This window comes from Squalius cephalus (genome assembly GCF_949319135.1).
Source record: "Squalius cephalus genome assembly, chromosome: 2".
Lineage (NCBI taxonomy): Eukaryota > Metazoa > Chordata > Actinopteri > Cypriniformes > Leuciscidae > Squalius > Squalius cephalus.
In genome coordinates, this window is record NC_137123.1 from 23,076,378 (window position 1) to 23,198,273 (window position 121,896).

Sequence of the window (121,896 nt, forward strand, 5' to 3'; positions counted from 1 at the left end):
CTAATCCTCTTCCGTACAATTAAATATGTGTTCACAGCTGTAAAGTACAACACATTACTATTATGCTTAGTCTCGAGACGTTAGTTGCATCGACTCGTCAGTGTCTGACTGATCTGTCTGCTGGGCCGTGCCGTGTGTGATACAGCAGGGCCGGAAACAGAAAAGATTAGTTCATCTTTCGAGTCTCGAGTTTGGGTTCGGATCCGAGTCTTTCGTTCTTCCTGACAGTCCCATAGAGACTATGAAGGTAAAACAGTAGCAAAACTCGAGAGCATGTAAATGTGAATTTGAGAACTTGTACAATAAATATTCGTACTTGTACATGAACATTTACACTCACAGCTCCAATGTGAAAACCTGTAAAATAAAAATCTGAAGTTGAATGTTGAAATTTGCACTCGCAAACAATAGTCACAAACCTGTATTCTGAATCTGAAGCTGCAGACAAGTAGACACAAATGTGTAAAATGCCATTCACAGAAATACAACGACAGACACAAACTTGTAATATATATTTTGCGTTTAATCTTACGTTCACATTCGCGGTACTTCCTCAATTAGGCACTTGCAGCTTCTCAAATCTGTCACTGCAATTTCAAATTTCGCGCCTTGACTTTTGCTACTCTTTTCGCGATATATCAGGTGCAAAACTAACTTGTGCACTTGAAACTCAGAGGTGGTGAGAGGGAAAGGGGGGCGGGAGGAGGGGGGTCAAAGGAGCCGTTTTATTGGTTGGCACCTAGCCAATGAAATGGGAGTTCGATGATGTCACGAAACCCGCGTGCACTGAAACACTAACATGGTTTAATGCATTAGACTGATATTAAAATAAATAAACGAAATTATCAAACTCAGTAGACACAATGCTAATGCATACTACAGAAAAGCAGATGAGCACAGAATATGACGTAAAACATATGACGTATACCATATATGTATGCCCTATATATATATGGTATAGGCTATACTGTACCATAGACTGTAAAAGACACACACACACACACACACACACACACACACACACACACACACACACACACACGTACGTATATATATATATATATAATTTATTTATGTTTTGTTTGTTTTTGTGTGTCCAACAGTTAGGCTAGGGTGAATATTTAAAACATTTACATTTTAACAAAGCGACTTACATTGCATATTAAGGTATATATTTTACATTCTTATCAGATAATTTAGGTGCATTTTCATATTGCAATGGAATTGGCACACACACACACACATATATATATATATATATATATATATATATATATATATATATATATATATATATATATATATATATATATATATGAAGAGTTCAGATGCAAAAGCCTCTAAATGCCATTTGAAATTTTCTTATAGAATGATCATTTTTATCAAGCTTGTATATTTAAGTTCAGTAATTTCACTTAAATGATAATTAATAGGTAATCTTCACTGCCATTTAAGTGAAATTATTGAATTTAAATATACGAGCATCTGAACTCTTCGTATATATATATATATAAGCAAATGTGTGTTCAGTGCAAATAAACTTGCTGCCTAGTGTTTTATTAATAAAGTAACAAATTATGTGTTTTTTTTATTGTTTTTAATTTTTATTTTATAACTGTTGGTCCATTAAGCCTCATTAAGCGTTTTCTTGGGTTTCGAGGAAAACGTACAATTAAACGCGTTGCGTTCATATTCTGTGGTCAATTTTTTTCTGTATATGCTTTATGGTGTTTCCTGTTTGGTCTTTTAATACCACTGTCTCAATTAAACGCGTTGCGTTCATATTCTGTAAAACTATTCCAGTAAAACTAATGATATTTCATAAAAATATTTTCCAAGCGTTTTAAAAAATAGCTGATACATATGCATACAAATGTTTGCATTGTGGCTGGCGTTGTTCATTGGTGAGGCATCGACCAATAAAATGACTTCATTCCGACCCCAGCCCCGCCCCCGACTCTGCTCTCTCAAGTCTGCATTTACAAGTGCACGAGTGAGTTTTGCTACAGGCATATCGCAAAAAGAGTAGCAAAAGTCAAAGCGCTAGGATTTGAAGTTGTACTGCCAGATATGAGAGGTTGTGAGTGCCGACTTGTGGTTGTACAACGAAACTGAACTAAAGCACAAAGATAAATGTGTAGTACACAATTGTGCCTGTCATTTTGTTTATGTAAATGACACTTTACACATTTGTAACTATTAATCTGCAACTTCGAATTCAAAACACAGGTGTTCTGAGTATTGTCTGTGTGTGCAAATCGATAGATGCAGCTTTTCACATCAGAGCTGCAAGTATAAATTTCAACTTACAAATACAAATATTAATTTTACAAGTTCTCACATTCAAATTAGCAAGCTCTCGAGTTTTGCTACTATTTTACCTTCATATTGAGACTATGCTGTCAGTAACGGAAAGAGAAATGATTAGTTCATTTCTCGAGTCTCGAGTTCGGTTTCAAGTCTTTCGTTCTTCCTGTCAGTCCCATAGAGGCTATGCTGTCAGTAGCGGAAAGAGAAAAGATTCATTTCTCGAGTCTCGAGTTCGGGTTCGGGTTCGAGTCTTTCGTTCTTCCTGTCAGTCCCATAGAGGCTATGCTGTCAGTAGCGGAAAGAGAAAAGATTAGTTCATTTCTCGAGTCTTCGGGTTCGAGTCGTTCGTTCTTCAAGCCACAAACCCATAGCACTACTATGAGTATGCAGAAAAAGAAATGATTAGTTCATGTTTTTCTGATTCTCTCTATGGCTCTGCACTGACCCATATGTTGCGTAATGCGCATGCGCGGTCAACACAAAATGAACGAATCACTCTCCGAGACAACTCGGTAGTCCCGAGCATCATAGACATATTATGTCTATGCCGAGCATGGTCCCGAGTCATATTAAAGATTCGTTCAAAATGAACGAATCGTTCATGAACGACACATCACTGCGAGGCGCAGAGTTGCCATGGAAACGGCGCGGGACCACTGCTACTGGTAAGCAGGAAAACGTTTCGGTTACTCACGTAACCTCTGTTCTCTCTAGAAGAGGGAACGAGTATTGCGTAGTTGCTACGCTACGGGAAAGCCTTTCTTTCTCGAGATACTGAAGCCAAAAATTATCCTTAATTTTTATAATCTTGTCAACGCAGTGCGGCAGCCTGCAGACCTAGGGCGAGCTACTAGCGTGCCCATTGGCTGCCCTGCGGCAACTGCAGCAGCCTACCGCTGAGCCCTTGGCGTGACGTCACGACCAATGAGCGCGCTTGGCGCGCTTACTGCGTCACAGCCCGCGAAAAGGGGGGTGTGGCTTAGCGTATATAAACAGGGCTCGGAGGCTGCTTCTCTGGTTTCTGTCGCATGAAGCGAAATGAGCTCGTGGCGCGAGCACGGCGGGCTACGCAATACTCGTTCCCTCTTCTAGAGAGAACAGAGGTTACGTGAGTAACCGAAACGTTCTCTTACGAGAGGTTCTCTCGTATTGCGTAGTTGCTACGCTACGGGAACGCCCTTGTCAACGCCGTGCGCGCCCAGCATCCACTGAATGAGTCCCAGGGAGAGCCCGGGGAACGTGATAGCGGAGAGCCGGGCGGCCTAAAGAGGGCTAGCGCCGTACATAAGCACACACTAGGGGGTTTGGAGCGGCACGGCCGGTCCGAACTGACAATTCCCTGCATAGTGCAGCTCAACCAGTAGAGCTAAATCACACACCGTAGCCCGCGCACAGATAGTGGGCCGGCATACGCGAGACTTAGACTGATAACACTTTCGCCTGCAAGGCGGGAACATCCAGGTTGTAAAACCTAACAAATGTAGAGGGGGAGGCCCAGCCTGCCGCTGCACAAATGTCATGAATGGGAATCCCGCTGGACCACGCCCACGACGAGGCCATGCCTCTGGTGGAGTGAGCTCGAATGCCCAATGGGCACTGCAGGTCTTTAGACGCATAAGCCACAGCAATAGCGTCCACTATCCATCTGGACAGGCTGTGTTTCGAGGCGGCGAGACCCTTGGTGCGCCCACCAAACGAAACAAAGAGCTGATCCGAGCGCCTGAAAGCGGCGGACCGTGAAATGTAGTTCCTCAACGCCCTGACCGGGCAGAGGAGATTACCATCGGCCTCGCTGCCATGCGTTGGCAGGGCTGAGAGGGAAATGACCTGTGCTCTGAAGGGAGTGCCCAAAATTTTGGGAACGTACCCATGCCTCGGTCTGAGAATGACCTTGGAGTCATTAGGTCCGAACTCGAGGCACGCGGCGTTAATAGATAACGCGTGAAGGTCTCCCACTCGTTTGACTGAAGACAGTGCTATCAGAAAAACGGTTTTGAGCGTGAGGTATTTCATATCCACAGTTTCCAAGGGTTCGAAGGGATGCGCTCTCAGGGCCTCCAAGACCAGAGAAAGATCCCACATAGGAACCGCGGGGGGTCGCGGGGGGTTCATCCTCCTGGCTCCCCTAAGGAAGCGGATGACGAACTCGTTCCTTCCTAATGCGCGGCCCCGCTCTGAAACAGAGAGCGCTGAAATGGCCGCAACATAGACTTTGAGCGTGGAGGGGGACCTGCCCGCGTCCAGTAGCTCTTGAAGGAAACACAGAATTCGCGATACCCCACATGTCTGTGGATTGAGCCCCTTAGCAGTGCACCATCTGTTAAACACTGACCATTTCGACATGTAGAGCCGCCTCGTAGAGGGGGCTCTAGATTGTATGATCGTGTTCATGACCCCGTCTGGCAGATCAGCGTGTAATCGTTGAGGCTCCACGCATGCAGAGACCAGCGCTCTGGATGGGGATGCCATATCGAGCCGCGGGCTTGAGAGAGAAGGTCTCTCTTCACCGGTATCGGCCAGGGGGCTGAGTCTGCCAGCTGTATTAGATCCGGGAACCAAGCTTGGTTCTCCCAGCATGGGGCTATGAGGAGCACTGAGTGGCGCGCTTCCCTGATTCTCTCGATGACCTGAGGCAGCAGAGAGACCGGGGGAAAAGCGTACAACGGGCCGCTGGGCCAGGTCTGGGCCAGCGCGTCCTCGTTCTTCGAGAAGAACTCTGGGCAATGAGCGTTGTCTTTTGACGCAAAAAGGTCGACTTTCGCTTTGCCGAAACGGCGCCACAGTAACTGGACTGTTTGGGGGTGTAGAGACCACTCCCCAGGGGGAACGTTGTCCCTGGACAGTCTGTCGGGACCCTCGTTCAGGTGGCCAGGCACATGCGCGGCTCTCAGCGAGCGCAGAGAGTGCTGAGCCCACACGAGGAGGCGTTCCGCCAGGGTGCAGAGCGTCTTTGATCTGACACCGCCCTGGCGATTCACATAGGCCACTACCGATGTATTGTCCGTGCGGACTAGAACATGGTGACCGTGGAGGAATGGGAGGAAGTGTTTGAGCGCTTTCTCGACCGCGAGCATCTCTAGACAGTTTATGTGTAGGAGATTCTCCTGGTCTGACCAGCGGCCATAGACCGGTCTGCCTTCGAAGAGCGCTCCCCAACCTAGGTTGGAAGCGTCTGTCGAGACAACTTTCCGGTGTGAAATCACTCCCATAGTCACTCCCGTGAGATACCATTCGGCTGCCAGCCAGGGCTGCAGGGCTGAAATGCAGCCCTGATTCACTCTGACTCGCAAGCCGCCGGCCGCCCAGGCTCGGTGGGGCACGCGCGCTTTCAGCCAGCGTTGAAGCGGGCGCATGCGCAGTAAGCCCAGCTGGAGCGCTGCTGCAGCTGAGGCCATATGCCCCAAGATACGCTGGAATGTCCTCAGCGGAACCCGGCTGCCTATTTGGAGGGATGCGGCGAGGAGGCGGATGCGGCGCGCGCGCTGCTCCGACAGTCTGGCCGTCATAGCCACCGAGTCCAGTTCTATTCCAAGAAAGGAAATTGACTGACGGGGCGATAGCGAGCTCTTGGTCCAGTTGACCGAGAGACCCAGCTCCTCCAAATGGCTGAGAAGCGCTGTTCTGTGAGACACAAGTTCCGTCTCTGACTGCGCTAGAATAAGCCAATCGTCCAGATAATTCAGTATTCGCATTCCCTGTTTTCTCAGGGGAGCGAGGGCCGTGTCCATGCATTTCGTAAATGTACGGGGTGCCAAAGACAGGCCGAAGGGCAGGACTGTGTACTGATATACTCGACCGTTGAAGGCGAATCTCAAGAATGGCCTGTGACGGGGAGTTATCTGGATCTGAAAGTATGCGTCTTTTAGATCGAGAGAGATAAACCAGTCTCCTGGGCGAATCTGCGCGAGGATTTTTCTGGTTGTGATCATTTTGAACGGCCGTCTCATGAGGGCTTTGTTCAGATGTCTCAGATCTAAAATAGGTCTTAACGCTCCGTCCTTCTTGGGTACGAGGAAGTAGCGGCTGTAAAAGCCCGACTCGCTCAGAGAAGGATGAACCTGTTCTATAGCCCCTTTGCGCAGCAGCTTCGCTATTTCTGCTTGAAGCAGGTGCGCAGCTTCTGAACTCACTCTCGTCTCCGTCTGTGCTGTAAAGCGCGGAGGGCGACGAGCGAATTGAAGCGAATAGCCGTGTTTTATAGTATTCAGCACCCATTCTGACGCGCCCTGAATCGCTTCCCATGCTTTCGCATGCATAGCTAGGGGTCGAATGGTCTCTGGGTTCAGATCGCCGCGCTGCGCGGGATGGGGAACCTGTATCAGAGAGGATGGAGCGGCGTGCGCGCCGCTGGTGCTCGAACACGGGGGCTGGTAAACAGTATTGGCCGACTGAACAGCATTCAGTAGCTCGGTCCCATCGGATGGAGCGTGATTTGCTGTCAAACATCCCAGGCGCGAGAGTGGCGTGGGGATTATAATGTCTAAAAGTGAGTGCGCGTGCTCGTGAGCGGGCGCAGAGTTTACACTTATGACATGGCCAGTGTTTGGGAGCTTTAGAGGGTCTGTGACCCAAGGTAACTGACTGGCAGAGCGAACAGCGGGTAGGTGTGAGCACAAGGCTGTGGGCACATTTTCTACACTTAATACTCGAGCGGCTTGCGTCCGCTTCATGAGAGAGCGCTCTGTGCGCGTTACCATGGGGACCCTGTTTGTGTGAAGCAGTGAGCACATGGGAGTGGGCACATTTTCTACACTTATAATACTCTCGGCCTGAGCCGTTGTTGCCCGGGGTAACCGAGTGACAGAGCGAGTTACGGGTAGATGTGAGCACAGAGTTGTGGGCACATTTACTACACTTAGTACTCGAGCGGTGTGTGACCGCTTTATGAGAGAGCGCTCTGAGCGCGTTACCATGGGGACTGTGTTTGTGTGAAGCAGTGAGCACGTGGGAGTGGGCACATTTTCTGCACTTACAACACCTTCGGCCGGAGCCGGAAAACCCGAATTTACACTCTTTCTGAGATTTATTTGGGCCGCCGTAAAAACGGCGTTTGTGTGCAGGCGAGCGAGTGGTATTACTGGCTCGTTGGCTGCGGTGTAAGCTGCTGCAGTAGCCTGTACTGAGGGGACTGACAGAGCTGGGCGTTTTGATGGCGGTCCGGCCGCAGCGGAACTCAGCCATCTTTTCCTCCCTGCGGGTGCTAGGAGGACTTCGCGGGCTCAGACTTCAGCGTTATCTTGGGACGCGGACCCCGGGGGGGCGGCGGTCTGTGACGGCTGGTTGAGCGCGACCTAGGGCGGCCGCCCTGGCGTCGCTGCGAAGCAGTTGGTGGCCGAGACGAGCGCTGTGTGGAGCTGCGCGCAGGAGGCTGAGCTTGAGAGCGGCCTGCGGCTGGGCTCGAGCGGCGGGGCAGGAAGAGATTCATAGCCTGCGACGCCTTCTGTACTTCAGAGAAGCGGTCCACAATCCCGCTGACCGCAGGGCCGAAGAGGCCAGTGGGCGAGAGCGGGGCGTTGAGGAAAACAGCGCGTTCTGACTCACTCATATCCGCCAGCGTCAACCATAAGTGTCTGTCGATGACGGTGAGCGCGGCCATGGATCTGCCGATGGCTTGTGCAGCGGTTTTGGTAGCGCGGAGCGAAAGGTCCGTCGCGCTGCGCAGATCTGTTAAGGCTGTGTGATCCGAGCCCTTCTCGTCCAATTCACGGAGGAGGTCGGCTTGCAGGATCTGGAGAACAGCCATCGAGTGCAGGGCGGAAGCAGCTTGGCCGGAGGCGGCGAATGCGCGGCCGGCGAGAGCTGATGTGGTCCTGCAGGCTTTGGACGGCAGGGCAGACTTTGAGCGCCATCTAGCAGACGGCGGGCAAAGGTGCGTTGCCACCGCTTCCTCAACGGAAGGGATGCCGGTATATCCTTTCTCGGCGGCCCCGTCCACCTGGGAGAGGGCCGAGGAGACAGATGAGCGGAGTCTAGCGGAGAAGGGCGCGTTCCACGACTTCGATAGCTCCGCATGGAGCTCGGGCAGGAAGGGTGCTGACCTAGAGGCTGGCGCTTGGCGGCGGCTAGGCAGAAAACACCCGTCGAGTCGGTTCGGCGCGGGCTCCTTGGGTGGGGACCAGTCCAATCCCAGTCGGTCGACCGCTTTGGTGAGGAGGCGGATAAGCTCCGCGTCAACACTGGAGCGGGACCTGCCAGACTCTGGAGTCGAGGAGGCGGAGCGGTGAGAGCCCGACCATTCCTCGCTGTCCGAAGCAAGCAGAGAGCAGCTGTCAGCGGCGTCATCTGCTTCATCCCCAAAGGCGACGGCAGTGCAGGCAGTGGCCGGCCGCTGCGCGTCGGTGAAGGGCGGGGGAGAAGGAGAGAGCGAGGCTCGCGGGAGGGGCTCCGGCGAGCGCTCAGCTATAACCACCGGCTCGGGAGGCCTTTGAGAGCGGCGTTTCTTCTTTCGCGGCCCTGAAGAGGCAGCCGGGGAAGGTGGAGGATCATCAAACATGGCGAGTCGAGCCCGCAGGGTCGACATCGGCAAGTCCTCACACTGTTCGCAGCCGCCCGTGGAGAGGGCGCGGGCTGCGTGGTCGAGGCCCAGGCAGAGAGCGCAGACCACGTGGCGGTCTCCGTCGCTGAGCGAGGCTCTGCACGAGCCACAGGATGAGCGAGGCATTTGCAACAACGCCTCGCGCTCTTTTAGATGCAAAGTGTGTCGCGGGGCGAACACACACACACATACAACACAGAGCAGTAAAGGATATATTCGCCGGATAGCGAAGCAGGCAGGGAAGGCTGAAGGCGGCGAAGGCGGCCGGCGTCCTCAGGCTGAGATCCTCGGCGTGCTGGTCGCTTGATTCAACGGCGGCTTCCTCGGAGAGCAGCGATGCGAAGAGCTTCGCTGAAAAGACAGAAATCAGAGAAGCAGCCTCCGAGCCCTGTTTATATACGCTAAGCCACACCCCCCTTTTCGCGGGCTGTGACGCAGTAAGCGCGCCAAGCGCGCTCATTGGTCGTGACGTCACGCCAAGGGCTCAGCGGTAGGCTGCTGCAGTTGCCGCAGGGCAGCCAATGGGCACGCTAGTAGCTCGCCCTAGGTCTGCAGGCTGCCGCACTGCGTTGACAAGATTATAAAAATTAAGGATAATTTTTGGCTTCAGTATCTCGAGAAAGAAAGGCTTTCCCGTAGCGTAGCAACTACGCAATACGAGAGAACCTCTCGTAAGAGAACTCCCTCTCTCGCTGTTGTTTTCACTACTTTCAGGTGATATTAGTCTCTAAAATCACACGAATAATACACACAACTGTTCTTGACACTTCTCTTACTTTCTAATTGATACGCTTCTGTTGAATATTAACTTTTATAGACATGGTTTTGTGTCTTAGGAAAAAGTCCGTTAGCATCTCAACCGTTTAACGTTACAGAAGAGGTAGCGTAACGTTAAGCTAAGTTAACGTTAACTCGGTTGAGCTTTTGTTTATGAAAGTTTGGGCTTTTAATCACCTCTTATGTGTATGAGAGGTTTTGTAAAGGTTTTCCTTGGAAGTGAGCTAATTATTTTACACAAAGTAAACATAAACGTATGTAATCGGTGACGTCACTTACATTTAGTGAGAAAATTGGTTGAGACTAGCTCTGTGGTAAACAAATATTGATAAAAAAAAATGTTCTGTGATTTCAGCAGCAACAAAATAACCCATAACAGAGGCAAAGCTCCACGACTTCAACATTTCTGAAGAAAGCTGCTGCCGGAGAAGTAGGAAATACAGGTAGGAAATCCAAAACTAAAGAATTAGGCTAATTATTGATTTTAGGAAACAGAGCCCCCCTCTTCCCCTCACTATCATTGATGGCCAACCTATTGAGATACAAGTACCTTGGCACAATAATTGATAGTAAGCTATGTTTTGAATCACACACTGATGCTGTTTGTGCCTGCCAACCCTTGTGAAAAAGAAGTGTACTTAATTGTATTGAAAGCGTACTTTTTGTGTGCTTAAAATAATAAAAGTATACTTTTTAAAAAGTGCACTTGCAGATAATATAATATAATTAAAATTAAAGACCACTTAAATGTTCTTAAATGGAATACACTTTAATGACAATATGTCTTAACACACTTAAAGGAGCTGTATGTAAGATTGTGGCCAAAACTGGTACTGCAATCACTTTCAAATTACTGTAGAGCAGTGTATCCGCTCCCCCTCCCCCCTGACTCGAGGTTGCCAGATGCTGCAGGATCCAGCAGGAACGTAGGCTGCTACAAGGAGCTGCAGCTATGGTAACTAGAGCAGAGCTGGCAACCCGGATCCCGAAACACTTCTGACTTCGTGATTGGTAGATAGGTGGAGGGTGGGGCTTCAGGCCAAAACACAAGATGACAACATCAACATCAGTTGAGGGCTGCAAGTTCACTTTTTAAATGACAATATCCTGGCCGTACTACTGTTGTCAGCGATATAAGTATTTGAAATGAACATGATTTCTTAATGTCTAGTGACATATCAGGGCCATTTTATGATTAATTGAAACTAGTGCAAAATGCCCGTGCAAAATCAGTTTTTGTGTGTGTTTTTAGTAATTGTTGGTTTGGTGCCCGTGAAAGAGACTGTGAACGCATTGAATAGGATTATGTTTAGTTGGTGAATAGCATAGGCTACTATTACACAGTAGTGATAACGTTAAGCGCACCAGAATGAAATATAATATATAATATACACGTGCAAAAGCAGTTTTTCTATGTGTTTTTAGTAATTGTTGGTTTGGTGTATTTGAGTGCTCATTGTTACAATTACACAGCAAAAGGTCAGTGACATTTTTATTTGTGCATGGTAGAAAGCAAATACTGATACTGACATAATGATGCATTGGAGTATATATTTATTTAGAGTGGATATTTGTGTTTTGTTAGTGCAGACTGGCTGTTCTTGAAGATTACATGTTATTGTGTCAGCACCTCTTTATAGACAACATTGCTCAGAAAGTGGCGCTTTTTGTTTGTTTCATCATCTTGAGCAAGAATACGAAGTCTGCTTGATCTGCCAACTCTGCTAGCTGCAACGTAGAATTGACCATGACTGAAGAAGTCTCTTGTACAGAAGACACCAACACGTTGCAAAGACTGGCCTTGTGACTTATTCACTGTCATGGCAAAGCAGGGTCTCACAGGAAACTGCTTACGTCGCAGGGTGAATGGAAATATGTTGTCAGATGGGATGAGGGTGATGTGTGGAATGAGTCATGTGCGTCCAGCATTGACACCGATCACAGAAGTCGCAACCAAAAGATGAGGCAGGATTTGTTCAATGATGTATCTCGATCCATTGCAGTGTCCATTTTGTTGGTCGAAATTTCGAAGTAGCATGATCACCATTCCCACCTTTAAAGTGATGCGATGGGGAGGCATACCAGATGGGCAGAGGGTATTTAGAAACTCAGTTGGGTACATATGGTGACCCTCAGATTCTGCAGTGTCCACACTGTTGCAAACATGCTCTTCTCCAGGAAAATTCTTTGTCATATATTCATTCACTTTATCAACTTCAGAGTTGGTTGGGCACAGTATGACACGTTCACATAGCCACTTTGGATTGGAAATGTTGACTGTCATGTCATCATATACCCAATTGACAATGTCCTCGAGTTTCTCACCAGAAATTGATAGTGATTCATTGAGCTCAATTGCAAATTCATCCTCTTCTGGAACCACAGGTATTTTCCCCTCACCAAGGTTCAAAAGGAATTTGGCAAAATCTGCTTCTGTTTGTTGATCTCCAGCAGCTTGAGTGATCCTCATGTTTTCTGTTAGACGAAGAATCTCAACATTTTTCCATAGGTGTGAGCTTTTGAAACACCTGCCTATGATCTGGGTTTGGCTACCATGTGGGACAACAGTAAGGATTTGCCTCCAGTCACCGCTGAAAACCATTGTGATGCCACCAAATGGCTTGTCTGAACCTCTGAGCCACTGGAATGTACGATCTGCTGCTTCTAATGCACGCCGATCCATCATTGACACTTCATCCACAACCATGAGATGCGTCATTCTAATGAGTGTTGCAGTGCTGTCATGTTCACTCATACTGCAAGTGGACTCATCGGTGAGAATGAGAGGACATTTTGTCCTACTGTGAAAGGTTGTGCCTTTCGGCAGTAGGGTAGCTGCAATGCCACTTGCAGCTGTTGCAAGAGCTACTTTGCCCTGTGCACGCACTTTGTTAAGGATGTGGCACAATATGAATGTTTTCCCAGTTCCACCACTTGCATCAAGGGATATCATTTTTCCAAGTCCCTGTTCCACACTTTCCATCACTGTTTCGACAACTTTTTGCTGTTCGTCATTGAGGCTGTTTTCTGTGTCAGTAATGATAGTTTGAAGTTCCTCTATGTTGTGCTCAGTCTCATGCTGGATGATGCGGGGAATTTGACTCCGGACGTGAAGTGGATCAGGCTCAGGGAGGCCAAAGTTCCCATTTAAAGTAAAACCATGTCTTTCAACATGGTCCTTAAGGTCAAGTAGCACTTGAGTCACGATAAATTCATCTGGCTCATTCACATTGGCCCTGTGCATGAAATCTTCACACAGCACATGCTTGTGCCTTTCCCAGAACTGCAAGTGTTCACCTCTAATAACAAACATTAGCATGTTGGCGAATACCTCACGCAGTGCTGAGCCAAATGTCACATTTGCAGCCTCCTCCATAACAGAATCTACTTCTTGGTCATTGTCAACAATGCCATGCGCAATGCAAGCTGCCAGATAGGTGTCCATGACCACATCTCCAACTCGTCGGAGGTCTTTGAAGCATGTTGGCCCTGGCACGCGGTACAAAAGGATGCGGAGATAGAATAGTTCAGCAGTGTGAGGGTTGAAGGCAATCATTGGAATTCGTCCAACGGTGTCAGCCATGCGGTCATCGTGAGAACTCAGTCTTTTTTTACGCAATTGAAATTTCTTCCGTGTGTATGTGAAGAGTTGAAACACATCTGGGTACACAATGTGTCGCATGTGTGGATGAAGAGACATTGCTTCAAAAAAGGCGGTCAGTGTGGTGGCAGGTGGCCCTGAGTCCAACAGGTTCTGGGCAGCCCCTTCATCATTGAACATGATGACCTGTTCATCCTCTAGATGAATTGCAAGCATCTTTACTGGTGGCTGTTTCTTCTGAATGGGGAAGTCGTATATGCGCCAGTATCCCTCAGATGCAGTGATGTAACGCCCTAACTCATAACGTGTCACCTCATCACGTCGTAGTATCTCACGGGTCTCATCATCAGTCTCACCATGCACTGATCAGGTCCCTTCTCCAAATATTTATACAGATATTTGACACTGGAGACAGCACACACAATTTCAACGTTAATATGCGCATTGTATCGGAGCAGGAGGTACGGATTGTATGGCACAACCCATGTATTATTGACAGGTACATTGACGCCACCTCTGATGGTCTTGATGATGGGAGAACCAGGTGCTCCTTCTGTTCGTCTTCGGTACAGTGGGTAGGAGTTGTCTGAAAAGCTTGTGTTCTGTCTCAATTGTTTGGGATAGTCTTTGGTGCACTTTTTGTCAACCATGCAGGGGCTGGCACTGTTCCATTGTCCACATGGACCGTGAATCATGTGTGATGTTACAATGCGATGTAGTTCCATATTTGTGTTTTTGTCAGGAATCTCTGCAGACACCACACGGTCAATATCGCTGGCGGTCCTGGGTTTGTCGCGGGCTACCATGGTCATGAGCATGTGTATATGTGGAAGATGCCTCTTTTGTGTTTCCTTCACCATCACATATGCATCAATGTGTCCCAAGATGTCACGCTTGAGGAGGTCTGTGAGGAGTGCTTCCACCTTCATGTGAAATACTCTAGCAATGATGTCTGGTCTCTGATTGGTCTGTTGACCCTCAAAAAGTGACCCTGTGATTTCAGGCCAGTTCGGGTTGCAAGTGAAGGTGAGGAAGAAGTCAGGTTTTCCTTTGATTCGTACCAAGGCCATGGCATCTTGGAACTCCTTGGCGTACCATCGGGGTGATCCGTAAATTGTGGGTGGCAGGATGGTTAGGCGTCCAGGAATGATCTCAGAGTGACTATTCAGGGCATCAACAATGATTTTATACTTTTCAGCCTTGATAGACTTCTGGTTGTGGCGGATCCAGTTGAGGCGGTGTGACTCAATTTTTGCCATCATATCACATACATATTGCTGTGTCAGTCTCCCACCACGAAGCAGCAAATTGAAGTGTTGAGCAATGTCACGCACTTGAAGATGGTAACGGTAGAAGCATGTTGGTGTGATGCCTGCCAGCTCAGTGTGGTATCCTTGGGAACCCTGAGGCAGAAGAAGCACATATGACAATGGGTCATATGCTGGATGCATGGCGTTGATTGTCTGAAGCCTTCCTCCTCTGAGATGAAGAGTGACAGCCAGTTTCCCAAACTGCTGTGTAGTTGTTACTCCTGGAGCAATGACAGCCACGTCACTATTCAGTGATGGAAGATTCACAGTGCCACGATGAAGGTCATGACGTCGTGTGCGAGCTGTTAGGACAATTTTCAATTCATTGGCATTGTCATTTTGGGTCACATACTCAATGGCTGACTTAAACTGTTGCACGTATGGATTGCACATGTGAATGGCCTCTTGCGTCCTCAGTAAAAAATCTTCATTCAGATCACTGTTTGAGGCATGGGCTCGACGGTTTTCAAGCTCATGAGCAGGATCGTGGAAATAGATCTGAGCAAAGAGTGGTGTGCGACCTTGTTCAGGAAGGGGGCCGGCAATGTAATGATAAACTTTGCCTTGTATACGCACACCTGGGTTGAAGCCAGGCATAGCTACCTCTTTAATACCAATACTTGCCATTGCCAGCGCATTGTTGTATTGTTTTGCTTGCTTCACAAAACTTTGATCAAGGAAAAGGTCCTTAATAGCATCTGGAGGCTGTGGTGGGATTGAGCCAGGCTTGGGATTTGTGGCGTTATATGTAAGGTTGATCTTACCGGAGTTGCAGCAGAATCCTTTTCTCTCCTCTTTCCATACATAGGCACCACAATGTGAGCATGTAGGACATTCAAACAGTGAGGTCTTGCTCAGCATGTGCCTATAATCACCATGAAGTTCCTCTTGGAAGAAGTCTGTATCGTCACACCGAGCAAGGTTGCGATTGTCTTTTCGTGCCTTTTCCAGACGGGCGAGACGCATCTTCTGATGGCACGTGGCATCCCTTGCTTGTCGTTCCTCTTGCTGCTGAGGGGTCTCCTCCTCTCTCAGAAGGTTGTGTCGTTGACAGTCATGCATCTGGCGATCCGCTCGTATCTCAGGTGTTTCCTTATCTCTCATGTTAGCATGGTGAGCAGCGTCGCTTGCCAGCCGAGCACGGCGTTCATCCTCTTCCTCATCTTCACGGCGCCTTTCCTGACGTGCAGCGTTACTTGCCAGCCGAGCACTGCGTTCGTCCTCTTCCTCATCTTCACGGTGCCTTTCCTGACGTGCAGCGTTACTTGCCAGCCGAGCACGGCGTTCGTCCTCTTCCTCAGCTTCACGGCGCCTTTCCTGACGTGCAGCGTTACTTGCCAGCCGAGCACGGCGTTCGTCCTCTTCCTCATCTTCACGGTGCCTTTCCTGACGTGCAGCGTTACTTGCCAGCCGAGCACGGCGTTCGTCCTCTTCCTCAGCTTCATGGCGCCTTTCCTGACGTGCAGCGTTACTTGCCAGCCGAGCACGGCGTTCGTCCTCTACCTCAGCTTCACGGCGCCTTTCCTGACGTGCAGCGTCACTTGCCAGCCGAGCACGGCGTTCGTCCACTTCCTCAGCTTCACGGCGCCTTTCCTGACGTGCAGCGTCACTTGCCAGCCGAGCACTGCGTTCGTCCTCTTCCTCAGCTTCACGGCGCCTTTCCTGACGTGCAGCGTCACTTGCCAGCCGAGCACTGCGTTCGTCCTCTTCCTCAGCTTCACGGCGCCTTTTCAGCCGTGCAGCGTCACTTGCCAGCCGAGCACTGCGTTCGTCCTCTTCCTCAGCTCCACGGTGCCTTTTCAGCCGTGCAGCGTTACTTGTCAGCCGAGCATGGCGTTCATCCTCTTCCTCAGCTTCACAGCGCCTTTCTTGACGTGCAGCGTCACTTGCCAGCCGAGCATCTCGGGCTTCGACTGACTGAGCATTACGTGCATGACGCATTGCCTTGCGTATCCTCTCTCTGTTGGTACGACTATCTTTCGTCATCTTAGCATCAGCAAAGGTGGTGTAACAGTAGGTCACAATCAGGTGGTCTGCAAAAGATTAGATGCCCAGGATATGGGCAGAAATGTGGTATGAATATAATTAATTTGGTTGCTGTTCATAACTAATAGTTCATTTGAATTATCATAACTAATAGTTCATTTGAATTATAATAATTTATGCACATCAGTGCACAGCCACATAGACGGAAGAGACGTCGGTTCTATTTCTAGCATGCACGCGTTTTCGGCGAGACACGCAGGCAGTGTGCAAGCTCTAACCTGTTAAAGGGATACTCCACTTTTTTTGGAAATAGGCTCATTTTACAACTCCCCCAGAGTTAAACAGTTGAGTTTTACCGTTTTCGAATCCATTCAGCCGAGTTTCTGATATTTAGAAGAATGTCAGTAACCAGACAGTTTCTGGTCTCATTGACTTCCATAGTAGGAAAAAATATATACTATGGAAGTCAATGAGACCAGAAACTGTCTGGTTACTGATATTCTTCTAAATATCAGAAACTCGGCTGAATGGATTCGAAAACGGTAAAACTCAACTGTTTAACTCTGGGGGAGTTGTAAAATGAGCCTATTTCCCAAAAAAGTGGAGTATCCCTTTAACATGGGAGCCGAAATAAAAACGGACACGCCAGGCCGGCGACACACTGGCTGCGTGGCGTGAGCGTGGCGTTTTCTGTCTTTGCACACCAGAAACGTGTCTGACGTGATAAGCCTCATTGGTGATATATTCGACATATGGGTAGAGAGTTGTGGAAGGCATATACTTTATGTTAAACATAAATATATAGCAGCAAAGACAACATCGGCATTGACGGCAAAATAGGCTACAGAATATTTCGTTCTGTATTGACAGGTGCAATATTTTGAAAATCGATAAAATTTTTTTTTTAATTAGCCTACATTTATATCTGCATCTGTCTCGAGCTATTTTTTACAGTCTATGGTCTCGAGCCGCATCTGAGACGCGAGCGTCTCACGCAGGCAGTGTGCAAACTCTAACCTGTTCACATGGGAGCCGAAATAAAAAACGGTGATGGAGATGGAGATTTGCCGTTCGATCGGTAAGAGGATATTAACCTCGTTTAAGCCTGCATAGCCTATTTACTACTACTACTACTATTTAACATATTAAACATCATATAGTTACAGGCTAACTTCAGCGCGCATGACACAGTAATAAAGAAGTAAACTTTAAATAAACATTATTAAGAAGTAAACAGTGTGACTTTACAGATTCAGTTAACATCCAGAGAGTGTGTGTAGATTCAGTTAACATCCAGAGAGTGTGTGTTTATTGTTTATTTTTAAACATCCAGAGAGTGTTAAACCACAACGGATTATTTGTTCCCAAAAATGCAATAAATTCATGACTTTTTTTTTTTTTCAAAATGCAATTAATCCATTGAATCAATATTAAGTTATTTTTGATCATATTGCCATCGCAAGAAATATCTCCTGAACTTTTTTGACGGCGATCAGCTCACAAAAACTGATTTTGCACGGGCACTTTGCACTGCTCCCTGAATCAACGCGCTTATTCATTTGTGGATGTTAACTGAATCTTGATTTTCAAAGATTTATTATAAAAACGGATTATTTTTTCCCAAAAATGCAATAAATTCATGTTTTTTTTTTTGTTTTTTTTTTTTTTTACAAAATGCAATTAATCCATTGAATCAATATAAAGTTATTTTTGATCATATTGTTCACATGGGAGCCGAAATAAAAACGGACACGCCACGCAGCTGAGCTGATGGAGATTTGCCGTTCGATCGGTAAGAGGATATTAACTTCGTTTAAGCCTGCATAGCCTATTTACTATTACTACTATTTAACATATTAAACATCATATAGTTACAGGCTAACTTCAGCGCTCATGACACAGTAATAAAGAAGTAAACTTTAAATAAACATTATTAAGAAGTAAACAGTGTGACTTACAGATTCAGTTAACATCCAGAGAGTGTGTGTAGATTCAGTTAACATCCAGAGAGTGTGTTTATTGTTTATTTTTAAACATCCAGAGAGTGTTAAACCACAACCCATTATGTCAGAATGTTTATTTTTAAACCACAACCTTATAAAAATGATATATTTAACGATATCTTTAGCATTTCTCATCCAAACAACGTCAAACTTGGCACTGCACTTACTCGTGACCGTAGCGAGACACCTGTCAAGTTTGAAATCCATCGGACTAACGGTTCGAGAGATATGTGGTTAACAGACACACAGACAGACAGACAGACACACACACACACACACAGACAGACAGACGTTTCTGTAATTTATAGAGAGATACATTTCTTACATACAGCTCCTTTAAGTGCACTTTTTACAAATGCACTTTGTAATAATATCTAATTAAGCTTAACTTAAAGTAAGTACACTTTCATGACAATATTTCTAAACACACTTAAGTGTACTTTTTAGAAATGCACTTTATAATAATATCTAATTAAGCTTAACTTAAAGTAAGTACACTTTCATGACAATATTTCTAAACACACTTAAGTGTACTTTTTAAAAATGCACATTATAATAATGTCTAATTAATTTTATTTAAAGAAAGTACACTTTCATGATAATATTTCTAAACACACTTAAGTGCATGTTTTCAAAAAATGCACTTTTTAATAATGTTACTCTACTTTTACTTAAACAAACATTTTAAATAATTATGATTTTATAGTGTTTTAAAGTTATTAAAGTTATAAGTTATTAAAGGAAATTTATTTTGATGTATTGACTAATATACTAAATAAAATACGAATTTTAATGGAAAACATGAAAAATAATTGATTTTAATTTCAACTCAGTTGTGTTGTCCAAAAATAATTTGTTAATGTATTTGAAATGCGTTTAGTCTATAATGTACGGAAGAGTATTAGGGCCAAGCAATAATAAAAAAATAAAACCATCTCAAGATTAAAGTCATTATAATGCGAGATTAAACTCATTAAATTTCGAGAAAAAAAAGTCGAAATACAATCTTGAGAATAAACTCATTAAATATGGAGAATAAAGTCGTTGTGTTTCGAGAAAAAACTCGTTAAATTTCGAGAAAAAAGTCGAAATACAATCTTGAGAATAAAGTCGTTGTGTTTCGAGAAAAAACTCGTTGTGTTTCGAGAAAAAACTCGTTAAATTTCGAGAAAAAAACTCGTAATACAATCTTGAGAATAAACTCATTAAATTTCGAGAATAAAGTCGTTGTGTTTCGAGAAAAAAACTCGTTAAATTTCGAGAAAAAAAGTCGAAATAATCGTGAGAATAAACTCATTAAATTTCGAGAATAAAGTCATTGTGTTTCGAGAAAAAAAGTCGAAATGAAATGTAGAGAATAACGCATTCGATCAGAGTTCATTGCATACGAGGCTGAATCCAGTTACTTATTCGTTATTGACGCGCGGACCTCCCCTTTAAATGACGCAACGCTTCCTTAAGCACCCTGTGTGTATGGCATTGCTCGCACCAAGCTGTTAGAAATGAATGAAGAAATTCTGCATTTCTCAGCCATATACGGGGTGCGTTAAATCCGACTAAAGGGAGTAATAAAGCATATATTGATCTAGTGGAAACCGAAATATTGGCACAAATTTCTGTAGGCTACCGGGGTTTTTTTATGGACTAAAGTTTTAAATGGGACAAACAAATTCAGAGTCGCCTTATTGCGCCATCATTCCTACTAGTTGTGCATTTTCTAGGCCGCATCAGAGGGTGCGTTAAAGTGGACATTATCCCATTATAGAAGAGCTGTTGTCTAACGAAATCCAAATTTTAAGCAGTTTTTACTGTGGAATTATTGTTTTATGAAGCTTTGAACTTGACACATTACACAATGCACAAAGAGCAGTCTAGCATTTTCTGCATAATTCATGGCGCTGTTTCTCACCCGCCTATAGGGTGCATTAAAGTGGACATTATTCCATGATGGTAGGCTACAGCTCCTCCTCTAGCCGACCTAGACGGCTTTGTTACTGAAAGAAAGTCTAAAATATAGCTTGACTAAGTGATCCAACTCTGCCATGTCCTCTGTCAGTAGGCTATGCAATGAACACTGATCGAATGCGTTATTCTCTAAATTTCATTTCGACTTTTTTTCTCGAAACGCAACGACTTTACTCTCGAAATTTAATGAGTTTATTCTCACAATTATTTCGACTTTTTTTCTCGAAATTTAACGAGTTTTTTTTCTCGAAACACAACGACTTTATTCTCGAAATTTAATGAGTTTATTCTCGAAACACAACGACTTTATTCTCGAAATGTAATGAGTTTATTCTCAAGATTGTATTTCGAATTTTTTCTCGAAATTTAACGAGTTTTTTCTCGAAACACAACGACTTTATTCTCGATATTTAATGAGTTTATTCTCAAGATTGTATTTCGACTTTTTTTCTCGAAATTTAACGAGTTTAATCTCGCATTATAATGACTTTAATCTTGAGATGGTTTTATTTTTTTATTATTGCTTGGCCCTAATCCTCTTCCGTAATAATGTATACTGTGTGCATTAATGCACTTGAAATGTATTTTTCCAATACATTTGCTTATTGACATTTGACATTTTTGTCCGTTTTCTACATAATATTTGACAATAAAATGTAATTTATGAGAGGAGTCTTAGCATAATAGTAATGTGTTGTACTTTACAGCTGTGAACACACATTTAATTGTAATCAGACTACACTACACTGAACAAAAATATTGACTTTTAGTTAGGGGAAAGAGTCAAGTTTTGTGAACTTAGGCTACAGAGTCTAACAACACAATGAGTTAGAACAACTTAAACAGAAAAGCTGAAATAACCCTTTTATATACTGTCTATGGAAATAACATTTAACCATGCATGTTGTTTAATGCGCATGCGCCAGAAATACTACGTCATGATGACGCACTTCACTAGAGTTTGAAAAATGCGCTGTTATGTTTCTGTAATAGACCAACGCTACTTTTGCGTCATCGAACGGTAACGCCCCTTTTTGGGGGAAAACAAACGGATTAACGGATTCCCCTGAGAACAGAACTCGCTCAACAGACACGATCTGAATTCTGTTTACTCCGGTAACTGAAGAACAAAAATAACATGCCCAAAAGTTGTTGCGTGGTGAGCTGCACCTCAAATGTTTGTAAAAGCCCTGGTTTAAAATTTATACCTTTACCATGCCGAATAAAACAAGCGGAAAGAAGAATGTTATGGCTTCAGGCGATAAAGAGGGAAGCACCAGATGGAGGGTTATGGGACCCAAAGACCCCTCACACATATGTATGTGGGAAACATTTCATAACAGGTAAGCCGATTATTTAATTCATCCCCCCAAACTAACATGAAGTAGTGTACTAGCTAGTTACTGGCTTTAATTTCGTTACCATACCAACTAAGTTAGCTGCTAAGCCAATTAACGTTAACGTTAGTGCTAGATAGCATGGCTAGGCAGCTAGGATACCGCCTAGTTTTCATATGCATGTATTGAAACGGTATTTTACAATGTTAAACCAATTCCAGGAAGCCATGTTAAAGAACCCCTGCACCCGGATTTTGTGCCCACAATATTTCCTCACCGTACTGTGGCAGACCCAAACCAGAAATTAAATCGGTATAAACACGCCAGGAAACGTGAGCAGACGTCACCCCTTCTCAAACGCAAGGTGGCAAAAACGACTGCTGTGAGCCCAGATCTACCTACAAGTAAGTTTAATGACATGCACTCGTTGAGATTGTATTAAAGGGGTGGTATCAGTAATCACTGATACCACCTTTAAGATGGTCAGGCTAAAGCTGGATTGGGGTTAGATGTGCGGGCTAAAGCAACTTATTCTTCTCGTTAGTTCTTGATGAAGGCCATTGCCCAGCTGACAACGATGATGCTGACGATGTCCCTGATGAAATGCGTGAGTCAAGGAACTGCCTGTCATCTTATTCTGTGGAGGGAAATGATGGAAAGTGCCGACAGATGACTGGACTCAGCTGGACGATGTTTTTGAGCCTATTTACATTTCTTAATCAGTTCGTGAAGAGACGAGGCTACATCTCCCTTCCACCGCGGGACCAGCTGTTTATTACACTGTCAAAACCCATCCTTTTTTTTCTTAAGTCACGTTCTGAAAATGCCTCAAACAACTGTCAGGCAAATTTTTATCCGATGGCTTGACCTGATGTATGGGAAAATTTCCTTTTTAGTTCACTGGCCTGATAGGGAATGTTTTTCAATGATACCTCCAGAAATGAAGGCCCAGTTCCCACGACTCACAGCAATCATAGATTGTTTTGAAATCAGGACAGAGTACCCCAGCAACCTTAAAGCTAGGTGAGTGTCACAAGAAATGTCTTTACACACTCTCACATCCCATATTAAAATAAAAGGCTATGTCATTGCTATTATGTATCCTTTCTTAGAGCAAAATCATACTCTAACTACAAGAAATGGACAACAGTGAAATATTTAATAGCATGCAGTCCATCTGGCAGCATTACATTTTTGTCAAATGGATGGGGAGGAAGGGCCTCTGATGTGCATATTGTTCGACAGTCAGGATTCCTGTCCTCAGTGTACCATTCTCCAGGTGATCAGGTAAAATTGGAATTGCGTGTATCTCAACTAACCACATTCATGTAATTTGATTAGGGTGTCATGTCACCACCCTCTGGTGAGAAAGCAGAACAAAGTAAATACAATGCAATATTATGGTGGATTTTTTTTAATCTCTAGATATTGGCAGACAGGGGGTTTACACTCCAGGATGACTTTGCCCTACTCGGTGTCGAGCTGATAACACCATCATTCACAAAAGGGAGGAAGCAGTTACCTGGGAGAGAGGTGGAAATGTCTCGTAGGAAGTCAAACATCCGGATTCATATTGGTAAGTAAATTATTATTTTATTATTGTAATGATTATTGTAATGCCGTTTTATTTGAAAAGTCAATTTACAAAAGCGCTCCTTTTTTGTTGTTGTCGTCCTTACAGAGCGGGTGATTGGTGTGCTGAAAGGTCGCTTTCACATCCTTGACGGTCCACTCCCTCGCTGTCTGGTTCAGTCTGCACGGGACAAAAACCAAGGGCAAGCAACAGTTGACAAAGTTGTAAATGTTTGTGCAGCACTTGTAAACATGTCACAAAGTATTATTAAATAAATACTAAAATATGTTCTGGTTCAGTCTGCACGGGACAAAAACCAAGGGCAAGCAACAGTTAACAAACTTGTAAATGTTTGGGCAGCACTTGTTTTTTTGTACTTAAAGGGATAGTTCACCCAAAAATGAAAATTCTATCATCGTTTACTCACCCTCAAGTTGTTCCAAACCTGTATTTGTTTCTTTGTTCTGCTGAACACAAAGGAAGATATTTGGAAGAATGTTTGTAACCAAACAGATCTCGGTCCCCATTGACTACCATAGTATATATTTTTTCCTACTATGGAAGTCAATGGGAACCGAGATCTGTTTGGTTACAAACATTCTTCCATATATCTTCCTTTGTGTTCAGCAGAACAAAGAAACAAATACAGGTTTGGAACAACTTGAGGGTGAGTAGACGATGATAGAATTTTCATTTTTGGGTGAACTATCCCTTTAAAGTAGTATTTATTGTTATTTGTACATTTTTGTTATGTCTGGTTTTCAAACCCTTTTGAGGGTAAAATTGGTTTATGACTAATTCTTTTGTATATATATTTTTTATTTCAAGAACAAATACTATTATTCGTACAGAGATTGTGCAGCACTTGTAAACATGTCACAAAGTATTATTTAATAAATACTAAAATATGTTCAATAGTGTCTCTATTTTTTTTATAGATTATTTAAAAAAGATTATTATTTTTCTCACCTCACTTTGTAGCACTGTTGTCATCAATCGTGGGTGGATGTGTTTTGCCCAAAATCTGCTGATCACGTCCACCATTCCGTGAATGAATTCATCATCTTTTAAGATTCTAAAGATGGTGGTCTGCTGTGGGGTCCAAGTAACAAAGTCTGCATACTGTGCTGCACACACAAACATTTGCAGCTGAACCTTTTGCAAGGAGGAAGAGGGAAAGGAAGTATTATTAAAATGTGCCTACAGTATTTGTTAAAGAATGTCACAATTCTGTTGACAGCTACTGATTTCTTTGTGTATAGCTTTGCCTTTGCAGAGTAAACTGTACCTGAGTGTAGTAAGCATGGTTGGGCTTCAAAGAAAACAATGTGGAAAGGTGCCCTTTCTCATCATCTGTCCAGCTAACTGACTGCTGACCTGCCCACTTATACGGACACTTTGCCTCCACCACTCCCTTGCCGCAACAATCACATGACACATAGGCGTCACATGATACACCAAAGTATGGTCTTTCATGGCTGATTCTAAAGCCTGATCTGTCCACTCTTAATCCTTCATGCACTTTGCATACATCTTCAGTTGCCAATATGTTGGTAGATAATTGGTCAGTGGCTGGGCCAATGCCCAGTGCATATTTGTAGGTCTCTAGGGCATGTTTTTCATTGTCTCTTCCCCACTTAAGGTAAGGACTATTTATGTTTTTAGCCTCTGACATGATTGTTCTGATTACAGTGTTTGAGGGTTTCTCTTGGTTAGTGTGAAGAACAGTGTGAGCAAACGAGCTGGTGATTCTTCCTACTCGGTGCCTGCGCCAGGCCTTACAGGCTGCCTGCATTACAGTCTCTGCCTCCACTCTGTCTGCCTCTTCCTTGGTAAAGGTTAGTGTTTCAAACCACGAGGAGTGGTGTGGTGTGGAGCCTGCATATTTACTGAAAGTACTCAGCACCACAGGACATTCACCTGTCTCGTCTAGCATTTGTAAAAATTGTGCCTGTTGGCTTGCTGAGGCTTTGGGGATGGGTCTTTTGACCTTGCCTATGACTCTCCTGCCTCTGCCTCCAAAATCTATTGAGCAGATTTCTGATGGCTCAACTTTTTTTGTAGAAACAGCGTTCCATTGGCAGGCTATACTGGTACTTACTGTGGTGGTGATGCCCAGGCGGACTGAAGCTTCCAATTTATACAGAACTGCACCCACATGGGAACAGCTTTCCCCTAGTCTTGGGTAAAAAACAAAAAAGACAGTGTCAATTCCACGAAAACATGAGCACAAGTCAACCACTTTTTTTTTCTGCCCTACAAAACAAAAAGGCAGTAACTGCATTTTTGGTCAAAAATGAGTTGTTATCATTTCTATGACATTCAAGGCATCCTTTGTTATGTGACAAAACATCTTATCTCAAATGTGTGTCGTTTTGGAGAAAAATGGTAATAGTTTTAGGAGAATCTGTAGTTACTGCCTTTTTCCTTGGTATGGTGCCACGTTTTTGGTAAAAGTAATACAAAGCAAGAATACAGTAACTGCAAAATAGGGGTAAAATATCAAATTAAATATGAGGATTGATATATACAAAGAATAAGCTAATATAAAGTAACAAAACAGCCACATGTCCAATAATCTACCTACAACCAGTGGTTAAATTGGGCCGGGGCTCTCCGGGGCTCAGCCCCGGCACACGCTCGTTTGTGTCCTGATGTGCCTGTTTGCAGTCAGTTGCCTACTGGAAATTATGTCACATAAAATTTGATGAAAGTGATGCTTTTGAAAACACATTTCTGACAATAAATGAAAGATTTTTGAAATGGCATGTCTATTTTGTCTCGGCGGAGCTGAGATGAGAACAATCGGAACACGGCCTTATTCTTGTTCAGCTGCTTAATCTCGTTGTCAGTCGACCATGATTGCGCACCGCTCGCGCATGCCATGCGCATCTAGGTAGGCTACTACTCAGAACTCCGACAAGGATAAATGTACGCAGTAATATATAATGAATGTTCATGGGAGATCCGTAGTTTCGCGGGATGTGGAAGCGCGCAAAAGTTCCAGAACCTTCTGCTGCCTTGAAAAAAAACAAAAAAACTCACGAGTTGCTGGCCGCCACTGCAGCAGTTCAGCACAACGTTGGTTGTACAAAAAGTGCCCTGGCTTTGAATGACAAGGTAAGGAAAATATGTTTGGCACATTGTATGGGTCACTATTATCATAACAAGGTAATACAATGTGTAATCAAGTGATGTCAATTCCAGCATTATGGACGTGACATTTGCAGTAAAAACTTGAAATATAAATTCTCAGACAATGCATTTAATAGGCCTACCAATATATTGAAACTGTTTATATATCCATACTCCCTTAATAAAGGAGTCCAGACATTAGAAAAATATAAGTCTATGCATGCGTTTTATATTTATTATGAGGGAAATAGGCTACACATGCCGTGGACGTGACACAAAAAATCTTTAACTTTTAGGTGACAACATTTTTTTTGTAATTCTGTGAATGACACTGCGCAAACCAAAAGTAAAACTACCCACCGGATCAAGAAGGGTTGGCTCTCCACAGAACATAACATAACATATTCATTTTATTTTATTTTTCATGTTCGCATTTATGAGGAAAAAACAATGTTACGGACGTGAGCGCTCTGAAAGCGGCACTAAAGACTGCTTTAAAACTTTCACTGAGAAAATGTTACGAAAATGTAACGAAACGTTGTAGAAATATAGTGGAGTAAAGTATAATAATTGCTGCAAAATGTAACGAAGTAAAAGTCAAAAGTAGCCTATGCACTTGATTCTACTTAAGTAAAGTACAGATAGCCTACGTGAAAAAATGTACTTAAGTAAAGTAACGAAGTATTTGTACTTCGTTACATTCCACCACTATTAACAGTAATGTAAATACTAAATGTCCTAATACCTGTTGATACTACAACAATGCAAAGTATGCTCTTAACCTTGCAGTTTTTCACATATCATGTAAGACTCAATTTCTCCATTTCTTTGCACAAAACTCTCCAGAAAATGCCATTTAATGGTTTATTTTTCAAAAAAAATTCACGGGGGGGCATACCCCCGGACCCCCCTAGGGAGAGCACCCCCACATAATAAATCCCAATTTAACCCCTGCCTACAACTGCTTAGACTGGATGACAGGATAACTTTAAAGTCATTTTTTTCAGTTCTGCACTCTGCGTAGTTACTGCCTTTTTGCTTTGTAGGGTATGGATCTCTCTTACCCTGCCATGCAGTCGCAGTGAGCTGCTCTAACTTTGCCACTATTTTCCACAGCTACCCAGGTGTTGTGGGGCTTGTTAGTCACCCTCCAAGAAGGTTTAACACTGCTTTTGAAAACAAAGCACTTGTCTGTTTTTATGTGTAAAACAGCCTGGACCCAACCACTGATGAAAAACTTATGGGCCTCCAGGGACCTTTTGTTTTTCATTGTTTCCGATGTGTACAGGCCTGTCAGACACAAACAGTTACATTGTTTATCATTTCTGGCTATAGTGGTGTCTGCTCTATCTTAAGATTAGCTCTAGGCCTATATGACTTTTCGACGACCACTGCTCTGGGCTATATGTAACAACACGAACGGCAGTAGATCAAGCCTTCTAGGCTAGATAGTCTAGCGTAATGTCACAACATCCAATTTGACAGCCCCATACATACATAACATACATTGGTCCCATACATATTTTACCGTACTAGGTAATCCTTTTTACACCTTTCAAAGTCCTAGCACTTTCTAGACACAAGCAGAAACCAGCCAAGTCCACTTTAGTCCTAGCCTGCCACTATTTCAACAGTAAAATCAGTTAACAGCCAAGGTAGCGTGCCTAGTGAGTGAGAGCTAATCACGTAACTTAGCTGCTAGCAGCTTCGTCTTTCTAACTAGCTAGTCGACAACAAAACTGTCAATAGCTTAAATCAAGTGAAATATGATCCAAGTAAACCACCGACTCCTCTTGACATGGCCTCATCGTCTAGTTTGTCATACTGTGAGTGTGTTAATGACAGAAAAATAGGCTACTTGGTGATTCCACGAGATAGTGGTAGATGTCTGAATAGTCCATATTTGGCCACTGCGTGGGGTCATTAATCCAGTTTTCGACGACCATTTCAAAGGGACACATCTTTAACCCCGTATCCAGTAGCTTCTTTAAATACCGCTCGCGGTCCTCGGTCGGCAAAGAGTGTGCGTATGTTTGTGCCATGTTTGTGTGTGTATGTTTTTGCTATCAAGAAACTTTAAACTGCAGATCTAGAGCGAGTTTTGTTCACAGGGGAATCCGTTTGTTTTCCCCCAAAAAGGGGCGTTACCCTTCGATGACGCAAAAGTAGCGTTGGTCTATCGCGATGCGTGAGGAAACGGAAGCTTCCCAACCGAAACAAGAAGAGAACGCGAAGAAAGGAGCGCCACATTTGGGTGTTTGCAGATGAGACGTTATACTGCAAATAATCCGTCAAGTAAGTATATCTTGCTTTTTTTATGACACCCCAAAGTATGTACACATTTTGCGTAAAGTTGTTATACATTAAGCATACATTCATTTTTATTTATGTGAAGTGTAAGAGATGTGGGACTTGAAAGTAAGTCATTACAGGATTAGTGAAAGAATATAGTCTGTTGTTATGAGAAACCGGGACTTTTATTATGAAAACTGAAAGGAGGACTCTTATACAGGAGCTGTGTGCGCCTGCGCCTTCACATCTGCTCTCTGCTGAGTATTTGGTGCGACGTGACACAGTGGCTCCTGTCTCATCAATTTTTCATGTTATTTTGCAGGTATTATTGTTACAACGACTTGATAATATGCAACGAGATATATAATGCAAATGTATATGTTCATGCCGCAGATATTTCGAGTAATGACGGTCGGGTTGTGAATATGCTGATAATGCAGTCAGACTGTCCGCTATTTCGTGAACGCTGTAACACGAGGTGATTGTGAAATGCGTTTAATTCTATTCAGATTGACTCCAGTTACAAGGTTTTAGTGTTCGTTATGAGTTTACTTTAAAATTGTGTTTAGTTTATTATATATACATATAAAGATCGGATGCACTTAGTCAAATGTTTCAGACATACATTCAGCTGATGTAATAACGTTACTGTTATTTCCTGCTGCTGCAGAAAGAAAAAATAATGTTAAATATGTATGGTTTACATATGTTTATCAGGATCTTATGCCTAACATGTTTAGTCATTTGTATTTGTGTTAACGTTATATGCATGAAATATTCTTTTGACTCATTTGAGTAGTAACTTACAAGAGTGTACAAAATGTATTGCCAGGAGTCAGGACAGCACACCTTGATCAAGCTAAAACACTGCTATCAAGTCACTAACTATCCCTATAGCTTGTAAATGCTTTGAATCTTTTCCACCTGTGCATTTACACATGCCCCTATAATCATCATATATTTTACAGGTAACAAACCAAAGGAAGAAGGCTGCAGCATTGCTGTGGTAAATAGCCTAGAGCAGGGGTTCTCAAAGTTTTGATAGGTGAGGGCCAATTTAGGAACCCAACATTGAACTGAGGGCCGCCAAAGGGGCGGGGGAGAAAAAGAAAAAAAAAATACTGAAAAGAAAATCCCATTTGAAATAATTTTAATGACCAGGTTGCATCTCTACAGTTTACATTTATTGAGGCTATTATTAACTGAGGCTAAACCTGGCAAATCTTGAGAAAAATTGCAATGCAAACAAAATCCCTGGGGTTCTCTACCCTCAACAGACAAATTTGGGATATAACAGTCCTGTGTGCAGTCCATTTCAAGAGCAAACTTATTTAGAACAAACAGCCTCAGTGTGCCTTGCTTCTTATCAGCATAGGCCTTATTCAGGGGCAATTCCAGCTACCAAAGCACCACAGGAAAACCTGACAGGGACAGGGACAGGGACAGGGAGAGAGAGAGAGAGAGAGAGAGAGAGAGAGAGAGAGAGAGAGAGAGAGAGAGAGAGAGAGAGAGAGAGTTTTAAAATAGAAGCTTACCAAACAAGTCGTCATCATCATTCATATCTATAATTGCCTGTCAGTCGCGTTTCCATTATTACAGATTTGCGCAAATGTTTTGCGCTATTATTATCTATCTTTTTAACCCGTAATTAAAAAACGAAAAATGAACGGTTTTTGTCTTTTTAAAACAAAATTTTAATTTGAACTGGCTACACACCAACTGCTGCGCAAAAAAGTAAATATCGACGAATTTTCTGATTTTTGTTTTTAAAATATTCACAAATTAATATGGAAAACATGTCGATTTTTACTGGTTTTCTAAGGCCAAATTAGAATTGATATTTTCCCACAGTGCTGAATATAGCCTGTGTCTCTGGAACCACAGCCCACAGAAAGGTGAGTTATAGAATAATATTAATAAATGTGTCTGAAAAACAGCGTGGCATTTTAATTATTTATTAATAAACTATTGTTTTTAAGTGTCGGCTAAAAACATATCTCCATCTCCGCTGTTAAGCAGATGCGCTTTTGGAGAGGAATGCACCTTTCATACGGATAACATCAGAAGGTATTAGCTTTCGATTCGAGTTTGTTTGTTTAAAAGTGGACATTTCAAGCTTTAGCCTACATAGGCTATATTTAGTTTCAGTTCTCGCGCTCCAGTTCACGGAGATCATGAAAGTGCGTAGGCTACTGATTGTTTTGTTTTATTTTACAAAAGCACAACGTTTTTTTTTTTTTTTTTTTGTTATTATGAGTTTACACAAATAAAAGTAGTTGCGAATAATGTATTATTATTTTCTGTATGACCAGAAATGATTGAGTATTTTAAGTTGTTTCCACTGTTGATAGGAAAATGCAAGTGTTCGCGCCGTGAAAAATTTGAAAGGTAATGGAAACGCGGCTATAATAAGCTTGTCATTAAAAGTCACTTGTCACTTGCGATCGGTCGGACCACACCTGTAATTACCGCTTATGCCTATAGATGCCGCTAAACACCACTAAACGGAGATTAATTTTTTTCAAAGCAATGTAGCCTATAGTTTCAACAGTTTTACAGATGTTATCGCGGGCCGCCAGAAATGTTTCTGCGGGCCGCCATTGGCCCGCGGGCCGCACTTTGAGAACCTATGGCCTAGAGGAACATCCTTCATGAAGACATTCAAGATTACCCTTTCTCAATTTGCATGGGTCATTTATCTATATTTGTGTAATTGATAGTTGTTTAATTCCCTGTAAAGTAGCAATACAAATGTTCTCTGTTTTTAATCACTTTAAGCCCAGTGTCAGTGAAGATGGCATGGTCAATGGAATTCTGGTGTTTGTGGGACATAGAAGGAACCTTTCCCAGCTTTCTACTAAGATGTGACCCTGATGACTGAGGTAATTCATCACATCACACATTCATCAACAGTTAGCAGTCAAAAGTTTACGTACGCTTTGCAGAATAAACTGCTTCATCAGGGTAGTACTAAATAAAAAGAGAACATATACATTTTTGTGACCCCTCTTATTGCTAAAATTATTAACATTTTGCAGATACTGCAAGGTGTATATAAACTTTAAAGCGCAACTGCAGGTGAAAATTAGCATTTATGCTATAACCTGGCTCATTTACAGTCTACAGAAATGTTTGATTGTCCATTAATGTGCACTGTCCCGAATAAATAAATAAATAAAAAAATAAAAAAGACCGAATGATTATAATCCCGGCGATATGTGCACACTGTCCCAGCTCCTTCATCGGGTCGCCCGGTGACGGTCCGCCGTCAGCATGTGGTTCGGCCGCCAGCGGGAAACATGACGCTCACGGATCCGTCAGAGATTACTTATTGTACATCTGTTTTACAAAATGTGCCTTGTCTTAATTTAATTCATTAACATATTCTACATAAACTTGTAATGTAATGCATTTATGTGTTTGTTATTAGTCTGCAGCCGACACTATTATTATTATTATTATAAATATAATATATTCTATAATTCATTTTCAATCTGTACAAACCGACTTTAATGTTTGTGTTGGCTGTTTCTACATATAAAGTTTTTGTACAGTAAGACAGTTGTGATTGTGATCATTTTTTTTATTCATCGTCACCAAATGGGTCAATTCAAAGCCTTTATAAAGTCCCTCTTCCTCTGGAAACTGTCTCCTAATGGCTGACACACACAACACATGCAGGTATGGGTCTAAGTACTAGCCTTGCTATTGCCTGATACATGATGATAATAATCTGTACAGTATTGTGATCTGAGCAAAGTGTTGTACATATCGTCGGCTAACGTGAATACATCTATAAGCTAACACTGTTCTCTCGCCCTGTTCTCCTCACACCACAACTCACCGTTGTTCTGTCTAACCCTGGCCTGTCCTGCTCACTTGGCTTTATATCAGGCTCATAATTATATGATATCATCATATATATCAATTATATATTAATTATATATATATCATGCGAGTAAACATTTAGGCTACAATTCCCCCAGCTTTCCGAGCTGTCATTGCGATCCATTGCTTTCCTATTCTAGTTGATTTACTTTGACCGCTCTACCTCATGTTACGTCACTTCAGGTTCGGCGGTTTAAGCGATTTTCAAATGCGGAAGTAAAAATTTCTCACAAAAACGACTCCAGAAGCCTAAATAGCGTTTTATAAGTATATGTTTATATTTAAATCTAGTTCCTACATTATTTTTCTATACATTGGCTTACTGGGTACTCTAACCTGCAACATGGGCTTTAAGATCTTACCAACTTGTCTGTAATGAGGTCCCCTCTTTGGTTGTGGTTCAGATGTCAGACTTGAACGATGTCTTCCCATTATCGGCATATAGGGTACATTTGGAACTATGCGGCCGAGAGGCCATGTATTCCTGAAATAAACTAAAAAACTAAAAAAAAAAAAAAAAAAAACTATAGGGTACAAGGAGAACTTATGGTAACACTGAGACGATATGTTATTTGCTAAATACCTGTCTTTTATCATGGTTTCACAGCAGTGGCGGCTGCTGATCTTTCAAAGAGGGGAAGCTCATTTTCGGCCTATACATCATAAAAATTATTAATTTATTTATACGTCAATTCTACGTTCCTTTTCAAGAAAATGCTCTGTGAAAAATGAATGTAATAATATAATAAAGGTATAAATAATAATATAATAAAGTATAATAATAATGCTACTAATAATAAGATATTTTTTTATTTTAATAATTATTTTTGAATTATTACTAATAATAATAATATAAAAAATATATTAGTTTTATTATAAGTAATAATATAATAAAGGTATAAATGTATAATTGTGTGAAATGTATTATGAAAATTGGCTAGCAATTTCGACAAGCAAATAGGGCTGGGCGATATGGCCAAAAAAAAATATCACGATAATTTTTTTTATATCAGTCGATATCGATAATTATCACGATAAAAGTCAAATCTTTATTTCTTTAAAGTTTAAAGGCAGATTTTTGCTCCTAAGTGAAAGTTGTAGAAACCAGAGCGTTAACTGTGGTTTTAAACTACTCTTTATTGTAAGAACATATCATGACAAACACTTGCCAAACTGAGGTAGAACATTCAAACATTTGTCATTTTTCCTTGACAAAATAAATATATTTATTGGACAATTTCTTAGTTTCTGCATGTGCTAATTATTATTATTATTTTTTTTTTTGGTAAAATGTAATATTCTGACTGTTTGAGTTTTATTAAACTTAACCATTGGTCATCCAGTATCATGCATTTAGATCATGATAACCACAGATAAAACCAAGGATAGCCTATAGCACCTCACTATCATGGCAAAATGTAACTTTATGGTTTCTATGGTATTTGTATGAAAAACTGTAGCCTAAATACATTATTAAATACTGTAATTATATTCCATTAGTCCTTTAATACATTGTCTACATTAATAATATAATACAATTCAATATGTATATCCTACATTTCATGGTGCAGTTAATATTACTAAGCTAACAGTAAATCCGTGGTAAATGATGGGAATTTCAGCCTTCAGACTGTATCGTTGCGCACAGTTTGTCAGCGCTGTTTCGTCTGCCTTTAAGCTGGTTTAAATCACTGAGACATTTGTGTTCCTCGCTGAATTCAAGCGCTTCTCACTGGATTTCGTGACCGAGACCGATCAGAGTAAACGCATCTGCTCTAGTGAGCTCGCGCCATAGATATCGCGCCATCTCGCGCTGCGCTGCTGTTTGGACTTTGAGCCGAGCGGATAAATGGTCCGTGTGGCGCGCGGTTCAAATGAGTTTCGTTCCGCTTTTGGCGCATAAACATTATCGAACATTTATCGACCTCTTGATATCGTTTTATCGAGAAAAATTATATCGCGATAATTATCGTTATCGTTTTATCGCCCAGCCCTACAAGCAAATACCAAGAAATAGGTAGCAGCAGTTTGTCTTTGAAAAATCCGCGATGGGACTGAGCTCGAACAGCTTCAACATCAGCGACTTTTTATTGTATGAAATCGCTGTCAATCAAAAGGAGACGCAGCCTTTCGACAGACCCTCCAATCATCACGTGGAAGCCCGGAGTCCAGGCCAGCCCACTCCCCGTTCACCCCCAGAGAAGCTGAGCTTCCATGGGCGGGACATAATCGCAGCATTTATCCAATGACCGTCTAGTTTCGAAACGCTGAAAAAAATTGTTCGAAGCAGCCCCATTGAAGTCAATGGAAGCTGGGCTTCAACAGGGAAATGCAATGTGACGCTACGGGAATGTATGAGAAGGAAATCGAGTCAGCCGACCTGCTGTATGTAACTGATTCTGAACGAACTCGTCTTTGAGATTAACGTTTTCTAACGCATTTTTAGTCAATAAAATGTTAATACAATAGTACATATTTGACCATTCATTTTTTGACATTATAGGGGAAGCCTAGCTTCCCTTGCAGTCTTAAAGAAATCGCCACTGTTTCACAGATGGCTGAGCAACAGAATATAACCATGAGGGTTATTGTCTCCGAGGGAGATATAAGAAAGATGACGACAAAACGACCTGACACACTTGACGATTTGATTGGCTGGCTCAAAGGCACTCTCCAAGCGAACTTTAGTTTCAACTTACAGTACCAAGATCCTGAATTTAACAATGAACTGTGTAACCTCACCAATCTCTCTGAGCTCCCAGAGAAGCCAACAATCAAAATCCCTATGATTGAGCTTGTACCAATCTCAGCAAACACTGAATCATATGGTGACACAAGTAGCCAGGCAGACACCGAGATCCTGTCCAGCTCCTCTCTGGATAGAAGTTTTCAGTGGCCAGAGGTATTTGACGTTCCCAAATTTTCGGTTGATGTTGAGTACAGACTTCTTCAAGGTAACCTGTTGTATCTCAGGGATGGAACCTATCTTAAGGTGACAAAAGAGTTGAAACATGATATCCTTGAGAAACTGGCTGAGACCATGTATGCATTTAAAGCATACCCAGAAAAGGAAGATTTTGAAGCCGTTGCAAAAGCCTTAGTACAAACCCACCCGTGTCTCCAAGAATCAGGGTCATCCTCCGGCTGGATTGGATGGAAGAACAGTCTGAAGTTCAAGATGGGTAATTATAGAACTAAAATGCACCAGAGTGGATGACTTGATGTCACTGTCAGTGGTGGTAAACGTGGAAGGTACACTGCAAATGCCGATCCTCCTCACAAAGACATAAAGAAGCCAAGGAAAGGGGAAATAAATTTCCTACCTGAATATCCAGAGGGGAGGGATGACCACAACCTGGAAGAAGCTCGCCAGGTTTTGGTCAATGAAATGATGAAGACAAAGCCAAATGGGTCCCTTGTTAAGAAAGAGATGGACCTGACTTTTGCGCTTCGGAGAAAATAAGTTGTCCAAAACAAGCTTGCCATCAGCCAGATGGTACATCGATGGCCAGATCTTTTCACAGAAAGCCAGGTATGTATTACTGTTGAGTGTTTAAAAAAGACGTTATGTGTCTCTGTAATGTTGAATACAATTTGTCCATAGATTCTTGTTATTAGATTCTTATGCAATACATGTTTTGTATCAGGTTTTTTACGAGCTCATCAGAGTGGTGGGGAAAAGTCAACAAGAGAATTTCTTTGATGAACTTGACCGTTTCTCTCCAAGGCTGATGGACCTCTTTAGGAAGAAGAAAGGCCTGAGCGGCCAGCTTTTGGCTGAGCTTTTACGTCACACAAAGGTGGGTTTGACTACATTAGTCTACTACATCTTTCCTTTCTCTGTTCATCTCTTTTGTCTTTTCTTTCTTCTCTGCTCTTTATCTTTTTCTTTCTTTCTTTCTTCCCATCTCATTTCCCTTCCTTAATCGTCTCCTTTCCTCTCTTCATTACCTAATTTTCTTTTTTGTCCTCTCCATTTTCCTCTCCTTTTGTCTTCTTGTACATAAACATTGTGGTGAATTTGGTGTGTTAATACAATACACAATAGTACATTCGGTGGTGTGGTGTTTGGGGACCGGGGGGTGGGTGGGGGGTGATTAAGGCACAACAAAAGGGTTAAATATATCATATATTTTTATTGACAAGTACACATTTCCATTGCCAACACTTAGTGTCAGATAACTTAAAGACATTGCTATTGCTACATTGCTATACCATTGCTACATTTTCTATGACTGCTCCACAGACTTCTTGTTGCAAATTTTGCTCATACACACACACACACACACACACACACACACACACCTGGACCTGGAGATGGAGGTGGACACACACACCAACTAGAGCCCGACCGATAAAGGATTTTTAAGGCCGATACCGATACAAATATTTGGCGATTTAAAAATCTGATATTCCGATATATCGGCCGATATACATATTTTTCAAAAATCCAGAAACGCGTAACAAAACATGAACAGTTCTGATAAATATAATATATAAAAATACAAACTTAAGATATGAAAACAACCTTTGAAAAAAAAAAAAAAAATCAACTATTATTATTAATATTAACAGTAATAATTAAAAAAAAATCAATGATGATGATTATTATCATCATCATTTGTATTATTATTAAACAAGACAAAGGTCATTCCGTGTGTGTGTGTGTGGTCATGGGTTCAAAGCAAGAACTGATAAGATTGTAAATGTGTACCTTGAAGTACCTTTTTGATAAAAGCGTCTGTCAAATGTCCGTTTGCATTTTGATTATTTCGAGAACCGTTCATCCAATCGACTTCACAAGGGAGTGTAGTGTTGCATTTGGTGCAATAGCCTATAGATGGGCACGCGAGACGCCACACGTTCAGAATTAATAAACTTTTAGTAAACTACAGAACAGCGCGAGCGGGAAGCGGTGCACCTCACGCGGGCAGGGCTGGCGCGTGAGCAGCGCGTATTTTTTTCGGCGTCCATGTTAATCAATGAGTGCAGATGTCACGGAGTGACAACTAGGAACCATAATTAATTGAACGAGTTCCCGTGGGGAGACAGTTCCGGCGGGACACCAGGCCGGTTCCGGTGGACTTTCATGGCTGCCCGTGTTGATGAGCGACAGCTGCAGTGAATTATGAAGTGGCTATTTCAACGTTCGGCGTGCAGCGTTCCAGGCAGTGCGGGAAAGCGGAAGGGCAGAACGGAGGCAGCGGGCAGCTGGCGAGCCCGGCTTTGGCCGAAGCGGAGGAGAGTGGCATTATGAAAAGATGCTCTGTTGTGCGGCGGTCTGGTGTCCAGTGTGCATGGCGGCTTGAGAAGAGAGAAGCGGCAGTTTGAAGAGGAGAGGTGCAGACAAGCAAAGCGGACTTGATTAAGACTGAGGTATGATAAGACGAGAGGGCAGATCGTACAGGACGGGAAAGACTGCATGTAAAGAAGAAAGAGCTGGAGATCAGCGGTGTGGTTGAACTGTGTTATCTCATCGAACAGATGAGTGTTATCTGCCAGTCCTATTAGGAAGTTAATGCTTGTAGTGCCCGCTATCCGCCATAGCTCGGTGAAGCCGCCCTGGCGTTCAGTGAGATCTGGTTTGAAGCCTTTTAATGTCAATTGTGTGTCCATAGCCAACTACCTACACAGCCCTGGATGTACAGTTTTGACAGTTGAGCGGAGAGAGTCGGCTGGGACCACGAGAGGAGACCTTATTCACTGTGAGTTGATGTGAGTTGCAGTGCTTAATGTGAAGTGAACACGTGTGATCATTTGAAGTGACTGAATTGTGCACTGGCGTGGAAACTGTAATTTTATGTCTGCTCGTTCCCCAGTTGGCATACTCGTGGGTCTCGAAGGTCAAATTGAAATTTACTAACTGCTGTGTGTTTAGCGCATGCTGTACAGGAATGCAGCCCCATCCTGTCTGATTTGAAGAGGATTTGTTGAATATTCATGCATTGCTGTTGGATTCTGTACGCACTATTGTTGTTCTATGAACAGAGAAAGAGATCCTGATATCCGCCGCTGCATTCTGCCATTGCCGCCCTGTGGTAAGAAGACTCAGTGTAACTGTTGGATTCTGTACGCACTATTGTTCTATGAACAGAGAAAGAGATCCTGATATCCGCCGCTGCATTCTGCCATTGCCGCCCTGTGGTAAGAAGACTCAGTGTAACTGTTGGATTCTGTACGCACTATTGTTCTATGAACAGAGAAAGAGATCCTGATATCCGCCGCTGCATTCTGCCATTACTGTCCTGTGGTAAGAAAACCCAGTTGTTGACTGTTGAATCCTGTACTCACCACTGTTGTTCTGCGAACATAGAGAAACTGCCCTTCGCCATTGAATGCTGCCATCACTGTTCTGTGGGGAAGCCATTGTCCGTCGCTGTATTTCAACTGCTGCCGGCTTGTGGAAGGAGGGAGACCCCCAGCTAGCTGGTGTGTCCCGTGGAGAGAGCGAGAGAGCTTCCCGTTTGCCATCTACGACTGACTAATGCATTGCGTCGGATGATCCCCTGCCCTATCCTCCCCCCGTCCCAAAAAGAGGTGACACTCAAATACTTGATGCTGTCCTGTGAGAAGAGTAACCCCCTCCCTTGTTGTCAATTACCTACCAGTGCCTGTCTCAACACTTACCTCCGGCTGAAGAGGAACCGCTGCGCGAATCCTTACCAGTATCTGCTCCATTACTTGCCTCTGTCCGAAGAAGGAGAGGCGGATCAGTCGGTGGATTTTAGTTTGAGATTGGACTTATTTTAACTAAATAAAATACAAGTTTTGATACTGATTATCTTGTCTGGTCTGTTGGTGTCTCTGGGTAACTCCTCGAGGTGGTACGCTCAGAAGGGGAGGGAAGGCCGTCTCCGGCCTGTGACACATTCACACCGGGAGCAGGAGCAGCACGTGAGCGTCCAGCAGGAGCGTCGCGTGAACAGCAGTGCAGCGGGGGTTTCGGCGCCGAGTCTATTTTTGCTGCGCCGCTTACACTGAATTAAAGTGACAATGCATTGATCATGGCCAAAATACACCGCAGTTTTATCCAAAAAGTGCATTGATATCTATTGTGTTTTAAACAGTCAATCAAATGACCAACAGCAATTTAAAAAGAAAACAAATGTCCAAAAACAAACTTGTTGCCCGAATAATAAAAACAAAGATGAACCAAAAGTTATATAAATGAAATTATTAATAAAATAAGCTTCTTGACAAGTCTTTTCTCTTAAATGTATTTGAAAACGAAATAAAGCAATGCCAACTTATCCATTATGCTCCGAGAACGGACACTGCAGTGATATAAAACGCACACGTCTGTTAAATTAAGCAATACTTTTAAGGTAGTCTAATATTTTTCTGACTAACAAATTACTGACACTGTAAAGGATTTAAATAAAGAGAAACGAAATTTAAATAAAGAAAAATGAAATTTTTAAAGGAAAACGAAATTTAAATAAAGAAAAAACGAAATTTAAATAAAGAAAAAAGAAATTTAAATAAAGAAAAACGAAATTTAAATAAAGAAAAACGAAATTTAAATAAAGAAACTAAATTTAAATAAAGAAAAACGAAATTTAAATAAAGAAAAACGAAATTAAGTTAAATTAAAAACGAGATTAATTTAGATTGATAATAAGGGGTAAAAAGGCTAATACATTTTGTTTCTACTATTATTCTATTTTCCACAATGTCAAAGCAACGCAGCTTAACCCAAAACACAAGCTCAGGCATGCACTTCGGTCCATACAAACTCCGCTGTTCTGCGCTCTAGCCTTTCCGCGTGGCTCGAGCCGCATTTTAGACACGTGTCTCACACAGGCAGTGTGCAAACTCCAACCTGTTACCATGGGAGCCGACATGCCACGCAGCTGAGACGCCACGCAGCCAGTGTGTCGCCGGCCTTATTCAAGCGCGAATGAGAACAGTTTCGCGGGGGATCCCAGGTGTGCAAAAAAAAAAAAGAAAAGAAAACGAATAGGTCTATTCAAATGTCAAATTTTCAAATGGAATACCAACCCACCGAACGAATATTTGAATATTTGGGTCCAGCCCTAGCTGCTTTTATTTTATTTTTTAAATATTCATTTATTTTATTTTTTAAATATTCATTTATCGGCCATTATAAATGCCGATACCGATAGTTTGGAAAATGCCTAATATCGGCCGGCCGATATATCGGTCGGGCTCTAACACCAACCTGGACCTGGAGGTGGACACACACACACACACACACACACACACACACACACACACACACACACACACACCAACCTGGAGATTGAGGGGGACAAAAACCCACACACACTAACCTGAACCTGGAGATAATAATAATAATGTCTAGTCTGGTGGCTGTGATATATATAAACCTACCAACGTCCGCTGCCATGATTTTTGGAATGACTGATCACAAGAGGAAAAAATTACGTTTTAGTCGCATAACATTGGTTAAAGGTACAATATGCAAGAATTTTGCATTAAAATATCCCATAATCTCAAGGCCAGTGTTATATATTTTGTTAAGTTGATTACTTACAATATCCCAAATGTTTCCAACTATTTTTAAATCGTGAGAAACTTGCAATTTTAACCAAGGAAACGGGGCGTTAGAGCAGGGGGAAGCTGGGAGTCGCCAGTCAATTGCGTCATATCCACGTTACCCTCGGTTTCCGCTCGTACTGCGTGGAGTCCTGGACAAATGCGGAAGTTGTAGTTGTAGCGTCTATCAAGCAACAAACGTTAGCTTGTTTCTTGCAGTCGTTATGGAACACAATTATTCTTTACCGATTGCAGCTGGGTCTGTGGACAAAGCATGCTTAATTTTATATTTTCCAAATGTAGCATTCGGTAATAGTTATGTTTATGTAAGGGAAGTATTATTGCTTTAGATTTGTGTTTAGTTTATTGACATTGTTTATCACGTCTGGTGTTTATGGCCATGTAAATAAATATAGCATGTGTTATACATAAAGATTAATCAATAATTTGGCAAATGATGTGGGTATGTTCGAATGTACTTTTACAACAATTGTTTAGAACACGTAAAACTGCGCCGCGTTATCACAACAATGAATTCGACATACAGTAACATCTATGATAACCAATTTAGTATTAAACCTTACTTTTCTTGCGGTTAATTCATTTGAATGAAATAAAAGTGTGATGAGGTTCAAGAGTCAGGAAGGAAGAAGACAGGGGTCGGCGTGACTGGGACTCATACTTTATTAAAAATAAAGCAAAACAAACAAAAGTCGTGCACAACGCGCATTCACCGTGGCAACCGCGATGGCACAAAACAGTTAAAAAATGAGAGCTCGGATCCACCGGTTTTCTTTCTCTGTGTCCAATTTTCTCTTCAGTCTCTCTCTCGTTCCAGCGCGCGGCTTATAAGCGGTCTCTCCACGCGGATCACAGCAATGAGACACAGGTGTTCATCATTTGCACGACCTACTTGCGTCCCGCTCGCTCGTCTCTTCTCTCTCCCATTACAGACCGCGCTGAACCACGCCCCCCTCGCCACAAAAAGCATGTCATCATAAAAATAGAACTTAGCCTCATCCATGAACATGATTTTTTGATTCCCGTCTGACTGATTTACATCCACGGTGGAGTTTAAAACGACAGTTCCCATCATTCCACGCTCCTTCACATTGTCTTCAAGCTACGCCGTTGTTGTTGTTTGGAATGTAGCGCCCTCTAGCGGCAAAAAATTCTTGCATATTGTAGCTTTAATGGAAACGCCGTCATTTCGCAATAGTGTTTTATCGATATTTAGAAAAAAATCGCAAAAACGCGACAGCGTTTACCATAGACTAACTTCTCAAGAGTTATGTTGTGCAACAGTGTTCATTATACTAACCATTCAACTCCGGATTGATTCTGGAATCTTCGCTGGGGGAATAAGCATTAAGCACCGGCAACAATCCGTCCTCTAACTAACGCATGCTCATGTTTTGATTCAGATCGTGCTCGAAGAGGAGACCTATTCGTGCCTCCATTGTCAGTTTGTGAGAGAGAGAGGGAGGGAGGGAGCAAGCTGCACGCCGCTCTACAATAAAATACAATTTTACCCATATGAAATAGTTAAAAAATCTGAATCAATCCGTGGCGGTCAGCGTTGATATTGTGGCGGCCACCACAAATTAATGAATGTATGGGAAACCCTGATGTGAGTATCCTTAGCAAGAATTGTTTTAACTCTTGTGTCCACTAACTTGCAGACCACTGAGCATACAGACATCAGGTGCCTATGTCTTCGGGGACTGTCATCTTGGCGGATGATTCTTCTGCCTTCTTCAAGACATGCTCTGTAAGTTAATTTGTTTTTGTAAATGTTGCAGGTGCATGCTCCTTTTGTCTCATTTTTTCTGTTAATGAACACTGCCATTCATTTTCAGAGTTATTTGATCAGCATCAGTGTCTCCATTAAGTCTCTATTTTATGGCCAAACAAAGATAGTTTGCCCACTTTCAGTCCCAGTCCTATTAAAAAAATAAGAAAATTGCTCCCAATAACTAAGGTTGTATGAATCCTTTTACAATTGCCCAATTAGTTTTTTGACTTTACTGTCACCGGTTGGAACTTGTGAAATTGTTTTTGCGTCTAAAACTCAAATGGGGAGATCTGATTGCACTTGTTAGAACCTGGTTGCTCCAGTCATTAAATATCTTATTGTGTATGTTACTTTCAAGTCACGTGGTAAAGTAAAAAAAAAAAAAAAAAGAAGCAATTAAGGTGAAAGGTACTGAGAGTCATAAAAAAATGTTTCAGCATGACTGTGACTGAAAGTGGGTAAACTCCATATTTTGGGCAAAGTGTTGCAACTTGTACAGATCCGAATATGGCATTTGAGAAAAATTCAAGACTGGTATCGTCCTTTTAATATAAATTACTTTCAGTGTGATTTATATTGTACAATGCTTTTCATTATAAACAGTCACAGGTTATTTTTGGTGGACAAAACACCATTGTCTAACTGGCATGTTTATGTTCTCTCCTTGTCAAAACGTTTCTTTCACTGTTAGGATATAACTGACAAGGACTCGTACATTGAAACTCCAGTGGGAATTCTCTGCCTTGGACAAGAAAATACCCAGCTCAACCCATCCAGAGCAGGGATCATCTTGGAAGGGTCTGTGGTAATGGATGAACTGGCCAACCTGCCTCAGGCCTTCTGTGTCTTTTTCGGACTGATCTATGCCCTGCACCTGGACTACCCCAAGTGCATGAAAAACACTTTCAACTTTATTCAGCAAGTAATGTTCAAAGTGGGTAGAAGTGAGCTGGTACCCAAAATTCAAACTATGAAAAATCATCTGGAAGCATAAAACGGGGTTCGAAGTGGCTCTATTACTGTTCCAGATTTGTTTGCCACAGTTTGTAACGTTGGATTTTTATGAAAATGTTTACTGTTGTGTATGGTTTGGGGTACATGTGTCCTGTGGTATTTGCACTGATTTTTGCACAAGATTCCATGACACAGGCTTTGATATTGAATATTATACACAGGCTTTGATATTGAAATTTCATTTCAAATTAGTTGGGTATTTTAGTTACATTACCAACTAAAAGGCAGATGTCTTGGTGCATTTTGGATTTTCAAGATATATAGAGTAGATATTTTAGTCATGTTTAGTCATATAAATGGGAATGTTGAACTACATAAAAAATTTTCCCTAACAGGAGTGTAAGTTATAATACAGTTTGTGATTTGTTGTGATGATGTACACATGCTTGAGCACAATAAGTGTTTTTGTTGGCATGATGGTGCTTTATTTTATGCAATGTTCAGGGCATGAATGACACACATTTTGCCACTGTTTCAGGCTTATGATTCAAGGTTGTTAAAGCTGGGGACAACAACCTGTAAGTTAATGCTGTTTTCAAATAAAACGGTAAAAAAATGACTTTTGTATTGCGTATTTGTCTTAATTTAAATGTTCTAGTTTAGCACATTCAATGAATACAAAGGTTTAGTTACTTTAATTTAAAATAGTAAGTGGAGTTCATGTGACTAAGTGAAATCAACTTGGCATTCAGTGTTTTGAACTTAAAAAATTTGAGGAAACCAGTTGACTTAAAAACTTTAAGTAATGGGTTATGAAAACTTGAGTGCATTTAACTTAAATGCATGAAAGGGTGGACTTATTATTTTAAGTGAATTCAACTTATCCGGGCTTACCGTGTGGAATGCTCTCCCCACCCTCATCCGGAATGCAGGATGCCTGACAACATTCAAAAGACAACTGAAAACTCATCTCTTCTGTGAGTACTTAACCTCATAACTAAAATAATAATAATAATAATTCTTTCCTTTTCCTTTAATCCTCCCTTATCTGGCTCATGCTACTCTGAACAATGCCTGAACTTCGTATTTTGAGCACTTCTTGCGTTGTTTTTGTGTTTCAAGCTTTACAGAGCATGTGTCACCTTCTCAAAATCACTAAAAGAGAAAGAAATGGCTTTACTTTCTCCATTAATCGTATATAGAAGTGTTTTTTCAAACACATTGGATATGAACTTTGAATGAATTTTATGGGGGAAAATGTTACTTCAGAAAGATTAACTTCAGTCAAGGATGTTGAAGTACATATTTCCACATGAACACATAATTGCTCAAAAACAGACCATGCAACATATAGGCAGGCTACTGTCATCATGTACATTCCAACAAAGCTATTTCTTTTATACTGCTGTTCATCAAGTTTGTCAGCAAACTCCCAACTGAACTCTCATTGGTCCATTCTTCTTCAGAAGAAAAAAAGTCTTCCTTTAAATGCCCTCTCACCTGTATGCTGTGCTCTGTTAGAGGTGACCATTTATCGGATGACAGGAACTTTCCTTGAAAAGCTTGCTATACGGAATAACCTAGATTGCCCATCTTTAAAAAGTAAGTAGTAATTTAATAGTAGTAAGTACATTTTTTAGTTCTTTAATAATAATAATAATAAATATAGCTGCGAGCAGCGATTACGGGCCCAAGCCGGTGGCACCGCAACCCCGGTGCCTTTAGTTACCTAAAGGCACCGGGGTGGCGGTACCGCCGGCTTTGGCCCTTCATCGCTGCTTGCAGCTATATTTATATATATATATATATATATATATATATATATATATATATATACAGTACCAGTCAAAAGTTTGGAAACATTACTATTTTTAATGTTTTTGAAAGAAGTCTCTTATGCTCATCAAGCCTGCAGTTAAAAACAAAACAAAAAAACAAACAAAAAAAACAGTAATATTATGAAATATTATTACAATTTAAAATAATGTTTCTCTTTTTTAATATATTTTAAAATGTAATTTATTTTTGTGATGCAAAGCTGAATTTTCATCAGCAAGTACTCCAGTCTTTGGTGTCTTATGATCCTTCAGAAATCATTCTAATATGCTGATTTATGATCAATGTTGGAAACAGTTGTGCTGCTTAATATTTTTTTTATAACCTGAGATACTTTTTTCAGGATTATTTGATGAATAAAAAGTTAAAAAGAACTGTATTTATTTAGAATAGAAATCTTTTGTAACAATATACACTACCGTTCAAAAGTTTGGGAACAATAACTTTTTTTTTTTTTAAGAAATTAGTACTTTAATTCAACAAGGATGTGTTAAATTGATAAAAGGTGATGGTAACGATTTATATAGTTAGAAACTTTTTTATTTTGAATAAATGCTGTTTTTATGAATAAATGCTGTTAACGTTTTACTCATCAATGAATCCTGAAAAAAGTATTCCAAAAAATATATTAAACAGCACAACTGTTTCCATCATTGATAATAACTGAGTATCAAATCATCATATTAGAATGATTTCTGAAGGATCATAAGACACCAAAGACTGAAGTACTTGCTGATGAAAATTCAGCTTTGCATCACAAAAATAAATTACATTTTAAAATATATTAAAAAAGAGAACCATTATTTTAAATTGTAATAATATTTCATAATATTACTGTTTTTTTTGTTTTTTTTTTAACTGCAGGCTTGATGAGCATAAGAGACTTCTTTCAAAAACATTAAAAATAGTAACGTTTCCAAACTTTTGACTGGTACTGTATATATATATTTATAAATAAATAAATAAATATAGTAAATATAGTATATATATATATATATAGATAGATAGATAGATACACACACACACATATATAAATATATAAAAGACAGAAAATATTACTTGACTTCCCTTATTCTGATTTTATGATACACTCAAAATATTCCACAACAAATCCTTTAAATTTAATGTAAAAATTTAAATTAAAGTAAGCAGTGTTGGGCTCATGTAACCCTCTTATCAGAATCAAAATGTTTCAACATTTGCGATGTATTTGGATGCTAAACTATTCTTTATTATAGGCTTTGTACTTCACTTGTGTTCCAATATCGACGGAAAAAATCATCCTCTTCACACGCCCAAAAATGTGCTTGGAAACATCACAGTGGGGCGGTGCTTACTGTGAATGTACAAATTGTACTACTGACTATTTAGAGCAGTGTAATTTTTATGTTAGGTTGACTATTTTATTATTATATTTTATTAAGGCTATAATGAACAGGCTGCGATTGCAATGCTGGAATGTGTGTGTGTGTGTGTGTGTGTGTGTGTGTGTGTGTGTGTGTGTGTATGTATGTGTGTTCATGTTTTCCTATCCCGGTGGGGATTTCAACCTGAATGCACACAGACTCATGGGGACTCGTGTCACAGTGGGGACCTAAATAGAGGTCCCCATGAGTAAACAAGCTTATAAATAATACAGAATGAGTTTTTTTGGAATTGTAAAAATGCAGAAAGTTTTCTGTGATAGGTAGATTTAGGGGTAGGGTTAGTGTGAGGAGATAGAATATACAGTTTGTACAGTATAAAAACCATTAAGTCTATGGAGAGTCCCCACAAAGATAATAAACTGTGTGTGTGTGGCATGGGCGTGATTGAACAGTGGACACATAAAAACATACTCCGTCATTATACAGGACGACATTCAAACTGCAAAATGTTAACTTATATTTGTGTACAGTCGCAATAAAACGCAACATTGTGCTTTTGTAAAATAATTTCAAGCCATCCACCCCCCGAAAGGCGCTAATTTTAAAATTAAACTAAAATGCTCATGGCTGCACGGGCATTCATAACGGTGCGCATCCACGGCGAGGAACGAGCAGAACAGAGTAAACGTTTTTCAGTTAATTCCTACTTCCATAGGAATTAATTTGAAACGCTCGCTCAACCACTATCAATGTCAGTGCGGACGAACATATTTTACTTTCGTTTTTAAGTTGGCAATTCAAAAGCCCCCAGCGGTGTCACACGTTGATTAACCAGTGGTAAAATATTCTCACCGTCACATACCTAGTATATTTTTATATAGATACAATAGGCCTACCTGATTTTGAACACAAGAGGGCAGTATAGCCCTATGTATGACTTGACTTTTATGGGACTAAATAGTACAATTACTATTTTTAAACTTATAAATAATTCTTAAATTGAAAAAAAAAAAAAAGAATAAAATGGGCAAAACCGTTTGAGATGTTTAATATCCGTTCACAATTTAGCATCTTTAATGTATTTTCATAATTTTGAAAAAGTTTGGTGTGAATAAAATAAACCAGTTAGGAAGAGTAGCTAAAAACGCAGGGTCTGAAATATCCAAAAAAATCCACATTCAAACCAAAATATCTGACTTCCTTTTGCTCAGAGCTAATGACTGTAAATTAGAAAGTTGTCTGCCTCGATGAGACCAATATATACACTGATTTTTGTAACTGTTGGTAAAACTAACCCCACCACTTTTGTCAAAAGCATGTTGAAAGTGACACACTTCCTGCTGCCAGTTAGTGGCGCTATAACTTTGACTCACAATAGTTACATCCATCTGATCGGCCTCTTACAAAGAACACACTGCTGAAGTTTAATCAAGATCAGTTAATGTATGCAGAAGTTATAACACACTTCCTGTTTCCATTATTCGCCATAAATTCGTTTCCTCGCCACGGCCAAACCGTTCGAGATATCAAAAATCCGTCCGCAATTTAGCATCCTCAATGTCTTGACTTCATGCTGACCGAGTTTGGAGGCGATTGGATTAATTTCCTAGGAGGAGTACATTAAATTCCACAGCATGCGTTTCCAAACAACCCATAATAGCCGACTTCCTGTTGGGCTTTTGTAAAACTTAGAGCACGAAAGTTGTTCGGCCCGATGAGATCTATATGTGTACCGAGTTTCATATTATTACATGTAAGTGTGTTTGATTTATGGACAAGTGTTCGGATCCCGTTCCAGGGGGCGCTGTCGAGCCCCCCTGCCACACCCGGGTACCAGCTTCAGCCCGGCCCTGATGGCCGCGGGTTCTGACCCGTGTGCAAAGTTTCAAGAGTTTTTGAGCATGTTAAGGGCCCCAAAAGTGGCAAAAAGGCAAAAAAAAATTTATAATAATAATGAAAAAAAAAAAAAAAAAAATCCTTACGGAAACAATAGGGCCTTAGAAATAAATTAATAAAAGGTCAATAACTTTCACTTGTAATATACAAACAGGAGCGCCAATGTCTCCACAGTCTAGATGTATACCTGACAGAGCTAAAATCATTGTGGGCTAAAGCTTGTATAATTCTGTTTTCAGAGGCAGACATTCTACACATGTATCGAAAAATAAGATTTCTTATTAAGGCAGAACAGGTAGGCACACCAACATTAACAAACATTTGACTAGCACTACACCATCTTGGTTGTTTTAGAAGCAGTCTCATGCCATCATTATACGCTACATCCAGTCTGTTCTTTTTGCTGTAAGACCGCCACAAGTGGACAGTATAAAGTGGTGTACAGAATGCTTTAAATAAAGCTACCTTAAAGGGACACTGTGTGGGAATTTCTCCCATCTAGTGGTGAAATTGTATTTTGCATTCAAACAAATAGTGCTCTCCAGCGCCTCGCTTTTTCAAATGCGTGTTGCAACTACGGTAGCCATTATGTTACCAAAAAGCTATGACAGGATGTCTTATAATAGCACTTCATAGAGTTTTCCTTCGGGTGAACTGGTTTGTTATTTCAAACAAACTGCAACTTGACACAACGAACAAACGAATGTTACAGTTTTGAACAAATAAAACTTACAGCCTTGTTTTTAGGGCCTTCTCTACTTTACTCAATAGCTGTTAAAGGGATACTTCACCTCTGGGAAGATGAATGTGTATTTAAAATAGGTCATTTAAGTAGAAGAAATGTGAAGAAATTTTTGAATTTGGAGCTTTCTAGACTGAGAAAAGCCAGAAAATGTATTTTTGGCTCATGTGGATGAAAGACAACAACTCCCAGAATGCACTTGCTTCGCTGCCTTAGGACGCCACGCCTACCGGTAAGAGTGCGCACTAGTTGAAAACAACAAGGCTTAGCCTACGTGATGAGTTTGCCAGGGATCTCTAGAGATCGCCCAAAATGTCCGGGATTCGGCTTTTGCGTTCTACAGTTGCCATTCATTCATCATGTTTACTGTGGCGAGCAGGACGAGGCTGACGGCCGCGGGAGAACGACGCGAGGCCGGCTGAGACGCGCCGGGTCTCGCATCTCTCACGGAGGAGCGGGAATTTTCTTAGCAAGGGTAACGTTAAAACGCACATCAACCGATCACTTGTTTAGCGTTCATGTAAACACTGCATTCAGATTCACCAATCGGAATGAATTCAGTTAGATTGAAACAAAAGGTGAGCTGCATGTAACGTTAAACAATGAATGGCGACCGCAGAACGCAAATGCTGAATCCCGGACATTTTGAACGATCTCGCCCGCCGGACAAGTCCGGGAAAAGGAGGATGGTTTTCCCTACTTACTCAGCTTTCTCCTACTATTCAGCTTTCTCCACAGAACAAGAGCCTGCTAGCTTAGCTTCCAAAGAAAGACGGCTGACACTGTGTACATTCTGTGAGTGAGATCCCTCCCTGTATGGGCGGGCTGAAAACATGCGGAGCAACGCCATCTACTGGCTGTAGTCTTTAGCCTCTGGCCAGAAAATCCTCCGATGACGCAAAATGACGATTTTTGCGTCATCGGAGGATTTTTTCCAGACAAAAAATACATAAATCTCTTGTCTCAGGGGGATATGAGGGTGGAAAGCACGGTAATTCGAAAATACTACAGGTTTTCTACTAATACAAAGCTTAATGCTAAATCCTGAAGTAACCCTTTAACGTTATTCATCAAAGAGCCTGTTTAACTTTTAACTATAAATGTTCTACTGTCTATATCAGGGGTCGGCAATAAAAAATAGAAATATTTTCTGGCCCGCTGGATTATTTTGGAAGTCCGTTTTTTTTTTTTTTTTTTTTTTTTTTTTTTTAGCAGCTTATTTTTATTTTACAATAACGGTTTACAAATAGGCCCAGTGTATCATTCGTTACTTATTATTTATTCGGGTATAACACACTGATGAATAATATGTATTACCTGATAAAAAATATTTGCACTAAATGCTGCACAAACTCTTCCACTACTTGAGAAAAGCCGTGGCCGCGCGGCGATTTCACCGCCGCATACTGTGTGAAACGGCCATAAGGAATCATGCGGCGCGGGATTAGGCCTACATTTTAAAGTATAAAGACGGTAGCGGTCGGAACTCTGGTGTAAGCCTACTTTGGACGGAGCGGGCGGTCTGACTGACAATAGCCCACTCCCGACATCTTTTGACAGCGTATCCGCACTTCATTCTGACCACCTGAGGAGCTATTTGGTACTGAAACCATTGTCAGTCAACAACATTCTTTTTTTGCCAGGATTTTTGAAATAGTTTGGCAGAAAAACTTAATTTTTCAGTAGGGCAATATGGTTTTCGTTTATGTTGCTTATAGAAATTTGAGTGATAGGCTTTGTCCTATTTAATTTGTTATTTATATTTCATTAATTTTTTCAGTGACATTTTTTTCCTCTGCTGACAGTACAATGTTAAAATAGCCTAATATTTATATGGACACGAACACAATTTTTGTATAGCATTTATAATTGTTATAGGCTACTTAATCTCTCTCTTTCCGTTAGAGACATTTGAATGTGAGATTCTGGAAACGAGATCTAAATTTTGCGGACACGTCAGGTCGGGAAATAAAGCGGGTGAACACAGAGTGTATTTTAAGCGGTTGCTGAATAGAACCTTGTGGGAGCGGGACGGGAAAAAAAAAAAAACAGTCCCGCGCAGACCTCCTTAAACCTTAGGTGTGTAGCCTATGTGTGTGTCCCGAATAAATAATAATAAAAAAGGGAATAAAGTTTAAAAGTCGGACTGTAAGCGAATGAGGCATGATTGCTATTCACACCTTTATTAAAATGGCTGTAATATCCCAGCTAACAATTTTACGTTCTGGGAACGTTAGTTTTTGGTTCCCAGAACGTTCCCTATTGGTTAGCCAGGAAAGTTTTCTTTACGTTAATAGAACGTTCTCTATAGGTTAGGGGAACGTTCCCAGAACATTCCCGGAAGGTTCTCGGAACGTTCCCGGAAGGTTCTCGGAACGTTCCCCTAACCTATAAGGAACGTTCTATTAACGTAAAGAAAACTTTCCTGGCTAACCAATAGGGAACGTTCTACAAACAACACATTCTACATTGTTTAATGTTCAAACATTTAAGAATCCTATGAATATATTATTATTACAATAAATTGAATTAACAGAAACTATCATTAATAAGTAAATCAATCAGTTTGTATTAAATAAATAAGCACATAATCCATGTTTTTGTTGATTCATTGTTTAATTATCAACCTAAAATAAGTAATTAAAAACAGCATTAGTAAAATGTATTCAGGTATTCAGTAACAGTGATTTACACTCAATATTTCACACATGAAAATATTTCAAATAAAACTGCACAAACATTTTAATTAAAACAATCTTTTTGCAAACTGTAGCCTATAACTTACAACAAAATTGAAAAAGTATTAATTTATATACAATATACATGAATGTGCCAATCTTCACTCTGCTCAAAACATTTAAACTCCCAACACCATCTGCAAATTTAACAGGAAAATAAAAATACAACGCGTTACATGGACACACAATCCCATGCCAAGCCCTGTAATGGCATTAATGAAAAGAATGAGGTGGGATTGTGTGTCACAAGCTGTAGGAGATATGAGAGCATGAGCGCTGCTGGTATTGTGTATTTATTCAGATATTTCAGCATCAATGTGTATAGAAAAATGTATACATTTGAAAACACTACATTGCATTTCTTTATATTGCACTATTAATTATTTCAGACTACAAATCAAAAAAGGAATGTTTTATATAGGGGTAAGTAGGGGACACTTTCAACTCTGAAGTCAAATAAAAAACAGAGAAAATAATCTTCAAGTCTAGTGAACTCTGACCTGCGAATTCGCTCAACATATAACGTATAAGTCTCACCCTCCAATGAAGAATTTGAAAACCTGTAACTGCTGTATTGTTTATGAGAGAGAAAGAGAAAAAAAGTTTGAAACTGCTATCAATTTTTTTTTATCTCTGTGACTTTACACCTACAAATTCCACTGTTACAGGTGCTCAGTTTTGCTATAATGATACCCTCACAGAACATAGTAATAATCAGCCATCCATGCAAAAGCAAAGGTTGGTGAAGTTTACAGGTACATCTGTCCAGGCCAACGTCTGATGCCTTGATGCCTTCCGCTGGGATCCCAGAAAACCTGAAATAAAAAAAAAAGTACAGTTCAAAATCTATCATACATACATCTCATCTGGTATCACAAATTATCATTCCAGGTTCACTTTAAGATATGCTCAATATTGGTGCTGCACGATATTGAAAAATTTAGAGTTTATTTAGAGATACCTGCCGTATGGTTTAGTGCAGGCGCTAACAGCGCTATATCTCGTAAATTACCCCACTAATAATGCCCAGAATGGTACCAAACTTCTACAGTAGTACAAATAGGTTCTGTACTCATTAAACGAGGCATTGGAAAGTTTGTAAGTACATCAGGAGTTTATTTAAATAACACTTGCCTGACGGCGAATGCTACTGCTGACGCGGATGTTGACGTCACTTTATGAGTACAGAACCTATTTGTACTTCTGTACTACTCATTTTCCCCGACATAGAGCAGACCGGCACACAACAAAAACTGCTGTTCGGATGTTCCCTTTTCTGATATTTTAGCATTCGTGACATTTTAATTAAAACAGAAATAAGAATTTTAGTGTAATAAGCGAAAATGAACTTACTCAGAGATCCCCTACCGCTGCAGATGTGTACGGAAGTGAAAAGCGGAAATGCTTAGACCTCTTTCCGGTTCGACCGCTGGGCGCTCCGCATAACCCCTATTGGGGGGATTTGTAGAGTGAACCTGCATAGAAAATTACAATAGATAACAAGCATAGATAAATACAATAGAAGAAAAATACAGTTGAAATAAGCAGTGCATTATGTTTTTCAGTTAAATCTAACTTATCAGGTACAGAAATTGAATTATCAAAATGTAAAATAAGTCTTCACTGTAAAAATAAAATAACTATAAATTAATTAAATGTATCTTTGCTAAAGCTACAAGTCATTTTCTCTTTTGATGTTTGATCACCGTTGGCGACAAACAAAGTTAGGCTGCTGTCCCTTTAAGACGAATGCGCAGACCTAAATCCTAATCCTAGACATAAATGACACGCATTCGTTTTCTTTCTGTTTAAAACACAAGACTGTTTACGAGGAAACTCGCCAAGATAGGCATTTTGACTTCATTTTGCGTGCACGTGTCCGTTTAAGCTCAAAAGAAAGGGAAAGAGAACTGAATTCGGCTAAACTCACCTTCTTCATCTACTGACTGTGGATGGCATCAAGGTCTTGTCCTGAAGAATACAGGGCCAAACAATAGGGATTATATCTCATCTGGTAACAAGAGCAAAGCCATAACTTTAAGAACTCTAATGATAAATTTACCCCCTGATATTGCATTGGGGATATCAATTCAAACATTTTTAAAGGCTAAGAGTATGAGCCACAGCTGGCCAAGATATCTAGGGGTTGCAAATTAGTCATGGCTATAAACCTGTATGCATGGCATCTACTTTGTATTTTTTATAAAGCAATGTTCTATGCATTTGTCCCTGTCAAATAAACATTAAATAAATAAATCTGTGAAAAATAACTGCCTAAAGTTGTCGACCCCCTGAACCACATTCAGCATTTAAAAGTACAAAGAATTTCAGTATTGATCAATAAAAAAAAACATACAAATACATAAATACCTTTGAATTGGACAGTATGGTGTCAGTCTCATTGGCCAACATAATTCAAAACAGACCTAAAGAAATAAAATAAAATATACTAATGATCAGGATATCATGTTATCATAATAGTTAAATGAATTATTATTATAACTATGACCATTATAATATTGTATTAGTCGCCTATTATTTAGCTGATTATTTAGCCTACAGGCTAGGCCTACAGATTCTCAAGGACAATCACTGAAAAAACCTGGGGTTAATGATTTTAAAATGTGAGACTTATTTCAAAAGCATAAATCTTACAGACCCCAAACCTTTGAACAGTAGTGCACTGTAGGTTTGAGGTGGTTTTGCTTACTAGTCATATGGTTCATAGTCGTGGAGATTTTCTTGGACAGGGGGTGCAGCAGTAGCCTGACTACGTCAGACTTCGTACTTCCGCTCAATTTCATTTCGCTTCTGTACTCAGTCTGAGACAGCTTCAGAGCTTTCTGTTTGCCACCGGTCTGGAAACAGCCGGGCCAATCAACGAACAGAGGGCGGGCTGAGAGCCGTGACGTAGACGCTGATTGTACCGTGGATGCGTAGATTTACTTCACTTAACCTGCAAAAGTCGTTCACAGCCATGTTCACTCCGGTATTTCGCTCGATGGTTTTGTTTTTGCATCATACATGTGTTTACAGTGAAAGTTAAATGCGGCTGAGTATGCGCATAACACACGCCATAACCAAACGTTATGTGATTGGCTTACGGGTAACCAATGATTTTAAACTTCAGACAAGCGCCCCCTAGCAAGAGAGAAAACACTTCTCTGTTATGCCATTCCAGACTCTGTCTACGAAGCAAAGTCAAGTAGCAGAGTCTGGTATTACCAGGCTAGTGCAGCAGGCCATCAGCATGATGATCTAGATTAGAACATAACATGCAATTTCACAGAGCCAACAATATTACATGGGATTGGTTTATTACAAGGAACCAAGCTAGAACAGAGGTGAAATGCAGAAAAGATAAATATATACAAATCTTAAGATAATATATTGTGAAATAAATGCATGTGGAATTATTTTCATGATTAAACAATAACTCACCCCTTGTTGTAGAGTTTTTTTCTCTCTTGCTATTCTGAAATCACATTTTAACAATATTGGTAAGTGACGTCACTGATTAAGTTAACAATACAGTGCATTCTTTTAGGTTAAATAAATTAGCTTCTAATCACCCATTGACAAATTACCAGCAAAACTATCAAAAACAGTTATCTACACTAAATATGTGTTTAAAACCCCAAACTTTCATAAACAAGACCTTAACTTAACGTAACTTAGGCCTAACGTTCTCTTCTGAAACCGGTTAACGTTAGCTTAACTTAAGTTAGATGCTAACGGACTTTTTCAAAGACACAAAACCATTTCTTTAAAGTAAATATTCAAGAGAAGCGTGTCAATTACACGAAAGAAATGTGTCAGGGACGTTTGTGTGTATTATTTGTGAGATTTTGTTGACTAAACTTACCTGAAGGCAGTGAAACCAACAGCGAGAGACGGGAGTTTTGTTGTTTGTCAGTTGTCGATGACGTTTCCGGTTTCCATCTGCTCTCGCGCAGCGCACGTGGTCGCTCCAGTGTTTGATCACGCGCATGCGCATTAAAACACTTCAAAGTCACGCAGCATTTAAATAAACATATAGAATTAAAATGTATGACATAATTTAAAATATCATTAATAAAAAGTTATTGCGAATAGATCTGAACGTTGTTGGTTATCTTATAACCTTAGGGGACCATACTGACGACGTTGTCAGTTATGCCTGTTAATAATAAGTGATATTAAAATAATAACCTGCAGAGAACGTTCCCAGAACGTTCTCTTTAGGTTATAAAAATAAAACCTAAAAATAACCTGAAAAGTTCTGGGAAGGTTCTCTTTAGGTTATTAAATAACAACCTGCAGGGAACCTTCCCAGAACGTTCTCTTTAGGTTATAAAAATAAAACCTACAAATAACCTGCAGGGAACGTTCTGGGAAGGTTCTCTTTAGGTTATAAAAATAAAACCTAAAAATAACCTGCAGGGAACGTTCTGGGAAGGTTCTCTTTAGGTTATAAAAATAAAACCTAAAAATAACCTACAGGGAACGTTCTGGGAAGGTTCTCTTTAGGTTATAAAATAAAACCTAAAAATAACCTACAGGGAACGTTCCCAGAACGTTCTCTTTAGGTTATTAAATAACAACCTGCAGGGAACGTTCCCAGAACGTTCTCTTTAGGTTATAAAAATTAAACCTAAAAATAACCTACAGAGAACGTTCCTAGAACGTTCTTATTTGGTTCCCAAAAAAATAACCAAATGGGAACCAAATGGGAACGTTAGGGGAATGTTCTGTGTTTGCTGAGATGTTACCACAATAGTAGCCTACTTGATCTGTTTAAAATTATTTCATTGATATATGCAATGTAGACGTTAAGAGTATTCATTAAGAGTATTTAATTTGTATCCATAGGCCTACTCCATGTAGCTGGCCCGCCATCTACTGGCTAAAAAAAAATTGGCCCGCGGCCAAAGTTACTTGCCTACCCCTGGTCTATAAAGTACACAACCAAGCAATGAAAAATAGCTTGTAATTAAGACCGTAACATTGACTTACCTGTCGAGAAGAAAGCAGGCAACTTCAGCATCTCTTTTGAAAGCTTTCTCCTGCATTAGCTATCCCGAAATTAACCCTTGTTTTTTGTAATCTCCGGTCACGTTTCCTTTTACGGTTAACACAGTCTCACCCCAAAACGTCACATACTGACGCGTCTTGACCATACGGCAACATACGACGAAAAGGGTACCCCTAAAACGTCCATATGTGACGTTTTGGGTTATGGGTAGGTTTAGGTATGCGTTAGGGTACCGCTAAGAGGCGCTGCTGGTGCGCTTATGTCTTTTAGGGGTACCCTTTTCGTCGTATGTTGCCGTATGGTCAAGACGCGTCAGTATGTGACGTTTTGGGGTGAGACCGGGCTGTTACGGTCTATTTTGGACTTTTTGGACGACGAGGACTCCTAAACAATTGCTAAGTTATTGGGTAAATCTAAAAGGACACGGAGATAGTCATCCAACTAAAAGAATACTACAAGGTAGAATACTACTGCGCAATATGTCTGGAGACATGGGTAAAACATTTTGACCACTTCATTAAGTTTTGTTTTGTAGTCTCTTTTTTAAAAGATTTTCGTTTTGTATAAATTGTGTCTTAATTTTGATCAATGTTTTATCAACCAATTGCCTGTATTTAATAAATAAGAAGCAATATATAGCAGACAATGTAATAAGGCGCCGACATGATCACTTGCATTGCAAGTGAACTGGAGGGCGCCGAAACTCAGCTTGTGCCTCACAGATTTGAGAATAGGCTATCTGTTATAGAAAGCTTGAAATGTCTACTTTAAAACTAAAATATTCAAAACCAAAATAAATAGGCTACTCTCTGAATATGTAATCCATATGAAATGTGCATTTCTCTCTGGCGTTTTTGCTATTTTTAAAGCAAAAAAGTTACATATTGTGCATTTAATGCACCCTTGAAAGGAGAGGATATAATATATCATGTTTTATTAAATAAAAAAAAACTTGGTAAATATAAATGCATTTGTTTGTTGCTTATTCAGCTCTTGATGCTTTTTGAAATTGTTACATTTCTTTCTCTCTATAGAAAGAGATTTTTTTTTCTCTCTCTTTAATGTTGCATGAAGAAATGCTTGATTTATTAACTTTGGCTCATCATACTTCAATGCTTCATTTTTTAGGCTTATTGCTAAAAGAAGATCGCAATGGAGTGGAGGATTATTGTAGCTGTTCTGTGTCTAACTGGTAAGGATCTAGTAGTGATACTTACTGTACATTCCAAATAATTCTGTATCATTGCACTTGATTTACAAAAAAACAGGGCTTATCAGAAACCAAAATGTTAAATAAAATCATTATAACCACAAAAAGCTGTATATCATAATTCAAGTCAAGTCACCTTCATTTATATAGCGCTTTTAACAATATAGATTGTTTCAGAGCAGCTTTACAGTGATAATAGGAAATTAAAGTAACAGAGATTGTTTTGGCTTTACAGCAGCTCTTGAATAATGTTATTGTCCAGCTAAAGTTAGTTTTGATTGATTCACTTCCGTTGCAAAAATCATTAATTATTAACTTGGGGGCCGCTTACACGTCACTGTACAGAAAACCCTAACCCTCTGGGGTTGACAAACGCGCCGGCGCGTTTTGCTGGATTTTTTTCACATAGCAGTCATGCAGACTTAAGAAAAATGAAAAAATAAACCATAAAATGTCTACTTTTTTTAAGTGTCCACTTACAATAGAAACAAAACATTGTGCTTTTGTAAAATAAAGAAAATTAGTGTGCTTTGTGCCTCTCCATCTCTGTGAACTTTTTTCCTGGAGCACGTCTCTAAACTTAAACAAATCTCAGCGAATACTAGTCACACAGCCACGCATGAGCAATATGTCTTTATGAACATTTAAGTGCCAGCTATTAAATTGTCTAATTCAAAACGAAAACATTTACCTCAGAAGTGCTGGTTTCGGTTTCATTTCGAGGAGCAACGGATACAGCTGAGGATTGTGAATAGTAAGTTCTTTATACTAAAGGGCTTTGTTCTAATCGCGATAAGGAATAGTGTAAACCGCAAAAAGGCTGTTCAAATATGAATTGCGTATCTATGTGTGAATGAATGGCACAGATGTGCTCTGTTGTTTACTACAGGCACTTACATTAGTAAGCATGCTATTTTTACATAAACATGAACACATCTAATAGTTTAGCTTTTCCCAAACTATATTGCTATACTAAGATGAGTAAAAATCGACTGAAATATGTTGAAATAAAATGTCTTTGTAGGCTGTAAGCAATATTAAACTGCAAATTAACATTTATATGCCCTATATAATGTATCATAAAAACGATATGTTACAGACAAAATATGAATGTTTAGAGAAGATTTTGTTGACTGGTTTTGGATAGATAGATTACAGTGAATTTTCAACTAAGATGTTGTTATAGTGTTTGTTCCAATGTATATTCAAACTAATGAATCCTTAACTTTAGTTAAATCCTTAACAGGATTTATGGGAAGTGTACCTGGTTCTGGCTGACCTAATATATACAGCCTAACATTGATGAAGGCTGTTCCAAAGTTTTGGTGCTAAAAAGGAAAAGAATCATAAGAAAAGGACATAATTACAAGTATATTTACTCTTAAAATAGAATGCACTGCAGTCAAATATAGGCTTGGTTGGTGATGGATAGTGATTTAGCAGTTTAGCATTAATGTCCAAAATCAAAGTAATAAAATAACTTTTTTCTCTAAAGAGAGAGAGAGAATTTAAAAAAATTATTTATTTTTCATATATTGATTGATTTCTTACCAGTCTGCATTTGACAGTTGAACTAACCGCATGCTAAACTATGATGGTAAATCTTCAACATTAATTATGAGACACTTTTGTTGAACTTTGTCCCATTTTAATTTTACCCAAAGCAACAACACTTGCAACAACACCTGAACCAACTCCAGTAACGAATCGAACTGCAACTCCAGTTTTGAATCAAACCGCAACTCCAGTGACGAATCAAACTGAAACTCCAGTTACGAATCAAACTGCAACTCCAGTTATGAATCAAACTACAACTCCAGTTACGAATCAAACTGCAACTCCAGTTACGAATCAAACTGAAACTCCAGTTACGAATCAAACTGAAACTCCAGTTACGAATCAAACTGCAACGCCAGTTTTGAACCAAACTGAACCTCCAGTTTTAAATCAAACCGCAACTCCAGTTACGAATCAAACTACAACTCCAGTTTTGAATCAAACTGCAACTCCAGTTACGAATCAAACTACAACTCCAGTTTTGAATCAAACTGCAACTCCAGTTTTGAATCAAACCGCAACTCCAGTTACGAATCAAACTACAACTCCAGTTTTGAATCAAACTGCAACTCCAGTTTTGAATCAAACTACAACTCCAGTTACGAATCAAACTGCAACTCCAGTTACGAATCAAACTGCAACTCCAGTTACGAATCAAACTGCAACTCCAGTGACGAACCAAACTGCAACTCCAGTTACAAGTCAAACTTCAACTCCAGTTACAACAGTCTCTGCACCTGCTAAAGCTGCACAGATTAATTTAGGCTTCAGTATTGTTCAAGAATTCAAGGACATCTACTCCGATCTCAATAATGCTGAGACCAAAGATCTGGCAAATAACATCACCACTGCGGTAATATTTTCTCCTATGAGGCATGGATGTTGATTGCAATAGCAGTAGACTCTGGTAATGTTGTGTATTGGCAATATTAAAAATAGATACCACTGGTGATATATGCTTTTACACGCTGAATAGTTTGCTAAATACTTGCTTTTTGTCTGATTTAAAAATACATTTCTTGCAGAGAAATTTGATCTGAAAAACAGAAATGCTTATTTGCAAGTAATATGATATTTATATGATTATTTATCTATGTGTTACAGTTTTCTCAAGTTTACAGGAAGCGTTTTCCAAAATTCTACCGCATGTTTATTCGGAAGTTCAGGTAACAGTACATTTATTATTTGTAGTCATTACAAACACCCTGTTATTAACATAGATGGATATATCCATGGTTTGTTTGATCACTGATTGCTTTCCCGACTGGTTTAGCTTATCAGTTTGTAAGTCAAGTGACCATTTGATTGTTCTATTTGGTCTTTCAGTTGTTTGTTAGTTAATTATCTGACTGTGTTTCAACATGGTTGATCTCCACAGCCAGGGCTCCATTGTGGTTGATTCTGTCCTCGAGTTTGACTCCACGAATAGCACTAGTCCTAATGTGACAGACGTGAAAGACACCCTTGTTACGGCTATCACGAATGGAAATTTGAACTTCACAATTAATAACTCATCCATCAGTGCTACTGATATCCCAGAAACCAGTGGTCAGTGTATTTACAGATTATTTTTTTTCCTGTTAGATACTTGTCCGTCAATTGTGAGCCCTTTAAATGAAGGACATAGACATAATCATTCTTGTTTGATGATAAACACACATGCAAGCAAACACACACACACACACACACACACACACACACACACACACACACACACACACACACACACACACACACACACACACATTGTGTGAAATACTTTTGTTGAACTTTGTCCATTTTAATGTTACCCAAAGCAGCAACACCTGCAACAACTCCAAATACGAACCAAACTGCAACTCCAGTGACGAACCAAACTGCAACTCCAGTGATGAACCAAACTGCAACTCCAGTGATGAACCAAACTGCAACTCCAAATACAAACCAAACTGCAACTCCAGTGACGAACCAAACTGCAACTCCAGTTACAAGTCAAACTTCAACTCCAGTGATGAACCAAACTGCAACTCCAGTGATGAACCAAACTGCAACTCCAGTTACGAACCAAACTGCAACTCCAAATACAAACCAAACTGCAACTCCAGTGATGAACCAAACTGCAACTCCAGTGATGAACCAAACTGCAACTCCAGTGATGAACCAAACTGCAACTCCAAATACAAACCAAACTGCAACTCCAGTGACGAACCAAACTGCAACTCCAGTTACAAGTCAAACTTCAACTCCAGTGATGAACCAAACTGCAACTCCAGTGATGAACCAAACTGCAACTCCAGTTACGAACCAAACTGCAACTCCAAATACAAACCAAACTGCAACTCCAGTGATGAACCAAACTGCAACTCCAGTGATGAACCAAACTGCAACTCCAGTGATGAACCAAACTGCAACTCCAAATACAAACCAAACTGCAACTCCAGTGACGAACCAAACTGCAACTCCAGTTACAAGTCAAACTTCAACTCCAGTTACAACAGTCTCTGCACCTGCTAAAGTCGCACAGATTAATTTAGGCTTCAGTATTGTTCAAGACTTCAAGGACATCTACTCCGATCTCAATAATCCTGAGACCAAAGATTTGGCAAATAACATCACCACTGCGGTAATATTTTCTCCTATGAGGCATGGATGTTGATTGCAATAGCAGTAGACTCTGGTAATGTTGTGTATTGGCAATATTAAAAATAGATACCACTGGTGATATATGCTTTTACATGCTGAATAGTTTGTTAAATACTTGCTTTTTGTCTGATTTTAAACTATATTTCTTGCAGAGAAATTTGATCTGAAAAACAGAAATGCTTATTTGCAAGTAATATGATATTTATATGATTATTTATCTATGTGTTACAGTTTTCTCAAGTTTACAGGAAGCGTTTTCCAAAATTCAAAGGCATGTTTATTCGGAAGTTCAGGTAACAGTGCATTTATTTGTAGTCATTACAAACACCCTGTTATTAACATAGATGGATATATCCATGGTTTGTTTGATCAATGATTGCTTTCCCAACTGGTTTAGCTCATCACTTTGTAAGTCAAGTGACCATTTGATTGTTCTATTTGGTCTTTCAGTTGTTTGTTAGTTATTTATTTATCTGACTGTGTTTCAACATGGTTGATCTCCACAGCCAGGGCTCCATTGTGATTGATTCTGTCCTCGAGTTTGACTCCACAAATAGCACTAGTCCTAATGTGACAGACGTGAAAGACACCCTTGTTACGGCTATCACGAATGGAAATTTCAACTTCACAATTAATAACTCATCCATCAGTGCTACTGATATCCCAGAAACCAGTGGTCAGTGTATTTACAGATTATTTTTTTTCCTGTTAGATACTTGTCCATCAATTGTGAGCCCTTTAAATAAAGGACATAGACATAATCATTCTTGTTTGATGATAAACACACACGCAAGCAAACACACACACACACACACACACACACACACACACACACACACACACACACACACACACAAACACATATTTTATGAGATACTTTTGTTGAACTTTGTCCATTTTAATGTTACCCAAAGCAGCAACACCTGCAACAACTCCAAATACAAACCAAACTGCAACTCCAGTGACGAACCAAACTGCAACTCCAAATACGAACCAAACTGCAACTCCAGTTACAAACCAAACTGCAACTCCAGTGACGAACCAAACTGCAACTCCAGTGACGAACCAAACTGCAACTCCAAATACAAACCAAACTGCAACTCCAGTTACAAACCAAACTGCAACTCCAGTGACGAACCAAACTGCAACTCCAGTTACAAACCAAACTGCAACTCCAAATACAAACCAAACTGCAACTCCAGTGACGAACCAAACTGCAACTCCAGTGACGAACCAAACTGCAACTCCAGTGACGAACCAAACTGCAACTCCAGTGACGAACCAAACTGCAACTCCAGTGATGAACCAAACTGCAACTCCAGTTACAAGTCAAACTTCAACTCCAGTTACAACAGTCTCTGCACCTGCTAAAGTCGCACAGATTAATTTAGGCTTCAGTATTGTTCAAGACTTCAAGGACATCTACTCCGATCTCAACAATCCTGAGACCAAAGATTTGGCAAATAACATCACCACTGCGGTAATATTTTCTCCTATGAGGCATGGATGTTGATTGCAATAGCAGTAGACTCTGGTAATGTTGTGTATTGGCAATATTAAAAATAGATACCACTGGTGATATATGCTTTTACATGCTGAATAGTTTGCTAAATACTTGCTTTTTGTCTGATTTTAAACTATATTTCTTGCAGAGAAATTTGATCTGAAAAACAGAAATGCTTATTTGCAAGTAATATGATATTTATATGATTATTTATCTATGTGTTACAGTTTTCTCAAGTTTACAGGAAGCGTTTTCCAAAATTCAAAGGCATGTTTATTCGGAAGTTCAGGTAACAGTGCATTTATTTGTAGTCATTACAAACACCCTGTTATTAGCATAGATGGATATATCCATGGTTTGTTTGATCAATGATTGCTTTCCCAACTGGTTTAGCTCATCACTTTGTAAGTCAAGTGACCATTTGATTGTTCTATTTGGTCTTTCAGTTGTTTGTTAGTTAGTTATTTATCTGACTGTGTTTCAACATGGTTGATCTCCACAGCCAGGGCTCCATTGTGATTGATTCTGTCCTCGAGTTTGACTCCACAAATAGCACTAGTCCTAATGTGACAGACGTGAAAGACACCCTTGTTACGGCTATCACGAATGGAAATTTCAACTTCACAATTAATAACTCATCCATCAGTGCTACTGATATCCCAGAAACCAGTGGTCAGTGTATTTACAGATTTTTTTTTTTCCTGTTAGATACTTGTCCATCAATTGTGAGCCCTTTAAATAAAGGACATAGACATAGTCATTCTTGTTTGATGATAAACACACACGCAAGCAAACACACACACACACACACACATATTTTATGAGATACTTTTGTTGAACTTTGTCCATTTTAATGTTACCCAAAGCAGCAACACCTGCAACAACTCCAAATACAAACCAAACTGCAACACCAGTGACGAGCCAAACTGCAACTCCAAATACGAACCAAACTGCAACTCCAGTGACGAACCAAACTGCAACTCCAGTGACGAACCAAACTGCAACTCCAAATACAAACCAAACTGCAACTCCAGTTACAAACCAAACTGCAACTCCAGTGACGAACCAAACTGCAACTCCAGTGACGAACCAAACTGCAACTCCAGTGATGAACCAAACTGCAACTCCAGTGATGAACCAAACTGCAACTCCAGTGACGAACCAAACTGCAACTCCAGTGATGAACCAAACTGCAACTCCAGTGATGAACCAAACTGCAACTCCAGTGACGAACCAAACTGCAACTCCAGTTACGAACCAAACTGCAACTCCAAATACAAACCAAACTGCAACTCCAGTGATGAACCAAACTGCAACTCCAGTGATGAACCAAACTGCAACTCCAGTGATGAACCAAACTGCAACTCCAGTGACGAACCAAACTGCAACTCCAAATACAAACCAAACTGCAACTCCAGTGATGAACCAAACTGCAACTCCAGTTACGAACCAAACTGCAACTCCAAATACAAACCAAACTGCAACTCCAGTGATGAACCAAACTGCAACTCCAGTTACGAACCAAACTGCAACTCCAAATACAAACCAAACTGCAACTCCAGTGATGAACCAAACTGCAACTCCAGTGATGAACCAAACTGCAACTCCAGTGATGAACCAAACTGCAACTCCAAATACAAACCAAACTGCAACTCCAGTGATGAACCAAACTGCAACTCCAGTTACGAACCAAACTGCAACTCCAAATACAAACCAAACTGCAACTCCAGTGATGAACCAAACTGCAACTCCAGTTACGAACCAAACTGCAACTCCAAATACAAACCAAACTGCAACTCCAGTGACGAACCAAACTGCAACTCCAGTTACAAGTCAAACTTCAACTCCAGTTACAACAGTCTCTGCACCTGCTAAAGTCGCACAGATTAATTTAGGCTTCAGTATTGTTCAAGACTTCAAGGACATCTACTCCGATCTCAATAATCCTGAGACCAAAGATTTGGCAAATAACATCACCACTGCGGTAATATTTTCTCCTATGAGGCATGGATGTTGATTGCAATAGCAGTAGACTCTGGTAATGTTGTGTATTGGCAATATTAAAAATAGATACCACTGGTGATATATGCTTTTACATGCTGAATAGTTTGTTAAATACTTGCTTTTTGTCTGATTTTAAACTATATTTCTTGCAGAGAAATTTGATCTGAAAAACAGAAATGCTTATTTGCAAGTAATATGATATTTATATGATTATTTATCTATGTGTTACAGTTTTCTCAAGTTTACAGGAAGCGTTTTCCAAAATTCAAAGGCATGTTTATTCGGAAGTTCAGGTAACAGTGCATTTATTTGTAGTCATTACAAACACCCTGTTATTAACATAGATGGATATATCCATGGTTTGTTTGATCAATGATTGCTTTCCCAACTGGTTTAGCTCATCACTTTGTAAGTCAAGTGACCATTTGATTGTTCTATTTGGTCTTTCAGTTGTTTGTTAGTTATTTATTTATCTGACTGTGTTTCAACATGGTTGATCTCCACAGCCAGGGCTCCATTGTGATTGATTCTGTCCTCGAGTTTGACTCCACAAATAGCACTAGTCCTAATGTGACAGACGTGAAAGACACCCTTGTTACGGCTATCACGAATGGAAATTTCAACTTCACAATTAATAACTCATCCATCAGTGCTACTAATATCCCAGAAACCAGTGGTCAGTGTATTTACAGATTATTTTTTTTCCTGTTAGATACTTGTCCATCAATTGTGAGCCCTTTAAATAAAGGACATAGACATAATCATTCTTGTTTGATGATAAACACACACGCAAGCAAACACACACACACACACACACACACACACACACACACACACACACAAACACATATTTTATGAGATACTTTTGTTGAACTTTGTCCATTTTAATGTTACCCAAAGCAGCAACACCTGCAACAACTCCAAATACAAACCAAACTGCAACTCCAGTGACGAACCAAACTGCAACTCCAAATACGAACCAAACTGCAACTCCAGTTACAAACCAAACTGCAACTCCAGTGACGAACCAAACTGCAACTCCAGTGATGAACCAAACTGCAACTCCAAATACAAACCAAACTGCAACTCCACTGACGAACCAAACTGCAACTCCAGTGACGAACCAAACTGCAACTCCAAATACAAACCAAACTGCAACTCCAAATACAAACCAAACTGCAACTCCAGTGACGAACCAAACTGCAACTCCAGTGACGAACCAAACTGCAACTCCAGTGACGAACCAAACTGCAACTCCAGTGACGAACCAAACTGCAACTCCAGTGACGAACCAAACTGCAACTCCAGTGATGAACCAAACTGCAACTCCAGTGACGAACCAAACTGCAACTCCAGTGACGAACCAAACTGCAACTCCAGTGATGAACCAAACTGCAACTCCAGTTACAAGTCAAACTTCAACTCCAGTTACAACAGTCTCTGCACCTGCTAAAGTCGCACAGATTAATTTAGGCTTCAGTATTGTTCAAGACTTCAAGGACATCTACTCCGATCTCAACAATCCTGAGACCAAAGATTTGGCAAATAACATCACCACTGCGGTAATATTTTCTCCTATGAGGCATGGATGTTGATTGCAATAGCAGTAGACTCTGGTAATGTTGTGTATTGGCAATATTAAAAATAGATACCACTGGTGATATATGCTTTTACATGCTGAATAGTTTGCTAAATACTTGCTTTTTGTCTGATTTTAAACTATATTTCTTGCAGAGAAATTTGATCTGAAAAACAGAAATGCTTATTTGCAAGTAATATGATATTTATATGATTATTTATCTATGTGTTACAGTTTTCTCAAGTTTACAGGAAGCGTTTTCCAAAATTCAAAGGCATGTTTATTCGGAAGTTCAGGTAACAGTGCATTTATTTGTAGTCATTACAAACACCCTGTTATTAACATAGATGGATATATCCATGGTTTGTTTGATCAATGATTGCTTTCCCAACTGGTTTAGCTCATCACTTTGTAAGTCAAGTGACCATTTGATTGTTCTATTTGGTCTTTCAGTTGTTTGTTAGTTAGTTATTTATCTGACTGTGTTTCAACATGGTTGATCTCCACAGCCAGGGCTCCATTGTGATTGATTCTGTCCTCGAGTTTGACTCCACAAATAGCACTAGTCCTAATGTGACAGACGTGAAAGACACCCTTGTTACGGCTATCACGAATGGAAATTTCAACTTCACAATTAATAACTCATCCATCAGTGCTACTGATATCCCAGAAACCAGTGGTCAGTGTATTTACAGATTTTTTTTTTTCCTGTTAGATACTTGTCCATCAATTGTGAGCCCTTTAAATAAAGGACATAGACATAATCATTCTTGTTTGATGATAAACACACACGCAAGCAAACACACACACACACACACACACACACACACACACATATTTTATGAGATACTTTTGTTGAACTTTGTCCATTTTAATGTTACCCAAAGCAGCAACACCTGCAACAACTCCAAATACAAACCAAACTGCAACTCCAGTGACGAACCAAACTGCAACTCCAGTGACGAACCAAACTGCAACTCCAAATACGAACCAAACTGCAACTCCAGTGACGAACCAAACTGCAACTCCAGTGACGAACCAAACTGCAACTCCAAATACAAACCAAACTGCAACTCCAGTTACAAACCAAACTGCAACTCCAGTGACGAACCAAACTGCAACTCCAGTGACGAACCAAACTGCAACTCCAGTGACGAACCAAACTGCAACTCCAGTGACGAACCAAACTGCAACTCCAGTGATGAACCAAACTGCAACTCCAGTGATGAACCAAACTGCAACTCCAGTGACGAACCAAACTGCAACTCCAGTGATGAACCAAACTGCAACTCCAGTGATGAACCAAACTGCAACTCCAGTGACGAACCAAACTGCAACTCCAGTGACGAACCAAACTGCAACTCCAAATACAAACCAAACTGCAACTCCAGTGACGAACCAAACTGCAACTCCAGTGATGAACCAAACTGCAACTCCAGTTACGAACCAAACTGCAACTCCAAATACAAACCAAACTGCAACTCCAGTGATGAACCAAACTGCAACTCCAGTGATGAACCAAACTGCAACTCCAGTGATGAACCAAACTGCAACTCCAAATACAAACCAAACTGCAACTCCAGTGACGAACCAAACTGCAACTCCAGTTACAAGTCAAACTTCAACTCCAGTTACAACAGTCTCTGCACCTGCTAAAGTCGCACAGATTAATTTAAGCTTCAGTATTGTTCAAGACTTCAAGGACATCTACTCCGATCTCAATAATCCTGAGACCAAAGATTTGGCAAATAACATCACCACTGCGGTAATATTTTCTCCTATGAGGCATGGATGTTGATTGCAATAGCAGTAGACTCTGGTAATGTTGTGTATTGGCAATATTAAAAATAGATACCACTGGTGATAAATGCTTTTACATGCTGAATAGTTTGCTAAATACTTGCTTTTTGTCTGATTTTAAACTATATTTCTTGCAGAGAAATTTGATCTGAAAAACAGAAATGCTTATTTGCAAGTAATATGATATTTATATGATTATTTATCTATGTGTTACAGTTTTCTCAAGTTTACAGGAAGCGTTTTTCAAAATTCAAAGGCATGTTTATTCGGAAGTTCAGGTAACAGTGCATTTATTTGTAGTCATTACAAACACCCTGTTATTAACATAGATGGATATATCCATGGTTTGTTTGATCACTGATTGCTTTCCCGACTGGTTTAGCTTATCAGTTTGTAAGTCAAGTGACCATTTGATTGTTCTATTTGGTCTTTCAGTTGTTTGTTAGTTAGTTAATTATCTGACTGTGTTTCAACATGGTTGATCTCCACAGCCAGGGCTCCATTGTGACTGATTCTGTCCTCGAGTTTGACTCCACAAATAGCACTAGTCCTAATGTGACAGACGTGAAAGACACCCTTGTTACGGCTATCACGAATGGAAATTTCAACTTCACAATTAATAACTCATCCATCAGTGCTACTGATATCCCAGAAACCAGTGGTCAGTGTATTTACAGATTATTTTTTTTCCTGTTAGATACTTGTCCGTCAATTGTGAGCCCTTTAAATAAAGGACATAGACATAATCATTCTTGTTTGATGATAAACACACACGCAAGCAAACACACACACACACACACATATTTTATGAGATACTTTTGTTGAACTTTGTCCATTTTAATGTTACCCAAAGCAGCAACACCTGCAACAACTCCAAATACAAACCAAACTGCAACTCCAGTTACAAACCAAACTGCAACTCCAGTGACGAACCAAACTGCAACTCCAGTGACGAACCAAACTGCAACTCCAGTGATGAACCAAACTGCAACTCCAGTGATGAACCAAACTGCAACTCCAGTGACGAACCAAACTGCAACTCCAAATACAAACCAAACTGCAACTCCAGTTACAAACCAAACTGCAACTCCAGTGACGAACCAAACTGCAACTCCAGTGACGAACCAAACTGCAACTCCAAATACAAACCAAACTGCAACTCCAGTTACAAACCAAACTGCAACTCCAGTGACGAACCAAACTGCAACTCCAGTGATGAACCAAACTGCAACTCCAGTGATGAACCAAACTGCAACTCCAGTTACGAACCAAACTGCAACTCCAAATACAAACCAAACTGCAACTCCAGTTACAAACCAAACTGCAACTCCAGTGACGAACCAAACTGCAACTCCAGTGATGAACCAAACTGCAACTCCAGTGACGAACCAAACTGCAACTCCAGTTACGAACCAAACTGCAACTCCAGTGACGAACCAAACTGCAACTCCAGTGACGAACCAAACTGCAACTCCAGTGACGAACCAAACTGCAACTCCAGTGACGAACCAAACTGCAACTTCAGTGACGAACCAAACTGCAACTCCAGTTACGAACCAAACTGCAACTCCAAATACAAACCAAACTGCAACTCCAGTTACGAACCAAACTGCAACTCCAGTGACGAACCAAACTGCAACTCCAGTGACGAACCAAACTGCAACTCCAGTGACGAACCAAACTGCAACTCCAGTGACGAACCAAACTGCAACTTCAGTGACGAACCAAACTGCAACTCCAGTGACGAACCAAACTGCAACTCCAAATACAAACCAAACTGCAACTCCAGTTACAAACCAAACTGCAACTCCAGTGACGAACCAAACTGCAACTCCAGTGACGAACCAAACTGCAACTCCAAATACAAACCAAACTGCAACTCCAGTTACAAACCAAACTGCAACTCCAGTGACGAACCAAACTGCAACTCCAGTGATGAACCAAACTGCAACTCCAGTGATGAACCAAACTGCAACTCCAGTTACGAACCAAACTGCAACTCCAAATACAAACCAAACTGCAACTCCAGTTACAAACCAAACTGCAACTCCAGTGACGAACCAAACTGCAACTCCAGTGATGAACCAAACTGCAACTCCAGTGACGAACCAAACTGCAACTCCAAATACGAACCAAACTGCAACTCCAGTGACGAACCAAACTGCAACTCCAGTGACGAACCAAACTGCAACTCCAGTGACGAACCAAACTGCAACTCCAGTGACGAACCAAACTGCAACTCCAAATACAAACCAAACTGCAACTCCAGTGATGAACCAAACTGCAACTCCAGTGACGAACCAAACTGCAACTCCAGTGACGAACCAAACTGCAACTCCAGTTACGAACCAAACTGCAACTCCAAATACAAACCAAACTGCAACTCCAGTTACGAACCAAACTGCAACTCCAAATACAAACCAAACTGCAACTCCAGTGACGAACCAAACTGCAACTCCAGTGATGAACCAAACTGCAACTCCAAATACAAACCAAACTGCAACTCCAGTGACGAACCAAACTGCAACTCCAGTTACAAGTCAAACTTCAACTCCAGTTACAACAGTCTCTGCACCTGCTAAAGTCGCACAGATTAATTTAGGCTTCAGTATTGTTCAAGACTTCAAGGACATCTACTCCGATCTCAATAATCCTGAGACCAAAGATTTGGCAAATAACATCACCACTGCGGTAATATTTTCTCCTATGAGGCATGGATGTTGATTGCAATAGCAGTAGACTCTGGTAATGTTGTGTATTGGCAATATTAAAAATAGATACCACTGGTGATATATGCTTTTACATGCTGAATAGTTTGTTAAATACTTGCTTTTTGTCTGATTTTAAACTATATTTCTTGCAGAGAAATTTGATCTGAAAAACAGAAATGCTTATTTGCAAGTAATATGATATTTATATGATTATTTATCTATGTGTTACAGTTTTCTCAAGTTTACAGGAAGCGTTTTCCAAAATTCAAAGGCATGTTTATTCGGAAGTTCAGGTAACAGTGCATTTATTTGTAGTCATTACAAACACCCTGTTATTAACATAGATGGATATATCCATGGTTTGTTTGATCACTGATTGCTTTCCCGACTGGTTTAGCTTATCAGTTTGTAAGTCAAGTGACCATTTGATTGTTCTATTTGGTCTTTCAGTTGTTTGTTAGTTAGTTAATTATCTGACTGTGTTTCAACATGGTTGATCTCCACAGCCAGGGCTCCATTGTGGTTGATTCTGTCCTCGAGTTTGACTCCACAAATAGCACTAGTCCTAATGTGACAGACGTGAAAGACACCCTTGTTACGGCTATCACGAATGGAAATTTCAACTTCACAATTAATAACTCATCCATCAGTGCTACTGATATGCCAGAAACCAGTGGTCAGTGTATTTACAGATTATTTTTTTTCCTGTTAGATACTTGTCCGTCAATTGTGAGCCCTTTAAATAAAGGACATAGACATAATCATTCTTGTTTGATGATAAACACACACGCAAGCAAACACACACACACACACACACACACACACACACACACATGTCTGGTTCACTATCTTTGTGGGGACTTTCCATAGACTTAATGGTTTTTATACTGTACAAACTGTATATTCTATCCCCTTACACTAACCCTACCCTTAAACCTACCCATCACAGAACACTTTCTGCATTTTTACATTTTCAAAAATATATAATTTAGTATGTTTATTAACCCATTCCCCTCATGGGGACCGCTGGCTGGTCCCCACAATGGAGGTGATCTCAGGCTTTACTATCCTTGTGGGGACATTTGGTTCCCACAATGTAATATAAACCAAACGCACACACACACACACACACACACACACACACACACACACACACACACACACACACACATATTTTATGAGATACTTTTGTTGAACTTTGTCCATTTTAATGTTACCCAAAGCAGCAACACCTGCAACAACTCCAAATACAAACCAAACTGCAACTCCAGTTACAAACCAAACTGCAACTCCAGTGACGAACCAAACTGCAACTCCAGTGACGAACCAAACTGCAACTCCAAATACGAACCAAACTGCAACTCCAAATACAAACCAAACTGCAACTCCAGTGATGAACCAAACTGCAACTCCAGTGACGAACCAAACTGCAAGTCCAGTTACAAGTCAAACTTCAACTCCAGTTACAACAGTCTCTGCACCTGCTAAAGTCGCACAGATTAATTTATGCTTCAGTATTGTTCAAGACTTCAAGGACATCTACTCCAATCTCAGTAATCCTGAGACCAAAGATTTGGCAAATAGCATCACCACTGAGGTAATATTTTCTCCTATGAGGCATGGATGTTGATTGCAATAGCAGTAGACTCTGGTAATGTTGTGTATTGGCAATATTAAAAATAGATACCACTGGTGATATATGCTTTTACATGCTGAATAGTTTGCTAAATACTTGCTTTTTGTCTGATTTAAAACTATATTTCTTGCAGAGAAATTTGATCTGAAAAACAGAAATGCTTATTTGCAAGTAATATGATATTTATATGATTATTTATCTATGTGTTACAGTTTTCTCAAGTTTACAGGAAGCGTTTTTCAAAATTCTACCGCATGTTTATTCGGAAGTTCAGGTAACAGTACATTTATTATTTGTAGTCATTACCAAACACCCTGTTATTAACATAGATGGATATATCCATGGTTTGTTTGATCACTGATTGCTTTCCCGACTGGTTTAGCTTATCAGTTTGTAAGTCAAGTGACCATTTGATTGTTCTATTTGGTCTTTCAGTTGTTTGTTAGTTAATTATCTGTGTTTCAACATGGTTGATCTCCACAGCCAGGGCTCCATTGTGATTGATTCTGTCCTCGAGTTTGACTCCACGAACAGCACTAGTCCTAATGTGACAGACGTGAAAGACACCCTTGTTACGGCTATCGCGAGTGGAATTTTCAGTTTCACAATTAATAACTCATCCATCAATGCTACTGATATCACAGAAACCAGTGGTCAGTGTATTTACAGATTTATTTTTTTCCTGTTAGATACTTGTCTGTTACATTGTGAACCCTTTAAAGGAAGGACAGACATAATCATTTTTGTTTGATGATACACACACACACACACACACACACACACACACACACACACACACACACACACACACACACACACACACACACACCAGTGACGTCCTACACAAGATCTCCTTGTGTGGGAGAAGCAAAATGCTGTCTTCATGGTTGAGATGTATTGTATATTGGTAAGCCTATACAAAATATTATTGAATTGTGACCCATTTTCCTTCAATTCTGCCCAAAAATGGAACAAAAGTGACGACCACTTCTAATACTTCAACTCCGACTCAAGCTACAACAGTCTCAGCAGCTTCTACTCTTACAGACTACAATATAACCTTCAAACTGAACGGCATCTTTACAAATGACCTTTCAAACATAACATCTGATGTAGCCACAAAGCTGGCAAAAAATATCACCTCTGAGGTAATTGATTTGTCCTTTAAATAATAGTTTAAATATTTCAGTTGAAAAACAATATTATAAATTTTGTCTAGTTTTTATTATAAAATTAAATCTCTCCTTACCTGTTTATTCATTTATTATAGCTTGATGGATTTTACAAAGGTTTTAAGAACTTCAAGCGCTCGTTGGTTTTGAGGTTCAGGTAAAATGTTATAACATTCTAAAAACAGTCAATGCTCTGTAAACTTGCATCATCACAGCTTGTTTTAAAAAAAAAATGTTTTACATGTCTTTATGTATTGGTTGATTGAGTAGTTAAATGGATAGTTGCTTATAAGTCATTAGTACAGTTGTTGCGTTACAGTTTTTCCATTTATTAATTTATGAACTTTGTCTCCTCTCAGGTCTGGCTCTATTGCGGTAGATGGTCTACTTGGATTTAACAATCTTGCCAATAATCCTACTGCGTCAGAGCTGGCTAAGGGTCTTGCTGAAGCTGTTAGAAATGGAACAGTCAAATTACCAATTGATCCAACAACTATCGTAGTTACAGATCCCTCAGGAATCGCTGGTCAGTATACATTTATTTCAGTTTTGTAATGATTTATACATAATGTCTCTAAAAATGTGACAGCTTTAGCAGCTCTAATAATATTCCTTGATAAATAATAAATAAGTAATTTACAACATATATACAGAATGTTTCTGTTTTTCTCTTAACCCTTAGAGAAATAAGAGTAACATGAGAATGAAAGAGTATGAGTAGTGTGGGCTATTGTGTTTACAGTCAGCAAAAGCAAACTGAATGAATTAATGAATGAATGATGAAGGGTTGGAAGTCCATAAAGGGATTTTTAAGCTGTTTCCAAAGACTTTGTTTACTGGCCTGAATTAATCAATAATTAATGTGCATTTCCTTTATTTATTTTATTTTTTACAGCTAACAGGTCTCCAGTCCTGGCTAGTATGCTCACAGCTTTATGGATGACCCTAGCGTCACTTCTTTTGTCAGCTGTGATGCACTAATCACAAAAATCATGCTACTAATCATGGTACTTTTGTTCTGTGCTTTACAAAAAGCACTTTTTTTTTTCTCTGTACACTGAGCTGGAGAAATAATGAGGATCGGTTTATTGAAGCCAAATCTGAACATTCCTCTATGCTGCAAAAATGGCACAGGTGCCAATATATTAGTTAGATGCTGAAGATCTATATATATATATATATATATATATATATATATATATATATATATATATATATATATATATATATTGTAACCAGGGTACACATGTGCAATCTATGTATTTAATCTTTGAGTAATAGAAATGAAAAAAAATGTTCTGATAAATCTGAACATTCCTCTATGGCACAAGTGAAATGTATATTCAAAGGTATAATAATGTGATTCGGAACTGACATTGATTTTCTTCTTTTCAATTGAATATATCTTCCAATGTATTAATTAGATGCTGAGTATCTTACAACACAGGTACACATGAGCAATCTATGTATTTAATCTTTGAGTAATAGAAATTAAAAAAATGATCTTGATCTGTATTATGTTGTATGAAAGTATGTTTAATAAAATGAAGGGGCAATGTTTTTAATTTCATTTCATTGCTTCAAGTATACTTTATGAACAAATTTAAGGTCATTCAACTTCAACTTTGACTTTTGACAATAAGATAAGCTGGGATCCAAACTGTTGTCATATCATTGAAATTACTTTTAGAAAACATAAGATCACCCACAATATTGTATAACAAATACATTAAAACAGGACATTTAATGTCCTGTAAATCTTTTATATTTATTCACAAAGATTTAAAACTCCTTAAATCTGAATACAAAGACCCCTATTTTAATTAATGCTATAGCACAATCCCTACTGTTCAGTTATCCCAAGATTAAATACAGACAACAAAGAGGACAACAGAAGACAAAACAAGATAGATGTCAGAATGCCACAACTTTAATAACAAAGAATATACAGATACAATCCTCAAAATATAGCAGGCTAAAATGAAATATCAACCAAATAAGGTTAACTAAATATATACGTATTCAAAAAGAATAAGATGAATCACAACTATTGAATTGCACAAATCCCTGACGACTTCTAATGACCATAACTAATATGACATTTTTTTTAGTTAATATGGTATCACTTTACAATAAGGTTTCATTTGTTAACATTAGTTGACTAGTTAACATCAACTCATAATAAAAAATACTTCTACAGCATTTATTAATCTTAGCGAATGTTAATCTCAACATTTAGATTTTGAAGATCAAAAGTTGCATCTGTTATCTTTAGTTAATTAACTGTGAACTAACATAAAGAAGAACATTTATTATCTAACATTAATAAATGCTGTAAAAATATATATAAGCTAATGCTCAATGCATTAACTATTTGTTATTTGCAACTTATTGTGATGTGTTACCGTTAATATTAATATATTATCAGATGGTAACTTGTGGTCTGCAGGTGGGGTGAATCATTTAATAAATAATAAGATTAGTAGTAGGGTTATGGTCCTAAAACTTGTATGCACAGTACAAACTATAATCTGTGCCTAATATAATAGTCAACACTTGTTTATAGTTTAACTAATAAAATCAGCTTAACATGGTGTCTTTCTATGGTGTTTTATCTCTTTTTTTAACTTTACTAGTGCACTATACAATTACAAAAACATCACAGTTTGAGCTAATAAAACAGCAATGGCTGGAGATATAGACATTAGTGAACAGCATGCCATCTGAGAAAAGGCACCAGAGGTGGTGTTTGTGTTCTCTGAAAAGGTAAGAAGTACAGAAAATAGTATATATTATAAAATTATTATTATTATATTATTAAATAAAATACTTGAAACATAGCATTCAATACCGTTTGTACTTGCTGTGGACCTCATGGTAGTAGTTTGTATGGTTACATTTGTGACAGGTGTGTTAGAAGTAACTATTTCCCCTGTAATATAAAATGTGCAGAGCACATTAAACTTTATTTGAAAGGTTTCACCATTATGCTAATTTGTGTATTGTTCTTGTACACACTCACCTGCTTTGATAGTGTCCAGTATGATGTTCAGAGGAATGCTCCCATTCATAGCATTTTTATTAAGAATAGATTCTACCTCAACTGAGCTTGGGACCATAGAAGAATTTTCAAAGATAAGAGACATGTCAACTTTAATGGAGCCATTCCTGTAAAAAAAGAAAAGAAAAGATTATTATAACCCCCAATGTCCTATAACAGTGTGCTCTGATTATTATTATCATCCTGGACATCTTTATGATGAAAGTGAAAGACAACAGTCGTCATGCTTACGTGAAGGATTCGACTCTGCTTCGCCTGAATCCTCTGAGATAACTTTCCTCGTAAACTAAGTTTATCTGCATGCGATGAAAAATATTGTCATTTTATTATAAATAGAGTACAATGTGAAATTTATCTTTTCCCATTTTTATATTAAAAAACATTACACAATGCTGTAAAATTAATATATAATATAAGATATATTTGATCTGTTTTAAGCACAACTAAAGGCTGTGAGTTCAAATACATTTGGGTTGTTCTTAAAAGATGCAGTATAAAAATTACTAATTAAGCTAATATGCACTCCCCTCGTGCGAATAATAATAATGATTGAAATAAAGTCAATCATTCAAAAGCTAGTTGTAGTCATTTTGAACTTAGTATAAGAGGAACATGTTTATTTTTACTATTAAAAAAATCTTTATTTTAAGTAATTTCATTTACTGAATATAACATTCCAACATAGTTTGAGTAGGCTCGAACAATTCCCATCAAGCTACATATGACGTGCTTTGGAGAATGGATGGATATGGTATATAATATGGTATATTTTATGGTTTTGGCGCCTCCTTGTGGCTCTATGCAGGCTGTGACCTAGCAGGCAGTGTTTGCCAATTTAGCAACTTTGGCGATAGCTTAGCAACTTTTCAGATATGGGCAGTGCAAGCAGTTGGCCAACATAAATCTTCAAGGTGAGTTCAATATAAGAAAGTTACATACATCCAGTAAACAAGCTGCTGCATCGATTTATTGTGCAGACTTTTTACACAGCATTTTAATTGGTGTCAATAAATCTACTCTTACGTTCACCCTTTACTCCACTACTGTATAGTTGCTGCTACTTGTTAAAATAATAAGAGATAAACATTTCAAACAGTAATACATTGTTGTCACATGATGTCAATATTTTGCATACATTCTCCCTTCACATGCTATTATAATTAGTGTAATTGTCATTACCGACATCAGCCGACTTGGAAATTGCACATGAACCACTTCTCAAACTATAATGAGGTAACACTTTAGGTTAGAGTTCAATTCTCAACATTAACTAGTTGCTTATTAGCATGCATATTACTAGGATATTAGCTGTTTATTAGTACTTATAAAGCACATATTAATGCCTTATTCTGCATGACCATATTCAACATCCTTTAATCCCACCCGATACCTAAACTTAACAACTACCTTACTAACTATTAATAAGCAGTAAGTAAGAGTTTATAGAGACAACAATCATAGTTAATAGTTAATAGTGAGAATTAATCTGACCCAAATCTAAAGCGTGACCCAGTATGATTGTGAACTTCTGTTTGGGAACCAAGTTACCAGGTTGGGGAGACCCATAACCTTTGTGGCCCACTTATTTTCTTATTTTTATTTATTTATGCCCACACACAATTTTTTTCTTTTTGTTGCTGCATGTTCAAAATGTTAATTGTTAGTTCTAATATTGCTATTGCTTGTTCTAGTGTTGTTCTACAAACCTAAATCAATTTAATTCAGTTCATTTAATATATATTTTGAGTGTTCTGCGGTGGTCTCATCTCGGTGACTGGCCAACTAGATTTCAGTTTATTGAGAGTGATGGTTACGGCAATGATCCCTGGTTCTTTGTCACAGACTAGTTGCAGACTTAAATGTGAAAGCTTTTGTAGTAGTGTGCACTAGTCTTAAGGAACTATGAATGATAAAAAGATATAAACATTTACAAGCTAAATTGATAAATGTCATCTTATAGTAAATAGCATTTATGTTCTTAATGTATGAAACAAGTTACACTTACCACAGTTATCACTCTGGTTGCCAATGTAAAGAAAGCAGAGGATGATCTGTTGCTATATATTTCTTGGAAAATTTCTTTTAGACTGAATCTTAAACTTATGCTTCTTTCATCAAGGGTAGGGGGATCAGTATTTGTGGTTACTCGTGCTGCTGTAGCAGGAGTAATTGATGATACCTCTGTTATTGGTGCTGCTGTAGCGGGAGTAAGTGTTGATACTGTTTTACCAGATGCTCTTAATGTAGTTTGTCCTGCTGATGAAGAACCCATATTAGCATGTGTTGTAGGTTCTTGTGTCACTCTTTTGACAGTGGTGGAGACCTCTGAGGTATGAGACACTGTAACTGGCTTCATCGACATTAATGTTGTAGTTTCTGTTTGGGCTGGTAAAGGTTCTGTTGTGACTTGAGATGCTTCTGGTACCAATGTTGAAGCTTTGGGTGCAGTAACAGACTCTGCCTGGGCTGTTGTTGTTGTCACTATATCTACTGCCATAGAATGTAATCCAGTAGATGAACCCTCAGCTAGTGTAGTCTTGGTTGTTTCTGGTTCATTTCTGATGGTTGATGCTGTGGTTGTGCCCAGTGCAGTTGCTGGCAATGCTGATGTCACTCCTGCTGATGCTGCAGTAGTTGCACTTGTTGTTGGCACTAACAATGTTGGGGCTTCTGCAGATGATTCTGTAGTTCTGGATGTTCCTGCAGCTGTTGTCTTTACTTCACCTGCTTCAGTTAGAGGTGATGATTCCTCTGTTATTGGTGCAGCTGTAGCGGGAGTAAGTGTTGATACTGTTGTACCAGATGCTCTTAATGTAGTTTGTCCTGCTGATGAAGAACCCATATCAGCGTGTGTTGTAGGTTCTTGTGTCACTCTTTTGACAGTGGTGGAGACCTCTGATGTTTGAGACACTGTAACTGGCTTCATCGACATTAATGTTGTAGTTTCTGTTGGGGCTGGTAAAGGTTCTGTTGTGACTTGAGATGTGTCTTGTGCCAGTGTTGAAGCTTTGTTTGCAGTAGCAGACTCTGCTGAAATTGTAGTAGTTGCATTTGTTGCCTCTCCAGTTGTCAAAATAGCACTAGATGATGGTACTCTTGTTATGTTTGTTTCTGATGCAGACACTGTTCTGTCATTTGGGGTTGTGTTTATTTTAGATGTTTCTTTAAATCCAGTGTTTTCTGCAGCTGTTTCTGCATCCTTTTTGGTGATGACTTCTGTAGTTGAACCAATTGTCACTGTTGTATCTGTTGCGGGTTCCTGTGGTGTTGTTGTTGTCTGTACTGTTCTGACGGTGTCTGTGGAGAAAAAAAATGAAATGAGTCTAGTCTGATGTTGTGCAGTAATTTTATTGTATCACAATGACTTTGTTTTTTTAAGTATGCAGTACTACAAAGCCAACAGAAGCATTTTCACTAGTGGTCTATATTATATGTCAAAGTAGAACACATTCAGTCCACGTTATGATATTGATAATCATCATGTAGGCTATGCCAAACTTTGAATATACTGTTAACATATGAATTTTCTTTCTGAAGTTTCAGTGACTCACTATCTATTTATGCTATTTTTTACTATGTAATGTTTTTTTTATGGTTCCCATGTAGCATGATTATTTAATGTATTTTATTATTATTATTATTATTTCAGAAGCCATCTTACTGACAATTGACACAAATAGGTAATTGCTCTGGGATTTACAGCTGGTTTAACTGTCATAAACTGTCAAGCAATTTTGTGGAGATGAAACATGATGATAGTACTGGGGGGAAATGGTATTAGTATTACAGTATATGTCTTACCTGTGGTTATATGTTGTGTGCCAGCTGATGTTGTTGGCATTATCATAGTAGTTTTAGATTCTTTGGATGTTATTGCAGCCACTGACACCCTAGTAGCTACTGAAGTTTCAGATGTTGTAGCTGTAAATGTTGTAGCTCTCATGTCTGTTACACTGATTGTGCTCTGTGCCACTGTTGGGACTAACAATGTTGGGGCTTCTGCAGATGATTCTGTAGTTCTGGATGTTCCTGCAGCTGTTGTCTTTACTTCACCTGCTTCAGTTAGAGGTGATGATTCCTCTGTTATTGGTGCTGCTGTAGCGGGAGTAAGTGTTGATACTGTTGTACCAGATGCTCTTAATGTAGTTTGTCCTGCTGATGAAGAACCCATATCAGCGTGTGTTGTAGGTTCTTCTGTCACTCTTTTGACAGTGGTGGAGACCTCTGATGTTTGAGACACTGTAACTGGCTTCATCGACATTAATGTTGTAGTTTCTGTTCGGGCTGGTAAAGGTTCTGTTGTGACTTGAGATGCTTCTGGTACCAATGTTGAAGCTTTGGGTGCAGTAACAGACTCTGCCTGGGCTGTTGTTGTTGTCAGTGTATCTACTGCCATAGAATGTAATCCAGTAGATGAACCCTCAGCTAGTGTAGTCTTGGTTGTTTCTGGTTCATTTCTGATGGTTGATGCTGTGGTTGTCCCAGATACAGTTGCTGGCAATGCTGATGTCACTCCTGCTGATGCTGCAGTAGTTGCACTTGTTGTTGGCACTAACAATGTTGGGGCTTCTGCAGATGATTCTGTAGTTCTGGATGTTCCTGCAGCTGTTGTCTTTACTTCACCTGCTTCAGTTAGAGGTGATGATTCCTCTGTTATTGGTGCTGCTGTAGCGGGAGTAAGTGTTGATACTGTTGTACCAGATGCTCTTAATGTAGTTTGTCCTGCTGATGAAGAACCCATATCAGCGTGTGTTGTAGGTTCTTCTGTCACTCTTTTGACAGTGGTGGAGACCTCTGAGGTTTGAGACACTGTAACTGGCTTCATCGAAATTAATGTTGTATTTTCTGTTTGGGCTGGTAAAGGTTCTGTTGTGACTTGAGATGCTTCTGGTACCAATGTTGAAGCTTTGGGTGCAGTAACAGACTCTGCCTGGGCTGTTGTTGTTGTCACTATATCTACTGCCATAGAATGTAATCCAGTAGATGAACCCTCATCTAGTGTAGTCTTGGTTGTTTCTGGTTCATTTCTGATGGTTGATGCTGTGGTTGTCCCAGATACAGTTGCTGGCAACACTCCTGCTGATGCTGCAATAGTTGCACTTGTTGTTGGCACTAACAATGTTGGGGCTTCTGCAGATGATTCTGTAGTTCTGGATGTTCCTGCAGCTGTTGTCTTTACTTCACCTGCTTCAGTTAGAGGTGATGATTCCTCTGTTATTGGTGCAGCTGTAGCGGGAGTAAGTGTTGATACTGTTGTACCAGATGCTCTTAATGTAGTTTGTCCTGCTGATGAAGAACCCATATCAGCGTGTGTTGTAGGTTCTTGTGTCACTCTTTTGACAGTGGTGGAGACCTCTGAGGTATGAGACCCTGTAACTGGCTTCATCGACATTAATGTTGTAGTTTCTGTTTGGGCTGGTAAAGGTTCTGTTGTGACTTGAGATGCTTCTGGTACCAATGTTGAAGCTTTGGGTGCAGTAACAGACTCTGCCTGGGCTGTTGTTGTTGTCACTATATCTACTGCCATAGAATGTAATCCAGTAGATGAACCCTCATCTAGTGTAGTCTTGGTTGTTTCTGGTTCATTTCTGATGGTTGATGCTGTGGTTGTCCCAGATACAGTTGCTGGCAATGCTGATGTCACTCCTGCTGATGCTGCAATAGTTGCACTTGTTGTTGGCACTAACAATGTTGGGGCTTCTGCAGATGATTCTGTAGTTCTGGATGTTCCTGCAGCTGTTGTCTTTACTTCACCTGCTTCAGTTAGAGGTGATGATTCCTCTGTTATTGGTGCAGCTGTAGCGGGAGTAAGTGTTGATACTGTTGTACCAGATGCTCTTAATGTAGTTTGTCCTGCTGATGAAGAACCCATATCAGCGTGTGTTGTAGGTTCTTGTGTCACTCTTTTGACAGTGGTGGAGACCTCTGAGGTATGAGACCCTGTAACTGGCTTCATCGACATTAATGTTGTAGTTTCTGTTTGGGCTGGTAAAGGTTCTGTTGTGACTTGAGATGCTTCTGGTACCAATGTTGAAGCTTTGGGTGCAGTAACAGACTCTGCCTGGGCTGTTGTTGTTGTCACTATATCTACTGCCATAGAATGTAATCCAGTAGATGAACCCTCATCTAGTGTAGTCTTGGTTGTTTCTGGTTCATTTCTGATGGTTGATGCTGTGGTTGTCCCAGATACAGTTGCTGGCAATGCTGATGTCACTCCTGCTGATGCTGCAATAGTTGCACTTGTTGTTGGCACTAACAATGTTGGGGCTTCTGCAGATGATTCTGTAGTTCTGGATGTTCCTGCAGCTGTTGTCTTTACTTCACCTGCTTCAGTTAGAGGTGATGATTCCTCTGTTATTGGTGCAGCTGTTGCGGGAGTAAGTGTTGATACTGTTGTACCAGATGCTCTTAATGTAGTTTGTCCTGCTGATGAAGAACCCATATCAGCGTGTGTTGTAGGTTCTTGTGTCACTCTTTTGACAGTGGTGGAGACCTCTGAGGTATGAGACCCTGTAACTGGCTTCATCGACATTAATGTTTTAGTTTCTGTTTGGGCTGGTAAAGGTTCTGTTGTGACTTGAGATGCTTCTGGTACCAATGTTGAAGCTTTGGGTGCAGTAACAGACTCTGCCTGGGCTGTTGTTGTTGTCACTATATCTACTGCCATAGAATGTAATCCAGTAGATGAACCCTCATCTAGTGTAGTCTTGGTTGTTTCTGGTTCATTTCTGATGGTTGATGCTGTGGTTGTCCCAGATACAGTTGCTGGCAATGCTGATGTCACTCCTGCTGATGCTGCAATAGTTGCACTTGTTGTTGGCACTAACAATGTTGGGGCTTCTGCAGATGATTCTGTAGTTCTGGATGTTCCTGCAGCTGTTGTCTTTACTTCACCTGCTTCAGTTAGAGGTGATGATTCCTCTGTTATTGGTGCAGCTGTAGCGGGAGTAAGTGTTGATACTGTTGTACCAGATGCTCTTAATGTAGTTTGTCCTGCTGATGAAGAACCCATATCAGCGTGTGTTGTAGGTTCTTCTGTCACTCTTTTGACAGTGGTGGAGACCTCTGAGGTTTGAGACACTGTAACTGGCTTCATCGACATTAATGTTGTAGTTTCTGTTTGGGCTGGTAAATGTTCTGTTGTGACTTGAGATGCTTCTGGTACCAATGTTGAAGCTTTGGGTGCAGTAACAGACTCTGCCTGGGCTGTTGTTGTTGTCAGTGTATCTACTGCCATAGAATGTAATCCAGTAGATGAACCCTCAGCTAGTGTAGTCTTGGTTGTTTCTGGTTCATTTCTGATGGTTGATGCTGTGGTTGTGCCCAGTGCAGTTGCTGGCAATGCTGATGTCACTCCTGCTGATGCTGCAGTAGTTGCACTTGTTGTTGGCACTAACAATGTTGGGGCTTCTGCAGATGATTCTGTAGTTCTGGATGTTCCTGCAGCAGTTGTCTTTACTTCACCTGCTTCAGTTAGAGGTGATGATTCCTCTGTTATTGGTGCAGCTGTAGCGGGAGTAAGTGTTGATACTGTTGTACCAGATGCTCTTAATGTAGTTTGTTCTGCTGATGAAGAACCCATATCAGCGTGTGTTGTAGGTTCTTCTGTCACTCTTTTGACAGTGGTGGAGACCTCTGAGGTATGAGACACTGTAACTGGCTTCATGGACATTAATGTTGTAGTTTCTGTTTGGGCTAGTAAAGGTTCTGTTGTGACTTGAGATGCTTCTGGTACCAATGTTGAAGCTTTGGGTGCAGTAACAGACTCTGCCAGGGCTGTTGTTGTTGTCACTGTATCTACTGCCATAGAATGTAATCCAGTAGATGAACCCGCAGCTAGTATAGTCTTGGTTGTTTCCGGTTCATTTCTAACAGTTTCTGCTGTGGTTGTGCCCAGTGCAGTTGCTAATGTTGCTCCTGTTGATGAAGTAGTTGTACTTGTTGCCTCTGCAGCTGTAAAAGGAGCACTAGATGCTGGTATTTTTGTTGTTGGTGGTACCATTTCTGATGCAGACACTGTTGTTTCACTTGGTGTTATTGAATCTGTTTTGGCTGGTAATGGTTCCGTTGTGACTTGAGGTAATGATGCCTCTGTTATTGCTGACTGCGTTGTTGATTTTATTGCAGATTGTACTGGGAAGATTGTCACTGCCTCTGTTGTAGCTACTGTTTGTGTAGGCTGAAGTGTTGCCATGACCTCTATAGGTAAAGCAAATGAGCAACAGGTTAGTGTACAATAATAACATTCAAATAATTTAGTGTAACAATTTTGGTAGTAATCAGTAATAAACTCTTTTATGTTGTTGTTAAAATGTTCTTTTATCAATGTTCTTTCAAACATTACTTTGCTTGATGTTGCTTTTGATTTCCAGCACCATATATTCATTATTAACTGCCCTGCCATGAAAAGAATGCTAAAATGGCAAACCCCAAAAATGTCTATCTGTGTCACGATCTCACACACAGGAAATAGGGCGAAGATCCAATCGCAGTAAGTATGTTTATTATAAGGGTAATCCGTTACTCAGAAACAGTCCAGGCAAGGGTCAAAACCAAGGTAGCAATCCAACATAAACAGGAACAAGACAACAGGCAATAACAGAACTCAGAAGAGGTGTGAATATACAAGGACTCCGTGACACATACTAAAACAGACAGGGTTATATACACAGGGAAATGACAATGCTAATGGGGAACAGGCTGAGTGCAATGAAAAGACAAGGATCATGGGGGATGTAGTTCAAGAGTGTGATGGACACCGTGGGGAAGGAGGACATCTAGTGGTGACCCAAGGAACATAAACCAGACACTGTGACATAACCCCCCCTCTACGGAGCGGCTACCAGACGCTCCAAGACGTGACAGACAAACAAGAGTCCAGGGGGGAGGTGGACTGGTGGAGGATCAGGGGGAGGGATGGGGGGCCAGGTCCATGGAGGGAAACGGGGACAGGGAGAGACAGTTCATCTGGCGGCCAGGGCGGAGACGACAGTCCCTCGGGCGGCCAGGGCGGAGACTTTCCCTCGGGCGGCCATGGCGGAGACTTTCCCTCGGGCGGCCAGGGCGGAGACTTTCCCTCGGGCGGCCAGGGCGGAGACTTTCCCTCGGGCGGCCAGGGCGGAGACTCTCCCTCGGGCGGCCAGGGCGGAGACTCTCCCTCGGGCGGCCACGGCGGAGACTCTCCCTCGGGCGGCCACGGCGGAGACCCACCCTCGGGCGGCCACAGCGGAGACGTGGCACAGGAACAGACACCGACTCAGGAACAGGAACAGACACCACCGGCTCAGGAACAGGAAAAGACACCACCGGCTCAGGAACAGACACCACCGGCTCAGGAACAGGAAAAGACACCACCGGCTCAGGCACTGGAACAGACACCACCGGCTCAGGAACTGGAACAGACACCACCGGCTCAGGAACTAGAAGAGACACCACCGGCTTAGGCATTGGAACAGACACCACCGGCTCAGGAACTGGAACAGACACCACCGGCTTAGGCACTGGAACAGACACCACCGGCTCAGGAACTGGAACAGACACCACCGGCTCAGGAACTGGAACAGATACCACCGGCTCAGGAACAGACACCACCGGCTCAGGAACAGACACCACCGGCTCAGGAACAGTCACCACCGGCTCAGGCACTGGAACAGACACCACCGGCTCAGGAACAGACACCACCGGCTCAGGAACAGGAAAAGACACCACCAGCTCAGGAACTGGAACAGACACCACCAGCTCAGGAACTAGAACAGACACCACCGGCTTAGGCATTGGAACAGACACCACCGGCTCAGGAACTGGAACAGACACCACCGGCTCAGGAACTGGAACAGACACCACCAGCTCAGGAACTAGAACAGACACCACCGGCTTAGGCACTGGAACAGACACCACCGGCTCAGGAACAGACATCACCGGCTCAGGCACTGGAACAGACACCACCAGCTCAGGAACAGACATCACCGGCTCAGGCACTGGAACAGACACCACCGGCTCAGCAGACGTGACACGAACAGTCTCTGTGGCGGCCATCTTGTCCGCAGACACAGGCTCGGCAGACGTGATGTGAACAGTCTCGGCGGCGACCATCTTGTCCGAAGACACAGGCTCGGGGGCGGCCATCTTGTCCGAAGACACTGGCACGGCGGTGGCCATCTTGTCCGAAAACACAGGCTCAGCAGACGTGACGTGAACAGGCTCGGCGGCGGCCATGTTGTCCGAAGACACAGGCTCGGCAGTGGCCATTTTGTCCAAAGACACAGGATCGGCAGACGTGACGTGAACAAGCTCGGCGGTGGCCATCTTGTCCGAAGACACAGGCTCTGCGGACGTGACGTGAACATTCCTGGGAATTTCCAGGATCTTGAACAGCGTCAAAAAATAATCTAATAAGGTTTCAGCGGCCATCTTCTCAGGGGACACAGGCTCTGCGACGGCCATCTTGTCCGGAGACACAGGCTCGACAGACGTGACGTGAACAGTCTCTGGATCGGTAGACGTGACGTGAACAGTGTCTGGATCGGCAGACGTGCGTCTCTTACCCCCTCTCCGTCTGCGACGGTGAGACGGTGGCTCCAATCCGTCCCTCACCAGCCCAGAGTCAAAGGGGGGCCATGGTGGAGAGTGGTGTTGGACTTCCTCTCGACCAACCACTCCTCTGCGACCTCCCCGGGTCCCACGAAAAATGACCAGACGGGTTCCCTCAAAACCCTCTCTCCTCTCCCGCTCGATGGCTGGGGAAGAGAAGTTACTGAACATACTGCTGGATCTTTGAGTGTGACGGAGTCCTTCTGTCACGATCTCACACACAGGAAATAGGGCGAAGATCCAATCGCAGTAAGTATGTTTATTATAAGGGTAATCCGTTACTCAGAAACAGTCCAGGCAAGGGTCAAAACCAAGGTAGCAATCCAACATAAACAGGAACAAGACAACAGGCAATAACAGAACTCAGAAGAGGTGTGAATATACAAGGACTCCGTGACACATACTAAAACAGACAGGGTTATATACACAGGGAAATGACAATGCTAATGGGGACGTGGTACAACGAGCACACTCGGGCCTTTAAGAGAGCAGCCAGAAAAATGGAGCGCAACTGGAAGAAAACAAAATTAGAGGTATTTTGCATTTCATGGAAAGAGAGTTCGATTGCATACAGAGAGGCCTTAAAAGCTGCTAGATCTGCTTATTTTTCAAACCTATTAGAAGAAAATAAACAAAACCCTAGGTATTTATTTGAAATAGTGGCTAAACTAAAGAAAAATAAATCCTCAACCCCAGACGTTTCCAAGCAACACAGTAGTAATGACTTTATCAACTTCTTTACTAACAATATTAGGTAACACTTTATTTTGATAGTCCGTTTGTTGAGACTTTACTAGTTATTAGTAGCCATTCAGTAGCTTGTCAACAGTGCATCAGTTGACATTCAACAACACTGTTTCAACTGACAAGTAACATACGTTCAACTGACTGCCTATAGACTATAAGGTACAATTCAAGTGTTAATATACAGATTTTACGGAAAAGTGCCTGTTGACTGTCAATGTTATTTTGCAACAGGTTATTAACCAATTGGCGACTAACTTTCAATTGTCAACTAACTTTCTGTAGATTGAGTACCAACAACTCAAGATCAATCTGTCAGTTAAAAGTCAACAGTCATGTCAGCATATGAAGTATATGATACTGTATATCCTACTCAAGGGGTCTCATATGCATCAAATTAATGATTATTTTAGCTGATTTAAAACTGTTTTTAAAAAATTGTTAACCATTTGTAGATAGTCTGTTGATAGTCAACTAAAGATTAGATCTGTTGCTTGTCAACAAAGAAATTGTTTATGATCAGTAGACTATTAATAGACATTATCCACTAAGTGTTAGTAGATACATTTTAGGACTATCTAATTAAAGTGAAAAACAGTTTATATCAGTAGAAAGTCTATAACCTATCAACAGATTAATATATTATTTATGATCAGTTGACTATTAATAGACATTATCCACTAAGTGTTAGTGGATATCTTTTAGGACTATCTAATTAAAGTGAAAAACAGTTTATATCAGTAGAAAGTCTATAACCTATCAACAGATTGAAAACATACTTTTTTTGTACGTTTGGATAGATGCTGAAACGTATGATACAGACATGTCTGCAACGTAGAATTATTACGAATTCACAGCTACAAAACGTTTACGAATCATAATGATATCTGTATCATTTCCCTTATACTGTTTTATAGATAAATGTAAGTTCCCTTAACCCTACTCCCAAACCTAAATATAAATTACTCATTTTATACAGAATATAAAAAGAATAAACCACTTTATGGACAGAGATGTGTAGGGAAATGCCAGTTCTCTTACGAGAGGTCTCTCGTATTGCGTAAGGTTAGCTTACGCATCGGGAAAGTCTTCTTTCTTCGAGATCTGAAGCCAAAAAATTATCCTTAATTTTGTATACATTGTCAACGCAGTGCAGCAGCCGACAGACCTAGGCAGGCTGTATAAGCGTGCTCATTGGCTGCTCGGCGGCAACTGCTTAAGCCTATCGGTGAGCGCTCTGAACGCGGCAACCAATGAACGCGCACCCTTCTAACCGTCAGAATGGGTGTGGCCAGCGTGTATATATATTCAGCGCTCATAGGCTAAAATTCTGATTTTCTTGTCTTCAGCGACGCTCTTCGCATCGCTGGATCTTGAGAGCCGCCGCCGTTGAAACCAGCGACCAGCAAGCTTAGGACAGCGCCTGAGGAAGCCGGCCGTCTTCGCCGCCTTCAACCATCCGTGCCTGCTACGCTATCCGGCGACATATCCTTTACATTATTACTGTTTCTGTGTGTACTCTAAAAGCACTTTTTGCGGCTCGTGCCGCGCCCCGCTCAGCAACGGAGACCGCCACCTCTCTGCGCTCTCCGCCTGGGCCGCGGGCACGCCGCCACCGCACTCTCCGAGTGCGAAGAGCTTTCAATGTCGACCCTGCGGGCTCGACTTGAAGCTTTCGACCAAGCTGTCTCTCCGCCTGTCCCTGCCGGGCCGCGCAATAAGAAGCGCCGCTCGCAGCGACCACCGGAGACTGTTGTGACTGAGGAGCTCGCCGGAACCTCTCCCTCGAGCTCTCTCTCGCCCTCTCCCTCCCGGCCGCTCAACCGCCGGCTCTGCCCGCGCCGCCGCCGCGTCAGGAGATGAGGCGAATGTGATAGATACCCGTACTCTCCCTCTGTTCGAGCCGTGCAACTACGCCGCTCACAAGGGATGGCAGAAGCGGACGGTCTCGGAGCGAGTTTCCTCTCCCTCTCTTCGAGCCGCGCAAACTGAGCCGCTCACGAGGGATGGCAGGAGCGGACGGTCTCGGAGCGAGTTTCCTCTCCCTCTCTTCGAGCCGCGCAAACTGCGCCGCTCACAAGGGATGGCAGGAGCGGACGGTCTTGGAGCTCTCTTTACGTTACAAGAAAGCTACTCCGTCCTCGCGCGTCACTCACCGGTGAAAGGGGAACAGAGTGTTTTCGTCCCGCCGTGGCCTGGACTATAACCTCCATTCTCACACATTTCTCAGTCCCCTCTTAAGTTCAGGCGACTGGAATTGTTACTATTGCAGTATACGAGCCTGTTATAAATACACGCTCGCCTGCAAGCAAACGCCGTCACAAGACATGATGACGCTAACCGAGTACTAATGTATTCTCCCCTGTGGCTCAGTGGCGGAATCCTAGACTGTCAAGCTAGAGACCGGGGTTCGGTCCCCGCTCTCGCGGCAGTTAAAGTTTATGCTGTTCGCTTCTCCGAGCTCGCGGCCAGTTTTTCTTACATACAGAAAACAAGCCCGCTCTCTCCCTCGTTGGGCCGCGCAGATTGCGCCGTTCAAGGGATGACAAAGCGGACGGTCACGAGCAGCGTTCAGCGTGCGCGCCTCACTCGCCGGCGAAAAGAGAAGAGAGTGTGTTAGTCTCGCTACGGCTGGACAACCGCCAATCCTCACACATTTCTCAGTCCCCTCTTAAGTTCAGGCGACTGGAAATATTACTATTGCAGTAAACGAGCCTGTTTTAAACACACGCACGCCTGCAAACAAACGCCGACGCGACACATGAGGTCGCTTTTTATATGCTCGCGCTAACTGAAAGCTTATGTGTTTTCCCCTGTGGCTCAGTGGCAGAATCATACGCTTTCATGCGAGAGATCCGCGTTCGATCCCAGCTCTCGGGGAAGATAAAAATTTATGCTGCTTGCTTCTCCGAGCTCGCGGCCAGTCTTTCTTACTTACAGAAAGCGAACCCGCCTCTCGCACCACACCTTCTCAGGGTGCTCGAGTATTTTTGAGCGTCTAAACACGAGAGAAGAAAAGACGGTTAAATCCCGCAGCCCTGCGGCTGGACCACCGTCGAAGCTTAACGCTCTGTCAGTCCCCGTTGCCACGGCTACTGCAGCTGTTTACCCCGCAGTCAACGAGCCGGTATCTACCCGCTCGCCTGCGCGCATCCGCCGTTCTCACGGCAACCCAGAAAATTTTCAAAAGAGCATATGTCTGGTTGCACGGCTGATGCCGTATGTGTTTCTAGTACAGTGAATGTGCCCACGTTCTGTGCTCACCCCTGTACACAAGCACTATACATCCCGTGTCTCTCACAGAGCCCACTCTCATGAAGCAGGCAAAAGCCGCTTTAGTGTTAAAAGTAGGTCACGTGTCCACTTCTCCGTGCCCACACCTACTCACTGCCCGCTCTGTCACACGGCCTCGCACGACCGGTCATGTTTTAAATGTAAGTCCTGTGCCCGCCCTCGAGCGCTCACACATACTAACTACATTTTCGCCCCGACGCCGACATCGCGCGTCGCGCCTCACACTATATGTTCCCCGTCCAAAGCCACCGGGACACTGTGTGTAAAATGGCCAGCTATCGCTACGTGCGATCCGCCGTATCTAACCACCAAGAGCGCGCGCGCCGCGCCCGCCCCTGAATGTAAGTCCTGTGCCCGCCCTCGAGCGCTCACACATACTAACGAACATTTTCGCCCCCGACGCCGCCATCGCGCGTCGCGCCTCACACTTTATGTTCCCCGTCTAAAGCCACCGGGACACTGTGTGTAAAACGGCCAGCTATCGCTGCGTGCGATCCGCCGTATCTAAGCACCAAGAGCGCGCGCGCCGCGCCCGCCCCTCCGTTTCGAGCTCTCGAGCCCGCGATGCGCGGCGATCGGAGCCCGGAGGCCATTCTGCCCCTGGCTGCACACGCAAAAGCGTGGGAAACTATTCCAGGCGCATCAGAACGGGTGCTAAGCACAGTAAAACAGGGCTATACTCTGCAGTTCGCTCGCCGCCCTCCGCGCTTTCAAGCGCGTATCGAGACCAGAGTGAATGGGGAAGTAGCACATCTACTTCGAGCAGAAATAGCTACACTTCTGTGCAAAAGGGCTATAGAACCGGTTTCCCCTTCCATGAGCGAGTCGGGCTTTTACAGCCGTTATTTCCTCGTTCCCAAGAAGGACGGAGCTCTCAGACCAATTTTGGATCTGAGACGTTTGAACAAGGCTCTTATGAGAAGACCGTTCAAAATGCTCACAACCAGACAAATTCTCGCGCAAATTCGCCCGAGGGACTGGTTTATATCTCTCGATCTAAAAGACGCGTGCTTTTCAGATCCTGATAATACCCCGTCACAGGCCATTCTTGAGATTCGCCTTCGACGGTCAGGTATATCAGTACACGGCCCGCCTGTCGACACAGCGCGCGCGCTGCATTCGACGCCTGGCCGCGTCCCTCCGGCCGGGCAGCACCGTACCTCTCAAAACATTTCAGAGGTTACTAGGTTGTATGGCCTCAGCCGCAGCAGTGCTTCGGCTGGGTCTTTTACGAATGCGCCCGCTACAACGCTGGCTGAATGCCCGAGTGCCTCACAGAGCATGGGCTTCCGGCGGTATCCGCATCAGAGTGACTCAGAGCTGCGTTTCAGCTCTGAAGCCCTGGTTAGCGGCCGACTGGTACCAGCGGGGAGTGACAATGGGAGCTATCTCACACCGCAAAGTTATCTCGACGGACGCTTCCACCTCAGGCTGGGGCGCTCTGTTCGAGGGCAAACCGGCTTTTGGCCTGTGGTCAGACCGGGAAAAATGCCTCCACATAAACTGTTTGGAGATGATAGCGGTCGAGAACGCGCTCAGGCGCTTCCTCCCATTCATACGGGATCACCATGTGCTAGTCCGCTCGGACAACACGTCCGTGGTATCCTATGTGAACCGACAGGGCGGTGTCAGATCCAGGAATCTGTGCAGGCTGACAGAACGCCTTCTCGTGTGGGCTTACCGTTCGCTGCGCTCGCTGAGAGCCGCGCACGTGCCGGGCCACCTGAATGTCGGTCCAGACAGACTGTCCAGGGACAACATTCCCCCGGGAGAATGGTCTCTGCACCCCCAGACAGTCCAGTTTCTCTGGCGCCTATTCGGCAGAGCGGAAATCGACCTCTTTGCGTCGAAAGACAATGCTCAATGCCCGAAGTTTTATTCGAAGAGCGAGGACGCGCTGTCCCAGACATGGCCCAGCCTCCCGCTGTATGCTTTTCCTCCGATCTCCCTGTTGCCACAGGTCATTTCGAGGATCAGAGAAACGCACCACTCAGTGCTGCTTATAGCCCCGCGATGGGAAAACCAAGCTTGGTACCCAGAGCTAGTGAGGCTGTCGCACTCACCCCCATGGCCGATCCCGGTGAGAAAGGATCTCCTCTCCCAAGCCGGTGGATCGATCTGGCATCCCCATCCAGAGCGCTGGTCGCTGCATGCATGGGTGATCAACGGATACCCGTTGACCTGTCAGAAGGGGTCGTGAACACGATCACACAGTCGAGAGCCCCCTCCACGAGACGGCTCTACGCGTCTAAATGGTCGGTGTTTTCTAAATGGTGCGCTACTAAAAACTTGGATCCGCGCGCATGCGGGATCCCGCGGGGGAGCTAGACAGATGAATCCCCCGCGGCCCCCCTCGGTTCCCTCGTGGGATCTGTCCTTGGTCCTAGCGGCCCTAGAGGCTTTTCCCTTTGAACCGCTTGAATCCGCGGATCTAAAGTATCTGTCGCTTAAAACCGTTTTTCTGATAGCTCTGTCTTCAGTCAAACGAGTGGGTGATTTGCACGCGCTATCTGTTAGCCCTGCATGTCTTGAGTTCGGGCCGAATGACTCGAAAGTCATTCTCAGACCGAGACACGGTTACATCCCCAAAGCGATTGGAACCCCGTTTAGGGCACAAGTTATGTCCCTCTTGGCTCTGCCAGCATCCGACAGTGGGGACAGTGATAACCTCCTATGCCCTGTCCGGGCGCTGAGAGTTTACATCACGCGCTCCGCCGCTTTCAGGCGTTCAGAGCAGCTCTTTGTTTCCTTCGGCGGACGCACCAAGGGTCTTGCCGCCTCGAAACAGAGCTTGTCCAGGTGGACAGTGGACGCGATAGCAGCAGCTTATGCCTCCAGACACCTGCAGTGCCCTCTGGGCATCAGAGCCCACTCCACTAGAGGCATGGCCTCGTCGTGGGCCTGGTCCAGCGGAATTTCTAATCACGGTATTTGTATGGCGGCGGGCTGGGCCTCCCCATCAACATTCGTGAGGTTTTATAACCTGGAAGTTCCTGCCCTACAGGCAAAAATACTGTCAGCATAAGTGACATGTATGCTCTGCCCATTTCTCGTGTGCAGACTACGTTCATATGCTGGCGCTATTCTGGTACTATACTCAGGGTGAAGTGTTTGACTCAGACCGGCTGATCCGCTCTGTTTCCTATTTCCCGTTACGCGCTGTTGTCGGTGCTGGCCCGCGCTGCTGGCCGCCCGTATTATTCTCTGTCGCGCGGGAATTTTTCCCTTCATGTGAGACCGACTATGTCGTTTTTCTCCTACCCTTATGAGTGCTTATGTACTGTATGGGCTCGCTCTGCCGGCCCTACTGTTTGTACTGTTATATGTTTATAGACCGGCCGCGCCGCTCTATTTCATATGCTGCATGAAGTGCCTGTACTGCGCTGGCCCGTCTCTCCGACCGGCCACATTTCCCAGCAGAGTGTTTTCCCCGGTTTCCCTGGGATTCATGGGCTGGATGCTCGGCGCACACGGCGTTGACAAAGGGTTCCCGATGCGTAAGCTAACCTTACGCAATACGAGAGACCTCTCGTAAGAGAACGTACTCGGTTACTAATGTAACCTCGGTTCTCTCTAGAAGAGGGAACGAGTATTGCGTAACCTGCCGTGTCGCGCCACGAGCTTTTGCGCTTCAGACTGCGAAAACCAGAATTTTAGCCTATGAGCGCTGAATATATACACGCTGGCCACACCCATTCTGACGGTTAGAAGGGTGCGGAGGGCGCGAAGCGCCCTCATTGGTTGCCGCGTTCAGAGCGCTCACCGATAGGCTTAAGCAGTTGCCGCCGAGCAGCCAATGAGCACGCTTATACAGCCTGCCTAGGTCTGTCGGCTGCTGCACTGCGTTGACAATGTATACAAAATTAAGGATAATTTTTTGGCTTCAGATCTCGAAGAAAGAAGACTTTCCCGATGCGTAAGCTAACCTTACGCAATACTCGTTCCCTCTTCTAGAGAGAACCGAGGTTACATTAGTAACCGAGTACGTTTTATTAATAGCATTTGAGCCACTAACATTAATCCTACTCTTGCCCCTAAACCTACCCATAACCATTTCTTAAAACTATGCAGGCTAAAATTATGAAGAAAAACAACAGATGTGTAATCATAATAATTTATTGCGAAAATGTAAATCGGTACCAAAAGTCGCTCAAATGACGATGTGTTGCAGTCCTCTCTGGCAGTATATGGGCCATTCTACAGAATTGGTGCAAAGTCAGAGTTGGAAACATCTTGAAATTTTTTTGTTTTTTCCCACAAATTTTGCATGTATGCAAATTGTATAATATCCAAGGTACGCTTTTCTAGTAATTGTGCAGTTAATTCTCATATTGTATTTTCAGAAAATGCTGGAATATTTTCCTTCTCCCCAAATTTGTCACTACCGAAACACAATATTAAATAATTTATTAAGAAGGCTTATAATGACCTATTAAGATTTTGTTTACATCTACCTTATAAATATATTTTTTTCTATTTTTAAAAAATATTTTTACTGGTGAAATCAATAAAGATTATAATTTTAATAATATTTTAAGTGTGATTTATGAGATTTGTTGTATTTTGAACCCAATCTTTCTTTGTAGAAGGCATAAAGTTTATCGTACTGATTTCAAAGTTAAGGATTCATTAGTTTGAATATGCATTGAACCAAACACTATCATAACATCTTAGTTGATAATTCAATATACTTTATTTTTGACAAAACATCCCATGTTACGGTAGTGACTGCACATTTTTGGTAGTGACAGTAATGTTTTGGTAGTGACCACAATACTTAGTTTGCCATGGCTGAATCAGACTGTCCACATTTTATGTTAATATAAATAAATAACTATGATGCACATATGCAGTCAGTACATATAGCAGACACACATCTGACAGTAAATATCTTATAAGAACACCTAGAGCTATTCTATACTTTGGGTCTTGAGGTGCAAGTGAGAAGAGGTATGCTCCTAGATTTTTCTTCCCAAAAAAACAACAACTTACAATGTAGACTCAGAACCACTTTGTTTTATTTGCACATTTTAAACATTTTGTTTATGAGTCATTCAGATAAATCTCCAGAACCACTGAACTGTGTGTGTGTGTGTGTGTGTGTGTGTGTGTGTGTGTGTGTGTGTACATAAAACATTAATTTCAGAATAATTTTCCTCATTCAGATAAATCTCCAGAACCACTGAACTGTGTGTGTGTGTGTGTGTGTGTGTGTGTACTGGTGTCTGATCACCCTCACTGGAAGTACTAGGTGGTGTGGAAGCCCTGCAAAATGTCTCCACCTCTTTTTGTCTTTTCACCATCATCCTGTGTCTTTTCCTCCATGCTTTTCTGACATCTCTTTGCTCCCTGTCAGGTAATTCACTGATACTCTTCAACTTTCCTTCTTCCCTTCGTTTCTTATTTCTTTCTCTTTCTTTCCTTAAGTATTCCTCGTACTTCACTGGGTCTTCCCTCAACCTTTGTTTGTATTCTCTCTGTCTCTCTGTTGTAGTTTTTCAATTTTTTTTAGGCATGTTGGTGTTTTATGTCATTCTCCCTGTCAAGTTAATCATATAAATTAACATTACTGACAACAACCTTACACCTAAGCTAGTATCATGGACTGCAACCTTAAGTAATTGTAACCTCATTACATTACAGAATTTTAACAGAATATTGCATACTAAAACACTACTAAAACATACTACAGTAGTAATTATTTGCATAACTGTACTAAAATGTAGTTTATTCCTCCAAATAAAGGATTATGTGTTCCCTTTTGTCACTACCAAAACAATGTCACAACCGAAACTTCAAGAAAATGTTTCGGTTGTGACTGTTTTGGTAGTGACAATTTTAGATACTTTTGAGCCTAGCTCGAAGATGCTAATCAGCACATGGTTAGCAATCACTGGTCAGAACAGTTGAACACATATAACAACTAAATTTTATGGAATAACATCCCAAAAAAAATTCTCAATAGCAGAAAAAATGAGTTTGGTAGTGACATTCCTTAAAGTTACACACAGATTTTTAGACTTTAGAACACATTTACCTCAAAATGATGGGATCAATCTACTCACCATATAGCACATGAGAGAGAGGGACACAGGAATATTTCCTGATCAAAAATGTAGGAGTGTGGTTAAAATCAGTCTCAGCCAATGGACTACAACATTCACTGTTTTGGTAGTGACATGAAAATGCGGGACATGTTTTTTTTTATAAAGTTTCATGATTTAAAAATAAAATATAAAATAAATATTTTTTTTAACTTCATTTTTTTTTAAAAAACAAAAATATTTTTTTTAAAACAAGAATGGAAAAATTTGCAAAAAATTTTTCAATATCATTTTCACAAGTTGAAATTTAGGGGTTAGGGTTTGGGACAGCCACCTCCTAATTGAAAGTAGCCCATAAATTATGATTTTATATATATAAAGCTTACTGATATCTTAAATATTATTGTGGGTTTCAATAGATAATTGAAGGATCTTAGTAAACATCTAAGATTTTAATAATTAAATGCTTTTCAAATGTGTTTTTTGGATGAGGGACAGCAGTTTGCACCAATTCTGTAGAATGGCCCATATAATAGTTTTGTATAAGGGACAGAGCAGAATTTAAGTTAATACATGAAAATGTTAACCCAGCTTCCCTCTGCATGAAGACGGCGCGCGCGCTTCTGCATTTCAATGTTGTTTAAACTGAAACACGGCATGCTGCAATCTGTGACGAAGCAGGCGAGAGCCAATGAGCGTTTGATATCACTGCCGTAAAACATGTCGTAACGCTTCTTGAGGGCGCAATTTTTGAATTTAAATTCATCACGAGCGCGGGATTTGACATTTATGAGATGGAGATCGTTGGATGTGGATGAAGGGCTGAATTTGGATCTGTTTCTTGCTTGCGTATGGATTATAAAGATTTGGATTACATCTAACGTTACGTTAGCTAATAAAAATTATGTATTTTGTTAATTTATATTGTGTTTTGGTGTATTATGGTTCTATAGGGACATCCCGCGTGACGTCACGCCATTTGGAGCAGCCATTTTGACGGAATAGAAAATGCTAAACCGCCGGTGATACTCATAGACAGTATAAACAGAGACGGGCTCTGGTATAAACTACATTGATACTGCAGCTCGTCGCGATATTCTATCATGCCCGAGCGATGCTGTGCAGTTGGATGCGATCAGATACGTGATCATACAAAAGGAATAGGCCTATCTTTATACCGTATCCCGAAAGAAACAAAACGGAGAAACAAGTGGTTGGCGGCAATATACAGGCAAAACGCTGATGGTGGAGCTTGGCTTCCAACTGTTTGTGATATAAGGTACAAGAAGAAAAATGTAAACAAATAATAAAAGTGCATGTAAAATATACAATAAAGTTGAGATGAAATTATACAAGGTTACTTGACTTTTTACGTCTATTCAGTTTTTGTAACATGTCCATGACAACCGATAGCCTGCTTTTGTATGCTTTTAATGAAGCTCTGGTGTAGCGTGATGGGAAGTGAATAAGGTAACGTCAGCTGTAAATGTCACCGAACTCAATGTCAGGAAGTTTTTTTACACATTAAATGCCTGTAAAAAGAACTTGCGGTGCTTCATATGGATCTATGATTCCTATCTTCCTCTTGTATACTTGATATATATGTTTGTGATGCTAATAAGTGCGATGACATGACGTGAAGAGTTAGCTGAAGCTAATAATAGTGGTGGGGGAAAACTCGATTCTGTTCAGTATCGAGATATTTTGCGCACGCAATTATATCAATACTGTAGCGCAAAGTATTGCAATATTTAGGCTAATTATAAAACAATTATACTAATAATTATATTATTAGTATAATAATATACTCCCTAATATATTACCCACCCCTAATAATAGATCTATTGCCATTAGACAGTCCATAGACAGTATAGCCAATGTGAGTAGCTGACGGATGTATACCGTCAAAATGGCTGACACACGGCTATAGGGGTCACGTGACTGGGAGATCCCTATAGGAGAAAACGCCTTTTGTGTCTCACCGTAACGTTAAATAATCTAAATGTTACAAAATGGTTAAACAATTAAAGAAGGTATTGTTAATGGTTTAAACTAGTCTTGTCTGTTAATCCTCCGAAGCGAGTTTGCAGCAGGAACAGAGATTATTTCTTAAATGAGTAACTGTTATAACGTTAAACTGCATTTAATAAATGCGATTTTCTGTAAAACTTACTGTCATGAAAGGCTAAATGTATTCATTAATAATTATTGTTATTTGTTGTTTATAACTTTTGATCTTGGCCTCGGGCATTTGAAATGATGTAGACTATTGAGAGTTTTCTCATTTGGAATGCTCAATATAATTTTTTTCACATAATCAGATGGTTCAGATGTGATCGTGATATCCTTGTAAATAATGGGTTGTATTTATTTATTTTTTATTTAATAAAAGTGATTTTTTTTTTCTCTGATGTGCTGGCCATAGTGTTTGTTCTACTTCAGTCAGGTTAGGTATGCAATCTGTTGATAGGTTATAGACTTTCTACTGATATCAACTGTCTTTCACTTTAATTAGATAGTCCTAAAAGATATCTACTAACACTTAGTGGATAATGTCTACTAATAGTCAACTGATCATAAACAATATATTAATCTGTTGATAGGTTATAGACTTTCTACTGATATAAACTCTTTTTCACTTTAATTAGATAGTCCTAAAATATATCTACTAACGCTTAGTTGAGAATGTCTATTAATAGTCTACTGATCATAAACAATTTATTTGTTGACAAGCAACAAATAAGCAACAGATCTAATCTTTAGTTGACTATCAACAGATTATCTACAAATGGTTAAAACATTTTTTAAAAACAGTTTTAAATCAGCTAAAATAATCATTAATTTGATGCACATGAGACCCCTTGAGTAGGATATACAGTATCATATACTTCATATGCTGACATGACTGTTGACTTTTAACTGACAGATTGATCTTGAGTTGTTGGTACTCAATCTACAGAAAGTTAGTTGACAATTGAAAGTTAGTCGCCAATTGGTTAATAACCTGTTGCAAAATAACATTGACAGTCAACAGGCACTTTTTCTGTAAAATTTGTATATTAACACTTGAATTGTACCTTATAGTCTATAGGCAGTCAGTTGAACGTATGTTACTTGTCAGTTGAAACAGTGTTGTTGAATGTCAACTGATGCACTGTTGACAAGCTACTGAATGGCTACTAATAACTAGTAAAGTCTCAACAAACGGACTATCAAAATAAAGTGTTACCCAATATTATTAATATCAGGGAGAAAATTATAACTATGCAACCATCTACTACAGTATTGCATCAGGCAGTGCATTGTAGTCTCCTTGAAGAAAAATTTGATTCATTCGTTGCTATAGGAGAGGAAGAATTTACTAAACTCGTTAAATCATCTAAATCGACAACATGTATGTTAGACCCTATACCGACTAAGCTACTGAAAGAGATGCTTCCAGAGGTCACAGATCCTCTTCTTAATATCATTAATTCATCTTTGTCACTAGGATATGTACCGAACACTTTTAAGCTGGCTATGATTAAACCACTTGTTAAAAAACAGCAACTTGATCCTACAGAATTATTCAATTATAGGCCGGTCTCGAATCAACCTTTTCTGTCACAGATACTAGAAAAGGCAGTATCATCACAACTATGTTCCTTTTTAGAAAGAAATGATATCTGCGAGGATTTCCAGTCAGGATTTAGACCGTACCATAGTACTGAGACAGCTCTCATTAGAGTCACAAATGATTTGCTCTTATCATCCGATCGTGGTTGTATCTCACTATTAGTGTTACTCGATCTTAGTGCTGCATTTGACACTATCGACCACAACATTCTTTTAAATAGACTCGAAAATTATGTTGGCATTAGTGGAATGGCATTAGTGGAATTGCATTAGCATGGTTTAAATCATACTTATCTGACCGTTATCAGTTTGTAGCAGTAAATGAAGAGATGTCTTATCGATCACAAGTTCAGTATGGCGTACCACAAGGCTCAGTACTAGGACCGTTGCTGTTCACTCTGTACATGCTACCCTTTGGATATATCATTAGGAAGCATGGCATTAGTTTTCACTGTTAGCTCTATATTTCTTCACGCCCAGACGAAACTTACCAATTCAAAAAATTAACGGAATGCATAGCTGATATAAAAAATTGGATGACTAGTAATTTCCTACTACTTAACTCTGAAAAAACAGAGATTCTAATTATTGGACAAAAAACTTCCTCACGTAATAACCTAGAATACTGTCTAACACTTGATGGCTGCTCTGTCAAGTCCTCGTCGTCGGTTAGGAACCTGGGTGTGCTCTTTGATACCAATCTTTCATTTGAAAGTCACGTGTCTAGTATCTGTAAAACCGCATTTTTCCATCTTAAAAATATATCTTTTTTACGCCATATACTCTCATTGACAAATGCGGAACAATTAGCTCATGCGTTCATGACCTCAAGGCTAGATTATTGTAATGCTCTATTGGGTGGTTGCCCTGCACGCTTAATAAACAAACTACAGCTAGTTCAAAACGCAGCAGCTCGAGTTCTTGCCATAACCAGGAAGTATGACCATATTAGTCCGATCAAAACCAGATTAAAGACACATCTCTTTGACCTAGCATTCACATAATACATTATAGACTTCTATAATTCAATGTTAGGCTGCATAGATTAGATCAGCCGGAACCGGGAACACTTCCCATAAAACTCGTTACATCATAAGAAGAATGGCATCTACGCTAATTTTAGTGTCTTTGTTTATCCCGAGGTTTTCCCGCAGCCTGCCGGATCCAGGCCGTATCCAGATCTGACAAAGGACCTTCGCCTGGACTCAATGACAACGCATTGCTGAAGTGCCAACTAGTCTCTCCCTATGGAGGATCCCTTTACCACTCTACAGATAAAGTGTTTTCGGGAAATTCGTTTCGCGTACCTACCCCGAAGTGACAAAATAAAATAAAATTCTGTATCAAAATTTATAAGGAAAGACCAGTACTTTGTTTAGGCTTGGTTTGTAGGGAATTACAAACCTGCGCACAACTATGTGACACTGTCACACATGACACATGTTTTAACCACTCTATGTATTATAATGATTTTATGTATATTAGAGTTTTAATAGGTTTACATGTTGTCTTAGTCATTTTAGTCCATTTTATTCCTCTTATCTGTTTTATGTGTGTATGTCTTTAAATGATTATGGGGCTGCCTGTCATGTGAGCAATCACATGACAGGAAACAGGAAATAGCCAGCATAAAGGAAGCAGCATAGCGGGTCTCTGTCAAGAGGACCAAAGCTGGATTGAGGAGTTGATTTAAGGACTTACCATTCCAGCAAACCACATCACTTTCATTGGATTATCACTACAGTTGGATTGTATATACACCGGTGGACACTTACACATTGGGACTTACAGCACGCAAGGACTCTTAATGACTCTTTTATGGTATGGAACCAATGGACTATGCTTTTAACAGCCTAAGGCTTCTTTGTATTATGTTGTTTTAAGTTCCTGGTAGAAATTGTAAATACACTTCATTTATTCACTTTATTTCTGTTGTCGTATCATCTTTTAAAACACTTCAAAACCTCTCACAGTTTAATCTGACCCCAATTTTATTCTTGTAATGCTACCGATTAGGCCGATTGTTACATATATTCAAACGCACATAACTATAGAACCAATTCTTAATGCGCATGTGAACGCCATCAGCGTTTCTCACAGGATTGCGTTTAAAGTCCCCATGAAATCAAAATTGACCCTATTTACTTTGTTAGCGCATATTACTAGTCTTGTGGTGAACAATTAATCCGTGCAAGTAAATATAAAAAAAAATTATAATAATTTACCATGGTAATCTTTAATCAAAATCTGAAAAGTTACTTCCGGTCTGGAATGGCGTCTTTTTCTGATGACGTAGGTTTGACGGCTTGGTTTGAAAATGCTTAACCACTCCCCTCCAACCGTTAGTCTGCTGTGAGCGAGATATTGAGAGGAGGAGCGCTAAGTAAAACCCTGCCCTCTGTTCAATATTCCGTTTCACTTGGAAATACGTCATAACACTGGAGAAAAGTCGTTTGCAACTTCCGGTTCACGGGGACTTTAAAGTCTGTGTCGAGAGAATGGTGTCATCTTAGCGGCCCCTAATTTAATAACAAATGATCTTTGCGACGGAAGCGAATCAATCAAAAATAACTTTAGCTGAAAAATAACTTTATTAAAGAACCGCTATAAAGCCAAAACAATCTCTGTTACCATAAATTATACGTTTATCTCTGTAAAGCTGCTTTGAAACAATCAACATTGTTAAAAGCGCTATATAAATGAGGATGACTTGACTTGACTTGACTTGACTTGAATAGTGACACCTACTGGAGAAAATGAATAACATAAGACGTACTGGTCATGTGATTTGACACAACACCGGAAAAGAAAAAACAGAGAAACACGAGGTGTCGCACACAAATTAAGAGGTGTAAAATTAAGAAGAGTGTTTGATCAGAAAATGTCTCCTAATGTCTCCTGAATCCTGATTGGAAAACACACGGTATGTTTGCATATGTCTTGGTTATCGTTTATTTATAATTTAAGGTAGGCCTACTGTGTGTATTGATTTCAGTTTAATAAGCTATATATCGAACAACGTCATGGCAAAATCACTTCATCACAAATTTGATTGTAATTTGTTTATTTTCAGTTTTTTCGCGGTGTCCATTTGATGTTTGTGATTTTGATTGTCCTGATTCTTGAGAGGAAGACATTAAATAAGGAAGACATCGAAGGCATCAGTTGAAGCGTGGTTTTTCTGGTTTGGAGAAAACATTCAGGAGCCGTTATACCAGGGTTCCTCAAACTCGGTCCTGGAGGGCCACTGTCCTGCAGAGTTTAGCTCCAACACTGATCAAACACGAGCAAGCTAATCAGTGTCTTCAGGATCACTAGAAACTCACAGCTAGGTGTGTTTGATCAGGGTTGGAGCTAAACTGTGCAGGACAGTGGCCCTCCAGGAATGAGTTTGAGGAACCCTGCGTTATAGCATGCGCGTAGATTGTTAAAATAGGGCCCCAGGTTTCAGTTGGTCAGTCTATTTGAGGGTGCTTTCACATCTGCAGTTCGGTTCATTTGGTCTGGACCAAGGGTGAATAACGATAGCCTACTTTGTAGCATTTTTCAGGCGTTTTGGTTCCTTTTCACACCACACTGATCACTCTGGTCCGAATCAGTTTATGAGTCCATAAAACGAACCAAAATGCAGTCACGGGACAACATCCACATCACTCATTGGCCAGATGTGTCTTGAACGCATTTCCATAACTGCACTTTGGTCAGAATTAACGTGCTGGAAAATTCCAACAGAACTCCCGGAAGTAAACAAAGAGGTGGAAAAAACGGCAGAGACGACTGGAGAGATGACTTTGTGGGCTGATTGTATCCTTGGTCATATTTTATTATATAGTTTGTCTACACCACTTTAGACAAACAATAATATTTGAGAATGAAGCGAGGATGCGGCTCGAAAATAATGTCAGGCTCCGCACCTCCTCACAACTCCAAGTTTGTCCGTGAGCTGCCATGCTTAAAGTGCAAACTGTCAACAAACTTTTCTCCTCATCCCATAATGCACAGCGCAGCTGACTACGGCAACTGGTTCAATCCAAAAATGCGCAGTCCTTTGGCAGTTGGTTCTGTTCGATGTCGGATCACATTCTCACCACAAACGAACCGCTCCAGAGTTCGTTTCAAAGCGTACCGAGACGAGTACGATTGTCGCATTCACACCTGCCCAAACGAACCGCACCAATGGGGAAAACGAACTCTAGTGCGATTCAACCGAACTAAATGAGGCAGGTGTGAAAGCACCCTCAGTTGCCTCAAAATAGCAACGCACCAACAATGCGCCTGAACACACTAGTTTTCAGACCAGCACGCCCATGGGTGCACAAATGGGCGCAAATGCATTTGCTATTTAAACAAGGCGCAGGACGTGAAAATGATAACTGCGTCAGGCTGAAACTAGCAAAAAACACTTGCGTCGCACCTGGTGCCTCATTGTGCCGGGTGTATGATAGGGCCCTTAACCTGTTTAGTCTGATTCAAAAACATTTATTCATTGCTACAGAAAAAAAAAAAAAATTCAAATAAATGCTGCTCTTTTGAAATTTCTATTCATAAGAGAATACTGAAAAAATAAGAAAAGTTGAAAAGAAATGTTTCTCGAGCAATGATTTCTTAAAATGATTTCAGAAGGATCACACTGAAGACTGGAGTAATGTTGCTGAAAATTCAGCTTTGCCATCACAGGAATACATTTTAAAATATATTACAATAAAAAAAGGTTACTTTAAATCGTAATAGTATTTCACAATATTACTGCTTTGCTGTATTTTTGATCAAATAAATGCAGACATGGAGACCATAGAGACTTCTTACAAAAACTTTTGCACAGAAGTGTATAGTCATAACATATTTAGTCAAACCTGTTTTAGGTATTATAGTTGTTGTTGCTGCCCTTGTTGTTCCAGGTGCCGTTGTAGACCATAAAGTTGAAGTGGAATCTGGTGCTGCAGTTCTCAATGTTCTTTCAGCACTTGTACCTACTGCAATTGTAGTTTTTAAGCTTTCAGAACTAACTCCTGTTCCTGATGTGGCTGGCAGATTTGCAGATGAAATGGCAGTTCCTGTTACTTCTGGAGCATTTGATCCATCCATTACAGTTGTTGTGTGGATACTGGTTGTAGTACCCACTGATGCTGAAATTTCCTCTGGTGTCCCGACTATATTTCTTGTGTTTATGTTGTTTGTTAGCTGTATTGAAGTAGTTGCTGGTGTGGTTGATGGAGTGATTGTTTCTGGAAATACAGACACCGTTGATTTGGTGGCTGTTAGTTGCCTTGAGGTGTCTAATGGTACATCGTTTGCAGTGGCAGTTTTTTGTTCCACTGATGTTGTGGAATTTGTGATGGTTGTTGGCTGTCTTGGGTTGGCAGTTGGTACGATTGTTGTCGTTGGATTGGTTTCTTTTGTTAGTGTTGAAATGTGTGACTCTGTTGTTTCTGATATTTGTCTTGAGGTTGTCGTCTGTTTGCTTGTATGTGCTTGAATGCTAGTTGTTAGTGGCCCTGTTGAAATTGTAGATTTTGTTTTGGTTGTTGATGGCCCTAAAGTGGTTGTTTCTGCAGTTGTTGGGAAAGATGAAGTGTGCAACATACTTGTAGCTGGTAATGACTCAGAGTTGAATGACTGTGTTGTATATGAGAGTGTTGGTGTTGTGGCCAAGGTGATTGCAGGGGATGTGGGGTTTGGTTTTTTAATGGCTGCAAAAAATGAAAAATGAAATGAAATGAATATTACATAAAGATGCTGATGAAAAGAACACATTGACATACCTGGTTACAAGTACAGAGAACTTTCTTTGTATGAATTTAGAAAATAATAGAGAATTTTTAGAGATAGGGTTTAATTACAACATTAATTGAATTAATTAAATTACAACATTTTGGAATTGATTCCTTACCTATTTCTAAAACAGGGTACCAGTATTGTCTGGAAATAACAAGTGGTCCTTTCCTGACAGATTAAATTATTAGCATATATTATTGTGCATGACAAAAACACATTTTGTTCAAAAGAAATGCACCGAGTCTAGGCAAACAATGTTAACTGTAAAATTCAAATCAGTCACTATATCCCCCCCTGATTATCAGTTGTTCTGTATTACCATTCAAGACTAAACCAGATACTTTTTCCTACTCCTGTATCCTGACTTTATGAGATCTCAGGGCTAAAACAACAGATCAGCTCTGTTTTGCTATGATCAAGACCACAGAGCTTCTCAAGATGATTTTGGAAAATGATATGTTACATGTTAGATTAGGTATTTTCTCACTTACCTAAAAATTTTAATATCTGTACGATTGGCCACAGGCCAATTTTCCAATGCTCTGTTCTATAGAAATAAAGACACATGCTGCCGTTTAAAATGTGTTAAATGAATATTGAAAAACTGTGACTGTGCCATGACCTTACATTCAATTGGTTCCTGTTGATAACTCTTTGGTCTGATGAGGCCGTATGATGTGAAACTGCTGATGATGTGAGAGAAAAAAAAGATTACTTACTCTTTATGCATCATGCCAAACTTTTTTCTTTTCAAATTCAAAAGCATTCAACAACAACAACAATATTGTTGTTGTCGTTTATTTACTGGTGTTATTTCCCCACTGTAGACAAGGACCGATAATTTGTTTTTACCTGAATCAGACAAATTTTTTTGATTTTCACACGTTGGCCCCAACAATCCTGATGGAAGAGATATATTTAGCTTTAGTTTGACCATTTTTGCAGTGTTTCTGAATGTAAACACATGTTCGAAAGTGCTATATGTTGCACAAACATTAAAAGCTTGAGTAGATATTTACCTATAATAATCAATAGAACCACTAAGGGGGACATTGTCCTTTTTACGTCACCCCGTGTTCCTGCAAATACATTAAAAGTTATTGTACAAACTCATCAACAAAACAAGGCAATGTTTTTAGCAAGGGGACTTTGGCACACTGGATATACTACAGTATTATTACATTAGTCAGAAAGCAAAATATATGCTTATACTGATGTTGGTGACATTACCAGATTTCTTTACTTTTTCCAGACTTTGAGTTCAGTTGTTTCAAGTGTTAAGTGTTAAGAACATAGGTGGAGTTTAGGGGGACCAGACCAGAGCCAACGATTTTGTCTGAGCTATGAATAAAAAAAAAAAATTAAACAAAAATTAAACTCTGCCTATAGTTAAGAATAAACTGAACATTTCAGCCTGTACACTTTTTAAATATCAGAATGTGTCACTTTGTCTGTCTGTATGAAAAAATAATAAAACCAGTTCTGTTTCACACATACCCCTTTTGCAGTGGGTATGCGGTGCATATCTTTTTCAGGTTATGTGACTTGCATGTTTTTAAGAATTAAAGTCAGTTCTATTTATCACCTGGTATAAGAACATTTGCCAATCATTTTCAGCTTTTATACTTCATTTCAATTTTAACTTATTAGTTACATTGAATTGTAAGACTGAAAATACTGGTTGAGGCCTGCATGAGGCAAAAGGCCCTGATGGCTAATTAACATTCGACCTCTCCCACACGGCCTGACTTCCTCTCACAAACTACTAAGAACAACTCATACAAGAACATGGTTTAATGTGAATGTTTATCATTGACTGTTATGTTTTTGGTGTCATTTGAAATGTCTCAAAGTGAGTGGTACAAATCTCATATCCAGATAGATCAAATAAAAGGAGATAAGGTTTATAGAAGTTTAGAGAAAACTGGTCCAGATAATGCCACCCCCCTTTTGTTGAATAAGAAGCCATTTTGAGGGTGGCCTCCCCCATCCCCCATGTTACCTGGTCAAGGGGATAAAGGAAGGTGTGCTCCGGGTCTCTGGTCTCTTTTTTGCGGGACACGAATGGAATAGGTGGTCTGTCTCTCTGTCTCTGTCTCTGTCTCTGTCTCTCTCTCTCTCTCTCTCTCTCTCTCTCTCTCTCTCTCTCTCTCTCTCTCTCTCTCTCTCTCTCTCTCTCTCTCTCTCTCTCTCTCTCTCGTACAAGCTGGGTAAGATTCTTTGGTATAACCATGTTCTAGATATTTGAATTAATTGTGGAATTGATCTCTGATATCTGAAATATTAAATTGTTACATGTGATTATTCTAACTGATTTTGACATTGTTCATTTAATGGTTAAAAGGAATAGTCAAACATTCGCTCACTTTTAGTGAGGCACAGATATTATTAAAACCTTTCATTTATGGAGTCAGATGAATTAACGAGAGAATACATGATTAATGTATTGCATTTAACCAACCAATACTTTGCATGAGAAAAGGACAGTAACACGTGATACCTTCCCCGTGTATTGGCGAACCGGCAATTGGACCAATATAGCGGGCCTTACAAAATGGTGACCTCGAGACGTGATCTCAAAACAGATCAAAACAGTTTCATGAGAAACGTCCTTTCCAGCAAGTATTGGGATTTTAAAATCAACAAGAGGTTTGAACATCTTCTCTTTCTTCCACGGTTGTGGTAAGTAAACTTTTTCTGCCCTTTATAGAAGTGTTGAAGAAATGTTTGCATTGATTACGGGTCGGAATTAAAGCCCTGTGTTTAGAAACGTTATGCGGAAGCCAGATGAAGAATGATTCGATTTTAAAGATCTCCTTGTTTTGCCTAAGCAACAAGAAACGAAACCTAAAGTGAGAATAACACCTTCCAAATAATTAATAACTCGATGAAGAGCTGAAAAAGTAAAGCCTAAAAGTTTTAAAATCAACCGCATGTTTTCCGGCCATTGTTGTATTGGCTTTGTTAAAACACTAGCAACACGTGATGAGAATGAGCAAACAACAGAAAGAAAAATCTAAGTTTGTAAACGATCGGAAAACACGTGATTTTATAAATAAAAAGGCAGATCGATGCATTGTTTAGGAAAAGAAAATTTTGGGAAAACAGGATGATATGATTTACAGGCTAAAAACACTCAAGGCTGATGCTAAATGCTATTCTCAATGCTAAGCCATGCTGTGCCCAAGGCTAATGCTAAATGCTATTGTCCATGTTGCTTTCAAAACGCTCAAGGCTAACTTTAATGCTAAATGCTAAAGCCATGCTGTGCCCAAAACGCTTAACCCTTGTTTTGTGTCACTGGCTGACTGGGAGGGAAAGTCTCCATTTGCATGAATTGTATGAAACAGAGATTAGAAGTATCAGAATAATCTAAGTAGTCCCATTATTGTGAAATCATGTGTACTGATCATGTCCTGTTTACATTATGGGCTGAAAAGGTTGAGCCTACACTGTACAAACTCAATAGAAAAGGTCTTAACATGGATGCTATTGACAATGAAATTTTCACTTGGTGGAGAACAGTGGGCAGTAAGCAGAAGAAATCAAAACATGGTGAAATAATTGAGGCTTTAAACTTCATAAGCTATAAACGGCTAAATGAGTTAACAAAATTTCTATCTTCGCTTATGGATGCTAAATGTGAAGAAGTGCATTCTAAAAATGCAGAGGCACAAAAGTCTGAGGAAAAGATTCAAGATCTTCAAACACAGCTAGATAAATTACTAGCTGAGCAGTTAGCCCTGACTGAAAAGTGTAAAAATCACAAAGACACCATTGCAGATCTCAAGGCTAAGCTAAATGCTAAAAGCAAGTCTCCCAAAAAGCTTAACAGCGATTGGGCTAAAAATGTACACTTCTTTGATGAGGCAGCCTGCTCTAATAATCTTGTATCTTTTCAGGCAGATGAAGCATGTGATAAAGTTATGAAAAGAGTGCCTGTTTCTGCCCTTAAGGTGATACGGCACCCAAACGGCACAGAGTCAACCATTCAGCGTCCTTTAACAGTAACTGAATGTAGCTTGTTTAAAGCAGAGATCGGACCATTCCCTTTGAAAGGGCTTTTCGAACCATGGTGGAGACGCATTGTTAGTCTAAAACAGGGTTCACCAATCTCGGTCCTGGAGGGCCGGTGTCCTGCAGAGTTTAGCTCCAACCCCAATTAAACACACCCGAACCAGCTAATCAAGGTCTCACTAGGCATACTAGAAACTTTCAAACAGGTGTGTTAGAGCTGGTTGGAGCTAAACTCTGCAGGACAGCGGCCCTCCAGGACCGAGATTGGTGAACCCTGGTCTAAAACATGCATTTCAGCTCGAACCAAAAGATATTTGGCAAATTGTTATCAGCTCAATTCCAGATGTTCTGATCTATAAGATACCACAGGTTTTGATGACGGGCACCATTGTGCAGTCAATGCATCAAAATGAGCCTGAGAGCGAAATCTTGAATAGACTAAAACAATGCCTTCGCGAGCTGCGTGGTTGTCCTGTTGGATGGGAATTGATCTTCAATCGGAAACAGAGTACTGAAGAATCGTTTGAGACATATGCAGAAAATATGTTGGAACTTTTTGAGGAGTATTCTGGAATTGAAGGTGTTAACCACAACAATGTAATTCTCCTTGAATTCCTGCTTACAAATGCAGGGCCACGTGTACAGCAATCACTCATGTGTGGTGCTTCTCCAGCACAAAATACATTTGAAGGTATTGTTAGCTGGGCAACCAGAATTGAGTCACGGAAACAAATGCATGGTGAGGTAGCTGTGTTAGAATGTTATGAAAATCCTTCATCTGCAGGAGAATTCAGAAAGCCACACTGTGGCAAACTGAACAGATTCTGTAATTCCTGTCAAAAAACAGGCCATACAGAGGAAAAGTGTTGGTCACTGGGCAGAGGCAGACCTCCACCCTACTTAATAAAACGCAGACAATCACAATCTAATGACAAAAACCAGCACTCAGCAAGTAACCAAAGCTCAAATGCATCTAAAACTCTTACTGACCTAACAACTTTGGACGCTCAAGGCCTTCAGCTATTAGCGTCATTTGCTAGTCGGGTAGCAGCCCAATAGCAAATAGCTTAATAGTTTAACATCTAAATTCATTGAACCTGTCTGCATTTTCAAAATTGAAATTGTGCTTAACACATCGTGCACATAGAACACAATTTGGTTGTTTGTGTTTTACTTCTCTGTAAACACAAAAACATTTAATGTTTTTGTTTGAAAACATTACAACTAAAAGTTGTCACATAGGCTAATTTAAAGTTTATTCTTGAAATATAGGATTGCTTTACTGTAAGTGCATTTGAAACACTTAAGCAAAGGTGATATAGATGTTGTATTCTATTGCTTTGCTGTGGGTGTATTTGGAACACTTAGGTAAAGGTTGTAGATGTTGTATTCTAGGCCATGTGTCCTGTGTAAACTGAATTAAACGCGTGTGTCTGTGCTGAATTTGGTGGCTATAATGTGATTCACAATGAATTTGAAAATCAGAAACAGCGAACGCATCTCATTAATCCTGAAACGAAAACCTTTTCATATTCAACGTTCCAGAGACGCATCAGAGAACGTAACAACTCTGAATTTTGAACAAAAATCATAAATTCTTACGTTTGAATTTATTCTGAATTACTCTGAGATTTGTTTTTCCCAAATAAGATTAACGGATTCGTATATTACCACAAGATTGCGTCAGAGATTAGCCACGGCTAATAACTGATATCAGGAAGTGTGCGGGTGACTTGGATGAGAGGATGAGTTAGTCCGACTAGGATCAGCGAGATGCTGGTTGATCAACCTAGCTTGGACGCTTCCGATGACTTCTGTTCTAATTTAATAATTTTGGAAAACGATTGAATTAAGTTCCTGAAGGGCATCCAAGGGGGCTATTGAATATATCTTTGATTGTTGCGCGTGGGAATTACGGCAAAATCCTAGATATTTAGCCAACTGCCTCAGCTTCTGATCTTCAGGGCTGACCACTTGTGCCAGAGACCTGGGTAAGGAACTCGAAGCGATATAGTTTCCTAAACTGAACGGGTAAAATATAAATTAAAAAGAGTAAATAGAAGAATCAAACGTTATAATGGCCAAATTAAAAAAGACTAAATGAGAAGAAAAGGTATTTGAAACCTAGAAAAGAAAAAAGAGAAACAGTGAATGTAGAATATAATTATATTATAACTTGAATTATAATAAACATTATATTACACTCGCAGAGCAGGATAATAATTGGAGAAGTGTGACTTCCGTCATTAAAACTGAATTTCTGAAACAGAATTTCATTTGTGTGCTACCCAGCGCCAAAAAAAAGGGGAGGGGTATGCCTTTATTTTTCACCGTTAGAAAACACGGCTAGAATTGTGGCACAGGTAATAGCAAACCAAATTGTGCAACAACTAAAATGTAATCTAATCAGAGAAGTAAATTTACGAGGAGGGTGTGAAATGCTAAACAGCAGTCAGAAGTACCACAGTTTTTGGCTGTAATGAGAGAAAGCAATGAGCATTGCACATGCAGCGGACTGAAGGCTGAACTGAAAGAGCAGCTTCAGGTGTCACAACACACTGAAACAACAGCAACAATTCAGATGTGGTCAATGAAACTCGGTTTCATGTGACATCTGGAATTAAAATTGCAACTGACATGATAATGGAACAAGTAAAAGAATTCCACACGTCTGAATTTAATGCTTTTGAAATATTGGAATTATCTGTGGTTCGCTCTCCTCTGTTTTCTGTCTCAGGCTTACTTCTGCAAATTCCTCGGAAGACAGATGCCAGGAGGGGCAGGAGCCCACCTGGAGCAAATCCAGGACAGCGGAATTGTTAGAACATAACCTGAGACTTGGGAGATGGGTGAAAAGACAATATAAAAGGCCTTTTCACACGTCACACTATTACATTACTGCATAAATATGGCCTCCCAGTTTAGAACTGGATCGAAATTTGCAACACAGTTATTATAGATTAGATTCCACCCATCTCCTAGACATGAACACTGAACACACCCCTCCATCACTATACCCTCACAGCATCATCACCTGGTGTAGATAGAGTCTATCCAGGCTGAACACTACACATCAGACGAAGATGTGTCATCTTCACACTAACAGATCCAGATAGCTTCACACACACAGGGACAGGGTGGTGAAGATCATGATCTCATGATCATGGTCTAACAGAGACACAGAGAATAGCATACGCTATTCACAACAAACTGCCAACTAATGTAACACACATGAACAACTGAATGGCTACAGTCACAAATCAAGACAAATTCTAAGGCAGACCTGCCATTAAATTTCAAACTCTATCATTGTTGGTGGGAGTTGGAAGATCAGAGGACCCCTGATTGCTCAACTTACCACTAATAACAGAAACATCATAAAAAATGAATAAATCTGAAGTGTGACCGCTTCAATCAATTACAAAATTTACAATTCAACTCTATCATCGACTGTGACTTAGCCAGATCAATACACACACACTCTCTCTCTCTCACACACACACACACACACACACACACACAGAGAGAGACAAAAACACACTCTGACATTCTAAAAAACACTCTCACACACAGACAAAAACACACTCTGACATTCTAAAAAACACTCTCACACAAACACACAAAACCATTGATTGGTTTACACCGACATCTTGCTGCATTTCTGAAACTTATTTTGATTTCTGCTTATTTGTATTTTGTCCATTTTACTTGCAACGATGTATTTGGACATCAATCCTATCCAAATCCAAATCTCTATGTTTGGTTACACCAAAATTTTGCTGACACTCTTCATGAAATGCTGTTTTAACCCAGCACTGCTTGTTTTGTTAGAATGCCATTTATTGAAATGTTTCTTGAAACAGGGTAAGAGCTTGTAAGATCTTCCTTTGTCCTTCCTTGACCATCTATATGAGTATTATTGGCGTGGTAATTAAAAATCAGGTAATTAATGAGACCAAATGTACCACTCACATTTGCTGACATGAACAAGGTATTTTACATTGAACATGACATGATTTTGCTTTATTGCAATGTGTTCCTATGCATTTCCTTACGACTTTAAGTTCATATGTGCAAACGATTGTAACAAACGTCTTACTGTGACCCCGTAAGTGTTCATCAGAATGTGACCCACGGGATCAAGGAGGGAAATCTGTAAGACTGAAAATACTGGTTGAGGCCTGCATGAGGCAAAAGGCCCTGATGGCTAATTAACATTCGACCTCCCCCACATGGCCTGACTTGCTCTCACAAACTACTAAGAACAACTCATACAAGAACATGGTTTAATGTGAATGTTTATCATTGACTGTTATGTTTTTGGTGTCATTTGAAATGTCTCAAAGTGAGTGGTACAAATCTCATATCCAGATAGATAAAATAAAAGGAGATAAGGTTTATAGAAGTTTAGAGAAAACTGGTCCAGATAATGCCACCCCCCTTTTGTTGAATAAGAAGCCATTTTGAGGGTGGCCTCCCCCATCCCCCATGTTACCTGGTCAAGGGGATAAAGGAAGGTGTGCTCCGGGTCTCTGGTCTCTTTTTTGCGGGACATGAATGGAATAGGTGGTCTGTCTTTCTCTTTCTCTTTCTCTTTCTCTTTCTCTGATACAAGCTGGGTAAGATTCTTTGGTGTAACCAATGTATAACCATGTTCTAGATATTTGAATTGATTGTGGAATTGATCTCTGATATCTGAAATATTAAATTGTTACATGTGATTATTCTAACTGATTTTGACATTGTTCATTTAATGGTTAAAAGGAATAGTCAAACATTCGCTCACTTTTAGTGAGGCACAGATATTATTAAAACCTTTCATTTATGGAGTCAGATGAATTAACGAGAGAATACATGATTAATGTATTGGATTTAACCAACCAATACTTTGCATGAGAAAAGGACAGTAACACGTGATACCTTCCCCGTGTATTGGCGAACCGGCAATTGGACCAATATAGCGGGCCTTACAAAATGATCAAATCTGCTCGTATATGCTTTGTATAAATGGCGCGAAGCCCCAACACCTTATGCGGCAGGTGTGGCCACCCGATGGTCAGAGCCACTATTCCATGAAATGATGGTGTGTGTACAGTTTGTCGAGGGATCTTTTTGTTGTTGTTGTGCTCACAAATTCAAGTGGGCCACTCCCGGAGTCCTGAAACATCCAGATGGTGAAACCCCATTAAGTCCCTGAATTCTTGACTTGCCATAGTGTTTTTTGTTTGTTTGTTTGTTTTTTTAAGGGGGGTTCAATTAAAATGTACTTATTATAATTGCTGTTTCATCTTATTTAAAAAAAAATTTTTTTCAACATAGCCTAAATCAATTATCTTGAGGCCCCTTGGATGTTTGCTGTCCCTGTTTGAGAACTGCTGCTCTAAAATAATGTTGCAGGAAATTCAATCTCAAAAAAACAATGCAACATCATGTAACAAATCCTTACAGAGTTCTTAGTATAAAATAGTTATATTAAAAAAAAAAGAGAATTAGTACTGTGAATATTGATTGAGGTTATAATATTGTTTTATAATATTGGATTTATTGGATTATGTTGTGTGCTACACACCTGCTAGCTACATAACGAGACAGGTGATAATCACAAGAAACCATAGAAATAAATAAGATCTGTGTTCGAAATCGCCCCCTATAACTTCATTCATTATTCCCTACATTCCACTAATATAGTTCACTAGAAGGAGGGAATTAAAACGAGTGCTTTCCTGATTTGTTCAAAGCAAAATAATCGACACCGCTGTTTGTTGGAGATGCACAACAGTTCTGCTGTGGCTTTCATTTGAACTATTGTTAACTATTATTGTTTGTTGAACTGTTGTATACAATCACTGTCACATTTGCAATTGGGTGGATATGTGGGATTTTTTTTAGTTTTTTAATATAGCGCCTTTCTACAAACTGAGGGTCGCTTTACAAAATTGCATTCTTGCTCTGTCTGAGTTCAGGACTTTTATGTTGAAGAGTGGTTTTGCCTGGTCTTGTCATGTCTTGTCTCACCTTGTGTCACGCTTGAGCCCTCATGCCGTGTCATGCCACGCCCGGGTCATCAGTCAGGATGGCGGTCATGCCAGAGTCTCCAGCCATTAAGGGTGTTATGCTAGAGTCTTCAGCCATAATGGACGTCATGTCAGGGTTCCCAGTCTTCATTGCTCATGAAGCCTTTAAGGCAATTCCTAGGTGTACAAGACTGGTGTCAAGTCTGGAAAATGCACCGCTTATGTCGGTGCTTGCTGCTGGTATCCCGGCGGTTGTCCCAAGGCAAGGGGTCTCAGAGGTGGTCCCACTGACGACTGCACTCCACGTCACTGCTATAGCCGTTATGTGAGTTGGGCCGCATACTGTTCATCAGCCCAAGAGTCTGCTTCAAAGTCTGCTTCAGATCAAGAGTTTTCTTCAAAGCCTGATTCAGTTCACGAGTCTGCTTCAAAGTCTGATTCATCTCACCAGTCTGTTTCAACCCCTGAGTTTTACATCTGCCATAGTACGACCACAGAGGCCGCTCCTGAGTTTCACGTCTGCCTCAACGTGACCGCAGAGGTCATACCTGAACTTCATGTCTCCCACGACACAACCACAGAAGGTCGTACATGAACTTCTTGAAAACACTTTGCTGATCCTGTCATGTTCACTGAGAACACAATCAAGCTACCTGCATTTTTTGTTGTGGCTCCTATGGCCAATGCTAACCTCTCTGTACCTTCTGTTCCAGTCTCGCCTAACCAAGCCTTACCTGTTCCATTAGGTATGCTATGGTGGTCTTCTGCCCCGCAGTGGAGGACTACGGTTTCATCTGATCTGCTATGGTGATCATCTGCTCCACCCTGGAGGTCGTCTGCCCTACCAATCCAGTTTGAGCTACCCCGACTACTGCTCCTCGGACCAGGTTCACCTCAGCACCATTGGCAAGGATCATCACTACAGCCCAGGTCCACCACTGCACCACGACTCACTGCTCCACATTCCAGGTCCCAGAGTGTTCCTTAGTCCAGGTCCATCACTGCAAAATGGCCCTCTGCTCCACAGCCCAGGTCCTCCAATGCCCCATGGTTCATGTCTGCCTCTGCACCACGGCCCACTATTCCACAGCCTAGACCTGCCATTTCTCCACGGTCCAGGCCTGCCAATGCTCCATTGTTCAAATCTGCCTTTGTTCCACGGCCCTGGTTCACCATGGTTTCATGGCCTGGACTCTCTTTGACCCCAAGGCCCAGGTTCACCATTGCCCCATGTTCCTAGTCTAGTTCCACTGCATAGGCCTGGCCCTCCAGTATGGCCCTCAACACTACCCTCCTGGACTATTCCTTTGTGTGGAGCGTCTGGAATCAGCTCCTTAAGCGGGGGGCTCTGTAACAAACTCAGTACTGTGGTGTCTGAGTTCGGGACTTTTTTATGTTGAAGTATGGTTTTGCCTGGTCTTGTCTCACCTTTTGTTTGCTCTCACTACCTTGTCTGTTTCCATGGTTACACTTGTTTGTTTCCCCGACAATACACGCCCCTCTCCTTATTATCACGTTAGCTCCCCTGTGTATAAATAGGACCATGTTTGAGTGAGCGTTTGTCGGTTACTGTTTGAGTTCCTCAACGTATGTTTGTTGCATTGTCTCGTCATTGTGTTCATGCCTCGTCTGCCTTGGAGTTGTTATTAGTAGGCATGTTATTGCCTTGCCTGGATTCATGTCTTGCCTGTTTGTGGATTATTGTGACTGTGCACTTGTGGAACTGTTCGCAATTTAGATCGTCATATCTCTTTATTTGAGACAACGCTCCAGATGTTACACTCGTATAATATATAATCAACATTAAAAACAAGAACTCACACAGGATATGTTTCTGTATTGAAGAGAGTTTGAGTCTTAAATCGATCTCTATGCTCAGTCTTTGTCTATATTTGTTTGTCATGCTAGTAAGTGCTAAAACCCCACTTTTACAAAAGTACATTGTTGAGAACGGCAGTAATGTAGCGCGATTTGCTAAGGCAGCAATACTCTGCACGCAGCCTATCATATGCACGATACTTATGTGGATGCAGTCTGCTTTGACCGCAAAAGATGTAGTCATTTGATAGGATGTCATGTAATTGACCTTTTACACGTACCCCAGTTTTGGAACTTTTTTACAAATATTTTTAAACCATATATGCAGACAATACACTATAATAATTATTCAATCCATTTAATCTGGCAATTTAGCAGTATATTAAATCCAAATAAATCCTCATAATTGGACTGATTCTACAGTGTCTCAACTCTAAGGTGTCCACAATTAACACATACATATTGTGATAATTTATCAGCCTCCGATCCTTACCTATTATTAGTCCCATGTCCAATTCTCTAGGTTACCATAAAAATAATAAAATCCAGATCATATTTTGAAAAATAAGTGTTACAGACAAAGATTGTCCTCCTTCTTCAGTTCTGAGTGAAGACTAAACCAGTCAGATTGTTTCTTCCAGTTAAAGTGCAAACAATTCATGCTATTATGGGTTGGATTTTTTTTTTTTTTTTTTTTTTTACTCCTATAACAGGTGGAACAGCACATAGCACATTTATTTGAAATGTCAAGCCCATTTCTGAATTCATACACCTTAAACCTGAATTTCAGCTTAGCACTGATTATAGCTCAGCATTCTTGGTTACTGCCTTAGGGACGATAAGCTGATGTCAATCCGTGGCTGACTTTTTTCAATCTTAGTCTGCTTTTGAGGATAGATTTAATATATTGTGTCTTACAAAAAACAATACTGTTTGAAGAAAACTTATGTGGTAGAAATCCCCCTACTCAACTGTGGCCTGACTTAAGTTTACCTCCAGTCGACACACAAGCCTCTACAGCTGACACTTAATAATATTTATACTCTTAACACTGCATCTACAGTCGACATCTGGCTTTGAGTCGGTCGACGTCTCTACCTTTTTGAACACTATCACTTGGGAATATGGCCTTTAGTGTTCCACTAACCTGCTCCACTAAAACACTAGAAGATATCTAGTGTCTAGCCTGCTGCGCAGCAATAATCAAACAGACTTACTTATAACAGACTTATATTAGAAATGCACTTACTTTTAATGCTGCCAAATTATTTATGGATGCCATGATTGTCACATCTAACATATTGTCTGACAAGCTGGGGACAAACTAACAGTTTATCACTAAAGCCATTAGTAATTCTTTATAAAAAACTCTCAAAGTTTTGGACCAGAAGCCTAACAGTTCATTGTATTATTCTTAATAACCATAAACTGCTAAGCTGGGAATCAAATACAAAAACATCTGTCAGGTCTACAAAATTTTGCATAATACCTCTCCTGCTCCTTTTAATTCATTCATAATCCAACGTAATAATAGCAGTCAGATCACCAGAAGCAG

The 121,896-nt window shown here is 40.7% G+C and overlaps 1 protein-coding gene and 5 long non-coding RNA genes across 7 annotated transcripts; 4 read left to right on the plus strand and 2 right to left on the minus strand.

Annotated features, from left to right (window-relative positions):
- The first annotated feature begins 21,540 nt into the window (after positions 1 to 21,540).
- LOC307151766 lies at positions 21,541 to 23,671 on the plus strand. Of its 2 annotated transcripts, XR_013819926.1 has the most exons (5): positions 21,541 to 21,830; positions 22,763 to 22,847; positions 22,937 to 23,111; positions 23,250 to 23,400; positions 23,506 to 23,671. It is a non-coding gene; the product is annotated as an uncharacterized lncRNA (long non-coding RNA). The 2 variants fall into 2 exon arrangements; XR_013819927.1 differs by lacking the exon at positions 21,541 to 21,830 and having other exon boundaries at positions 22,618 to 22,847.
- Positions 23,672 to 60,448: 36,777 nt separating this feature from the next.
- LOC307154653 lies at positions 60,449 to 61,889 on the plus strand. The gene is made up of 3 exons (XR_013820409.1): positions 60,449 to 61,194; positions 61,446 to 61,507; positions 61,720 to 61,889. It is a non-coding gene; the product is annotated as an uncharacterized lncRNA (long non-coding RNA).
- Positions 61,890 to 72,348: 10,459 nt separating this feature from the next.
- Positions 72,349 to 74,726, plus strand: LOC307150520. The gene is made up of 3 exons (XR_013819743.1): positions 72,349 to 72,541; positions 74,410 to 74,471; positions 74,681 to 74,726. It is a non-coding gene; the product is annotated as an uncharacterized lncRNA (long non-coding RNA).
- Positions 74,727 to 75,284: 558 nt separating this feature from the next.
- On the plus strand, positions 75,285 to 75,742 carry LOC307144447. The gene is made up of 3 exons (XR_013818745.1): positions 75,285 to 75,345; positions 75,468 to 75,526; positions 75,729 to 75,742. It is a non-coding gene; the product is annotated as an uncharacterized lncRNA (long non-coding RNA).
- A 1,540-nt stretch (positions 75,743 to 77,282) lies between these two features.
- LOC307154585 lies at positions 77,283 to 78,731 on the minus strand. The gene is made up of 4 exons (XR_013820392.1): positions 78,662 to 78,731; positions 78,392 to 78,537; positions 78,221 to 78,301; positions 77,283 to 78,127 (listed from the first exon to the last, which is right to left on the minus strand). It is a non-coding gene; the product is annotated as an uncharacterized lncRNA (long non-coding RNA).
- Positions 78,732 to 85,722: 6,991 nt separating this feature from the next.
- On the minus strand, positions 85,723 to 120,845 carry LOC307149246 (uncharacterized protein; the record flags this gene model as incomplete). The annotated part of the gene is made up of 9 exons (XM_079855460.1): positions 120,835 to 120,845; positions 109,512 to 109,571; positions 109,345 to 109,392; positions 109,120 to 109,178; positions 108,984 to 109,039; positions 108,608 to 108,660; positions 107,571 to 108,407; positions 86,197 to 86,629; positions 85,723 to 85,870 (listed from the first exon to the last, which is right to left on the minus strand). Exons 2-9 carry the CDS (start codon positions 109,543 to 109,545, stop codon positions 85,723 to 85,725), a joined length of 1,668 nt encoding a protein of 555 aa, XP_079711586.1. The 5' UTR covers positions 109,546 to 109,571; positions 120,835 to 120,845.
- Between the last annotated feature and the right edge of the window lie 1,051 nt (positions 120,846 to 121,896).